Raw genomic sequence first — 107031 nt, forward strand, 5'->3', positions numbered from 1 at the left:
TAATAATGGTGCCTTCTTTCAATTTATAAATTTTAAATAAAATAAAATACAGCCAAGATTTAAACCATAAAATTTAAGAACTTTTAGTGCCATCTATTAGAATTTATTCGTAATTTGTTCATATTGCATTTAGTACTTATAATTAATGTGTTCTTTACACCAAGTGTAAAGATGTAACTTCATGGTGAACCCAAACGCTAACTTTGAGCGATATATTAAGTATCCATCTAGCTGAAAAAAATAGAACTATGTGCAGCGTCAAATTGTAAAAAGGAGCGACAAAAACAACCAAAAAAAAGTTTATTAATTCATTATCTCATTTTTAATAAGACAATTTTTTATAAAATATATTCAACAAATATATTTTATAAATTTCAATGATAAAAAGTCAAACAGTCAGTTTAGGCCATTCTGCCATTGGGTTGAAAAAAATGGAATTTCAGGAACATCAAACCAAATATTTGACGCTTAAACTCAACGTCAAGCGGCACCATGAAAATATACCATAAGAGAAAGTTGGTTTTCATAAGAACAATGTTTTTTGAAAATTGTCAGGTTCGGGAGGAAATGCGACTTAAAAATATTGAATATTGTTCCTATACATGTACTTATCACACAAACACACAAATGTCAAAGACAAAGATGGATGTGCAATGTATCTTGCGTGTACATCAGATATATTTGATGGTATTAAAATACATATTAAATCTTATTTACTTTTTAACTACCAAATATATCTGATGTATAGATTGTGTTGCAATCATAGAATATTATATCCATAGAGAACGAGACGGGAAGTGGATGCGATATGATGAATGAGAGAGTGAAACTGTCATTTAGTTCCTCCTGTGTCCTTGTCATAATTATATGTACATATATATTCTCTCAAATGTATTAGACAAGGACACAAGGAGAACTAACTATGTAGTCATCTCTTTCGCTTCGTATATCGCATCCACTTACATGCTAGCGTTCTCTATGAAGATAGAGATCTCTATGGTTGCAATTTTATTGTCCGCAAGAAACATAACCTAATATTTATAAAAAAATATGTTTTATTTTAAAGTAATAAATTGTATAAATTGTTAATAATAGTGACTTTTTTGATTTCTATTCCCTTAATATATCCCTAAACTCTAAATAAATAAGGTTTTCATTCAGGCCAATGCATGTTATATTATTGGGACCGAGCCGTAGAGGTAAGACTCCATTGATGTAAGTATTGAATAAAGAGAAAAAATTGTTAGATGATATCAATAATAGGTTTTTCTGTTTATGATCGGATATGGCGACAACCATTCAATTCTAAAAATAAATAAGCGGGGATTCCGTGACAGTAAAGCTGCACTTTCGAAATCCGTGTAAGTGCAGTTTTATCAGATGACATTCGTACGTGTATACCTATACGACCTTCTTTCCTCTATCTTATACTCTTTGACCTAACTGTTTTATTAGGTATGTTGTCAATAAATAAAAGGGCATTAACCAGCTATGTTGCTTAGCTGTAGATGTATAACTTAATATACCACTTAACTTTAGCTTAGCTTAGCTCTCAGCTGTAGTTTAATAAAAACATCGATGACGAAATATGAATTTATAAACTGGTTGCAAACATGAAATTATCGATCAGTGACATTCAAGTCACTGTAAGTACCTACACTTACTAGTCACTCATCTGCCTTGTGGTTACATCTTCCATGTCTATGGTTTCATCCTATCTTATTTGTTTTACCTTTTTTTTTAACTCCCCCAACCAAAAAAGGGGGTGTTGTTTGCCCGTTAAGTCTGTCTGTCTGTGACATTGTAGCGATTAAACAAATGAACCAATTTTTTTGTTTTGTTTGAATGGTAATTTAACGGGGAGTGTTCTTAGTTATGTTTCAAGTACGAGCTTAGCATTCCGTACCCAAAAAATTTCTCGGGGGTTTTTTTAATTTACTAAATTTCTCTTATTAGTTTTGATTTTGATGTAAACCCCATTCATTCTTTAGTGTATCTTTTTGAGAAATATGATTGGATCTGAATGATATACAGGATGTTTTTTTTTAAGTTGACATATGCTTAAAACTTGATAAATAAATTTAATTACTACGCATTATTAAATATGAATTAAGTAAATCATCTTGTATAGATAGGCAACACACATAACAGTATTAAACATACATTTGCATAAACAATTCTAAGAATTAGTTTTTTATTATTATAACAAGAAAAATAAAATCTGCGTATGTTATTAATAAAATTAATTGTTTTTATACACTGTATATACTGAATTGGAGTAAACCACAAGGCTGTAATTTAGTACTGTAACGGGTGTTATTTTATGGTTATAAATTGAATTATTATTTCAATAATTTGAAATTTGAATTTTCTTGAAGAAAATAGCTGAGATCTTTGACTCAGATGATGAAATATCTCAAGGGAAGTTTTCAAGTAAATTTCAATTAATTTGATCGGAGTATAACTGTAAAGGTATAATAATGTTAAGCTAACTAATAAGTATTACTTAAGTCAAAGATTTCCTCATAAATATATTTTTGAAAATGAAATACAAAAGTAGCTTAAATAAATAGCTAACTAAGTAGTTGTTATAAGTGAGTCAAGGTCAAACTAAACTAAACACTTTTATTATTGTTGGTACCGTTTTTTAATAATTTTCTGCAACAAAATCATTTTAATTATTAGCACACAAACAAATAAAGTAAAGTTTAATGCTAATTATTTTATCATTTAAAAGGCTTGGCATTTTTAACTTTCCAGTATTAGTCGGATAAAAGAATACATAAAATAGCCATTGCTAGGAAGTCCTTAATAAAAGCTCCGATATTTGATGATTTAAAAAAATAAAGATTCTTTTTGTATATTATTTAAAATCAGAAACATTTCAGGGGGGAGGGAATAACCTGGAATAAGCAATGTCGTAAATAATATATCGACGCCCAGCCTAAATCGTTAATGATAGAAGTATGTAATTTCGAGAGCATATTGATTTTAGACTGTAAAAACAGTTGGATACAGACTGTAAAAATAATTGTCTCTCTCTATCTTCGATAGAAACGCAATTTCGAAGTCGTTACAACTTCAAGAATCGTACCAGACTCTATCCACGGCTTGTTTTTTTTTTTTTTTTTTTTTTTTTTGAAGTGGAAGTAAATTTAAATCCATTCTGAAAATTTTCGGGAAAAAACTTTGATTTTTAAGAAATTACCCTTTTTTTACCCTGCTCGTATGAAAATTTTTATTGAAAAACAGCTAAAAAACTAATTGGCATTATTGCTCCCAAAAAGTTCAGTAAATAATATGAAATTTCATCTAATTTGATGAAAGATTGTATGAAGCGTAATAAATCATTCTGTACATTACAGCACAATCTGCTTGTATATGGAGGTTATAAAATACAAATGAATATTTGGCATTTGTTTAGAATGAGACCACAGAACCAACAATCATGCAGGAGCACCTCAAAATGTACTTGTCTTTATGAATATAGAGGTGTTGGTGTTGTATGTGTTGTTTGTTGTATTCAAATAATAATAAAAGAATGTCCTCAGGCTCAGGCCCAGTGGCCAGGCCTAGCCCCAGGCAGCCAATACTAGTAAGCACCTCCATCAAGCGCAGTAACCAACCAGCTGAAGCAAAGCAAAGCAATGTAATTCTAATGTAATGTAATGTCGTCATACTTACTACAACACAACACACAACGTGAACGTATGTGCTGTTGTAACTCTTATAGTACAGTATGTGTAGCGCTAAGATAGTTCACTATATCATGGGATACCTGGTTGGAACTATGTTAATATCGTATCTTCGTATATTATAAATGTAGCGCTTACTTTTTTACTCAGATTTTCTGTCATTTTTGTGCTGGTTAATAATTATATTAATTATAAATATTAGTTTTGTGGTACGCTACTTTGCAGCTTTAGTGTAATTAGTTTCTTGTAAATGTTCTTTTTTTCATTTTTTTCTTTCAAGATACTGTTTGTATATCTGTGAGTTGGCAATTTTGAAAATTTAAATCATTAATTTAAGAAATCAAATACTTGTTTTATTGGTTAAGGAATTCAATATAAAAGCTATTTTAATACTTGGTGAATTAATTGTAATATTAGTTTTAAAAAAATATACTTCTGATTTATTAGTCAACCCAATATGTTGCGTACATTACCCACAATTTGTTTGATCAAGATATTTATTATGATATAACATAAAATTTCTTTGTTCTTACTTTAAATAATCTCTATTATCTTTAACTTCTTCTGATAACTCACAACTCATTTTTTTGAATGAAAAACATAAACTTTGGATAAAAAATATAAATTGACAGATTGTAAATTATTTTTAAAATATTCTCAAAATTCATGGCAAGCTGATACAATTAAAAAAGTCTTAATTTCCTAGGACACAAATCGTCGGATTATCGGATCGTTTTAAATTGTTTTACATTTTCTAGTTTTACTTCCCAATCAGCAAACAAATTATAACGTGTAACAAAAATAGATAAAATTATAAAAAAATAGAAAAATACTCTTAACGCGAGGGCAGACAGGTTAAAAACTACTATTTGTTCCATAAACAATGCGTTGAGAAACAATAAGGGTTAATATTTATTTTTTAAATATACACGTATTTTGCATTACACACACTGTACACTTACTCTTATTAAATATGTGTGTGTTTTATAACAATTTGTTTTCGAGGCCGGGAAATTAGAATGTATGTTGGCTAATATTATCTGGAAATAGGTCATCATAGCAATGCTGATCCAATACACAACCACATCAACCAATCACAGCACACATTCACTAGTCACGTGGTTTTGTTGTTACTATCAGCTGTGTACATACAAATATTTAATATTAATAATACACATCATTATATTCTATTTATCTTTATCTAACATGTATGTGAGAGAAAGATGGTGATATATGTACGTATGTGTTGATTTATATAATTTTCATCAGCTGTTCGGTGATAATCGCCGGCCGGCCTCCGTTCAACACCGTCACATACATAAGTTGATATCACATCGTATTTAGTATGACTTCAGCTCTCATTGTGAGCAGATCTTAATTGTTGAAAGCTCTCAGTTCAGTTCATTGTTGTTTTTAATTGTTGTAAAGGATAACAAATATAAACTATTTTAAAATTGTTGTATTTTAATTATTTTTTTTGATTTTATTTTGTAATAATAATTGAATGTTATTGTAAGCTTGTAATTTGATAAATAATTATTGAATATGTGTTGTTTGTTAAATGTTTTAAGTGATTTAAATAAAAATAATTTAAATGATTTTAAACCAAGAGTGTTAACTTTAAAATTATTTACTCGGCAACTTTATTTAACGGATACTGTTATACAGTGAGATTTTTATTTTTATTAATTCGATCAAAACTCTTCAATCAATATTTATTTTTAAAGTGTATTTTTATTATTATTTTATTTTTAAATCGTAAATCATGTCGACTGGTAAACGTTTAGCGAAACGTTCCATAATTGGGACGCGTGTATGTGCACCAGGGGATAATGGTAAATATTATTCGGGTGTTATTCATGCTGTTAAAACACCCGCAACATATCCAGAAAATAATAATTGTATAAATTTAACAACAAATACACGATATTCGGTTCGTTTTGATACGAAATTAGCGGTTGGGAAACGAGGTTGTCGCGAGTATCGTGAATGTGAGTTAATTGGACCCGGGTTCGGTTCAATTACTGGACTGACGTTAATGCATGGTCAAAAAGTTTTTATTACGTTTAATGGACGTGAAACATCTGGGGAAGTGATTCGACATCAGCCAGAAATCGATGAAGTTTTGATTTTAATTTATTTCCAAGAGGTTTGTAAAACATTTTGTTTTGATTTTTATGTAAAGAAATCCTTTGTTTACAATCGTTTTGGCAGCCAGCTGAAAGTGTACATGAAGTCACTTAAATAGATGGACATGAAACAGTAATAAGTTAATGTTCATTATTTGATTTGGTTGCTTGTGTTCGACTTACGAACAAAAACATGATGAAAGCGCATGCACGGAAGGTTACTTGTCCCCTTCTATACCCCCCCTCCAACCCTCACCATCGTAATATAACATTACACTCTTCTTCTGTCATAGTAGTATGTTTTTTTTATTAATATGTCAATAAAGATATGTGGGACAAGTTTGCAAGTCAAGTGCATTCAACTTCATTCAAACTCCAATTATTTTAAGAAAAATTAAAAAAGCACTAAAAAACATGAAAACTTCTACATTGGTAATGATATAACTCAAAAATTGGACGTTTCTTGAAAAAAATAATTTGTACTCTTTTTAAAGTACTATAAAAACTTTCAAAATGATAAGTTGCAAGTTATTTGCACGAAAATTAATGGAGTTGTAGTGAAAAGAAAGTTTCTCGTACCATTTTTATATGTTTAATTTAGCACAGAAACTGATGAATTTACCACGGGAATTGAAATTAATGCTTACCAAGTTACTTTATTAAAGTACTGACAACATGCTCAAAAAAAAAAAAAAAAAAAAACTAGTAGTGTTACTCTAAAAATAATAGTTTGTGAGGTAAATTATTCTGCGGAAAAATAGCTAAATTATTTCATTCTGAACTTTTTTTTTTTGTAACTTTATTATTTTTCGAGTTATTTAATGATAAATACAATTTTTTTGTGTTTTTCTAAATTGTTTTTGCATTTAAATTGCAATACTTCGAATACACTGTAAAAAGGTACGAGAAATCATCTTTTCGTTCAGAATTGCATTAATTTTCGTGCAAATGACTTGGAATTTTTTTCATTTTCAAGGTCATTTTCAAATTTTTCAATTTTTTAACGTTAAATACTCAAATCAAAATACAATCATTTTGCAGTACTCGTACGTCAAAACTATTGATTTACAATAAAAATTGTAAAGACATAAATTGTAGGATATTTTCTGAGGTTTAATTTTATATGAATATATTTTCCTCGTAAAATGACTCGAAAAGGAGATATTGTTAAATAACTGCTTTTCGACGCCAATTTTCCCATATAGCGTCGTGCACGAGCAGCAAAGATTCAAGATAGCAAAATGGAAATTAGAAAAGAATACCTCAAAATCTATAAAACCACCCATTTTTAAAACTTTCCCAGATAAAACTACCAGATGACTATCCTACTAGTATAAGTAGAAGATCCGAATTAGGGTGAACCTTCACCTATCTGTATACCGAATGAAAGTTAATTTTTATGGAAGTTAAAATATTAAGAAAAATCCTTGTAATGGGTTGCCTTAAAAAAAAATATAGTCCAGACTACTTTTAATAAAAATATCAAAACTTGGAAATTTGTAAACTTTATTTTTTGACCCGTATTTCGTGTTAAATCATTTACCACCGTATTTGCAATAAAATTATTTTTATTTAGATATGCAAGTTAATGAATTACAAAGATGAACGTAATTACTTTAAAAATTTGTTTATTTGCGATAAGAGACAACTCAGCTACTGCGTATTCCCTATGGCTTTTATTTTCGAGCAGACCGAAATTCTTTAGATATGCAAAACAGAGAAAAATTTCACTCTTGGTATTTTCACTAAAAGCAGTCCTGACAACCCATTGTAGGGATATTTGTTAAGATTTTATAATTCATAAAAAATAACTTTCATTCAGTAAACAGATGGGTGAATATCGATCCTAATTCGGATCTTCAACTATATTTATTATTCAATCTTTATAGATTTCTTGAACGAGGTGGTGCGTATGACCTTGTTTGTGGCTGCTAACTTGTTGGACCAACACATACAGTTGTATAGTACAGTGTTATTGTGTTATGTTGAGTGCACACACACACACACACACACACACACTTGATTGTGATGCAGTTTAAATAAAATACGCGATACAAAATAAAAAAAACAAACACATTCAAACAGATGTTGTTATTGATATCTTTATTTAATACATATATAATAACAAACTATCTCACTCACTCACACACAGTTCGTTCGTTCGTATGTTAGTTCGTTGTTCATTCGCATATGTGACGTCATACATATAAACATGATGCGCAGTATGTTGTATGCGCATTTAATATTGCGACATAATAATATGTATTCTTTGTTGTTGTTGTTATCTCTTTCTAATAGTAACCATATTGTATGATGGCTACTGATTACTATCTCCTTCTAAACTATCTATTTTGTTTTTGTTTTTATACACTTGGCCTAAAAAATAAAAAAGAAAGAAAGAATATTTTGATATAACTATTATTTTTATAAATTTTATTTAAATAATGTTTGTTTGTTTGTTTGAAGGTATTCAATAATTTTCCGTAAAATAAATCTTTTGTTCTTGTTTAGCTTTAAAAGTGAAACAAAAACAGGACATTGAATTGAATTATATATTTATTTGATCAACTTTTTAACCGACTTCAAACAAAAAAAAAGGAGGAGGTTATCAATTCGACTGTATTTTTTTTTTTTTAATGTGTGTTACCTTAGAACTTTTGACTGGGTGAATCGATTTTAATGATTCTTTATCTATTTGAAATCGATTATTACATTTTTAATGTATCGAGAATTTTTATTTAGAAAATTAAGCTTGTTGGGAAAAAATTACAAGAGTACTTTTATGCTTAAAATTGATCAAAAAATACAAAAATTTTTTTTATTTTGAAAAAATTTCAAATTTTATATTTTGTGCATCCCCTTACCTTTTTTTATCTGTCGATTTTTCTCAATAACGGACTTGACCTTTCAAATATTGATACCAAATTTTTACCAATCGAATTATAATTGTGATCACTAGAGACATAAAGACACATAAGCGTATAGATACATTTATATATATATTTTAACGATGGTCATTTTTGACATCTAGTAGGGAGGATCAATGGAACAAAAGCAATAGCTCCATTTCCTTCGACAATTCGCTAAAACTCGCTTCATCATGTAACTAACTATATTAGCAGTTATTGATGTAGCTTTGTTGAGAGGTTTGTCCCTCTCATTGTAAATCTAATTTAGAATAATATTTAGAATTCTTTTCAAACACACACACACACACACACACACATTTATTTAAATACAATTAAATTGACCTAAATTTTAAGTAATAAAATAATAAATACGTTAGTTATGCATGCATTACTTGTGCTATGGCAGCCACACAGCCTGTGTACTTTGTGCGTTTGTAAACTATTAGTTAGTTAAATGTATATTTGTAAAAATTATTTTTAATTAATGTTCATAAAAATTATCAAATAAGTAATTTATAGTTGAACTCGATATATACAGGGTGTTCTATTATTGATACCAGAAAATTATACCATTAAATTAAGCTTATCAAGACAAATAAAAAAGCTATGAACCAAATTTCGATCTGAGATGTAATTCGGGAGATATGACTATGGGAAAAATAGTAAGATTTATGAATTGGTAGACCTATAAAATTTATTAAATTAGTAGATGACACTTTAGAATATAGAAGGGATTATCATAAAACAATAATTAATTGTAAATTGATTTGAATGGATAGCGAATACTTAAATAAAATATTTGGTTGTTTTCATTTATAAAGAAAACAAAAAAATAATACATATTTATGAAATTATTTTACCAATACAGAGACATAACGTCATAGTAAAACACAACAACTTTGATAGAGTAGCCTTGATTGTGTTATCCTATCACATTATGTGTTGTGTATGACACAATAATTCTCACATCTAAGTGTCTCTGTATTGGTGAAATAATTTCATAAATATGTATTATTTTTTTGTTTTCTTTATAAATAAAAACAACAAAACATTTTTCTTAAGTATTTTGTGTCAACTTCACCACTCAACCTGGTATGATAATATCATTTTCGTCTTAGCTACATAATCTCTAGGTGCTTATAATAAAAGGTACACTATAAAAGTTGTATAATTTAAACAAACTCGATATTGTTTGTTTGTTTTTTATAAATATATTGTTGATTTGAATTTGCATAGAATGTATTTTTAATTTGTGTTGCATATTTAATGAATAATAGCTGACTTGATAACCTTCACTAATTTTGTAATCGCACATTTAATATCCGTCATAAAAATTACGTTTTTAAAACACTACTTGATCAAGAAAAATGTATTTTTTAAAATGAAAAGTTCTTGACAAAAATTGGTTTAATAAAAAACTAACCTTCTCTAAACTTTTGAGAATTGATTTAGATTTAGTTCAAAATTGTCTTAACGCTTGTACATCCTTAAATATTTTAATGTTTAAAATTTGTGATAAAATCGTCATAAAAAAATATTATCAAAAAAAAAATTTTTATAATTTTATTGTTAGCTGTCTTTGACTTACACCGTTACGGATAAGTTGTTTGCTTGTAAGTATTTATTGTTATTGTTCCAAAATAAGACTCACACGTGTGACGTGTCACGTGTACTCAAAAATGTAGGAAACTTGCGGTCACGCCACGTGAAATTTGATTAGTCTACAAAAACAAATCATTTCAATCGTTTAATTTTGGAATTTTCATATCATAGGACTAGATTTTTGAACAATTTTTAGGAAATTATCCTACATTCATGAAATTAAAAATAAAATTCATGATCAAAGTTGAAAATAAGACAAAAATAATTTCAACCTTAAATAAACAAATTTTTGATAAGAGTTTTAAAAATGTTTTTAAAGATATATTTCAATAAAAATATAAGATTTTTATAAGAGTTTTGATATTATGTAAGATGTAAGATTTAAGAAGATGTAAGATTTATTACACATTGTGTCACGTGAGAATCGTGTTGCATGGATCGTGTTTTTATTATTTTGATCTTTACACAGTTTAAATCATCACTTTAAAAAACAGTTCTTAGTTTAGTTAGAATCGCACGATTAATAAAATATAATTTTAGTATTTATTTTTAATAAAAAGTCTAGAGCCAGGCGTAGTATTTGAGACTGATTTCAGAATGGTTTTGCTAATTGAGAATCTGTTTGTCAAAATTATGCAGTCTAAGAACTTTATGAAAATTTTTATCATTTGTCGATCCGAATAATTTTTAAATGCGGTGTAAGCTTAATGTAATTCGGCTGTCACGTGACTATTCAATTACTCAATTTGTATGACGTAAATGTAAGAAAATGCTCTGAAAATATTGATAAAGCATTTAAAACTAAAGTTATATTATGTTTTCTTTTTAGAAAGCGCAATAAGGAAATGTTTTTTTATGCATACAAACAGAATCTGTGATAAATTTTCTTTTTTGAAGCTCCATCACCGATTAATTTGTGTACAAAATTTAGCGGATGAATGAGGGTGTATTTTGACCCTCATGAATACTCATCATTTTGAGATCTTACTTGTAATTCAGTCTTTTAAATTTGCAAGCATTTTAAAAATGACAGTCAGCACAGCACAGCACAGCACATATTCGAACTGATGACCCTAGTACTATAATGTTGTATTGAATGTAATAATGTTGTATGAATTTTTACAGTATTTAGTTTGTTTAGTTAGTTAGTTAACTAACATAGTTAATTTCCATTCAGTGTGTCAAGGCCACAACACAACACCAAACACAATTCTACACTTTGTGTGTACTATAAAATAAAACTATTAGCTAATAAATAACAAACCAGATACAATCTGCAATCCATCCGTTTATCTGTTTTTATTGTGTTTGCTTGCTTTGCTATTTTATTATTTCACTTTTTAATAATCAAAAATAACAATCAGTAATCAGTATTTTATAAACCGACCATTTAGTTATCAATACAAGTACTTTGATGATTCTAATGTTCATAGTAGTTGTTAGGCTAGTGATTGAAGCATTGGTTTGGCACGTGGAAGGTTTATGGTTCGAATCTAGGCATAGGAGGTGTTGTCTTTATTGGGCCATGCTAGTTTAAAATAATTACGTTTGAAATGTTGCAAATGTGTTGAAGATATGTCATTGTAGTAATAAAAAAATATTATTTATATAATGATAAATTGTAATTTTTTTACAATTCAAATAAAAAATAAAAAAAATTCAAAGCGCAAGAGCTTCGTTAGCTAAGCGAATTCTCTCAGAGATAGAAAAAAACAATACATTTTTCTTAATATAGATTATTAATACTTTTAATTTTTAAAAAAATTTTTATTTTGATAACTAAGCGCCTAAAGAAAAAATCACACGAGTACTTTTTTGATATGATTGATGTGAATGGTACCAATATGATTGATCTGAATGGTGCTTGTTTGATAAGCTACTGAATCATTTTATATAATAAATAAGTGTATTTAGATAATAAAATCATTGATTATATAAACATTATGACGACACAATTATGTCATATACATATAAAGTAAAAGTACATACGTTCATTGAAACTCACCTACATTTTATTATTTAAATTTACATACATTCAATTGTAACGTACGCACCCACTCCTACACACACTTCAATCTAATGCGTAATAAGATGAATGATTATATTTAGTTAAGTTTGTGGGATTTAATTTTTATTTTTAATATTTTTATTTTTGTTTATAATTACAAGCCAAGGCCATCCATCATACATTCAATTCAATATGAAGCCTATTTTATTGTATGTAAAAAAAAAGTGAAAAAACCTGTTGAAAATGTAATGATATCAATTTATTTTTGAAATCAATATTAATTTTATTTAAAAATAAATTCTTTCATTTTAATTAAAGAATCTGAATGGTCGAACTTTACTCGGTATTTGAGAAATTTTCTCAAAAAAAACAAAGATAAACGTTCGTTATTGTATCTACCAAAAAGGACAGCATACATTAGTCATTAGACTTGCTTGATAATTATATATAATTATGATATTTAAATGAATGTCAATAAATAAAAAATAAAATAATTAATAAACAAAGTTAACTAAACGTAAGCATTCTTAATTGGATTAATAAAATATTATTTATGAATATTATACAAATATTAGATTTAGGTCAACAAATACAGTTTAAAAATTATTACAAAATCATTACAAACCAATCCAAGCAGACTCAACAAGTATTCTTTGATAATTTTACGAAAAAAAAACAACGAGAGGTGTCATGGTATACCTGGTTGGAACTATGTTCCTATCATATCTTCGTATATTATAAGTATAACACTTATTTTTTTTACTTCGATTTGTTTTCATTTTTTTGTGCTGCTTTGAATGATTGATTATATCACATGTGCAATTTTGTAAGATCAGTTTGTGCTTTTTTCTTCTATCTGTTTTTTTTAAATTTTCATCGGGACTTGCAATCGATTTGCTATAAAAATCACAATTTCAAAAAAATGAAAAATATACAACAAGATAAAAATCGTCGTTTTAAATTGTTGCATTTTTTTTGGTTTTAGCTTCCAACCAGCGAACAAATTATAATGTGCGATAAAGAACATGGTTCTAAAAATTATCTTTTTATAAAAAAATATAAAAAGAAAGAATGCATTGTAATTTGTAATTGTAATTTGGTTAGCCAGCTGTGGTTTAGTTATTATTAGCTACTTTTTGAAAGGTATAAATAAATAAATAAATAACATAGCCTACAATGAATGGATGAAGTAATTAGTGCAGTTATAGCTTTCAAACAATAAATAATTTGCAATAAGGAAATAAAATTGATTACATTTTATATAAAATGTTATTATATTTATACTTTTGAATTAAATTTGCAATTTTAAATAATACTTAATAAAAACTAAATTCATTGAGTTATTTAATTTATTTAAGTAATGATCACACAACACCATGCCAGTCACAAGTCAGTGAAAACTAAACACTCACAAAGTGAAATAAATGAGGTCACACCATTTTTAATTGTAACAAGATTTATAATTATTATTCTTAAAATTGCATGTTCATATAATTACTTAAATATTTTTAAATCTTTAATTTTTTTAAAAAATAATTTTTATTTACCAATATTCTCATCGCACTTGTATACGTAGTTAAAAGTTTTATTGCAGCGCTACATTTATAATGTACAAGAATACGAAAGGATCATGGGTCCTACTGAGTGTCCCACGATACCTCTTAACCCGATCTACAAGAACTAAGTTTATCATGATCACAACAATTTAGCGTAATTACTTAATTTGTTCAAAATGTTTTTACTTATATTTCAAAAAAAAAAAAAGAAAAAAATTTCAAACAAATAGATAATATTAACTCTATAATTTCTCTTTGGAGAGTTTTAAAGCATTTATTTATTTAAGGATGTACGTACCTGACTTATTACGGATGAATGAGCAGGGTAGTGGGCAACCAAATTTATGTGAATTATGTTTTAACTGGATAATATCAGGTTTGAAAATTAAGAATAAATTTTTTCGATATCTGGAGTAATTTTCAAAATATCGAAAATTTTGTTGGCCAAAACCATGGCAGATATTGAAAAATTTTATTATATTTTTTGTTTACATTCATGAAGTTATTACAAAATTCATCATCAAAGTTGAAAATAAGGTACAAATAATTTCAACCATATTTCTAAACATGCCTTGGCGCTACCTTAAAACACGAATTCTTCCATATGTTTAACTCACATGAAGGTAAACGGTGTAATATTTTAAGTAATTGGTGTAATTTTTTATTTGCAGTGAATGAATGCATGCTAAGAATGTGAGAGACATGTCGCAGGGAGGGGGCATGGAATTTGTTTTTGAAATTATTTAACTTTGTAGACAATTTTTTTTTTTTTTGAGTGAATAGCAAATTTTTGTGTAAGTAATTAATTTGACTTCGTATACGATTCAATTCGTCCTTGGTATTTGTGTGAGCAAACTGACTGACAATAAGTATGAAGTAAAAGTGTATAAAGTTGCTTTACTCATAGCTCATAGCTGCAATGCTCTAGTAGTGAGTGTTGTTCGTTGCTAGCGTCACGTCACGTCAGAGTCATATGCACCTGGTTTTGGTTATAAAATAAAATAGATTTTTTAAGTGGTGATTACCAAGAACAAATCTAGAACTTGTTGTTATGCAGCTGTTGTTTCTATTGCGCATGATCAAATATAAATGAAAACAACCACTTTCAATTATTTCCATTTTTGATATCAAGGTGTTATTTTCACCTCGTCAATCTAAATCACAAATTTTAAAAAAAATTTTTATATTTTAAAATGTCGATGCCATATGACCAACAACACCCAAAAAACCTCAATTTGGATAACCTTGGAGCTCGTTACAGTAAAAACCCAACTCGTTTTTAATAAGAAGTTTGTATAGCGAAATAAAAACAAAGTTCGAAATTTTTTCAGTTAGTATTCAAAAAGGAAATAAATATTTTACCTACAAGATTTTTATATTCCAAATCAAAATTGTTTGATTGTAGGCACCTCCCCCCCCTCTTTCCACGGATTTATTAAATGTCTCTATTGTATTTTGAGTAACCGTGGATAGGCGGAAAGAATATTTTGTGCCCAAATGAAGTCAAGTTGAAAATAAATAGTTGGATAATTAAAAAAAAAAATAGACTCGAAAAAAAATAAACGAAACGTTGGTTGAAATTTTTTTATCTTTAGCGTACAAAAATGGAACAGTTATTACTTTTTTCTGGTCTATTTTTTCCTAATTCCAGAAAGTTGGTATTGTCGAGTGAAGCAATCAGAAAGTTATAGATTTAACTTTTGAAAGTTATATCCATGCTTGTTAATTTTTTTTTAAGAGTTTGAAATAAAAATTTAATTTGAAAATAATGACCCCGTAATTTTGATTAAGTTGGTATAAGTGAAAGATTTATTTTTTTGCAAATTGTTGAAAGTAAAAATGTGTAGTAATTTAAAAAAATAAAAATTTTAAATTTGCTATTTTATGTATTTTTTTTTTGCTGATATTGATTAGAATTTATTGATTGTGTTAGAAAGTAGGTCACCAAACCATTTACTTATTTTATGTTTGTAAAAACCTTCAAATGTGTTATTTTAAGTAATATTTTGACTGTTACTTAACAAATAAAAAAAAAAAGAAATACACTTGTACCAGGATTTGATCCTGGGTCTTTTGGAATCAGGCCAAATTACTTAACCAACTGGGCTATATCTTCTATAATTTTCTCAATTCAACGATTTTTTAAAAATTTTTATTAAAATTTTTTTAGTCGAACTTTTTAATTATGAATTTCAGACATAAAATTTCTGATGCGAGTGGAGTCGGATACTTCTTTCTTATTCTTGCGATCAGACTGCCTCAGCCTGCTTTATTCCTGTACTAACTCGACTACTGAAGACTGACCGTTTTGATTATGTGATCAATTTGATCAATTTTTTGTTTTGCTTATTTGTACAAAACTTTTCCTAACTTATCATCTTTTGTAGCTTTAAATTTAAAATTGAATCAATGAAAATTTATTATAAATTCACCGTTTCTTAATTTGCGTTGACGTCAACAAATCAAAATACCGTTAAAGTTTACTTCATTAATAAAAAACGGACTTTATTTTATTTTTTATTTTGTGGTATAAAAATTAAAATCACAACGAACAGACCAGACCAGACAGACCACGCACGCATTCATTAAATTCTTTGATAGAATTGTGTGAATAAATAATGACCACATCACAATTTTAAAAACATTTTTATTAAACTCAACATATTTTTAAAAGAAGAGAAATTTTTGATAAAAAAAAACAACACAGTCCACTCCTCAAATTGACAAAAAAAAACCGGTTCAATTTGTTCATTTGCGATGATCTTTATCTAGGATATGTGTATAGCTACGTTTAGAGTTTTTAGGGTTCAGTACACAAAAATGAAACATTAAAAACTTTTGGTGTTTGACGCTTTTTCGATATTTTAAAAGCATTTTTTTACATTTACGTATGTCTTTTCACATTGAAAATAGAGATGAGCAAGCTTGAAGGAAGAAAACTTTTTGACATTTCATTAAATCTTAGTATATATCAAGTATTTATTCAAGCAACTATGTTAGTTGTAATAATTTTTGTTTAGTATTTGATATTAAACCAATTTTTTTTCTGTTCCAGGTACGCTTTTAAATTTTACAATATCACTACAATCTGGTAAGATATTTAACTTTGTAAAGAACTCTTTAAGTGTTCGCTTATTTGAGAAAAAAACTCTTTGGAGTTGTATTTCCTTCGAGTTAGAAGTTTTTTTTTTCTATAATTTCTTTTAAGTTGACATGTAGCAAGAATGATTTGACAAGAAGTCTTTTTTCGATAATTTCTCTTAATATTTAACAAGATTGATTTGAAAATTGATTTAGATTCTAAGATCATAATTTTTTGATAAATTTCATTCAACGATTTTCTCGAAAAAGAAAACTGGATTATACCGAAAATATATTAAAGTTGTGTAACAAGTGGATTTAAGAAAATTTTGTGCGTGTCCATTACTGAATTGATATTTGAATATGGCATACTACATCCTATACTAACATTCCCAATACATACTTAACAGAATTTTTATATTCATTTTAAAATACTGCGCTGCGTATCTAAACAAACGCACACGCACACACAACAGATAGCTGATAGACGCAGTGCGTGGTCAGTGGTCTTCTTCTCTCTTAAGTCAACTTAACTAGTTTGCAATAAATATTATACTTAGCTTACTTTATAGCTTATAGACGAAGAAATGAAGCATTCAAGTTCGAATTTGAGCAGCAAGTCGAAGTTGAATGCGGCTTTCGTCATTCGATTTGTTAGTGTGTCAGAAAATTTTGTGACTTAGTCTGATCCTCCTAGAGTTTTCGCGTCCAGCGTTTATTTTGATTTCCTAGTAACGAATTTGGACCGATTATATGATGAATTTCTTGGAAACTCTAGGAGGCGATGGTGATACCTCTGAGACCAATTCTGTCACGATATTCGTGTTCAGCGACCTACAAAAACTTCTGTATAACAAGTTTAAATTGATGTTCATCATTATTAATCGAAATATAATGGTCAAATGCAATTATAAAATGAATATTAATTATTCTAATTGCATATTTTTAATTGGTTATAAATCAAATTAGCTCACAAAATTTCGTGATGCTTAAATTGTTCGAACTTGATTCGTTTATTTCTTCGTCTAGAATGAAGATCTGTTATTCATTTAATTTTGCTTGGATTTGTCCAACATAACATAACATTTCACAATCAAGGCATGCATGCATGTATTTGTAAGCACATATTATGTAAATATAAATCTTTATATATTATAAATGCGAAAGTTAACATGTTTGTTTGTTTGTTTGTTACGCTTTCACGCTAAAACTAGCGAATGGTTTTTAATGAAACTGTACAGCAATATAGCTGATACTTCAGATTAACACATGCGATATTAATTATAAAGATATAATAATAAACAAATAATAAAAATAAAATTTAATCTGACATTTACTATTTTAAATTTTTACAGAAATTTGTAATTTATGGTTCAGATCTGCTCCATCTATAATCATCATTTTGAACCATAAATTAAAGTATTCTGTAAAAATTTAAAACAGTAAATTCAGTCAAACCATTCATGGCCAACTTTTCTGACATACTACAATGAATTATGACTATTTTACATTCAACAAAATTGAAAACTATGTATGTATATCAAGAGTGGATGGAGGCTATAAAACGATGTTTTTTTTACTTTTAAGCCCAGTGAAACGGGCGGGTATCAAGCTAGTTAAATAATAAAACGTACTTAACGGTTTATTAATTTTATAATTTGTGTGTTTATTTATTTTTTATTTTTTTTGGAACATTGTAATACTTTACTTACAACACAAACAAAATGTACATCTTTTTACTTACTTACTCCTCCTTAATCAGTGGCTGCTCCCACTCCATATTATATGTAATACCGTTACAAACAGTATACACGCGTACGCATACAATTTACATACTTTTAAAATTAAAACTGTTATATTTTAAAAGTTAAAATATTATTTCAACGGTTATTTTAGCATCAGTATTATTTTATAAACTAACAATTAATATAGTTAATTGTTTAGATACTCTATATTTATATATTTACCAAAAAGACTTAAAATGGGAATTTTTTTAAACCGAAAAACCGTGTTGAAATTTCACGAGTGCATTACAAAAATGTTCATTTTTATTACAACTTACATTTGATACTTTTTTTTTTAAGATCAATTGTTATTATTTATAAATTGTGGGTGGGATCAAGAAGTCCGTAGGGAAAGTTAAATTAAATAATAATTGATGACAAGAAGAATTATAATTATAATTATAAGAAGTGAATGAATTCATTTCACTTGACTTCGATTTCATATCAAGTCAATCAATTTAATTAAATACGTAACATTTTAATGATTTAATGATTTGTAAAAAATAATAATGATATAATTTATATTCAATCATTTAAAATTAAATCAAATCAATATTTTTATTTTAAAAATACTTGAAAGTTTTACTGCTTAAAAAATTCAAGTGAAGTTTTTTCAGCGGCATTATCTTTATTCGATTGAAAGAAATGAAAAGTCTATTGCAAAATCAAGGTGGCAAACAAATTTGTTTAATCCCCGAATTAAAAAAGAGTTATTATAAGTCTAACCGCTATATGTGTGTGTCTGTCTGTGACATCGTAGCGCTTAAGCGAATGCACCGATTTTGATTTTTTTTTTAAATCTTGTAAATATTACTTATTTCAAATATCTCGTAAATTATTAAGACTGCCATAAACTGGTATTTGAACCATTATTTCAGTCAATTATTATAAAATTTTCCCTTATAAAATTAATTATATGTTGTTTTTTTTTTTCAATAATTAAGTATACCTATTCTTATAGTTAAGTTATTAAAACACTTAAGTAGCCATTTAAATAACTTTCACTGCCAGAGGCCACACGTCACGTTACTTGCCACATAATAACAAATTAAGAATACATTTAGCATGCAAACCAATCAGCACACAGACAGACAGATTCCTGAATTGTTATCAAATAACTTAAATAACATTAGATGATTAGTAGTAATGACGCCACTGACTAGCACATAGACGGCTGCACTGTTCATTTTAAAATACATTCTTTGGTGACATACATCAAATTGTTTTCAAAATATCTTATATATTATTTTACTCTAGCAAGTTTTTTTCTGTCCCCCCATCTTTATCTTCCTTATTCCTTTATCAAATTCCATGAGTGACTCTTCATTGACAAGCTTATTATGTCTAGGTTTAAGGAAAAAAAGCGGAATTCTGCACGGGAGAGCTTGTAATAATTTATTAAATAATTATAAATTGTTGTTTGTTTGACAGCTAACAGAATAGTAATGAATTAGGTTAGTGTCAAGTATAACAACATATTGGATATAATATATCTCACATGGTTACGTGACGATTCAACTTCAATTCAAAAATAATTCATATTGATATCTCATACCGTTTTGTTTTTATTGGAATTAAAATTATCGTATGTGGTCACCTTTACATATGAACAACTAATTTATGACGTAGATGCAAATAAAAAACTTATTTAATATAAAAATAAAATAAATAAAAATTCAGTTAAATATTCTTTAAATATTAATATTATTAATATTTTATTTTGTAGTGTCAAGAAATAGTATTTTGTCATCGTCATTGGCACAGCTAGTCCGTCAGTCATGTTCTAAACGCATGATTCGTTTTAGTCTTAATTAATAATTCAATAAATAAAAAAATATTATTTTTAAAGCGGTGCTGGTGTTGCTGCTGCGTTGTTTGCGCGTTCTACGTTCTTTATTTTTATATTTTTATACACAAATAAATTATACCGTGTGTTTATTTTGAAAAAAAAAATACTGACATGAGGTTCTTTGGACCTCATCGTGAGATTAAATATAGCAAATATGGTTGACTTTATCGACTACGCTACTGATGGTTGTTATATATTCACACAAATATGTTATATATTATAAAAAAAAAGATCAATAAGTTTATTTCAAACTCACTGTAAGTTAGTAACAACAATCTTTATGTAGTTGACAGAATCACATATAGACTAGACATAACAGTTATTTGTTCATAATCTAAAGAAAACATAAAGATTTGTTCTTTATTTACACCATTATGTATTAAGTACAATTTTATGTTCCATCAATAAAATGCATGACTTTAAACTTAAAATCATTCTATTTCATAGAAGTAATGATTTTGTTTATTTAACTTCAATAATTTTGTATCAATGAATTCATATTTTAAATTCAATTTCATTCTATGGTAAATACAAATATTTAGCTGTACTTGTTCCAATCATTATTAAAGTTTTTGAAAGTATTTTTAGTTTGTTTCAATATAAAACAGCCAACTTTGGGATGGAGATTGTCATGATTTTGTGTCCCTACATTGTGTCCCATTTTTCTCGAAACACTCTTGTAATATTTATTTGAATAAAAACAAGGAACTATTTAAACAAAGACAAACATATATACATGTATAATGAATGTAAAAATAATTCTTTACAATGCTAATTAGTAATCTTTTACTAATTTTAACACTTTATTATGAATTCTAATGCTAATACGCATTATTTAGCAATGATTAAATGACCTTTATGTCATTACATTAGTATTATTATTATTATTATAAATAATGTAAATACAATCGTTATGACGTGATGTGACGTCAAGGTCAAATTAAAATTTTTATATTTGTGTGTGTGCGAGTTTTAAAATATTTACAAAATTTATTTATTTTTATTTTTTTTAGTAAAGTTAAGTCATGTTAGATTACTGTTAACTTTATCCTTTAATTAATTCAACAACAGTTTATAATAATAATATTTTGTACAACTAGTGTACAAAATAAGGTTTTTATGATGAGTTATAAAACACACTCGGTTCTCACTAGTGATACACATTAGTTTTTAGTTTTAAGGTAGTACCAGCATGAAATCACTTTTCGACAGATTTGGCCGAATTTTTTTTCTCGGGTTTATAATAGCTTTATTTATGAATTCCTAAAATTTCATAATTTTTGACCGTTTAGATCGCGAGATATTTAAAGACAAAGTTCGCGATTTTGAGGGTCATGTCCCATTTAAAGCATGTAAAATGTCCGGTCTCTCCAACTATTTTTTATGATATTTTTATATATTGAAGAAAAAGTAGAAAAAAATGTTTATACAATACAATTCTAAAAAAAAAATTTAGAAATTAATTTTCACTTTCGAGATATTAATTTTGACGTAAATTGATCGAAATTGGGACGTTGGCATAATTATTTCCCATTTTAAACGGTCAAAATTTCTGAAACTTTGGGAATTAATAGTAAGCATTATTAAATTCTTAAATTTAATTTTTCGTTAAATTCTGTCGAAAAAAAAATTGTACCATTGCTTTAACATAGAAACTGCAAATACCATGCTGGAACATCGTTAAGCAGTTAAATCGCTTGTTTTCAAACATATTTGACTCAACGTCCTCTTTAAGAGGACTTTACTCTCTTAAGTAGCTTAGATCTATAACAATTTTTTTTTTATAAGAAAAATTTTTTCATTTTGCCATGATCTTGTTCCCGAAGTGTATAGAAATAGTCTGGATAATCGAACAGACGCACTCGACTTTTATAAAAAGGTGTGGAGTACCATCAAGTGATTGAAGGTGTCAAGTTAAGAACTTTCTAGCCTGTCAAGTTTTCTTAGTGTGTACATTCTTGTTCCTTGAAATGTACAGAAGAGACCTATGTGATTGGACAAACGGACAGTTCCTAGCCTATGATGAATCGGCCAAATTATTCTTTTCTGTCTTCAAGTTAATGGGAATTTTTTGATTCTAGTTTTCTTGGTACATACTTGTTCCTCGAAGTGTACAAAAGAAACCCAAGAGATTGGACAGACATGCTCGGTTTTTATTTTCTTTTACTACTTTGACTGATCAGCCGCTAGTGGTTGAATAATTGCCTTAAATCGATTGAATACCAACCTAAGGCGTTATAAAAGTTTATTTTGATTGAATTTGATTTTGTTTTGAATCAATACATGATTATAAAATTGTTTTTTTTTATCTATTTGTAATAAAATAAAATAAAGATAATTTCTGATATTGATATTATCATGGTTACAGGAAATTGATACATTATTACATACATTTGGGAAGGTCATCAAGGTTAACCATACTTTTGATTTAAATGTCATGTTATTCATCTGTTTGAATTCAAGGTTTGTCAAGAATACAACTTAAATTCAACTCAAATACATTCCAATGATTCCCTTATATAGCCATTCTAAAAATTTATTTATGGGTCGACCTTTATTTGTAATTTAGAACCAAAAAAATATGACCTGATTATATAGAGTGAACCATTTTAATCTATTATGGCTAATAGCTTGTTTTGTAATTAACCAATCAAAAAATAACTTTAAAAATACTTGCAGAGTTTGATGAGGTACAAGACATTGGATCTAGTTCTGCTAAATTAAAAAATTGATCCTCATAAAAAAGTTTTAATGACATTCACAATACTAACCATGATGACTTCAGGTTTTTATTACGGTACAAAAAGTAAAATTAAATAACTAATAAAATTTCTTAATATTATTCATTGTATCAAATTAGACAGAGGAGGACCCAGCTAGACAACTGTCCCTTATATGTATATGGTAAGTACTTGTATTGATTTATGTGTATTTAGGTCTTTATTTGATCAAATATAGTCATCATGGTGTAATCAACAAAAGAACTATCAACGATCAAAGACCCGTTAGATATTGAGTTGTTATTATTAACATCAAATACAGATAATAAAAATAGTTATTATTATCAACAGTAGTATAAACATGGTATCTAATACATTTTATCTGTTTACTTGCAAATCTAATCATTTTGAAGGATACGTATTATATTTTGGAAGCAAATCTTATCTAATCAACGCTACTCAATCATTAGATAAAATTGTTTTTGGAAACGAAAACAAAAATAAATAATTCGATTAGGAAATAATTTTGTTTGAAACAAATATATACTAAAAATTCGTAGCGTAGGAGCTGCGTAATCTAAACGAATTCCCTCAAAGAGTGAAAAATAAAATCACCTTTTCTTTAAATCAAATTTTTATTTTGAAAACTAATCGTTTAGAGAAAAAATGCAAAAATTTTGTAACTCTAGAGAAATGTTTGAGACTTAAAAACAAGTTGAAGAATATTCTCGTATTTTGATTACACCAAGCACCAACATTGAGTATGAAGTGGTAATGATCGTTCTTTTTGAAACATTTGCCATATTAATTAAATTGTAAATTAATTTTTATTTATTTTTAATGTTTTAAAGAATTTAGGTCATTTTAAAATAGGAACCAGCATTTATTTTTATTTTAATGTTCATGCCATCCATGCATTACACTTACACAGTTCAGTTGAGAGTTGATGTGCTGGGGTGGGGGGTCTTGTTTTGTGTTTTGATAAACAAAAATCATTTTATTAAAATTATTAGTTAAATCTTAAATATTATTATTACTCTAGCAAGTTTTCTTCTGTCCTACCTTTATCTTTCGTTTTCTTTTATCAAATTCCATGATTCTTTCGGAACGACCAGAGTAGATAAGTCAGACCGATTCTAACGTCGATGATAGTGCGAGGACAGACTTCCGGGACTGTCCTCGTTCTTCTCTGCAGTTTTAGGAAACTGTCTTGTATATTTGCACGATACACTTGTATATATAAATAACATGATTTAAACATCCTGTATATAGTGTGTGTTGTTGCTGATCAAATGTTTAATAAATACTCACTCACACGCAGTGTACACGCAATATATTTATGTATTTTGTGTTTTATATCCGGTGACAAAGTGTTAAATTTAAATATCTTTTGTCACTGTTCACTGTTTATTGTCACTACTCTTACTAAAAAAAACTGAACGTGAGCCGCAAAACTCCTTCATTAAGGTCATATTTATCCTTCATTAAATATTTCTTTTTTCATATTAGATGTTTCTAAGCGGTCTCAGATTTTCGCCAATCGTTGTGTAATGACACTAAGATTTACTAAAAGATTGTTTGTGTTTGGATCTGATTTCCAAATTTGATGAATGATTTTGTTATAACTTCATGAGTTGTACAAGAAAAATACGAATAAAATTTTTCGATATCTGCCTTGGTTTTCGAAATATCGTTCTACTAACAGAATTAATATAGATTTAGCCCAACTTCATATTTAAAAATTCAAGCCTTTCAAAATCAAAATTTCCAACATTCCTGCTTAATTTAGAGGGATTGTAGAGATGTACAAAGTCATCGGTCGCCGTCAAATAAACAAACTCGACTATTTATCAAATATCAGGTCATGATTTAAACATCCTGTATATAGTGTGTGTTGTTGCTGATCAAATGTTTAATAAATACTCACTCACACGCAGTGTACACGCAATATATTTATGTATTTTGTGTTTTATATCCGGTGACAAAGTGTTAAATTTAAATATCTTTTGTCACTGTTCACTGTTTATTGTCACTACTCTTACTAAAAAAAACTGAACGTGAGCCGCAAAACTCCTTCATTAAGGTCATATTTATCCTTCATTAAATATTTCTTTTTTCATATTAGATGTTTCTAAGCGGTCTCAGATTTTCGCCAAACGTTGTGTAATGACACTAAGATTTACTAAAAGATTGTTTGTGTTTGGATCTGATTTCCAAATTTGATGAATGATTTTGTTATAACTTCATGAGTTGTACAAGAAAAATACGAATAAAATTTTTCGATATCTGCCTTGGTTTTCGAAATATCGTTCTACTAACAGAATTAATATAGATTTAGCCCAACTTCATATTTAAAAATTCAAGCCTTTCAAAATCAAAATTTCCAACATTCCTGCTTAATTTAGAGGGATTGTAGAGATGTACAAAGTCATCGGTCGCCGTCAAATAAACAAACTCGACTATTTATCAAATATCAGGTCATTTGAACTAAGAAGACACTTTCGATACAGTACATAAGTCTATTTATTTCGGAGATATTATATGACTTAAAATATTGTAAACATGTAGAAATTTAATACTAATTAAATTAATATGATAAAAACAAAAATTAAATAATTCATTAATCAATAATTAATTGATTTTATGGATTGATTGGTTGATTATGTTTTATTTAAAATAAAAAAAAGTGGTTCTTATTTTTTTGGTTGTTATTTAATATTCTTGTCAGTTGTGATTGTGTATGAATTCTTTAAATTCTCAACTGTTATCAATTTAAAAATAATAAATTTAACAACTAACATAGTTTATTGTTTATATACTGTATACAACCGAAGAAGTTTACTAAATAAACTTTTCAAGACGAAAGAAAAAGCTTCTGATTTCGATCTGGAGCCTAATTTTCAATATATTGTTAATTAAAAAATTCACCAGTGGGACATCCGGCTGAAACTATGTTCCTATCGTATCTTCGTATATTATAAATGTAGCGCTAACTTTCTTACTCAAATTTGCTTTGATTTTTTTGCTGGTTTGAATGATTGATTATATACATGTTACAATTTTATAAGATCATTTTGAGCCTTTTTTTCTGTCTATTGTAATTCTAGTTTAAAAAAGACACACACTACTTCATGATTTAGTAGTCAACCCAATATGTGCGTACATTATCTACATTTTTAAATGTTGGGTAATCGAAGCAGTTCACAGTTGTTGACTTGTGATGTGAAAATGAATGGCATCTCCAGGCTGGCTCCAGCTAGTACTTGACTGCACCAGCACCAGGTTCTAGTTGTTCTCAAGTTGATTGCTTTATAATAATAAATCTACGATCTACGATCAACGATGTAAGTGTAGTTAGTTTAGTTTAGTTTTAGTTATTGCGTTTCTGTTTAAATTACACAAAACAAAACAAAACAAAACAAACCATTACATTATAAAAGTGGAGGGCATCGCCCTCACAATCACTAGTACTACTACAGCAACCGCTTTCAGGCTGATGCTGCTTCTAAAAAGCTGTTTTATGCTGTTGTGCGTTGACTCATCTCAAACACAAACACAACACACATATTTAAATCATTCTTGTGATTTTTTTTTAGTGTTCAGTTTCATTTCATTGAGTGGCATATCAACTTCCAAACCTCAAAAGAATGCACTGAAAAAATATTAAAATAATGACAACCTCAACCTGAAGTTGGCCGTTTCATATAGAATAGAATGGAATTGAATTTAAAATATGAATTCATTGATACAAAATTATTGAAGTTAAATAAACAAAATCATTACTTTTATGAAAAGGCTTGATTTTAGTTTAAAGTTTTGTATTTTATTGATAGACTATAAAATTGTACTTAGTTGGAATATATAATCGTGTAAATAAAACGAATCGATCAATTAAAAGAAAATTTTTACGAACACATATTTATCATGTCTAGTCTATATGTGATTGTGTCAACTACATAAAAATTGTTACTAACTTGAAGTGAGTTTGATATAAACTTATTGATCATTTTTATAATATATATGATATTTGTGTAAATATATACAACCATCAGTTGCACAGTCGGTACAGCAGCGGACTTAAGGCACCTGCTGTATTATTAAGACTAAACATGATCAATAAAAGTTTGAACAGTTCAAGGGAAAAATTAAAAACGTCAATTAATTATAATTGCCTGACTGGTACCGCTGGGATTCGAACTCATAACCTCACAACTTTGAGAAAATACGTTTGATGCCTTAACTCACTGAACTGTCATTACGTTGTTTTATATCAATTGTTTTTTAACAACTGGTAATTTCCTAGAATTTCGTGCTGAATATATATATATTGAACATTGTTGTTAGAGTTAGAGTTAGAATTAAATTTCACCACTTAATCGAATTTGATATATTTTATTTGTTTTGTATTTTTCAAACTATTTTATCTGGTATGCGTTTCATTCTAAACAAAACAGACTTACAAAATACATGTAACATACAAACAAACTAACAAACAAACAGACAGACAAACAAAACAAAAAATTTTATAATATGCATGTGAAGATTCTATGAAGACGATTCAAACACAAATAAATAAACTTACTTACTTGTTTAGTTAGCTCTTAGTTATTTAAACGTTCCTTTATTAATGCCAGTATACTGTTCAGCATGGTTTGATGTTTAAAGACGTTATCATACTGGATAGTATGCTTGTTCACATTCATGAGCAAACGCAAGTAAACTTAATAAACAGCGCATTTAAAGTGCTGGATCGTTTTTGACACGTTGCCGGCTTAATTTTTGTATATATATCGCAGCTAATTAAAAGTAATTAGCTAAAGAGTTAGCCGTTCAGTTTACAAACTAACTTTTGTACTAAACGGTGCCGTTTAACTAGCGGCCTAAATGACATTCAGCCGTAGCATCAAATGCAACATTTAATGAAGTGGCTGGCTAATGCTTAGGCCATTCATACAATAATAAGACCAATTGACAAAAAATAGATTAAATACCTGACATTAGAAATTGTAATTTAAGTTGAGAGATTTAAGTTGTAAGAGTTGCAGCATTTTGGTGGGACATTATGTACTCTAAATAGTTTTATTAGTGTTGGACGTGGACAACAACGGACCTTTTTGTTGTAAGAACGGTAAATTTTATAGATATTGTGTTTTTGTATTGTTGGTTGTTCGTTGTTGGTTAGTTCGCTTTTGTATTTGATTTTTATGAAAGAAAAAATAAAATTTCTTAAAGAACATAAGATATTGCTTCTTTTTTATATTTTGGATGAATTTAATATAAAAAGAATGGTGGGTAGACCAAAGGTGGTGAAGGGAGGTGTGAAATACGTAATCTTTTATAAGGATTCAGTAAAAAAATGTTAGTTCTGCAACTGGGCATTCAAGGAGAGAAAATATTGATGTTAGAATCGTAAATTATTACGTTTTATTCAAATCAAACTTCATTTTCTTTATTATTTTGGGAAATTATTCACGTGGGCTTCAAAAATCGGATCAGCTTTACCCCACAGCTTGTTGGAATTATGTTCCTTATCGCACGTTATAATTAATTTGCTGGTTGGGAAGTAAAACAAAAAAATGTGCAACAATTTTAAAACAACCCCAAAGTTAAAATCCGGGCGTCATGTTAGCTAGGAACCTACAACTTTTTTAATCGTTTCAGCTTGCTATGAATCGAATTTTTTGATATAAAGTCATTTCATCAATTGATTTGAGAGTGTTAAAGAAATTGATTTCAAAATAAACAGATAAAAAGTGCGTAAAATTATAATTTGATGGTTGATTAAGATTCAAAAAAATAAAAATAAAAACGCCTTAAAATTATTGAACTTTTGATTCCAAATCGAACATAACGGTATAAACGAGTCACTAAACAAATTTTTTATTATTTTTATTAATATTTATTTATTGGTTTGGGGCCATGCCGTAGTAAATGACATCTTATTATTTATTTCATTGTGCTTGGAAATTTTAGAAACTTTAAATATCCATGCGTTAATACAATCAAACAACTGTTTTAAATATAAAAATGTTCCAAACAAAATCGAAATAAAACTGCGAAATAAAAAGTTTCACGTAAAGATCCGTCTATGAATAAGAATATATTCGGGCAATTGGAAAAAAAAACACGAATTCATATTTCAAACTGGCCAACTTCGTTCACTTATGCACCAACAGATGGTGTAAGTGCATGCGAAACTGTTAACAAATTGATCTTCTATTATAAACGAAAACATAGACGTAACAATATAAAAATAATATTTTGTTTTTTTCAAAAATACAATTTTATTACCATTCCTTATTTGTCCTTGTTATTTTATAATACATAATTTATAACAAGAGGAGCATAATTCCTACCGGATGTCCCACGGCACCACTCGTTTTTTTTCATTTAATTACCTTATTTTTTTATGATCATCTTTCTTTTTTCATTATCTCCAGCTATGATAAAAATTAAGGTGTTTTAAAGTAATTATAGATTACACAATCTTGAAAAACCTGTAAAACAATTATCACAAATGCTAAACGTGACCCTAGACTTATTAAATATAAAGGCGTTGTTTTGATTGGTTGGACTACTATAGTAGTAATTGTGCGCATATTATTTTAGCGGAAGCATTCATAAAATCTTTGGTTTTTTTTTTTAATGATTAAAAAATAATTTTTTTTTTTTTTTTGAATATTAAATCGATAAATACATATATAAAATTGATTTTTATAATTAAATTTTAAAAAAATGAAGAAATGTGATGCAATTTCTTAAAAGTATTTTGTGATCATTTTGTTTCTAATGTTTTTGACCCTGATTGGGGACTACCAAGGAGATAGGAGTGGATCTACTTCCGTAATTATATAATAATCTTATTTATTATTTTACTCTAAAGAGTTTTGTTCTGTCCTACCCTTATCTTTCGTATTTCTTTATCAAATTCCATGATTCATCTCTCAACGTCAAGCTTATTATGTCTAGGTTTGGCGAAAAATATACTCACAGTCTAAAATGTACCGCTTGGGAAAAAATATCATAAATTTAAATAATAAATTATTAGGCAAACATGTTAGTTTTTAATACTCTAGACATATAATTACTATTTTTAATACATGTTCTCCTAATATTAATTGAAGAACTTTAGATTTTTTTGACCACTTTTCTATGAAATTTGATGTTTGTTGGTTTTAGTCACGGGTTACGCTGGTTACGGGAGCATAGTTCTGGACGGGCCGAACTAGTAAATTGTTAATTAGGTAATTTTCTCTCAGCAATTCACAAGCAAAAAATGCGTTTGTAACTTTTCGTGAAGCAAAAAATTGAGGAAAATAAAATTATTAAAATCAAAGAGTTGATGTAAATGGATTTTAACAAGATACGTGCAATAATCTTCGAAAATTACGTGTAAAATATTCAGACATTTTGGTATTAACAAAAGTATTTCTTATTTGAACACAGAAAACTTAAATAGGGTAAAAATTGTACTAAAAAAATAAATAATAATAATTAGAATTGATTGAATGGTAAGTTACTGCTTGTTATGAAATTGGCTTGTAATCAAAACACGTGCAATCCATTGCATTGCATTGCAATATCAAATAAAATATGTAATTGTACTTATAGTCCAAGCAAACTAGCATATAGTTTCTTTAAATTCAGAAATGTTTAGTTTATCAACGTATTCTTGTACAAATAATTATGATTTAATAATTATTTAAAAGTTAAAATAGTATTAATATGTAGATACCTTTCAAACGAAACAAAAAAATCCAAATCAGTTCATCCGCTTAGTCGTTACAGACAGACACACAGACACACATTTCGGTCAAACTGATAACACCCCTTTTTTTAGTTCGGGGGTTAAAAACCTTGTATATATAAAGATATATAATTATACAAGTATTGTTCGTTTCAGAATGAAAAGAAAATATAAGAATGATATAATTAATTGCTAATTTGATTGGACTAATATGAACATGAAGTTAGTTTCATGTATGAAGTTAGTAGAATTTGGATGCATGTGCATGTGCTAGCATGTGTTATGTGTGATCTTATGTGAGCTGTTTTAGTGCCACGCTTACACATACATACATAAATGCATGCTATGACACTGATCAGCTGCAACTTTAGGCTGGTTCCACATTATAAAAATGTATCTGCGTCACAAAATCTGCACAGGTTTTACCATTCTAACTAATATTACTACGTGTATGATATGTTATAGCTGTATCACTTAGAATGGTAAAACAGATTTTGTGACGCAGAGTATACATGCTTGAGAAAGAAATAGATGGTGCTTCCCGTGTGGTCCCATTTCAATTTGGTCCAGTTCTAATAATTGCTGTGAAAAAATCTTAAATTTGCATCAAATATGTGCGCGAAAAATGGACGAATAACTCAATATCACGTCAACCGATTTCGATGATTCTTGAAAGAAAGAAAACCGACTTCAAAAAGAAAACTTTTCCAAAACAAATTAAAATGCACTAAAAAAAAATAACGATAGTATAATGTAGTTACAATTATTGTTATTTTTGGAATCGGTGTCAGCCAACTTAAAGGTAGCAAACTGTTCTGTCAGAGTTGTTTTCTTGGTTGACACCGACTATGGTCCAAGAGCTGGCTGCAAAAAACCTGGCCTATCGAGTTACCGGATGAAGCATTTCTTAAATGATACTACTGACTGTAACTATTGAAAACATCATTTAGTGCCAGGGCAAATATGGTGCATAACCTTGCTATATTTTTTCTAAGGTACATTTTTTGGACATAAACTGTACCAATCGAGTAACCGCTTGAAACTGATTTTAAAATGTAGTTTCGAGTGAGTAGAAAATAATTATGAACAACTGCCTCGGTCAATCTGGTGCTAACCCCATGGCACGACACATTTTTTAATTTTTTTGTTGTTGTGTTACCGTACCTATCGAGTAACCGCTTCAAACTGTAATTAAATTGAAGTTTAAACATTTCTTTTTAAGAAAATATATTAGTGCCACTTCTATTTTAGTGACAAATGCCCGGCACGATACTTTATATTCCTTCAAGTCCCATACTATTGCTCATATAATCTATAACAGATACATTGGGGAATAAATGAATAAATATCTGATGGATAACAATTACAGTAATTTTTAAGTGATTTTTTTATTTATACGAGTATTTTATAAAGTATCAACATAAAATACAATGAAAGTTCTCTCATATATTTTACTATAAAATTAATTAAAAAACTTAAATATCTAAAAATATACATTGAACTATATATATAGAATTATTATTAAATGTCATCATGATCATCATCATCACTATCGTCATGATCATTGTCACTACTGCCATGATCATCGTCATTTTTATCATAATTATCATCATGGTCACCTTTATTTTCATGATTATCATCGTTATTATCGTCATGGTCACTGTCATTTTTTTTGTTGTAATCATCATTATCATAATAATCATCGTCACAATTATCAATTTCATCAAGCTCTACTTCATCAAGTTCTACCATAACAATGTCTTCAACTAAGAGAGGTTGGATCACCTTCGAACCAAAGCGGTTCAATTTTATTGTCATTTACTGTCCATCCGCATTGTTCTGGTGAGAAATTGATGCAGTTAGCTTCAGTAGCATTCTGCCACATTGAAGTTACATAGATAGTTCGTAAAATTTTTTGTTTCAGTGACTTCCAACATGGTGGAAGTTGAGTTGAATCAAATCTATTCAACAGAACACGTGTGCACTGCACCAGTAGTAGTTCAATAACTGAGACGCTCAATGTTCGCATCGAGTTTGGACAGCTTTTGACAAGTTTTGATATTTAAGTTTTTTAATTAATTTTATAGTAAAATATATGAGAGAACTTTCATTGTATTTTATGTTGATACTTTATAAAATACTCGTATAAATAAAAAAAATCACTTAAAAATTACTGTAATTGTTATCCATCAGATGTTTATTCATTTATTCCCCAATGTATCTGTTATAGATTATATGAGCAATAGTATGGGACTTGGAAGGAATATAAAGTATCGTGCCGGGCATTTGTCACTAAAATAAGAGTGGCACTAATATATTTTCTTAAAAAGAAATGTTTAAACTTCAATTTAATTACAGTTTGAAGCGGTTACTCGATAGGTACGGTAACACAACAAAAAAAAAATTAAAAAATGTGTCGTGCCATGGGGTTAGCACCAGATTGACCGAGGCAGTTGTTCATAATTATTTTCTACTCACTCGAAACTACATTTTAAAATCAGTTTCAAGCGGTTACTCGATTGGTACAGTTTATGTCCAAAAAATGTACCTTAGAAAAAATATAGCAAGGTTATGCACCATATTTGCCCTGGCACTAAATGATTTTTTTAATAGTTACAGTGAGTAGTATCATTTAAAAAATACTTCATCCGGTAACTCGATAGGCCAGGTTTTTTGCAGCCAGCTCTTGCTCCACTACAAAAATAACTATAGTTGTAACTACATTATGTCATCATTATTTTTTTTTTACTTGTTAGTGCATCACTACATAGTATAAAACAAAGTCGCTTTCTCTGTCCCTATGTCCCTTTGTATGCTTAAATCTTTAAAACTACGTAACGGATTTTGATGCGGTTTTTTTTAATAGATAGAGTGATTCAAGAGGAAGGTTTATATGTATAATAACATCCATTAAATAGTGAAGAAGTACTGATATTTTTGAGGTTAATAATTAAAAATGTAAAAAATAAGTAAAAATGTAGTGTATGAATTTAGATATTCCAAAGATAGCAGGAAATCTTCATGGTATAGGGAAAGGGGGATTGTTTTACTCCAAATTTAACGCGTGCGGGCCACGGGCAGTAATGAATAAATCAAAACTACTGGATCGATTTTAATCACATAGGCTATATATTTTATACTCGTGCGAAGCCAGAGCGGGCCGCTATGTTTTTATATACAACGTTCACAGTTTTTCTGTAGTGTATTTAGTATCAGCATTGCACCCGTGCGAAGCGGGGGCGGGTCGCTAGTATAATATATTTGCTTTGGAAGTCGGTTATTTTATCGATTTTATCGATTAATATTCAATTTTATTTAGAAAATTACTAAACTTGTCTAAATGTTCAATCAACCTTAATGGACTCGTAGTTCCATTCTGATTCTGATGTTGTTGCAATGTGAGTTCAGCTTTATTGAACTCACACACTTAAAACTAAAATGTTCCATTTGATAAGAATCCAATAAAATAATAAAAGTATTTTCAATGTCACCATCCATGCACACTTATTTTATACTAATATGTTCTTTTTATATATAAATACACTATTTACACTTGATAAAAGTAAGGAGAACACTATTATAATAGACACTGTCTTTTTCTAATTACACTAAAATGTACTTAAACAAATATCGATACAAAAAGAACAAACTTATTGTATTATAAAACTATACACATACATACATAGTGACGTACAGTGTGATTCAATGCATTTAATAAGGAAGTAGGTACATAGTTTTATATTAATTTATTTAGAATAACCTTTTACAAGGTTATTAACTATAATTAACAATACTTAATTAGTTTTATTATAATTTATATATTTAATAAATCAAATGATTTTGTTATCAATTATTTAAATTTGATTTAAAAATAGGTGGTCCTATTAAAAAAGTACTTTCAAATTAAGAACCAATAATTGAACAAATAGTTCAAACGCTGGCCATAACACGTGAATGCAAGTCTCATGTAACTCGCGGAAAATCGTTGAATTTGTATAAGATTTTATCATTCTTGGGCCTTCGTTAGCTGTAAATTATTAAATAACGCGTAAAATAACGCTTAAAATATTTATCCTACCAACAAAATTTTGATGTTCATAAAATTACCTAAAAAGATCATTTTCGGTTGTCCATCCGGCTGATTGTTCGTCCGTCACAACGATAACTCAAAAATGAGAGGAGAAATCAAGTTGAAATGTGTATACCGTGCTCAGGATGTAAAAATTGAGATTGAGTTCGCTAAGGACCAACATAGGTCAAAATGTTGCGACCGTAGGAGTAGGACCCATCTTGTAAACCATTGAAATAGCTTGCGTTTAACAAAAGTTTAAATGCAAATAATGTTCCTTATAAAAAAATAAACCACTTTTGTTTGAAACATTTTTTTGTAACCATTACTGTTTACCAATGAGGACTCAAATTATAAAAATATGATGTCCATTTTTTTCCAAACTATAAGTTAACTATAAATAGATAATTGTGTTGATTTTTGAAACTCCTCTAATTAAAAAAAATAATGCAACTAATACTTAACACTTTCTACATAGAGTATTTAAACAATTAACTCAGCCAATTGTTTACTTTCACATGTTTTTCTTGATATCTATAAAATGTACCTAAACTTTAATAATTTAATGTATATTTTTTTAATAATTTTTGTATTTTTATTGTTCCAGGTATGTTCAAAACTTCAAACTCATTTAATTTGATTGGTAAGCGAAAATTTAAAAAAATATAACAAAAAATAACGCACGTAATAAATTGAGTCAAGTCAGGTCATTTTATTATTTTATTTAAAATATATAAAAAACAAAAACAATAAACAATTATTATTGTGCTCTAAAGTGTTTGAATTTTAATTAAAAGGTCATTTAATAAAAATATTTTATTTTGTAAACGTCATTTTAATATTATTTTTTTATAACACTGTAGTGTAAGTACAGCATGTTCAAGGTGAACTACATATACATGCATTGTTTAACTATTTGTTATTTATAAATCATTAACATTACACAACTGTAACACATGTTTATTAATTTATTGATTGATATACATTCTTAGCGATCCAAGATTCCATACATTCCATTTTAAAATTATTTAAATATTTATATTTATATAATTAATTATAATATGAATTGAAATCTTTATAACTAAATACCATACAGTTAATCCATTTAAAGTAGCTATCAGTTAGGTTTCATGCGCCATAACTATTGCTAATGTTACTATTCCTTCAAAGGTCAAACAATATGGCGTTCACACCAGTACTAACATAGTGATATCCACAAAAAATTTAGAACAACTTTCGGATATTCTATATATGCTAATATGAATAATATTGAATCACCCTGTAAAAATAAAATTAATATTGATTTATTAAAAACGTAATAAAATTTTTTGATTGATTACAAAATACTTTCTTTGTTTTGTATTTTTCATAACCTGCTGCTGTTAATCAATTAATTATTAATTTTTGTGCAGTTTTAAACATATTTTCTAAAATATTAAGATATTGATAAGAAAAAAAAACATAACCTGAACACGAGCAAGCACTTTTGTTTTCAATATTTAATAAAATTAAAAACGTAAAATAATTGTTTGCGTGCATAATATTTAAATTAATAAACAAGAATTATTAACATATTTATTTATTTATTTATTTATTTATTTATAATAATTAATGATGAAATAAATAGAGGTGAATAAAAATTGTTTTGAATTCAAAGTGTTTGTTTATTTTTAATTTTTAATAAAAAAACGTAATATTTTTTGTAAATATTCTGATAATGACGTTTTGAATGTTTATTTATTTTGATTTTTTAAAGTGCGTACAATTTTAAATAAAATTATTAAAAATATTTATATTAAAATTTTTGTTTTTAAAATTAATAATAATTATATACGTTTAAAAAGATTATTATTTAGTTTGTTATCAAAAACAGGTTCGTACACAAAATTTTATTCGATATCAATATATTATTGTTCGAGCAAATTGTTTATTTTAGAATAAGATTAGAGCAAAGTTATCAGTGAGAAAAACTATGAATATCGATGGAAATAACTAAAAATATTGATGGAAATGAGTCTAATTTTGTTACTCGGGTGATTTTGAGGCCGCTTAACTCGAATAACACAACCAAAATGGCTCCCGAGTATACGTTTCATCTCTTGGAGTTTTACGAGAATATTTCGGGAACGCTGATGGTGTCTCCAATAGTTCTTTCATAATGCTTTATGAGATACTAACAGTAGCCCGTCCTCTTCGCTAGGACGGGGTCTCATTTATCCTCCCATGCATAGCACACATTCTTAATAGCCATTCACATGAATACCAATTACAACGCATGCTAAAGCTGTATTTGTTATTCAAATAAACGTGCGTTAAAACCAATGCTCGTGTGATCTCAATCTTAGTTTTTCACAATAAAATAAAACTTTCTTAATAAATTTTCTTTTAAAATAAATTCAATATATTTTTAATAGAAAGTTGTTTGTTTGTTTGTTTGTTAATATTTGTAATAATTTGTTGGTAAAAATAAAAATTTAATTGGTCAAAGTAATAAAAATGTAGTTAAGTCAATGCAGGCAATAGCAATACATTACATTACATTACAGTGGCACTCAAACTGTTTTTAAAATATAAAAACTTTCTCTTGTAAAACTCATTATCACAATAATTACAATTACAATTAGTTATGTTAGAGTGTTATGTGTTTTGTAAACAAACTTATAGACCAGTAGCTAATACGAAAAACTAGGTTCAAGATCCAACATGGATGCTATTACATCAATTTTCGAGATCCATGAAAGTCAAAAGTGTTCTAGGACAATGCAAGAATAATATCTAAGGACACACACGCGTGACCATATGTGACTTTTGAGACAACTTTTTTACTTTCAAAATAAAGCCTTGTACAAAAATTCAGCTTAATCTGTTAGATTCCGAGATTGATCACCTTTTTGTTTGATAAAGATGATTGGGTTATAAAATTTTACAGAAAATTACCGAAGTAGTAATCCCTTTCTAATCGGATTGACAATCCATTTCTTAAACTAAATACCGGACTATTAATCGATTATTTAATTTATTTCTTCAACTAAAGATAAACAAATTTAATTCAATTAAAAAGTATAAAATTTAAAACCACCAATAATTTATAGCTATCAAAGAACTTTCATAATCTTTCACGAAGTTTCAAACTTGTAGCAATTTTTAAATAAATTTTCTTTACAAAAATACATTTTTGATTGAATATTCATGAAAGTGACAATAAATCAAAATTTTTGGAAAGTTATTCAAATGAAATTAGTTACCTTATGAATGTATTTAACCCAAATTTATGTAAATTTAATAAAAAATTTGATTGTGATTATGAAAAATCATTTAAAAAAGTATACTTAAATGTAGATCTGGCAGACTTTCTTTGTCTTCACTTTGAATACTAAAAAGAGATAAATGATAAATTGAAAGTTTTTATTTTATTTTATTTTTTTATAGAAAGGCAGCGCAACTTAAGTGAAAGTAACAAAATATTATTTTAATATAAACAAATGGAAGGTATTTAACCTTGATATAATTCTAACTATTTCCTTATGAGTTATTTAAATATCCTTTTGCAATCAAATTTAAATACTAACGTCCTTGAAGAACACTTATGCAACAAATTATATTTATTTCTACTTTTATTCAAATTCGACTTAAAATAAAATTAAAAAAAATTGTCAAGATGGAATAACTCAACCTAGCTTTGAACCCTTGCACCCCCGTATACAAATCAAACACTTATATACTTGACCTAATAACATTTTATTGTACCAATAGCTATAATGAATTTAATTGCATTATTTTATGTACTTCAAAATGTTAAAAACTAAATAAATGAAGTGACTTGTTTTCCTTTATAATTTTTCTAGTTATTCAGGAATCAAAATAAATAAATAAATAAATAAACAAACAAGGATATCAACAAATATTTTAATTTTTTTAATATTAAACAAGGTCGTCCGTCCGTCCGTCCGTTCGTGATATTATTATTTATGTAATAGAATTTTTAAATAAACTTAATATTTATAGGTATAGTGCCAGCTGTGTAGTATTTGTTATTTTCACAGCATACATATAATTACACTTTTTCTTTATATATTTTGTTTCCATGGAAATTATATTTTATTTTAATAGCTACCTTAGATGTTTTACTTAATTTCATGGCTTTTTAAAAATGATCGTTCAACGACTGTCCACGATACTATATTTTCAGCTGTTCTGAAATGATGATCAAATACTTACAGCTGGCTTTAGATTTATAGAAATTATTTTAAATGGTTTGTTTACATTGGGTTTTTTTTTTTTTAAATAATTATTTCCTATAAATTTTGATTACAAAAAAAAAATTTATCATTTAAACACAACACGAAGGAATTTTTATTCAAATCAATGTAATTAAAGGTTTTTTTTATTTCAATTAAATCTACGCAATTTTTAAGTATTGAGAGAGGGAAATACAACAATTTTCGTTGAATTGTTTGGGAAAGAACTATGATGGATTAAGGAAAAATTAATGATGATCTGTTTTTTGGAAAATACATTTTGTATTTCTGTTTATTGGTAAATAAGCGGGTAACCCGTGATGGATTTCAAAATTTCGCATATGAATCAATACTATTTAACGATAGGTACAACATGTACTAGGTGTGCCAGAGTTTATCCTTGTACAAATATTTTTTTTATTTTTAATAACTACACGGATTTTTCACTTTCATGGAAATTAATTTGTTAGAGACTATTTTATTGCAAAGTTTATCTATTTTCAGGAAATTTTTAGCGTAACAGCTCTTATTGTGGCAGAAAAGTCTGCCACACCGGTTTTTAATTTATAAAGGCAATTAAGTTTTATCCTTATCGCGGAATTGCTTTCTTTTTTTTTTAATTTGTTCTTCTTTTAAAATATCTCGGTGTAACAGTTCAAAACTTGATTAAAATATCTGTCAGACCAGTAAAAACACAGAAGTGACTAGCGTTTATTTAGTTTCGTGTGTAATTGAATAACTTTTGCTGATAAAATTAACATTTTTTAGATGATAAATAAAATGAATGATTAAACTTTTAATAAATAAGTTTTAATAAATTTTGATATATTATCAGTTTTATAATATTTATATAGTAAAGACAGAAAGCCTTGAATACTTATCTTTTTTTAACCCATCAGTACTCGCGTCAATCTTGACGGATTTACTCACGCGTTGTGCACCTGCGTTAAATATTTCCGCGTGTTTAATATTGTTTAACTTTGTAAATCATAACCTTTACATAAATTTATTTTTTAATACATTAGTGAATTAAAAATAAAAAAGCTGGTAACGCGAGTACTGACGGGTTTAAAAATGATAATTAATCAAATTTATAGTATGTATAAGTGTATGTGCTAGCAGTGTTGTAGTGTGCGTTTTAAGGACGTTTAAAGTATCATTTAGTTTAGATGATGATAATCATAAAATAATTAAAATTCTATTTTTAACAAAATGAATTAGCTAACTTTAACTATTTATATATGTTTGAACACGGAAGTAAGTCAATAATGTGATGTTTTAATTGTGTTTGTTTAAAAAAAATAAAAATAATAATATTTAGGACCTAGGTCACTAAAAATTTAATACGCACATTCTTTTTATTATTTATTTATTTATTTTTTTTTTAAATTTTTTCATTTATTTTATGACCACCAATTATTTATTTTAATTATTTTATTACATCGATTTAGTGCTGTCATTTTATTTAGAATTTATTTTATTACAAAAATGCTGTTTGAACTTCCACAAAGCATCTATTAAGACCATGGATCGTTCGTTGTGTTGGAAATTGGTTTGGAAATTTGAAAATTTCATTTCAAAGATAAAAGCTTACTAAACGAAGAAATAAATTAGCATTAAATCGAGTCAACTGTTAATTTTTTGAGCAGTTAGACGGATTGGGATGCGGTTTTTTTTTCACACAAACTTTGTGAATAAAAGTAATGATGGAGAAATGAAAAACTGGAAAGCATTGATAGAAATTAGTCTAATTTTGTTACTCAGGGGTTATTGGGGCCGCTAAACTCGATTATCACATGGAAAATGACCTACGAGGTTCTTGGTGCCCAGGGCGGACAGTATGCCACCCTCTTGGAGAATATGTAACATATTCCGTCGAAACTCTTTACACGGGAGGATTTTCGGAGCCGTTGAACACTAATATAATTACCAAAATGACTCCCGAAGTACTTGGTACCCAGGGCGGACGAAAAGGGGACGCCAAGGGACGATGTATGTTACATATTCTCGTAAAATTGCAAGAGGTATCTCGCTTCCTTTTTAAGCACGTAACGTACACGTGTTCTCATACAATTTGTATTAAATTACAAACATATGGAAAATAATAACCGGTAAAATGATTATTTAGCTGACCCCGCCACGCCTGTAAACCTACAGCTGTAGCTGTATTAAAGTGAATGTAAATACATATCATATCTATTTAGCTTATAATTTTAAAGCTAAATAGATATGTATATTATTAACTTGTTATGGTTCGGTTAATTGACAATTATTATAGTTGTAACCAGAACATGTGTTTATCTATCTTTAAAAAATATTAAACTAGCTGTCTGTCTATGACTAGTAGCAATCATATCAAGAACTTTATGATTAAATAAAAACTACAGAAACTACTCAATGGATTTCAATGAAATATCACAAAAATATTGCTCATACATCTCTGAATAACACAAGAACAACAATTTTTAAATGTTTTATTAGCATTATAAGCTCTTTTATTTTGATTTTCGGTATAAAAATTATGTAACTTTCTGTTAGGAAATGAATTAAAAAATGTAGGTAATTATTACTAATTCACAGAGTTTATAATTTAATATCAAAGCGAATGAGAAAATACAAAAACAAAAAAATTAATATTAAAATAGGAAGTCGAACGCGGTTGAACGGTCACTTCTCATTTTTATTTTTCAATTTATTCAAAACTTTTATCCTACGCACATGGAACTGAAGGAGGGTGGTGAAAACAATGTGGGTTGATACTGTTTGTAACTGTTCTGCGATCCATGTTTCCGTATTACGGTCGCAAAATGGAATCGGTTAACGACACCGGAAGCGACATTAGATTCTTAATATTTCGAAGAAAATTTAAATAATATGGTAAACTTAGCTTCTAGGAATCCAATCTGTACCTAATCTAGGAGTTTTTTTAGATTGCGAATAAAGTCGTTACGAGGTGATAAAAATCGTTTCAGCTTTTGTGTTAGCGAAAAGTAAGAAGTGAAGAAAATGAGCATCAGTAACAATTCATAATTACCGGTCGTGAAATTACCGAATTTAGATCTTGGAGAAAAAGATATTTCTACGAGTCTGTTGAATACGAAAAAAGAGGATTTCGAATCTAATAATTAAACACAATTAATAGAATAAAAATAAAAAACTATACAGTTATTGTAGTAATTCTTGAATGGATGTAAATTTGAATCAATAAACCACACAAATATTTAGGTCTTTGCGTGCGTAGTGTGTGGTGCGTGACTAACAGTAATTAGTAAATAATTTTGTACATAACATAATAAAACATAAAAATTAATTCTTATTCTTATTATGCAAAATTATTTATTCATAAGTAATAATTAATAAATATGTAAACACAAAAACAAATATGTATAAAAAACTTATGCTGATGTAAAAGTAACAATAAAAATTTTTATTTTTAAAATTAAAAACGCACTTTGGGACAGGGAGTTGAATAACTAACCAGTAAGTCTTGTTTATGAAAATAAATTGTACACAGCTAAGACACAGATATTTAGGTCAGACAATAGAGTGATGGATTGGTAAACCAAAGGTCGTTAGTTCGAATCCTACTCTGGTATATATTTTTTTAAATCTTACATTGATTTCAAAATATGTGAAAATTCTAATAATGATCAAAGCATAATAAATGATATTATATTAAATGTTAACCTCTACGCTAACACACTAAAAAACAAGAACAAACTTATGAATTTTGTCACCAATAAACATGTATGTCTGTTTGTCTGTCCGTCATGACATACTTAAAAAAAAAACATTTATTTGCGTACAAAACAATAATTACTTTTACCTTCAGGTTTTTTTTGGTAAATTTCTAGGTCATTTAAATAATTTACGTACCAATCAATCACTTCTTACTTTGTTATTATTATTTATAACTAAATAATTAATTTTTAAATAATATTTTATGTCAAAATATTATTTAATTTAGTATTATTTAATTTAGATCAACCTGTAATAAGTTTGTTATATAATATTATTATTAACTAGCTGTGAACTACCCGCTTTGCTGGGCAACATCCCTACTTGCACCCCTCCCTCCACATTTCCTTGCGTGGGATAACAGTTTTGTAATGTACACGTCATGCTCTTTTATTTGATACCCCACTTAGGTATATTTGTAAATATTCGATAATTCCTTCCCACTTTCTCACTACACCTTTTTACCCTCCGAAGGTTAAAAGTAGATAAAAACAATAGATCTTTGAAGCTGGTTGTATATCGTGTCAATATTTGAGCTTAATCGATGCACAACTTTTTTAGTTTTTGAAGCATATCCCTTTCAACCCCTATTTCAACCCCTTAGTCTACTATAATATGGATGTATTATACATAAAAACCTTCCTCTTGAATCGCTCTATCTATTAAAAAAAACCGCATCAAAATCCGTTGCGTAGTTTCAAAGATTTAAGCGTATAAAGGGACATAGGGACAGAAGAAGCTACTTTATTTTATACTATGTAGTGATTTAAAACAGTTTTTGAATTATGAGACGATTCATTCAATTTTAGAGATTTTCTTGAAACATATCTAAAAACACTCTCAAGTAAATTACCTCTCAAATAAAACAAAAAAATCAAAATCGGTTCATTCGTTTGGGCGCTACGATGCCACAGACAGACATCTTATCTCAATCAAACTTTGATGCTAGAAAGTTGAATAAGAAAGGAAAATGTCCAGAATTACATTAGCTATAGCTTTTGTATGAAAATTTTTAATTAATAAATCATTTAAGTATGTACTACTTTTTTAATAATGTCTTAACTTTATTGATTAAATTAGATAGTGCCCATAACTCCTTAACTATTGAGTTTAAATTCAACCCAACCCAAGCCAGTTACAGTATAATATTTATTTCACAAGTTTTTCATAATTATTTCAGTAGTACTTAGCGGTACAATACAATATGATGATACAGTTGGATACATAGAACTGTACAATGTAATGTAAGTAATGTGTGTGTGGTAGAAAATAAATACATGTGTACTTAAAAGTCAGTCTTCATTCATAAATATAATACTTATCTTACTACCTTAGTGTGTGATGTTATTACTTTCAATTAGGATCTATTTTAAATATTACTAAAATGGTTTGAAAATTATAATATTATTAATAAGAGCCATAATCAGCCTTTACTTTTCTCTGTCTGCAGCCTTGCACATCCATTGATCTTTTACAAATTCCACTATCTTGTTACTTCATCGTTTAACCTGGCGAACTAAAACTAAAAATGAGTATTTATACACTTGTAGATTCTATTTGCACGAACTGCTGATGGGAATCCTAAAAATACTTGTCAGCCTCGTGCAGGAAGTTGGACAAGAGATGAGAATGTGGAAGTAATACTCGTGGTATCTTCCTTGTCCTCGTCTCGCTTTGTCTTACTCAGGTGTAAACTTTTTTTTGTTCCACAACTTTGTAAAGTCTCTAAAGAGTTCGTCGGTTTTGAAATATTCTAAAATGTTTAGGCGTAAAAAATCTAACATGTACCAAGTTTACATTAACATTCTCCAATATTTTCCGATTATTAACAATATTGGTCCCAATAACAATCCTTGTGGAACTACTCTTAGCAATTCTGAATTAATTGATGTCGGATAGTTAATATCACTTAGCGTTACTTACAGCTGGTTGTAAATGTTAGTGTCTTTATTCAGCTTCAGTAGCATCTGATTGATCTGAAATCATTACAGAATTAGTTTTGAATATAACTGTACGTATAGTTATGTACAGTTTTTTGTGCAACTCAGCCAGCGTGTAAAACCAACAACAACATCTTCATGTACACATAATCATTGTTCATGAATAAGTAAGTAATGGTACAAAACATATCTGAAAGCAGAAAGCTATCTATGTTGATGTTAGCACTAGCACTAGCACTAGCAGCACTAGCTACTGTATGGTACTTGGATACACCATGTGCCTCTGATGATGATGAGTAAGTAGTTAACTTGGTGTTGGTGTTTGTTAAAAAACAAGTATCCAGTTCAGATGTTAAGATGAAAGTAAGCTTGTTTTGTTTACTAGTTATGTGATGTGATGCAGATCTTCTTCAGACCATGCATGCTGCATCTTATCATCATTGAAGTAATATGGTAGAGGAAGGACTAAGTTTAACCAAAATATTATGTTAGACTTTCTCTTTTAACTTGACATATGCTTGAAACTCGATGAAAATTTCACTCTGATTCATAACTGTTTGAAACATTTTTTTGAAGTATAAACATTACTATACATAGGTGTTGTATATATTTCAAATTTATACGCTACATATATTATGTATGTGTTTATTTGTTTATAGCTATATATACCGAGGAAATGATAATAAAGACACTGTTATTACTTTGTGTATAAGAGTGGATATTTTTCTTTACTTATGTGATTTAGAAAAAACAAACGATTGCGAAATCAACACTGTCTATACATGGTACATTCATCTAAAAAATTAAACGTTCCTCTCTTTATTACTTCCATGACTTTTGTTTGCTACATTTTGTTATCGTTAGAACCGCCAACTGGGGGGACATTCAACAACTAAATACCAGCAAGTGAGTGTATGAATATGTGAGTCATCTTAACTTTATCTCTAACATTCTATTAGCTAACTATGAAGCTAAAGCTATGAAGAGAAGTCACTGACACTTTAGTTATCCACATGGGAAACAAAACAAAAACGAGCGAATAGAAATCAGAGAAAGCTTCTGATTTGTTCATCGCTTTCAAATAACAATACGTTGGCTTTAAAGATTTTACGAATGTTATATTCCTGTGATACAGCTGGATGTAAGCTAAAAGGCATCGTATGACTGACTGACTGACTGTCTTTTCACGCGAGCATATCATTTACCTCCCATTTCCATAGAAACTTATCTTTTGAGTCGACAAGTTCAAATTGGTGAAATTAAGAAATGCTGCTCGTAAAAATATATATGGTATGCAACCGTTCGCTTCCCACTCAACATTTGATTTTTATTTTAAAAAAACGCTGATGATTATGTGTTTTTGAATTGAGAACAAGAAGCTACTGCGTAACATTAAATAATAATTGCGAAGGCAGCAACAACAACAACGATTGAACGTCACCAAACACAATCAAACAACGCCCCCGTTATTTTGTAATTTTACAAAAATAATCATAAATTATAAAGTACTAGGTGATCCGGCCCCGGCCATGCGTTGTTGTTCCAGAATACTATACTAAATTTTTCAACATAAATAATAACTATTTTGACACAAATTTTAGTTTAGTCGAACGCCATCTATTGAATACTTACGTAAAGTAAAAAAAAATTATTGTTTGAGGTAAATTGTATAACTTTCAACGCTATCTATTGAGAATTTATAGAACTTATAGAAGTGAATTCAAAACAAACTTCACGTTTTTCACAAACTTGACGTTTATTAACTGAAGTAAAAGCTATCGTATCTTTTAAGTTGGTCCAAAAAAGTTCACATCTATGGTATCAGATATTTAAAATTATTTGAGTAATATATTTCAAATACGGTTCAACATCCCAAAAAAAGTTCAGATAAAATTTGTAGCGATCGCAGGCAAAACAAACGAGATATTAAAAAAAAATATTGATTCTCGCGACCTTTGAGACAACAAATCGAAGAACGCACACACGTGACCATATGTTACTTTCGAGACAATCAAAATAAAGGATTGTTTTGTACAGAAATGCAGCTTATTCCGTTAGATTCCGAGGTGAAACCCTAAGATAATTAGAGTAAAAGCTATTAGACGAGAGACGCGTGCATATGATGCATTTTCATAGAATTGAAGGTCATATAAATACTTGTGTAATTTATATTGATACGTCCCTCCCCCACCAACAGCTCGCATGACAATAAAACAACTTTCATACACGAGTCTAAACATTTTTCTTAATAATTATAAATTGTTGTTTTAATAAACCTACAATAAAAATTTAATTTTTCCAAAATTCATTTGTAAAATATTACGTAAGCTTATAGTGATGACGTACAACTTGATAATAAATTTTTCCAGTATTTAATAAATTTCCATATAATTTTTATAAAATTTCTATGAAATTAACTTTGTGTAATAACACATATTATAGATATACCAAACGTTTTGTTATCAAATTCTAGGAAAAACTGTTCGACTAGTAGAAAAAAAATAAATAAAAAAGACAAAAAAATATTAATAAAAACAAAATTGAAAACCCGTTGAATTTTAATTTTTTATGAAATATATTAAGATATACTTGGTTGAGTCCCAAGTTTGTAACGCTTGAAAGTATTGATGTTACCAATAAAATTTTGGTATTCGTTGTGTGCGTAGTCATGGTAGGGACAATAAAATCGATGCCAGCGCTTCCAGTGAAAAATTTTAGAGTTAAAGGGGGCTGTTATGACTAATTTGCAGTTCTTTACATGTTAATGTTATAGAAATGTCAAATTAAAATGATTGAAAAACACGAATTAATTAAACTTAATGCATTAAAAATTGTGAAAATAAGAAGTCAAATTGAACAAATATTATTTTTCAAATGTAAATTATCATAATTATTTATTTAAATTTGTAGACAATAATATTAAATTTTAAATGTAAGTCTTAAATGAAATCCATACAATTATATATGCATCCATACAATTCTATAATTAAAGTAGTGTATCGTTACCATGGAAACGAAACTCACGCACGGAGCGAATAGGTGTTCATAAAATCCATTTCTCGTTGTCCGTCTGAATGTCTACTTGTGCGTCCATCCATCCGTCTATCTGTCCATATGATTAACTCAAAAACGATACTGTCAAACTCAACTCAAAAAAGATATCAAGCTGAAATTTTTAACGATACTGTTTGAGTTTCTGTGCATTGGTAATTCTGAAACTTTAAATTGTTAATTTAAGAAGTTAAATAATTGTTTTATTGTTTAAAGAATTAAATATTAAAGCTTCTTTAACTCTATACTTTATGAATTAATTGTAATATTAGATTTAAAAAAGACATACTTCTGATTTAGTAGTCAACCCAATATGTGCGTATTTATTATGACATTACATTAAATTTTCTTGTTCTTACTTTAAATTATCTCTATTATGTTTAATTTCTTCTGATATCACACAATTAATGTTTTTTAATGAAAAATATAAATTGATAGATTGTAAATTATTTTCGAAATATTCCCAAAATTTGTTTATAAATTCAATAAATATAATGATGATTGATTGATGATAAACATTTGTACATCAGATATTCAATATAATGATATAATATGTTATATGATCTTGATTAACGTCATCATCAGCATTGAAGTAAATAAATAAAAATGAATAATAATAATAATAATAATAAATTTATTAAATTCTTTATGATTCGTCATCATTAGTGTTGGTTGTATGACGTCATTATACTATGTATATTTATTTTATTATTATTTGTAATTTAATAACATTCATTGTAAATTGTGTTTGGATCATTACAAAAATATTTACAAAGGTTGTTTATTTATTTAGTTATTTATTATTAATAATTATTAGTTGTTTATTTGTGTTTAACATGAATCATGGTTCATTGCCAGATTTAGGACTGAACGTTAATTTTTATCTAATTATCTAAGGCAGTACGATCACCAAAGCAAGTTAAGACTTGTGGTTGAAATTATTTTTATCTTATTTTTAACTTTGATGATTAATATTTTGTTAAATATGATTTTCTTTTTGTTTCAGGTATGTTCCATTTCTTTAATAAATTATCCAGAATTTATACAGATAGGTAAGAAATGAACGCAAAGCCTTAAACCTTAGAATTCCATCTTAAATAATTCATGACTTGAATTTAATAAAAATAAAATGTCAAAGATTGTCCATAGATCGATTTTTGTTCAATTTTAACCTCTAAATATCGTTAACGTCATTTACTTTCTAAAGAATATTATGTATATTATTTTTAGATTGTAAACTATTTTATTTTTGTTGACGTACGTACAAATAAATACTTCTGCTGTTCTTACATAACATTATTTAATAATAATTTAATCATTTACGTAAAAACATTTTTAAGAATTAAACAGATTTGTTATTAAAAATGCTTCAATTATGGAATGTAAAGCACGATATTTTATTGTTTGTTCCAAGAAATAGAATTCATCGTGCAAAATTATCTATCAAGTATATACAAAGTGTTTGAAAAGTATCAAAGCAGTAGAATAACTGGAGAAATAATGGATGAATTTAAACAAAAGTTTAATACAAATGTTGTAAAGTTAGAACAGTATAAAGTGATGACTTTGGTTGGCTTTCGGAATAATTCAAGTGACAAGTGCTCCTTACAAAAAATTCTGAACAACTTGAGTTCATAAAACAATTAAGGTAATGCTTGTGACATTTAAAGCCTACCAAAATTAAAAAGGCTATAAAAGGGCATTTAATTAGAAAACTTAAAACTACAAAACTTAAAACTTTTAGAAATATTTGACTTCTTAAAGTCAAATAAAGTCGTCTTTTCTGTCCCTATGTCCCTTTGTACGCTTAAATCTTTGAAACTACGCAATGGATTTTGATTTTTTTATTAGATAGAGTGATTCAAGAGGAAGGTTTTTATGTATAATACATCCATATTATAGTAGAGTAAGGGGTTGAAATAGGGGTTGAAAGGGATATGCTTCAAAAACTAAAAAAGTTGTGCACCGATTAAGCTCAAATATTGACACGATATACAACCAGCTTCAAAGATCTATTGTTTTTATCTACTTTTAACCTTCGGAGGGTAGAAAGGTGTAGCGAGAAAGTGGGAAGGAATTATCGAATATTTACAAATATACCTAAGTGGGGTATCAAATAAAAGAGCATGACGTGTACATTACAAAACTGTTATCCCACGCAAGGAAATGTGGAGGGAGGGGTGCAAGTGAGGATGTTGCCCAGCAAAGCGGGTAGTTCACAGCTAGTTCCTAAATAAAAGTCAATTTTTTTATTGACTTTTAAAGAGAATGTTTATTTTAAAATAACTATTTAATACAATATTTTTGGGTTGGATACTTTTGTAATAGCTTGTAAATGTATTTATTATTATCTCATATAATTAGTTGACTGTAATAATAAATATGTAACTACTAAACAATACATTTACCATTACATTTACATTTACATTACATTACACATTACATATTACATTGCAAGGTCAAATTATTGGCAAATAAACGTAGGTGATAGTAAGATGAAATGAAACCTTTAAAATTCATTATGACTACAGTACAGTACAACTTGTATATAAGTTATCTTTATTTAGCTTGGCGACGATTCTATAAGTCTAATCTAGACGAGTCCTAGTTGGTGAAATATTGAAATAATGGTCTAGAAAAATGTATTAGAAGCGTTTTACAGCACAAAAAAACTACAAAAGTTATAAACAAATAAAGTAGTGTAGGCGCTGAGTGACTTTCGAATGCTCTTACTGGTTCTACCAAACAACGAGTGTATTTTGACGTATTTTTACCCGCGATATCCGAATTTTCAACTTTCTCGTAACTCAGAATAGGGGAAAATTTGTTATAAACGCTTTATAGCTTCCACCTCCCTTTTTTTCATTTATCCCACTTCCATAACACTCGAAGGCATTGTTTTACACAGTTAAAATATATGCTGTTTTCAATTTTTCAAAGTGTAAAATAGTCATATTTCATTGAGTATATCAGAAACGATAGCCATGATTTGTTTGACATTTTTATTTTAAAAATTAAATATATTTTTTTCAATTTATATTAATAAATTACAGCTCATGTGTTATTCTGATGTATGAGCTGTATTATTGTTCAGTTTCATTCAAATCCATTCATTCGTTTTTACGTGAAAGCGTATAAAAAACAAACAAACAAACATTCTTACTTTCACATTAATAATATATAAGAATGTAGTTTTAGTACTCCAGCAGGTGTCACAGATTCAGGTTTGACTGTATACTGTTTGGTATAGTGTTTTATTTAGTTGCAGCCAATAAATAAGTACACGTGTTATGTATGTATGTGTTATGTACGTATGTATGTATTTATGTATGTATGTATATTTATGCTTATGTTGCATTTTTATTATTTATTATTCAGCTAACAAATACTTTTCAAAAAAAAAAAATTAACTAATTATTAGCTGGCTCTGGTCAACCAAACAATATATACTGGCGTAAATAGTAAGTAGGAGCTACGGTAGCTAAGCGAATTCTCTATGAGAAATTTCAAGAATTTTTATTTCGAAAACTAAGCGTTTAGAGAAAAAAAATCACAAGAGTACTTTTTTGCTTAAAACTGATAAAAAAATACAAAAATATTTTTTATTTTGAAAAATTTTATATTTTTTGTATCTATTTCAAAAATATTAAAAGCCGTACTACACTCAACTTTACGAAAAACACGTACCCGTTGAAAAATTAAATATCAAAAACTTTTTTAATAAAATTTAATACATAAGTGACTGTATTTGGCACGCATCGGGAAAGTTTCTGACTTATTCGTGTAACAACTTAAAATATTATGTCTTAAAAAGAACTTATAAATGGCATTATAATGCGTGGTCGGATGCAGCTAGTATTATTATAAATATTCCAATTTGTCTTATATTCATCGATTCACTAAATTACAAACGATAATTAACGGAACCTTATATGGTTAAAACTTTGGCTCAAAAATTGTACAATAATTTTAGGCTTAAAATTTGATTCTTTATAATAGTACATTACTCTTGTAATACAGCAGCACCTTTGTATATCTATTAATATTCTGGTACGGATTGCTGTTAATAATAATTGTGTAGGTATTATAATAATTGTATATAAATGTTACGTAGGTTTATTTATAAACACATTCTCAATGTTTTCTAGGATAAATAAAGAAACTTAAGTCACCGCTCACAGCTCACAGCAGCTGTACCTGTACTGTACTGTCACTGTGCCATGCAATCCATGCCATGCCTATTCTAGATGCCGGCCGGCCGGCTCGCTCGCATGCTGCGCTAACTATATACAATCTTTATGACGTAACACATCTATTTTAATTTCATTAAATAGATATACTTTAAAAGTACACAGTGTATCAAACATGATATCGATTACGTAATATATTTTATTTGGTATTACTATTTAAGAAGAATTTTACTGTACAGACATTATTTTTCATAACATTATAAGATAATACGAGCTCCTTCGTACGAACTTCATAATTGTCGATGAAAAATAAGAATAAAATTTTTCGATATCAGCTTTGGTATTGTAGGGCAACTGTGGTAACAGCAACAACTTTCTTAAAAACAAATGTAATCTTGAAATACTATAGAATTATCTAGAATTCTAGACAATTCTAAAAAGAAAAAAACATATCGTTTTATATTACTCAAACAGAGATAGAAAACATATACAAGTAAAATATATGCAATAGATTACACGTGAATGTTCTAGAATTTGCTAGACTCTACGGTAATACTTGACTGTAACTGCACAGCGTGCGATACGGTCAAATAACAATACAGACTCTTTAAGTTAACTACAATACCTACAATATTAAATAAGTTCATTTTAATCAAGTTAACAATTAAAATTAGTGCAAGCTCTTGTAATGAAATATGTTAAACGTCAATAAAACAAATAGTTTTTTTTGTGATATAAATTGTTCACTACGCTATAGCGCAAGTGTGCAATTTTTCTTTTAATCCAAATCATAATATTTCTAATCATCTAAATTTAAAAAATTTTTCAAAATCATTAATCATTAAAAAAATATTTCTGGCAATACATAAAAAAAAAAAACTGATAAATTGTTTCAAAAATTTGCTAATTTATTTTTTTTCAATGCCAACCAAATTATAAATAAAAATATGAACTGATCCCCAAATAAAATAAGCAATGTGAATATGACTTTTAGTGGTTGGTCATTATAAGAGATATATTATTAAATATGTTCATAAAAAATTGCAGTGATGAAAGATCTACACGGAAAGTGTCAATAATTTAAAAAAAAAGTATCTTAATATCAACCAATATGAGATTGTCTCAACCTCATCACGAGATTAAATATGGCGAATGGGGCAACGAATATGATACATATACCGTACGGAATTACGTGGTGAAGTTGACACAAACGCAATGAATTCTTTATACTGTCTAACTTTCAGAGATTGTTGTTTTGAAATGCAACATAGTTTTTAAACAATCTGTTTTTAATTGATTCTACTACTTTTAAATATTATAACAAAAAACTGATGTGATTGTCACAACCACATGAGTAAATTTAATAAGTTTATTTAAAAGAAAAATAAAATTATCTTTGTGAGTTGGTTTTGAATCAGCGACATATGGATTGATATTGATTTTAATGTTTTAAATTTTTTTTAATTTCGATTTTCAAGATGAAAATTAAGAACTTGCTATCAACAAGTTGATAATGATACAATAAAATAGAATAGAAAATAGTTTTTTTTTTTTGTTAATTAATGAATTATTTTTAAATTTAATGATATTTATTTAAAGGTTGTTACATAATAACCTCCAACTTAAATATGTAAAATTCAAGAACAAATAATTAAGTATTATGTTACTTTTACCTTGACTATTTCTATCTCTCTTTCTCTATCTAATTCTAAATCAATTAATAGCGATTTTAAACATTTTTTAAAATATATTCACATACTTACGATTACTTAAATGAATGTGTAAATTTGAATAAAATAAAAAAAAAACTTTCACATTTTTATGTAAAAATTTAAATTTGGTAAATGTTTGTAAAATTTAGGTTGTGAAATTTTTTTAAGTAATTTTACTATTCACTAACAGGGCTGGATTTAATTGTAAATACATTTTTAGGATTAAATATTGATTTTCGATCAAAAATATATTCCCTAAAATGCTTTTTTTTCATAGAAATTTTTTTGTATGTTATCAGCGCAGTTCCGGATATGGTCTGAGTACAATCGCAGGCGTTCCGAAGTTCTCTTATCACTTCCAAGGGCCTCTATTCGCAAAGTTGTTGCGGCTATCACAGGACACTGGCTGGGCGGCAAGCATGCTGAACGCTTTGGCCTGGCAGTGTATCACGACTACTGCAGGAGCTGCCACAGTGGTGACGAGGAGGAGACAATGTCTCATCTTCTCTGTCACTGCCTAGCTCTTGTCATGATTAGATGGATTTACTTGAGCCAGCCTCTCTTTGACGACCTCTCCGACCTAAAGTCAATCGACGTCAAAGCCCTCCTGCTGTTCTTAAACAGCTTCAAATGGTTCATGGAGTAGTGGCCGGGGATGGGCCAACCCATTTACGGTATCACAACGGACCCCATGGTCTAAGTGTGTCCCACCCCAGGACAGCCACTCTAACCTTACCTAACCTATCACGCAGTTATGTATTAAAAATCCAGTTTTAAACGAATCGTTACTGAAAATAAATGGCTTTTCGTTAATTTGTAATCGAAGCGTAGAATCACTTTATATACTTCACGTAAAATCTTTCTCCTCTTTTGTGTACTTAAGGGAAATAAAGGGAGGTCTGGATTTACCGAACAGGCAATGTAGGAAGCTGTCTAGAACGGGAAGACTTTTGGGGGCGGTCATCATAGGAAAAATATTTTTATATTTTTTTGCCTGGAAAATTTTTTGTTCGGTAAAAAATCGTTTTTGAACAGTTTACAGTTGTTTTAACAATTTTTGAATGCTTACGGAATGCAAATTTTTAAATCCGGATCTGAATAAAGCGATAGTTTTTATTTTAGACCACAGCCACAGACAAACAATATGATTACTGACTGATTAGGCAACAAAAAATTCATTAAATTTTTTTATTGTTTAAAGAAATTGTGAAAAAATTTAATTCTTTGCATACAAACATGTTTAGAAATTTGAAAAAAAATAAAAAATCATCGATCAAGTCTATATTTATAAAATACATTTTAAAAAGGGTTCTGTAGTTTATTCAAAATTCGTACACTATTCCTACAGGATTTTGATTGTATTTGATAATTTATTTCATTTTGTTAATTGTAGCCAAGTGGAAAAAATTGATCGACTGCGTAGTGAACCTTTAGACCCAAACATTCTGTTTTGTGGTTACACTGATACGCCAGTGCGGGATTCGTTGTTCAAGTTGACGCGACGTGAACATTCATTGATTCAGACGTCACGTCATAAATAAAAAAACAAAATTGTTGACATAATCATAAATAATTATTATTAAATATATTTTTTTTAATTACGACATCTTTACGTTGTTGCATTGCATTTAATAACCTTTGATATATTTACATATTGCATACAGACAACCTGTTGAAAAATTAACTACATCCTTTCACGATTATTTATTCCTATTTTAATGTTCAAAATTCATTTATTAAATACAAATTTAATTAAATCCAGAAAATAATTTATACTTCAGTTAAGTTTGTTATGAAAGGGGAAGGTGGTGTCATTGTTCCTTTCATTTTATCCCATTTAAAATACATTGAACAACGTATTTGCTGCGAACTTTGAATAAAAAAACCTTTTTAATTTAAGATTGCCACTTAATAGCATTTTCTTTCATGGAGCTATTGCTTTTGTACTAATGATGAAATTTTGACAAAATTTCTTCAAATGTTCATCGATCCTACCTAATAGTGTCAAAAATGACTATCGTTAAAATTTATATATATATATACATATGTATCTTTTTTACATACGTATATGTGTCTGTAAACTTTCTAGCGATCGCAAGTTCGATTTGAATGAAATTTGGTATCAAGAAGGATCAAGTTCGTTCATGAGAAAAATCTACGGATAAACAAAGGATGGGGGGTGCGTGTAGTACAAAATTTGGAAAATTTTCCAAAGAAAAAATATTTTTTAAATTTTAATCAGTTTTAAAAAAAGTACCTACTCGAATTATTAAAATTAGACCACACCTAAAAATTAATCTTTTTTTTTACTCGTCTTAACCTTTTATAAAAATAAATAAATATTTATATTTATTTAAATTAATTATTTAATTAACATAAAATTAATAACAAATAATAAATTAATTTTTTATATAATTTTAACTTTCAGATTGACATAAAACTTATTTTTAAATCTAATTGATTTTCATTCAATGAATCCAAATTACGATATTAAAATAAACGAAAGTACATAAAAAGGCCTGAAAATTTCCGAAGTTGATATATTTTTCCTTACAGCTTTATTCTCGTGATGAGAGAAATTCTCATAATTTCTGAAGGACTAAAAAATATACATAAAAAACTGTAGATAGGTTCAAAAAATTTCATATTTAAATATAATATTTAAAATATGTATTATTTTTGTTTCAGGTATGTTTCATTTTTTAATCAGTTTCATGAGAATCAATCAGGTATCCATTCTAAAACTATTTTTATCAAAATTAATTTAATTATTTTTCAATAAAAACTAAAGATATCTTCCTAATCGAAGATTAAAAGTTTAAAAATTGTAAGAATTGTATAAGAATTGTTTTTGTAATTAAATCTGAATTAATATTTTTAAAATCATTTGATTGCATCTTTAATAATATTACATTTTTGATACTGAACCCTTTAAAATGTAATTTATTTTAAAATTACATTTTAATAAGTTTGTAGTTACAAATGCATTTATTTGCACAAAATATTTGATGGCGATCTTAGATTTAAGCAATTTTAAAATTGTTATTACAAAAAGTAACTAATTTATGAAGAAAAACATTATAATGTCATGAAATTGAAAGAAAACTTTTATTTGTACAAAAAAATAAAAGGTCAAATATATACAGGTGTACCATTTTTCATTCTCGAAAAATAACAGGGAAAACTAAAATTTCGTAAAAACATTTTTATGGTCTGACTTTAAAATATTTCAAAATATTTAGTAATCGTGTTAATTGATTTAAACGAATAAGTGGTAATGAAAACAAAGAACTGTTTTTATCTATACTATTTCTAATCTTTCCAAAGTTAGAATTAACTGATACCTTGTACAGTCTTAATAAAAAAAAAGACCTTATTTAGAGTACTTAAAAATCCTTGATTCTTATCTACAAGGAAAGGAAAATGTATGCGGAAATGTTTGTAACTATCAAAGAAAATTTATTAAAAAATTTCCTTTATTTTTTTTTATTTTAATTAATTTTCAATGACGATTTTCCTGTTTAATTTTGTTGTTGTTGTAATTTTATCTAATTTTCCTAGAAAGGTAAATTTTATTTTTTAAGGTGCAAGGAAAACAATACTTGTTCTTAGAAATTGACAAAAATGGGAAGACTTTTGTATCATAGAAATTGTATATTTAAGGTGAAGAAAATTGCAGGAAATAGTATTGATTCATATGCGAAATTTTGAAAGCCGTGTAAGTACAGTTTTATTGTCACGAACTCCAGGGCTCTAAGTCACAAAATTAAATGAAAATTTCGTTGATAGTTTTCCGCATCGGCCCCCGTCCTCATAAACAATGAAGAATAGTGTAATTAGGTCATAACCTAGTAATTACCATTCTATATGTAATATTATTTGTTAGTAAGGTTGTTGGAGGTGACCCTTTTGTGAGCTACAAGCTACAAACAAAGTAACATATTGAAATGATTCAATCATGTCTGTACAAAAAATTCTTGGAAACAAAAAATCAATAAATATGTATACATTAATATAACACTTAGTACACTTACATTCAAAAGTTTGGGGGCTTAATCACCTTTCTTGAGGTGATTAAGGGTGTATGGACATAGCAATAGTAATATTGATTTAAAAGCTCAAAAGGTTTTTATAGGTAGACTTTTGTTCAAAGAATATGTGGTTAAAATTTCAACTTAGGTATCCATGCTTTTTAATAAAGATATCATTGAAAATCGATAAAAAATACATTGGCTTTTATGGGGAAATCTGAAAAAAACTAGATATTTTCCGGCCTTGGTTTCCCAAATATCGAAAGCTGAACAATTAAACAAAATTTTCAATTTTCGAAGTTCTTATAAATTTTTTTTAAAACTTTTAAACTGTTTGTAACTTTTGTATCGCTACTGTACTACAACAAAATAGTTTGGAGGTGATTTAACAGGTCAACTCCCAACTCCTCATAACTCACCCCTTTGTGTGGTTGTAAATGATCAACTCGTATAAGCCACCTCCAAACTCAACTCAACTAATAATATTCGTTCTTTGTTGTATAAAAAAGTTTATAAAGATTACTTGATAAAGCTCTCTCAGTCCTAGTCAGAGTCACTACTCATTATTATGTAAAAAATAAAATAAAACTTAGTAATCGCATTTTAAAAACTAAATAACATCGATTAGGTTTCTAAATGTTATAACCATAAGGTATTATTATTATAAGGTAAAGGACAAATTTAGGACAAATCAAACTATACTTACTACTAAAGTTATTAGGCTCTTATATAAATGTCTACCTACAGTCTTACATCATATTTATACTTTAATATTATACTTGCTAGAATAGGGAATAATTAAAGGTTACATGAAAGTTAATAGACGAAGTAACGAAGAAATAAAGTTCGAAAAATATGAGTAGTAAGTCGAAAATGATTTCAAACTTGTTGCACGAGGGTTTTTGGATCATTGAACATGAATAACGAGTTTGGTGTGGTTATTTGACGAATTTCTCGAAAACTCTAGGAGGCGACGAGGTACCGTTGCACCTGGTACTTCTAAGACCAATTCTTTCACGATATTCGTGTTCAACGACCGTCAAAAACGCTCATTATGCAACAAATTTGAAGAAAACTCCATTTAACGACAAAGAACCGTTTACCCCGAGCCCAAGGTATTTCTGAAACCAATTTTGTCCCAATATTGGTGTTTAGCGATCCCAGAAACCCCCGTGTAATAAATATGAAATCATTTGTGAATTTAATATTAACGATCAATTTGAAATGCATATTAACTATGTTAATTGCATATGTTTAATGTCTTATAAATCAGACACAAAATTTCTTGAAGCTCTAACGCGCATTGAATGCCCAAAACCACATTCAAATTCGACTTACTGCTCAAGATAATTTTTTGTCCTTCGTTTCTTTATCTATAAATTTTACTGAAAATTTAACATTTACCAAGAAAAAATATTATTAAGGTACTTTAATTAAGGTCAGTGTTGGCATCACTCTAAAGTATTTTTAATATCGAAAATATTTGGAGAATTTATAAAAAGTTACTTAAAAAAATAACAGTTTTACATTTACCAAAAAAATTAATTTTAAAACCTAGATGTAATAATTTGACATTACAATAAATAAGTATTGACATGATATTAATTATTTCAAGGTCAAATATTTAATTTTTTTTTTTAATGGTATTGAAGAAGTTGTAAATTGTGTAACAAAACGTTTTGTATATGTATACAATAAAATTAAATTAAAAACAGGCGACATACTTTATTTTTATAAGTTTAATGCTAATGCAATCAAAAAATATTTTTTATTAATTAATAAAACAAATAATTTTAAACACTTTGTAATTTACAAATCTTTTTTTTGCAAACCTTTACAAAATTTATACGTAAAAAAATTGTTGCTAAAAAATATTACAAATAATTAGACAATAATTAGTTCATTAAAAATTGTTTTTTAGTCAAGGAGCCATTGTATCAATTTTGTGAGAAAATAGATGAGGCAATTATGGTTTACAAAACAATTCGGTGCTTAATTTGGTAAAACAATTACAGTTACAGTTTTAATAATAACGGAATATTTTTCAAACGTTTTCCTATTCAGAAAAACAAATTTTATCTGTCGTAAAGTATTATTTTTCGATATTTCGGAAGTTTTTTGAAATTTTGAGAAATTTACAAATGTAAATTTGCAATCCAATAATAATTTTAGGAGATAAAATCGGGGCTTTAAGTTTGTAATATTCAAAAATAATTTTTTTAAAAACATACAAATGAAATTTTTGAATAATAATTTTTGAATTTTTATACTTTGAATTGGGATATAATTTTTGATCAAAAATTGAAAGTTTTTTAGAAGGTACTTTCATTTATTTCCTCTCCTTAATTTTTGCTTTTCTGCTAAACTATTTTTATTACAATTAAATGAAATATTAAATTAAACAAATCTAAATCGTATGAAATAAAATTAATTTAATTTTTTTTTTTATAATTAATTTGTTGCATTTTTGTTCGTTAGTTTTTAGTTACATAACCTTGATTCAAATATTTGTGTTTTACCTTCAAATTGCATCATAATACTTACTTAATTTATTTTTGTTAATTATTTTTATTTATTTTTTTATTATTACTATGTTTTTTTTTTGTGTATGTTATTCTGCAATTATTTATTTATTTTTTATATTTTATTTCATGCTTTTTATTTAAACAAACTGCAATAACTATTATTATTATTAAATTCTTTTTGTTTTATTTAGACAATTTTTTTTTTAGTATTATTTTGTGGAATAATCACTAAACCATAAAATTATGTTGAAATTTGGCAAAAATTTGTCTGGCTATTACATTTTTATATGTTTTTATTTTTTTATTTTATAGTCAGTCATTGAATCATTAACATTTTTCTTATGAATTTTATGAAACATTAGCTACGTCCGCCATATTGACTAATCATTGCATTTCAATTTCAAGTTTATTAAGTTTTTTGTCTGTCATGAATGTAATTATTTGGTCAATACAAGTGAATTAATTACTTTTTAATTAGGTGGTAAATTTAATTAATCAGACATTACAAGAAATTTACTTCTATTTATTTTAAACCGTATGCACTTACGTCAACTGTACGATAATCTCAGGAGCGTAATGAGGGATTTTCTAACGCGTTCTGCTCATACGTCAAATATTTCACGTGTTAATTTTCTTTGACTTTGTTAATTTTATTAATTTTTTGTTTTATAGGCAATTAAGAATATTTTAATTACATGATTATTGAAAAATAAAAAATGCAATATTCGATTTAAAGAAAAAAAATCCATCTCTAAGGGAATTCACTCAACTAGCGCAGCTGCTGCGCTACGATTTATTTTTATTTTGTGTACGTATTCAATAGTTATCGCTTTGTTTGAATTTCAAAAATATTTTTGTTATTGCTTATAATTGAGTTACAGCAACGCGGTGTGTTCGGGGTGAGCTAGTTAGTTATTTAAATATTAAAAGTTAGGTAATCTTGACGAACGCTAGAACACTAGGACGTAGTGACTATGAGTGATTGTAAGTGACTGTTGAGGGTCATAAGTATACTATTTATTTAATATGCACATTATAAAACATACCGTACCGTTGCGTTGTTGTGTAGATACTTACAATTACATGAATGACCTACATTTTATTTAGAATTAGGTCAAATTAGGAAGGAAATCATTTTATGTACTACTTATTTAAATATTATTATCAAGTGTGTGTGTATGTGCATGCATGTGATTAGTACCTATATGGTTCAGTAGTGTATTATTCAAAAAATATACAAATTTATTGGAACACGGTTTTAATTTGTTTGCTGGTTGGGAGGTAAATCCAAAAAATGTGCAACAATTTAAAACGATCCCAAAATCCAACGATAAGTTACTTAGGAAACTATAACTTTTTTAATCAATTCAACTTGCCATGAATTCAACTTTTACCACGAATTTCCCAATCGTTTTTTTTTTATAGTATATGCATGGTTTTAGAATTAGGTAAAAGTAAAAATTTTAGATCAAACGTAAATTTTACGTAGTATATGAATTAAGCAAGTTTTAAATAGATTTGGTACAATATCCTAAATATAAAGTACAAGTTATTTGATTATTTAATTAATTTATTTATTTAAAAGTAAGTAAATAAATAAATAAATAAATTTCTCAATTAATTAATTTGCATTGCATTCACTTCTTAGTTAAAATTAAAATCGTTTTTAATTTGATTAAGTTCGCTTTTACTTTTTAATTTTGAAATATTTCAATAAAATATAAGAAATATGGTTTTATAAAGTTTGGAATGCATTTTTATTTTATTTATTTATTTATTTAATAAAATAATAATTAGTCATTAATAATTTCTTTATTTTGATTATAAAACCATCTGTTAGATATTATTATTTAATGCTGCAGTCAAATCATATAATTTTAGAAAGTAATTTTTTTTTAAATTTAATGTTTGCTTCATTAATTACCATTTTTAAAAGCGTGAATTTTAACGCAACTATTTTTATTGATTGTCAATCATATTGAATTTTAAATGATTCGCCTCGAAGAAGATTGCAAAATCATATTTTAATCAAGTTTTTTTAACAGAAATTTGGGATAGAATGGATTTGAATGAAACTGTACAACAATATAGCTCATACATCAGAATAACACATGAGCTTTAATTTATAAAGATGTATTTTTTTTTAAATATTTAATTTAATCTGACATTTGACTATCCCATCTATGATCCTCATTTTGAACCATACATTAATAATTCTGTAAAATTTTAAAATAATAAATAAATTCATGGCCATCTTTTCTAATATACTCAATGAATTATAACCATTTTACACTTAAAAAAATTGAAAACAGCGTATATTTAAGCTGTGTTAAGCACTGCCTTCGAGTGTTATGGAAGTGAGATAAGTGAAATCAAGAGAGGGGGAGGCTATAAAGTAGAGGTTGTCATTTTTAGGCCCAATGAAGCGGATGAGTATCAAGCTAGTTTATTATAAAAATAAAGAATTTAAATAATTTTTTATTAAAATAAAATATGTTGATTATGTAAACATTATTAGATATTTATATTTATATTGTTTTCTATTAATATTACATACTAAGTGGTACAAGTGTTGGTGAAAGTTTTAATACAATAAATTGCATTGCACATACAAAAGCATCTTCATGCATACCTACCTGCTGACATCAATGATATTATGTAAAATTATTTAAAAGAAAAAATTATTACCATATTTACAAAAATTGGGAGCCCAGGACCTGCGTTAGCTAAGCGAATTTCCTCAGAGTATAATTTATTATCTGCGAATTGGTTTTTTTATATAGAACCCTGCAATATTAGATAGGAAAATTGCTTTCTGTGAAACTTTTTACTAACCAATTCTACAATGTGCTTTCGATCATTCTCATCAAAAGCTCTCACGGCTACATTATAGTCATATAGTTGGCCGTGAGAGCTTTTGATCAGAAAACATTTTAGGATGAATAAGTAAAAAGTTTCACAGAAAGCCATTTACCTTTTTAATATTGAGGGGTCCTTTTAAAAACAGGAATATAATAAAAATATATTTAACGCTTTTCAAACAAGGATAAAAACGTAAAAAAAGAAAAGTGTGAAATATTAAAATAGTATCAACTTTACATGCTATAGATTTTATAGCATCAGCAACTTTCTAGTGTTAGTAAATAGATATTCGATAATGATGGGAATGGGAAGCCTTCGCTCGTGTACTAGTGAAGGCTAACCAATAAAATTTAACTTACCAAAGAGAGAGTAAATTCGATTTTCTACTACACCAATGGATGAATATAGTGAACCCGTGAACACATAAAACGATGGTTAAAGTCGTAAATAGGTTACTAGGTCATAAAATCTATAAAATGATATCAACTACACGTATACGTATATGTTTTAATGTGTGTTCTACCACCAAGCTTTACCAAGTGCAAGTTTTTTACGTCATGCGCACTGACGTCATAATGTTTGTTATATTGTTTTTAATGACGTAGTTGTTATAACTATCTTACTATCTACGTATTCAAGAATTATATGAAGGTGTTAGAGATAAGGATAAGAGGGAATGAAGGGGGGTGGGGGTGCTGTGAAGGTAATAATAAATCTAGGGGTTGAAAATCTGTGCAAATCTATATTTAAAAATATACGATCACGGCCTGTTGGGAAATTTATTAAACTATGCGAAAAGCGATTCTTTTAACTCTACCGGTTTTAATTGAGTTACAGTCGATGTTAAGTGAATTGATTGAATTGTATTAAAAAAACCATAGTAATTTATAATAAGACTGTTCAAATGTATGAATGAACTGAGTTTAGTCCCAAGTTTGTAACATCACATTATTAATCAATTTCCTTTTGTCTGTTTGTTTGTCTGTGGACAAGATACGTTAAAAACGAAAAGATATATCAAGCTGAATTTTTTATGGCTTGGTCTGGACGTAAATAGTGAAATTGAATTCATAGTACAACATACGTCTAGGTCTTAGTTCTGTTCTTCATTCCTAGATACGTCTAGGTCTTAGTTCTGTAGAATCTATGTTTCCATTAACGAAAACAAAAGAAAATTTTTCAGTTTTATAAATTTTCTATGATTTTAAAATATTAATTTCATATAAATCTTATTTGCCACTTCCTAGAACGGTCTTTTGTCGTCACTTCCTAAAACTTATTTTAAGTATCAATAAAATAATAAAAATATTTATAAATTTTTGTTAAGCAAGTGTTTAGCTGTAAAATATTTTCCGGTGAAAGTAAAAAGAACTTTCTCATTCATCACACATAAAATAAAATAATAATTATTAATTATTAAATATTAAATTATTATTTATGTAATATAAATAAATATTATTGATTTCCTTCGATTCATATGAAAATCATAAAATATGGAATTTCTAAAAACCTTCCAGCTATTCACTAAAAAATTGTTGCCACATGAGAACGGTATTTTCAAAAAAAGAAATTTTCTTATGGCAGTATTATTTATTTATTTAGTATACCCTGTGTATATGAAATATATATATCAAGGTATACTTGTTTTTGATTCCAAGTTTGGAACTAGATGTTAGAAATATTGATGCTACCAACAAAATTTTGGTTTAGGTGTTCATAAAATTCACCGAAGAAAAAGAAAAGAGCTATCAAGCTGAAATTGGACGCAAATGAGTACAAAACTTTGATGTTCATTATTTCCAAAACTAGAAAAGACAGTTAGTTTTGCAGATAACTTCAACTGAAGGTCTTGTGAAAGATTTTCGAAAAACAAAAATAAAATTCCAGAAAATACTTTCGAAAATTTGCAAAATCATCAAAAATGAAAACGAAGGGCATGCAAAAATAATATGATTTTTGATAAGTAACTAAATAAATAAGCAACACACATAAATAGAATTAGATATAAATAAATAAATAAATAAGAAGGTATTATAAGTATAATCACAATACCTTGACCTATTAACACAGTTATTGATTTGGTTGCAATTTTTATTTAATATTAGATCTACAAGTACAAGTACACAAGTATGCATTTTATTATAAAAAACTAAACTAAACTAAACTAAACTAGGTAAAATAAATTTTAAATTAAATCATTTTGATTTTAATTTAATTCATGAGCAGAACATTTAGAAATGAAATTGTATACAATCGAAAATTTTATTATAATTCTCTAAATCTAAAGGTGCAATTAAATTTAGTATCAGAAAGGTTTTTAATTTGTATTTTTTATCTGTTTTAAGCTAAAAAAAAAAAGTGTTATTTTTTCAATTACTGAGGGAATTTGCTTAGCTAACGCAGCTCCTGCCCTACGAGTTTTTCTTTTTTATTTAAAATTATGTACAAATTATGATTTACAAATATTTAATGAGCGAATTATTTGACAAATGTTTAGAACGCGCGAGAAAATCTCTCATGACGCGAGTAATGATTATCGAACGGTTGACGCGTTAAGTGTCGTATAAATTGTATTAATTTAAGTAAATTTAGTGCATTGAATAAACAATGAGACTAGTTTTCATTGTGAAACTTATAGCATAGCATATTGTACATTGGACATTGAATTATTTGTTTAAATATGACTACGTACTAGTTATGACTACGTAACTAAAGTGAAACTTGGACTTGGTTTAGTTTACATTTTCATTTCAAAAGAAAATTTTCTTTTAAAACATTTTATTGATCAAACAAAACACAATTTTAAAACCACTTTCTTTGTTCACAAAGCAACCATTTTTTAATTATTTTATGAGAAAACTGAAAGCTTCGAATTACTTGGAAGTCTTTTTTGTTGTTTTTAGCCAACGGATCGGAATTCCTCCTGGGTCGAGCTAGTAAATATATAGTTTTATTCAAAACTTACAATAAAATAGTAATTTAATTTGTATGACCTGACCTGATGAGTCTAACTGACCTAAATAATATTCAAGGTATAATATATTATTATATGTATAGTTCATGTTAGAAGGTGCTACATAGGTCAAACCAGGGATTTAGGTTACAACAGATTGTTTAGTAACTAACTATAAAATATTACCAACTATACAATACTTCATTGGTAGTACCAACCTAGTTTTATTGAAACTAACCTAATGACCTATTTTATAAAATTTATAAAAAAAACTATATCAAATAAAAATGCAATACGTTTATTTCAAATTATATAAAAGACTAGTCGCCTTCTGGAGTTTTCGAGTAATTAGTCCACTTAATCACGCTAAATTCATTTTCAAGTTTGTTTCTATGGAAATTTAAGTTATAATATATTAAAAGCAAGTTTAGAAACGAACCATTCATCAATCTGCAAGTGATTTGATCATTTCTCCGTACGATGGCGTTGCTTAAAACAATGTAATAACGTCACTTTTTTGAAAAATCATCTTCAATTGTAAAATTACATGAAAAAATAATTAAAATATATCTTTTTTAATTTTTCTTAGTAAAAAAATAAAATAACTTGCCAATTCTCTAAGTTATTTCTGAAATTTCTATTATTCGTTTATGTTAATTTTTTGTTTCGTTTGTTTCAGGTATGTAAATTTAGAAAAATTCTTCCAAGATCCCAAATTCGGTAAGATATTTGAAACTATTAACCGATTTCAAAAAAATACAGAGAACAAAGTGTCTAAAATATAATTAAAAGTATGATTGTAATTATATTGAATGCAAGAAGTATTTTAAAATTAGGTTAATCCAAATTAGGACAAAATATAACACTGGCACACTTTAAATTTAGGTCAGAATATTTAGGTCACCATCCTTGAATTACCACCCATCATCATTTCTGGATGCTGGATGACTAGTCAAGAAGTATTTTTAGGTCAAAGAAAAAAAGAAGTAACATTTCAGGGAACACATTATTGGCAAACGATAGTAAATCGAGAACATTAGTTCGAATTAGGTCGAACGGGAGGTAAAAAGGGAGATTTAAAAACAGGGTACGATAATCAAGGATGATGATAAATGCTTCAAATAAATAGAACAAGCACACAAGTTTTTATCAAAACTAGGTCACTCCACCCTAACCTAATAAAATGCCGGCCGGTGTGCCTGCTGCCTTGATGGCGGTGCTACACTCTGGCTACACGGTGCGATGATGGTGCGCTGGTGTGTTCCATGTACGAATGGTTAAATATATTTGTTGCACTGACACACTAGAGAGAAATGTATGTTAGCGAAAGGAGTACAGTGTGTTCTAAGAGAAACGATTCATTTTGAAAGAGACAAGATTATTGCAATGATCATTGCGGACAATTGGAGTTAAAAAATTAAATTTAAAATAATAAGGATATCGTCATCCCAACATTTGTAGTTGATTTTGGCGATGAATTAAAATTATCAAAAGTTTACATATTACACTCTTAGGATTGCTAATCCTTTATATTTTGGTAGGTCTTTGCTGCACTTTTTGCTCGAATTAATTTCAGATTTTCGATTTATACAGAATTATTACCAACATACTGCTTATGAGAAGAATATTTAGAATTCTTTTTTATAAATATTATATAAAACCATTCATTTCGTAAATGTTTTTCGATAAAAATAGGAAAATTAAATCTCAAATTGAATAATTATTTTTCTTGGAACACTCGTTATTAAAACGATGAACTAGATTCGATGTTCTGGTTTCGTTTTGTGCAGACTCTGAAAATAGGACAAACGGCAACCGGCAAACAGCGTGGCGTGGAGCGGTACATCGCATTGTAACAACAACTTACACTCACATTAGCGGTGTGCTAGTACTATGAACTATGTTAGGTTGGTGTGGGTGTAGGAGTGTGTGTGTGTGTAAAATCAATAATACACGTCCCTGACACACCGAACAAGTACACACTTTGGTTGGTGCTATTTAAAGGCATCCATTATTTGTTTTGTTTATTTGGGTGCATTTTAAATGGGTTCGCTTCAAATTTAATTATTTGAAATTCGATAACGATAATCGCAAATTTCTTTAAATAAAACGACACTAAATTTGGGAACTATAATTCCTAATATTTGAAAATTTTAATTTTTATTGTCAGTGGAAAACGAGTTATTCTTGTGCAAATTTTATGTTTTAAAATTTTGCCAACACATATTTGCACACAAATACGCCAGTCAAATTCTCGATTAAAATCGCAAAATGCGATGTAAAGCTGTTGTGTTAATTTATTATTTGGATTCCTTAAGGGAGTGTGAAATTACGTTTTGCTAGCAAAAAAGAGTTATAAATTTTCGAACTTTTTTTTAGTTTTTTGGACTTTTTCACACCCTTCTAAGTAGTCCAAATAACGTATCAAAAAATCAGCTTAACATTGTCTTTCAGCCATCATTTGTACTAGTTTTCAACAATTTTTAAAGGGATGTTTTCTAGAAACCTTTTTTCATAATGCTCATTAGTTGAAGCTACCTACAAGTTTCCATCTCTCTATTTTTTATATTTTTGGACAAAAAGGACAACCAAGTTTTGCCCTAGTTTTCTGCCTTACAAATATTGATGTTACGGACAAAATTTTGGTATAGGTGTCCATAAAATTATCTAATTAGTCCATTTTTGGTTGTCATCTGTCAAGCTGAAATTTTTATAGCGTGTTTACGCCATAAAAAGTTAATTTGAGCTCGTAAATGAGCAACATAGTTCAATTGGATCTTGTAAACTATTAAAGATAGGACAAAAATTTAAATACAGAAAATGTTCTTTCTAAAAAACGAAACAACTTTTGTATGAAACATTATTTCGTAAACATCACTTTTTATTCGTGAGAGCGCAAATTGGGACAAAACGGTTTCTATTTTCTCCAAAACTATCAAAGAAAGGCAGTTGAAAATTTGCCTATTCTAGATTTAGATTCTAACTATTAATTTTCTGATAAGCATATGTTTTCGACCTTATTCGAATGGGCATGAATATTAAATAAATTTTTGATCTGGGTTTAAATAAAACTAGGGAAATGTAAAAGTTTGAAAGTAGGTCAATTGTACCCGTAAGCTGTTGGATTTATGTACATATGTTTGGTATTGATGCATTTGATTCCAAATTAGGTCACATTGACATAATTTAAAATTAGGTCACATTGAAATATTTAGGTCATCATTTTTTAGCTCCTTGAAATGGTAATTATTTCTCTAAAAACATTTCACGATTCATTTTAATGGTGAATGAATTTCCAGGAGCTGAAGATTGTGTTGACCTAAATATTTTAAAGAGATGTGACCTAATTTTAAATTGTGTCAGTGTTAGCTCCAGCACTGTGACCTAATTTCGAATCAAATGCATACAGCAGCTGCATCATAGATACATCCAACGCTCACGGCTGTAGATAATCTACTTTCAAACTTTCACATTTTCCTAAAATTATATTTTATTTTGCAATTTTCAAAACATATTTGTTAAAAATTTTGTATAAACAAGTGAAAAGTAACAATTAACTGAGTTAATAGTTGAAATACCATGTATAGACAGTGTTTATTAAATAATTGTTTATTTTTTTTACGTCATGTGACTGTGAGTAAAGAAAGATAGCATTATTCTAGTTTAAAGTAATTCGGTTGTCACGGGACTAGTCAAAAAAAAGCTCTAAAAATATCGAAAAAGCGTCAAAATGCAAAGTTTTTGATATTTTCATATAATTTTGTTGAATTACAAGGACAACTAGCTCTAAGCTGTAAGCTGTAAGCTGTAAGTGTGTAAAATGAATAATAATATTGATTTATGATTACAAATAAATAATTTATAATTTTTACATTATAATAATAAAATTATTTAAATAATTAGAGCAGAACTGACTTAGTTTTGTTTTTGATTGCGCATACACAACATATTTATTTATTATACTTAAAAACATACTTAAGTTAAGTTAAGTTAAGTTAAGTACACCTTCAACTTATTTTTTAATTTATTCTAAAATATTTAATTAGTTTACAATAAATATTGTATAAATCATATGTGTAATTATCATGAATATCCTAGTTGTCATGTCTTCTGGTCAAAAACTATACAGAATCGAGAAAGTTACCCAAAAATTTTATCTTGGACAATTTTGGATAAAAGGCTTGATTTTTTTTGATATGAAGTTGGACATAGTTTTAATAATATCTAAAATTTTAGGAAAGGGGCGGTTTGTTTAATTATTTATCTTTGATTTTTCGAAAACCAAGACAAGTATCGAAAAATTGTATTCTTATTTTACATTCCTGAAGTTAAAACTAAACTCACCTTGATGCTCGTACTACCTTAAACAGAATTTGATGACTATTAAAAAAATGTAATTTTAGACCTAAATAACAAAAAGATGAACAAAGACCATTGTTTTCTCAACGGGCTGTTCGTCATAATAAACCTATAATTATTTCGATACCTTTATTAAAGATAATTTCAATTTACCCATGAATTTTTTTTATAATACAATTGTTATTTGTTATTGCTAATAACAAATCATTGTGTTTGTATTTATTTATTTTTTTTTAATTTTACCTCCACGCATTTATTATGGTTGTTACGTCACAGGCATTGCACTGCTTTATTTGTTATTGTGAGGTGCATGGGTTCAAATCTACACACAGTTAAATACATTTTTTTTTTTCATTTTTTTTTTAACATTGTCAAATTTTTCTTGAGAGAAGATTATTTCGTAATTTGTTGCTTACACAACTTTGTCATAAATAAATTTCCTGATCAAACCAAACATAATGTACACACATATTGGGTTGACTACTAATTCAGAAGTATGTCTTTTTTTTAAACAAATTTTACAATTAATTCATAAAGTAAAAAGTCAAAGTAGCTATAAATTTTTAGAAAAATATCTTGTAAATAAAAAAGTAAGCGCTACATTTATAATTTAGCAAGGTACGAAAGGAATATAATTCCTACCGGGTGTACCACAACACTTTTGTATATGGAAGTTAATTTTGAAATAAAAAATAATATTACAATGCAATGTTTTTTTTATTCTTAGATTATTAAATGATTTTTTAAATTATTTATATAATTTTTAATTGAAATTAATTTAATTATAACACATTTTTTAAATGCATTATTAAAAAAATTAAATAAAAAATAACAAAAAAAAAAAAACTTGAATACTTTTGAATTTATTAATAATTTTAGAAAGTAATAAAAAATATATATTTATTTAATTTTTTTTTTTTAATAATTTGCACATATGGTACAATTTTTTTGTGTGCTATAAATCAAAATTGCGTACACGCAAAATAAATTTTATATATTTGTTTACGACTTTTTAATATCGAGGTCACACACGTTAGTTTTGATTCGGGTTGGGCTTAAAATAATTAATAAAATTTTTATTTTTAAAAAGTTTTTCTGTGTAGAGAAACAATTAATCATTAATTTATCAATTAATTAATCAATTTTGTAAATGTTATAAAAAAATTGGTTATTATGTCACGATAATTTTGCTTATATTTACGTAACAACAATTTTTTTCTGTTATTTTTTAAATACTTACATCAATAGGCTTCCAGTTACCAAAATTTTTTCGATGGAATTGGTTATTGTGTTACCGAATGTTTAAAATCGGCCAAGCCCTTTTCGGAGAAGTTTAAACACCGTGACACAAAATTTTTATATATTTGATAAAATTAAAATTTTTTTTTACCCTTTACCATTTAAAATTATTTATGCAACTATTTTTTTTTAAAACAAACATGACTATACAAATTAAAACCGGAAAATTTTGTTAATCTTTGTACGATTAATTGCATTATTAATCAATGTAATCAATCAATGTATATGCAACAAAAAAATCCATTCAATTCTGTTTTTTGTGCATTATTCTCAATGCCAAATTCATAAAAAAATAAAAACAATTTGACAATAAAAATTTAATTGATAGGTGTGTCATTTTTTTATGAATATAACAGTATAAGAATGATTTATATGACAATATTTTTAGTATAATTAATTATGTTCTAATTTTGAAAGTATCTCCATTACCAATATCAGGAAATAATTATCTATTTAGCGGTATTAAACTAAGACCTCCACAATTATCGCTGGTAAGGAAGTTACTCCATAATGCAAATAGTCAGATATTTCTTTTGCACATTATTTGAGAAAGAAGAAACACACCTAAAGTTCTATTACAGTGATTGTTTGCACTTTTGATTGATTTTAATTTAATATTTTTAAAAGTTTGTGATGCGTTGCTAATTTTAAAGATATTATTATGATCTAATTTTATATTAGCTTCAGTTGAAGGGGAATATATCATTTCAAAAAAAGGAAATAAATTGTGAAACAAGAAATGCATTGCAAACTTCACTTATACCAAGATAAAAAGAATTAGTTTCTTTACAAAAATATTTAAAAAGATTAACTCATCAGCACTTACGCCAATCATTTGGTAATCTTTAGTCAAGTTTTAATGGAAATATTTGAAAAAATAAAAAAGAATCTTAAACTAAAACAAATTTGCAATTTTCTCAATATGTCGGATCAAAATATGTCGAAACCCACTCCTTGTTCGTTGAGACCTGTTAATGTATACGAAACCCACTCCGCGACTACATTAATATGAATAAGAATAAAAAATATAAATATTAAATAGCAAATAAAATATTAATATTAAAAATTTAAAAAAATAAACTTTTGAAACGTGTGGTTTATTAATTAAGTGATAAGTATTAAATGATAAGTATGTGATGATAAATAAATTAATTATAGTAGACATTTGTAGACAATAAGTAGTCTTTATTATCTAAAACAAAAGAATTTAAATAAAAAAATATATATATATTTAATTATTATATTAAATAAAAATTAAGTATTATCATTTATTTATCAATGATAAATAAATGATAATATTATCATTTTAGTATGATTTTAGTTGATCATGATTAATTTTAACTTTATCTAAAATATACTTAAGTACTCTTCAAATCAAACAAAGACTTTTCAAAAGTTCTATCAAACAAAAGAATTTATTAATTCTGGATTATTTCTACCAAAAAAATTAACAAATTGAAATTTTCATTTCATAAACATAGACGGCATTCTCCAAATGTTTTCCAAAAAAAAAAGGTGGTAGTTAGTGTACTTTATTTAGATTCACTAAGAATAAAAAAATAAAAAAAACCGATTTTAAAAGAGGAACTATTCCAAAACTAAAATGCACTAAAAAGTGAAAAAATAACGAAAAAATATAATAATTGTTATTTTTGGAGTCCGTGTCAACCAAACTAATACAGCAAACTGTTCTGTCACAGTTGTTTCTTTGGCTGCCACTGACTCCAAAAATAACAATAATTGTAATAACATTATTATTAATGTACATAATCAATTATTTAAACTAGCAAAAAAATCAAAGTACATCTGAGTAAAAATATGCAAAGATACGATAGGAACATAGTTCCAACTGGGTGTCCCACGATACCTCTAGTTGTTTTTTCCAAGAAAAGTTATTGAAACATGATTGGCAATTTTTCTTTACTTGCATTCTCTCTTTTATAGATGAATATTGTATAATTTAAAACTGTAATAATTTGATTAAATACTTTTTGTATAAAATTCATTCACAATATTGAAACCTTTTTTTTAATTGAATCAAAGATCACTAAATCAATCGATTTCTAAAACTTAACAATCTTGTGAAAGAAATTGATTTATTTAACAAAAAATAAATAAAATTTATAACAAAAGATTTGCTAACAATGTGATGCAATTTTTATATTACATTCATTACAATTAGATCACAACAAATCACACAACTTTTGTTATCAACTATTTTTCAATTTAATTTATAAAAAAAAATATGTTTTTTTTGTAGGTTATTTTTTGTGATAAATAATTTTGCTTGGAGTTTTTTTTATTTATTGGAAGGAGGAGCTAGAACACGTAGAAAGGTTAATTATAGTTCTTGTAAGTTAATTTATAATATAGGTCGGTTTTACACTTCTTGTTTTAAAACAATTGTAAGGTTCCTCCTTTATGGACTGTAAATGAGCAGTCGTGACTTAAATTGCAAGCAGGAAACAGTTTTGTGACGTTCAAGCAGTGACATCATACAGTTTTACACCCGATTACAGTCGAATTCCAACTGCACCCAAAAGAAGCAAGTTTAGACTTGTAGTTTAAATTATTTGTCCCTTATTTTCAACTTTGATGATGAATTTTGTTATAACTTCATAAATGTAGAAAAAAATAAGAATACAATTGTTCGATATCTGGTTTCTTAGGGCAAAAAATTATTAATCTACACAGTATCCAGTTGCTTCAACAAAACCTCGTTCGTCACTGACAAAATGGCGGCGTGAGTGACTGCGGACCAATACCGTAGCGAAGAAGAAAAAATGTGATTGTTCTACTGTGAAATTTCAAATGGAGGGTCTTATTTACCCAAGACAATGAATGTCCCAATAATTATATTTATTTGAAAACATTTTATTTGACCTCTAATGGTCGTATTTACACGGCATGCTTAGTTATAAGGTTTGGATGTCAAACTTTAAAGTTGATTTTGATGTGTAAGTGTTAAGTTGAAAAGAAAGTAAGATCCGTTATGTAAAGTGTAGGTACGTCTTACAACAATATTAAAAGCAAAAACCAACTTACATAGCTTACATAGCTTACTTACTTAGTTTAGCTTCAATTTAGCATCATCACATCACATAAATACAAGATTTACAGTTATATATATACAAAGAATGAGTGTTGTAGCAGCTTGCTTTGCTTGTAATGTCCAGTTATTTTATTATTTTGTTGATATTAAAAAGAATAGTAGGAGAACTAATTGTTGTAACAAGAACTGCGAACTAATAAGAACATGTTGAGTTGCAGAGGACCCATCAGAGAGTTGTAGCACGTACGTCAATGCATGCACGTACGCCAATCTTCTGTTTGTAACAAATTAATTTTATAATTTCTCTATTAATTTCACAAACTAATGTCAATAATAATTTCTTTATTAAAAAGAACACACTCTCCAAGAAAATTGTTTATTAGTACGCTGAAAAGGAAACCGACGTCGAATTAAGCCAGATCCATGCGCAAAAATTTTCTTAGAGGGAGTTTGATTCATCATATTAGGTCATAAAGCTAATAAATAGAAGAAATTCTTTTATTCAATCAGTTCATTCTTCGAGGTACAGAAAAAACTGTTCCAAAACTCTGTGCGTATTGTTCTTTACACCGCGTCTGTATTGAGAGAGGCTAAACGGTTTAGCAGATCTTCAGAACTTTGAAAAGAAGTGCTCTGTTGTCACAGGTAAAACTGACTGACCGCAAATCATTTGATAGACATTTGGAAATACGCTTTCTTTACAAATATCGAGTGCTTCAATTGTATTTTTAACATCATGTCCGGCGAATTTTAACTTCCTAGATTCAAAAATCACCGAAAAATATGGTCTAAAAGGTTCAACACAAGAATCTTCATCACAATTTTTCATTTTGGTCAGAAAAAGACAAGCAAAATTCGATAAAATATTTTGATGATCCAAAAATCGATCCTTTGAGACCAAAACCAAGATTATATTTAACTCTCTTTGTTTGACAAATTTAGTGTAATGGGTTTGACATCTTTGTCTTACTCATTGGTCTGTGTCTTGCAAATCATTTTTGATGGAACTTGATGAAATGTTTCAGCTAAATCAATAGTACAGCAACCAATCACCGCCATCTTAGCATACAATTTATCTTTACAATATTGTGTAAGTTATGTAATCCGCATTGCTGTATAAAATTCAAAGAATTTGAACGCATCATTTGCGTGTTGTTTATTTTAAAAGTATTCACCTTTTATGGTTTGTGATAAGGTCAGTGTTTAACGTCACAGTATGTACAGGTCACTACACATCACAAGCAAGTGGAGGAATGTCCTCTATCGTATATAAATTTTTATGTGAACAGGAACTTAAATATATAAATAAATATAAACGTTATAATTAAATAATATTTAGTTATTTATTTTTTTTATATATATTTAGTGACTTTCTTTCTGTTTAACATCATTATTTAATTTTTATATGTTGTTATTATGACGTAGATACGTGTATACGTGAGTACGTGTACACACAAGTAAATATCATTGGTGTCATATCAAAATATTTCCATGCTCTCATGCTATAAAAATATCGAAAAAGTGACAAAAACCAAGGTTTTTTTATGAAATCTGTGATAAATTTTCTTCGTGATGAAAACTTATTTGTTCAAGCTCATTCACCGATTAATTTTTGTACAATAACCATTATTGTGAAATCTTCCAAAAGGTATTATGGTAAAAATCACTATTTTAAAAAAATTTACAGGGCAAATTATTGAAAATAATTCAATAATTTACCCTGTAAGAGGCCCTAAAACTATGTTTATTGTATTGAAAGGACTTTGGACAATTATATTCCGTAAAAACAATGAACATTCACCTTACTTGCTAAAACAGTCGAACCACTTTAATAAGCGGCGCACTTAATGATTCCAATGTACCATTTACATCAGTAATAGATCTTATTAAACATCATAGTCGGTGATTCTTCTCAATAAATACAATCTTATGACGCCAATGTTTGTTTATAACAATGTTTTTAATATTTAATATTATGAGGTGAAAGTAATTAAATTGTTGCGTTATAAACCTTTAAAAGTATACATTCTTTAATGTTTTTATCTACATACGTACTTACATACATACCATACGTACCTTGCGATGCCAAATCTTAATAAAAACTAACTGTTATTATTTATTATTATCATTTAAAGTAGTCCATATACATACAGTAGTTATTTAACAAATTATGCATGTGTTATTGAGTTAGTCTTCATATCTTAATTTCTATGACTAAGACACCACATCCCTTTTTTACCTATTCTGTAATCGCGAAAAAATTTAACATGAGATATCAAGTTTTACAGTTTCCTCAAAAGCCAATTTTCGCCAATATTAAAATATCCGAAAGAACCTACTCTTTATACATGGTATTTCAACAATTTTCTCAGTTAATTGCAGTTTTCACTTGTTTTTAATTTAATTAAATTTAATTTGACTGAGACAAAAAACTACAAAGTTATTTTGCATATAGAATTACACATGAACGATTTGTTAAATATAATGCGTGTGTATGGTCTCTTACCATTTATAACTTTCTTATAATACAATATTTTTTGATTTATTAGTTTTAATAATATCTTATTTTTTAGCTAAGTTTAGTTATTTTTTAAACTTTTATTGTGTGTTATATAAATTAAACTTAAATAAACTTATCATTTATTTTATTAGATGTGTAGAAAGAACACTTCTATTATTATTATTGTTGTAATCATTAATTTAAAATATCAGAATCATTATTAAATATCATTAATCAGTAATAACAGCAGCCATCTTTATAATTAAAGCTGTTGATTTATTCTATAGTTAACTAACTAACTCAATATTATATTATAAATAGGCCAACTAATATTATATTTATTAGATATTATATGAATATGATTGAAATTAATGGAAACAAGTGAAAACAAACAATTGACTGAGTTAATTGTTGAAATACCATGCATAGACAGTGTTGATTTCTTTATCACATAACACATACAAACATGTGACACATACATAACTGATAATCAAGTATAGTACATATTATAAAATTTCCGCCTAATTGGCGCCCTCACGGGTAAACAGTGATGTTTGCGAAAAAATGTTTCAAACAAAAGTTGTTTACTTTTTGATAAGGAACATTTTTTACTTTTAAATTTTTGTTCTATCTCTAACGGTTTACAAGATGGATCCTACGGACCCAAGACCCAATTCACCTATGATGATCATTTACGAACTTGACCTCACTTTTTACGTCCTGAGTACGCTGTAAAAATTTCAGCTCGATATCTTTTTCGTTTTTGAGTTATCGTGTCCACAGACGGACGGAAATGGACTAATTAGGTGATTTTATGAACACCTATGACAAAATTTTTTTCCTAGCATCATTATTTTTAAGCGTTACAAACTTGGGACTAAACTTAATATACTATGTATTTTTCATATATACATGGTATAATAATGCAAAGTTTGTACAATAAGTGTGCAAAGTGTGCGTGCATTGGTAATTCTAAAAATTTAAAGTAATAATTTAAGAAGTCAAATACTTGTTTTATTGTTTAAAGCATCAAATATTAAAACTTGCTCTATACTTTATGAATTAATTATAATATTAGTTTAAAAAAGACATACTACTAAGACATATAGTAGTCAACCCAATATGTGCGTACATTAATTAGCCTTCATTTGGCTTGATCAAGATCATTTAAATTTGATTTATTGAATTAACTTATTGTAATATTAATTACAATAATTATATAATTAAATAATTAATTAAGGTCAATTGTTATATTTTAATCAGTACCAACCTAACCTTAATTTTAAATTATTAAAATTATTAGAATGTTTAGCGTCTTTTAGAGTTAATGTTGTTGTTTTTTAATTTTAAATTCTGTTCATATCTTAAGGATATCAGTTCAGTAAATTAAATTATTTTTATTAAAACGGATATGGATATTTCTTTTTTATAAAAACCTTTATTTATTTATTTAATTATTTATTTATTTATAAAGGTTGGTCATTTTAAACGACCTTAATAATAATTTTATAATAGAAAGGTACGAAAAATTGAAAGTTTATTTTTATATATTTTAAATTTTAAATCAATGAATTATTCTTAAAATTAATTATTTAACAATATGTGAATGTTCTAATTTTTGCAGTCCGTCACCATATTAGCAACGAGTGACATACACAATAAGAGTAATTCTGATTAGACAATTCATACTGATGATGACTACTTGGTCGTCGAAATACGTTGATCTGGGAAATGGGGGCAAAAATCGAAATTTATCTCACCGTTTTCGATATAGAACCGAATTATTGGAAAAATATTTCTTTAACGCTTACTTATGTATGAAAAACAGCGAGGTTTGGTGACAATTGCCACGAATCAAAAAATACTTGGAATCGTTAAAATTTATAACATGGCTTTTTAAGTAAATTTTGATCGAAACCACAAATTTTAACTAAATGGCTCTCGACTAAACTTGACTGAAGATATTTCCCATTATTTTTTTTGTAACACCGTCTTTCAATAACAAATCAATAAAAATAATATAATTATTCATTGATTTGATAATGATTGATGATCAGATCAATACAATTCATCAGCTTCTAATAATTTATTTATTTAAAATTAACATTGAAAATATAAATAAATAAATAAAAACATTAAAACAGCTGTTTTATTAATAAATAATTATTATTATAAAACAGGGCTTCTTAAACTTTTGTAATTCACGACCCCATTTATGATTGCGAGTTTCTTGACGACCCCATACAAATATAAAAGAAAAATAAACTAATATTTTTTGATGATTTATTTATTAGGTAACAATATACATATAAATATGAAAATATATAAGTTTAGAATTCTTTTTGAAACATACAAAAATCTAAAATTAAAAATTGCACAAAAAATAATAAAATTGTATTCATTATAGTTTCAAAAATAAAAGTGAATTCTGACCGTCTTAATTCTCTCGAATATATTCAAGTAGTTGCGTGGTAAATATTAAATTAAAGTATAAGTTAAAAATTTAATGAGATAGATGTGCCTGTTTTTTATTGCATAACAAATCAAATTTTGGTGGAATGTTTAAAACTGCTGGACGTAAGACCCCTTCAACATTTTTTATCGCTGAACGATATTGGGATTTAATATGTGTTAAAGCTGTTTCTTCAGCATTAATACCTAGAAATTTTGTTGATAATTATTTCTCGGGATTATTTCGGCTTTTAGAGATTGACAAAAATAAATTTATATTTTTTATTAATTCCAATAACATTTCATAATTCATAGTAAATGTTATTCAAGTTATTATAATACTCTTAATAGAGAAATGCAGGTACAAACAATCTTTCCGAACTAGAAGATTTTATGATATATTTATCTACGATAATAACAATAATTTATAACAATAATTTTACAAGTTAAAAAACATTTTCTGTTAAATTGTATTTTTACCTCTCGCGACCCCAGAATTTTGCTACGCGACCCCAAATGGGGTCGCGACCCATAGTTTAAGAAGCCCTGTTATAAAAGAATTATTAATTATTTAATATTCATAAAACATTTCAGATGCTGTGAGTTGTGCTATGTGAATCAATGGGTTTGTTTGTCAAGGTTTTATTAAGGTAGTACAAGCGCCAAGTCAAGTTTAAACTTGTGGTTGAGGTTATTTTTACCTTATTTTTAACTTTGTTGATGAATTTTGTTATAACTTGATGAATGTTATGATTAATAATAAATAAAAAAATTTCGATATCTGCCGTGATTTTCGAAATATCGAAAGTTAAATAGTTAAACAAAATTTTTCAATACGGGATATTTTGAAAATTACTCCAAATATCGAAAAATTTTATTCTTACTTTTCGACTTATTTCGTGAAGTTATAACATAATAATTCACCATCAAAATTGATAATGTCCCCACTACCGTGCTCATACATTCCTAATTAGTTCGGCACAACGAGTTTTTTTTTCAATTTCAATTAAGGCTTTAATTAAATAGTTTTTTTTTTAATATTCCATCGTTAGACTAGTTTTGACCAATCTCGTTACAATATTGTAGGTATCAAATATAATGTATTTCAGTATACTTTTGATCTTGGTTAAATAAATAATTCTTATAAAAAGTTAACATCTTGAAGGTTAACTAACATTAATAATATTATTATTATTGACTTCCTCATTAATATAATATTAGTTAGTTAGATGGATGACCTTCTAACTATCAACTAACATTGTAATCAATGCATTTTCAAGTTTTTTTTTTATAATTACATAAATTTAAAAATTTTTTTACTATTATTTAGAACTTTGTCTACTTTGTACGAGCAATCAAAGTATTAAAAGTATTCGCTACCCAATTAAATCAATTTACAATCAATTATTGTTTTATGATAGTCCCTTCTATAGTTTAAAGTGACACTTACTAAGGTTAATGAATTTGATTGGTCTGTGAATGCGGAATTCTTTCTATTTTTCCCATAGTCATATCTCCCGAATTAGGTTTCAAATCGAAATTTGGTAGAGAGCTTTTCCATTTATCTTGAGAAGCTTAATTTACTGGTATAATTTTCTGCTATCAATAACAGAACACCCTGTATATAAAGACAAGCAGGCTTACATTGTTCCAAGTGGGTCCCACTTACCTTGTGGGTGTTATTTACCATGGGTTCCCTATACGACTTATTTATTAAATCAAAAGTAGTTGTTTAAACAATAACAATAATATTGTTATAATATACTTTATTTTATAAAATATTAAATATTAAAAATAATAAACTTAAATATTATATTTTGTTTAATATTTATTTTTAAAATTTATTTTGTTTATTTTGTTTATTTATTATTTATATTTTTGATATGAAATATTTTTATTCAAAATAAAATGACCTATTTTTTAATTGGAATGAAAAATATACAAAAAAAAAATCATTTATATAAAAATAAACTTATTATTGCAAACTTATACATTCACGGAGCTAAAGACTGGTCACTAATTACCATTGAGTATCCAAAAACCGTTGAGTAGAACGAAGACGAGAGATCATGAAAAATATAGAGGCAAACAGAATATAAACACCTTTAACAGAGTTTCGTTCGTAAACTTAGTATACCTTGATAAATATTGCGAAAACCACGGCAAATATCGAAAATTTTTACTCCTATTTTTCGTCTGCATTCATGAAGTTCATAACAAAATTCATCATCAAAGTTGAAAATAAGGTAAAAATAATTTTAAACACAAGTATTAACTTGCCTTGGCCAAGCTATCTTAATTTCATTTTAAAAGTTTATAATCAAAACTATTCTCACGGTTTTTGTTTACTTATTTCCGATTAGTGACCATTTTTAAATCTTTTTCTTTTAACTATATAAAATTATTTAGGACAAATTCCATTACAATTAGACACTGACCGACCAATGTGACCAAAGCGCAACGTAATTTGAAACGTATTAAAAACGTAGTAATGTGACGTAATTTATTTATTTGTAATTCTTCGCTACTTACAATTCTTTCCAAGAATTGTTTACTTCAAAATGGCCTCAATCAAAGACAAGCTTAAATATATTATTAATTTTATTCAAAGGAAATTCTTGATTGATAATTTCTAGTCTTAAATTCGTTAAAAATATTAATGATTCTATACCTAATATATAGTATTAAAACAATTAACTACGTTGTTATAATTTATTTTAAACATGTTGTTAATCTGAATCAGTATTGCATGTTTTAACTTGACTTGTTAATGTCTGTCATTGCCGTCCATTCAGTCTGTCATTAATAATTGATCAATATATATTATATTTTAATATCGGTCATTGACTGTCTTGATGTACTGATGTCTACAATTCATTAAAATATTTAATTACCTGCTCATAAAATTAATATTTATTAATAATTTTATTATTTTATAATATAGATAGATAGGTATTACTTAAAATCAAATAAAAATTTATAAGTATGGACTCACTTAATTCAATTGAAATGAACCTCCATTGTCTATCTATTGTTTTGTACTTCATTTTTATTTCGAAATAATTTAAAAATTAAATCAAGAGCCCTTTAGTTACTTTGTGGGATAATTTACGTAGATTTAAAGTTCAAATTTCATTTTTCAAATAAATAAGACTAGCAAAAAAACACCAATTTTTATAACGTGCGATAAGGAACATAGTTCTAATAATTTGTTACACTCTGTACATATTTATTTACATTATTATCTAATAATAATAATAATAACACATTTTGTATAAAATTCTTAACATTTATTTTCTATTGAATTGAATTGAATTGAATTGAATTTTATTTAAAATAATAAATAATTGACCTTTTTTTATAAACAATGCATATTTATGCCTTGACATTTTATTATTTTATTTATAAATTACAACAATTATATTTAATTCTAAACTAAATTTAACTAAACGCATTTTATTTAAATTAAATACGTAAATTTATTTTCAAATAATACTTCCTATAAAAAATATTTACCATCAACTATGACTATGCATTCGAATATCAGTTTTTTGATCAAGTTACGCGAACGAATTGAAACTATTTTTTTTAAATAACTAGCTGTGAACTACCCGCTTTGCTGGGCAACATCCCCACTTGCACCCCTCCCTCCACATTTCCTTGCGTTGGATAACAGTTTTGTAATGTAAACGTCATGCTCTATTATTTGATACCCCACTTAGGTATATTTGTAAATATTCGATAATTCCTTCCCTATTTCTCGCTACACCTTTCTACCCTCCGAATGTTAAAAGTAGATAAAAACAATAGATCTTTGAAACTGGTTGTATATCGTGTCAATATTTTATCTTAATCGGTGCACAACTTTTTTAGTTTTTTAAGCATATCCCTTTCAACCCCTATTTCAACCCCTTACTCTACTATAATATGGATGTATTATACATAAAAACCTTCCTCTTGAATCACTCTATCTATTAAAAAAAACCGCATCAAAATCCGTTTCGTAGTTTCAAAGATTTAAGCGTACATAGGGACATAGGGACAGAAAAAGCGACTTTGTTTTATAATATGTAGTGATTAGCCACGGGTTTGCAGGGTAGCCACGGGTTACGGTAACTAAGGGAGCGGAATTCCTTACGGGCCCAGCTAGTAATATTTTAAAAACAATAAATATAATTAGATAATTAGATAAATAAAAATGTAAATATTAATAAAATATTCTTTGTTTTAAAGACCATGTAAATGTTTTATTGTATTTATGTGTTTTGTGGTGTCATTATTACTTATTAATTAATTATTAGTCATTTAAAAATAATAATTATAAATAAATCATTAACTAAACACGTGCAATATTAACAAAGCACATTAACAAACAAAAACTCTTAAATACTTTTATTATTATTATTGTTTATAACAAATAAATCTATTTTTTTTAAATATTTATAAGGTGAACAATCTTAAAATGATTCATTTACATAAAGTTTTATTATCAAAAAAAAAATTGTTTAAAACTATGTTAAATTTCAAAACAAAAGTATTTGTTAGACAATCTATTACTTTCATACAAACAACTCATGCGTTTGTGTCAACTTCACCATTTAATCCAGTACGATAGTTGTATCACATTCGTGGCACCATTCGTCATATTTGATCTCACGATGAAGTTGACACAACCTCATATCGATTGATATTTATAATTTTTGTTTTTTCATTGTATACAATTAAAATTTAATTATATAAACTTGTTTGTTTATTTAATTTGTTTATAACAAACTAAATTCAAAGTAAAAATACTTTCAATTTTTATGTCAAATTAATTATTTTTATTTCTTTTATTTATTATATTTTTAAATAAATATTTTCTCATACAACACAATTTTATAAAAAGGTTTTTAAATTATTAAATTTTTATTATTCTAATTAATTCACTTTTACACCTTTTAAATGTTATATTAGTTGATTTTTTTTACATATTTTGAAATCATGTTTTTTTTGTTTATTTCTTATTAGAAAGTTTTTTATTTCTTTTAAAATTAAAGCTAATTCGTCTAAATCTTAATCAAAAACTTAATCTGAATAAGCTGAATTTTTGTATATATTTTTATTTTGATAGTGCGCGTCAAGGTCAAAGGTAACCAAAATGATTTTTTTCTGAATATCTTGTTTCTTTTACCTTCAATGGTATTAACATTTAATATAAAAGTTGTAGAGGGTAAAATCTTCTATTTGCCTGAAATTTTTTTGTATACGTTGAACCGTTTTTGAAATAGATGGCGCAGATGAAGCGCTTAGCTTAACGGACTTCAATGATGGGTCAATTTTTATAAATATAATGTTTATAAGGAAAAAATCTGTTTAATAGATAGGGTTAATCGTGACTCCTCAATTTTAATACAATATTTGCGTACACAGTAGATAGGTATAGCTGCTCTCTGTTACACACTGTACATACGTAGACTAGACATACGTATGTGATAACGTCACAAAGTACTTTTTTTATACCCTTCAATGTCCTTGAATTGGTACATTTACACGATATAGCTAGCTATCTGTACTATGTCATCGTCATCATGTAGTAACTAAGTCCTCCACCGCAGTAGTCAGCAACTCCAGCCACCAAGTCTACAGTACATCTATCTACATGTAATTGTAATACATTTGTTCCAACCTAATTATTAAAGTATGTAAGGCCATAAATGTGATGTAAATGAACGTTTTAGGTGACTGACCCAATAAAATAACTGACTATGGAACGGTTCTTATTTTATTTTATTAATACTCACCTAATCACTGTTTAAATTTCTTTATTAATTTTTTTTTTTAACTCAAGTTACTCATATGAAATGTAATTTCATATGAGTTACTCAAGTTTTTGAGATAGTAAAGCCTCTTTTGATGCAAAAAACCGCTCGTATTTTGCTTAAACCTCATGTTTCTGAAGCGTAAAATATCATCAGTAAGGCTTGAGTTAGTGATGAAAATGCTTCTATTTGTTTATAAACAATAAATTGTTACTTCAATGAAACGATTTATGTTATAGTTGACCTACAAAATTAATAAATAGGCAACTTGAATTACGTATACATTATACCATATATAATAGTTATCGATCGAGTTGCCTATTTACTTATTTTTTAAGTGAACTTTAACATTGAATTAAAAAGGGAAACTATATTTACTCTGTCAAACGTAAAGGATACCTTACAATTACCTTTCTACAATAATTACTAATTTATCAAGGACATAAACCACAAAATATTACAAAAACATTCTAATAGATGTCCTTCATAAAGAAATACTAACCTAACAAATCTAGTATATTTGTAAATTCGTAAACATAGATTGCAAAAAAGTTGACCTTAAAATAAGTGGGTCAACATTCTAGATGAAGATTTATGTAACAATCTTTGACCTTTCAACAACCTTCAATATATTAAAATGAAAGAAAATTTAAAAAAAAAAAAGGTTTTAATAAACAAATAATAAAAAAAGCTTTCTCTAGAAAAATTTTTTTTTGTATGTACTCAGTCTGAGTGCGAGATATTGTCTGGTTGACGTAGGATGCGAATATACGCATATAAGCTTGTAGTCTCTCCTATGTTAACCAACCTGCTACGAACTAATTCAATGTTAAATAAATCTAGTGCTAAGCGTAGCATTTTCATAAATAAACAGATATGACAAAATAAAATATGAAAATTTTAATAACTTGTTGAGTTATTGGAATAAATATCACGATACTCGAAATAAAATTGTATATTAAGAAATTCTATTTAAAAAATATAATTAAATAAACCTACAACAGACTTACATTTTGACAAATATTGATATTTCGATTGCAAGGCAATTATCGTCAGTAGCTAAATTTATATAATTAGCACCATCTATTGAATACTTACACAAAATGAAAATAAGATTATTTAAGGAAATCGTATAACCCTTACCGCCATCTATTGAGAATTTATCGAACTAAGTAGTGAATTCAAACCTTTCGTAAAATTCGGAATTATACAAAATTGACGTTCAGTAATCGCGCAAAAAGTATTCTATCTTATAAATTGGATCAAGAAATATACACCTATAAAATTTCATTGAAATCGATTGAGTGGTTTTGGAGTATATCGTAAAAAATTTTTATATATCATGATTTTTATTTGTCTTGAGCTACCAATTAATTCTCATCTCATCTAAAATAATTGTCAAATATTACAGCTGACCGTAGGACTAAGTGTTTTGTTGAAAAAAATATTGTTAAAATTTATTTTTTTTGATATTGTTTAGTATCATTAAACTCTGTGTAATGTATATATATATATTTGATTTGTTCCAGACGCCTGTGGAGGTGACTAAACGTATCGATGAGGTACGTCTACTTGAATCCAGAAAGTCAGCGAGGTTGATGGACCAAGATACAGATTTTGCGAGACTTGCCGACATGGCTGGCGGTGAACGTAAGCGACAAGCATCGCACACCATTGATGTACCACAAGTTCAACAGGGGTGAGTTCTTTTTTATTTTAACTTTTTAACTTTAATTTTTATTAATTTATTTTAATTAATTTACTTTTTATATTTATATTAATTTACAATAATTTATATTAACTGAATTTTATACAGGCTGTTCTAAAAATGGTCCAACTAATCGGATTCTCATTAGCGATTAGCTATTAACTTAGATTTCTTTCATTCTATCCGCTTTTGATATTTGTGTTCAATCCAGTTTTGAATATTTTGTTTTAATTTGTTTCTAGGTCACGTAAACGACGGCCAAGCAGTAGTCATGATGACATGTACGATTCAGAGGACGATCTGATGGATGAGTGCAGTGCAGCCTTGGTCTTAATGAGTTTATCATGTTCACCCAAATCATCACACATGCCATGTAAGTACCAAAACATGATCTACGGGTCCAAACATGTTCTACCATAAAAACAGACCATAATATTCCAGAACTATTTTATTTCTCAACAGGGAAGGATCGTTGATATTTCGAGTAGAGCTCGAATTTTAAAAATCCTAAACTTTCAGCTGTCAGACTATTTTCGTTTCTTGATTTTCAATCAAACAGAAAGCGTAAAAATTAAAGCTTGAGTTAATTTTGGGACAGCATAAACAATTGAGTCCAAATTTTGAAGGAGAATTTAAGGTTTTTTCCCTGCCTTGATTACAATAGTTTGCTTCGAAACCATAGTTATTTGAAAATAACGCAACACATGTAAAAATACAAATCTTCATAAATCACGTGCAATGAATATATTAAAATAATAATTATTAATTTAAAAAAAATATAAAATAAATATGTGATAACATTACAATTATAGTTCTAGGGCCATCGATAGTCCACAAATAGTATTTGATAATCATTTTAGCAAAGAAACTTACATAATTGAAAACTTTTCTTTCAATGAATCTGGCAAATTACATTACTAAGATCATGAGCTTAACTAGCTTTTAAAAAGTACACTGCTTAGCAAAATGTCGTGGGTGAAAGCTGTTCTGAAATGATTATTACAACACTGATCCTGGCCCATAACCTATTCTAGTTATAATTAATTGCTACGCACACGCTAAAATGTTTGCATGTGCTGTTAAAAGTTGCTATAATTACAAATTATTTCTGATAATGTCTATGACGACATAAGTTTGTTATCTAAAATCTAAAATGAAAAAAAAAACTACACTAGCTTGACCCGTGCGGAATTCTGCTCCCGTAACCTGTGGCTACCTTGCACACGTGGTGGCTATAAACAATAAAAAATACCAAATTTCGTTGAAAAATAGGGGAAAAAATCAAAAATTCTTAAATTAATATTAGGAGAACATGTATTAAAAATAGTAATTATACGTGTAGAGTATTAGGAGAGCATCTGTAAAAATGCATGTTTGTCTAATAAACTTCTCTACCGTGTTTTTTCTTAAGCGGTACATTTTTAGACCTCCAATATAATTTTCGTCAAACCTAGACATAATAAAAGTGAATATGGAGGGGCGAATCATGGAATTTGATAAAGAAATGAGGAAGATAAGAGTAGGACAGAAAAAAACTTGCTACAGTAATAATATATAAGATTCTTATAGTTATATTTATAATGGTGTGGGTGAATGTGAATGTGTGTGTGTGTGTGTGTGTGTGTGTGAACTGATGACTGTGTAAGCATGAACACAAGTTATTTTTAAAATTCAATGTCATTGATTTTATTGATTATTGATTATATTATTATATGTATATTGGTTATTGTTATTTTTATTTTAAAATATCTTTATTACAAAAATAAATAAAATAAATATTACTACACCTTTAAGTTTATAAAAAACTTTTAACAAATAATAAGTTTATTAGGCAAACATGTTAGTTTTTAAAGATGCTCTCTTAAGACTCTAGATATATAATTACTATGTTTAATACATGTTCACCTAATATTAATTTAAGAATTTTTGATTTTTTCACTATAAAATTGTCGTTTTTAGCAATGGGTACAGGGTAGCCACCGGTTACGGTAACTACGGTAGCGGAATTCCGTACGGGTCTAGTTAGTAATTAATGAATATAATAGCTTTGCTGCATACAAGGTAAACAGGTGCAAGGTGTAACTTATAAGCCAGCGATAGTTGAACTTATTAAATTTTTATTAGATCCGCGTGTAACTATCTATCTACCTACCTACGTTATTATCTATGCATTTCAAGGTCATTCATTATTTTATTATAAGTAAATATTACTTAATGCACTTCAAGGTCACATTCAAGTAAAAATTATTTACTTTTAACTATTCACTCACTATTGATTGATTCTATCTGAACTTAAACCTGTTAAATTTCAAAAACCTATCGCTTAATATCACTGTAAACAAATGAAAACAAACAATTAACTGAGTTAATTGTTGAAATACCATGTTAAGACAATGTAGATTACGTAATCGTTTGTTTTTTTTACAGTCATGTAAGTAAAGAAAGATATCCACTCTTAGATAGCCACACACTTGTAACTGATATTCATATTAAACAACATACTAAAAAATTTGAACCTAATTTGCACCCTCGTGGATAAACAAACAGTGATGTTTACGACCAAATGTTTCAAACAAAAGTTGTTTATTTTTTTATAAGGAATTATTTTAACATTTAAATTTTTGGCCTCTCTCTAACGATTTACAAGATAGATACCACACACTACATGTAAGAAAACGGTCTAAAAATATCGTAAACTAGGCAATTTGTGTGACGTAAATGTAAAAAAATGCTTTAAAAATATCGAAAAAGCCTCAAGAACCAAATTTTTTTTATGTTTTCTTTTTGGAAAAAGCTATAAAGTAATTTTTTTTTGCAAAAACAGAATCTGTTATAAATTTGCTTCATGATGAATATATAATTACTTAAGTATATTTGTGTTTGAATGAGTTTTCCTTAAGGTCATTGTCAACAACTAAACTGACTCCCTGCATGGATGGACTGATGGACATGACATACTAACTCATATTTTCCACACACGTGTGATATTTCCTTTATCATTACAAGCAAATAAATTACATTGCATTGCATTGCATTACATTATAGTCTGAGCGTTGAGGCTCATTTTATATTTTATACACTAACTGTCTACTGCATCGGCGTACTCAGATTTTGATCATAGGATTGTCATGACATTTCACTCTTTACGCACGCATGTCCTTTGTCGGTATAAACGTTATGGTATTGGTCCGCACTCGCATGTGCCGCCATATTGTCAGTGACTAACGAGGCTTCTACAAGTTACTTTATAGTATTACAATTTTTCATCCGAAGATACAGTAAGTTTTATTGTTTTCTCAAGTCAATTATCAATTAGCAAACGGTTTAAAATTTGCGGTATAAAATGGCGCTCAGCTGCTGAACTAATTCACTGCTTTACAATCAAAAATAACGTACATAAAAACGTGACGGAAAATTTAATTGTTTATGTGTGAATAACTAATTGTTGTTGACAGTGGAGCGCAGTGCAGCGCAGCGTAGCCATGCAGCTTGTCTTGTGTAGCGCGTGCAAATCAAGCTTAGTTTAAAACCAACACTTGATGCAACAATCCAGCTATTATTGTATTATTTAATCACAACTATAGAGGATGTTCTGTTCATAGATGATAATTAATCTGTCACTATCTATCTGCCCTTGTTTAGAGTGAGTGACATTTTGTTTATTGACCAACTTCATGTTGTGACAAAATTGTAACTAACTTCAACATGTAGTTTTAATGTCACCCTATGTGCGTGCGCATCATAAAAATTAACTCTCTTAGTAGCCATATTTATCTTTCCTTCAAGAATATGTCATCACTTTTACAAAAGGTTTTCAATTTTATATTTGTAATAAAATTAATATTGATTGTATTATTATTTGAAATCAATATAAAATATTTGTGAATCAATATGGTATTTAATTCATAAATATTATTATCAAATCTAGACATCGATCTGTTTATTTTTATAAATATCTACTAGCTTACATATAAAGACAGTGTTGATTACGCAATTCTTTGTTTTTTTACTTCATGAAAGTAAAGAAAGATAGTCACTCTGGCACACTAAATAATAAGAGTATCTTTCTGCTTACTTCCTACAAAATGGATTCTACGGACTCAAGACCCAATTGACCTATAATTAACGAAATCTTAACCGTTAACGATGCATCTGGTTGAAAAATTCCAAAGAACTTTTCGTCTTAGAATGAATGCACTGTTTCTGTTAGGTCCGGTAATTTTGGAACATCTTGTATTATTAATTATAATAAAAATAGTATTTTTTTTAAATAGGCAACTTGTTATCTTTAATGAAATAAAAATGTATGAACTTAGTAAATTCTTGATGATTGTAGTTTTTGAAAACATTCATTGGGTATGATGAATATGGATGGCTTTTAGAGGGCAAATTATTTTATCATCAGGAATTATATAATTCCTACTTAGTTATTTTACAATATTGATTGAATCACTTAAAAATAATTCAATTGATTGAAAAAAGGAAATAAAATAAAACTCGATAATTAAGCATACATTTTTAATGAAATAAGTTTCACTTTTATTTTCAATGTCAACTCATAGATAAATACATTTAATATAGATAGATATAAATTAATTAAATAAATATATAGGTTGGACCATTTTAATCTATAATGGCTAATAACTCGTTTTGTAGTTAACCAATTAAAAAATTACCTAAACAAAAGTTGTAGAATTTGATGGAAGACACCATGTTCTGACATTAGAGGAGGGATATCATGCACCCATCAAACTCTATTATTTATGTTCAAGTTATTTTTTGATTGTTTAACTAGTTATTTAAATGGTCCACCCAATATATTTTATGTTATTTTCTAACTCACGCATAAACTCGACCTATTATAAATATTTTAAATGTTTTCAGGTCAACAGATAACCATGAACTTAATACTTATTATTATATACAGGATGTTTAAGGAAGGGGGTAGGGGTGGCAATAACATAGATGTTTATTTGATGTTAAATATACAATGGGGTGGTTTTTATTTTCTTTGATCAATGATTCAATTTAATCAAAGTGTTTTCTTTTTTTTGTAAAAGTTTAAAATCTAAAATTTATAAAAATTATTACAAAAATAATAAAAGTTGAATCCAAAAATAAATCAGGCGAAAGCAATAAGTGGCCATTCATTAAACAGAGACAAGATTAGCTAATTTTTAGATGGATTATTATAATTTTTTTTATTATTTAATCCAACATGGCTAGACTTTTAATCAAATATTTTTTTATTTGAATAAGCATACATTCATGACCGTATCCAACTTTTAGTCCAAGGGGGGAGGCGTAATTTTTGGTTTAGAGGAGCACAAACCGATTTTTACCCTAAAAATTAATCGTATTTTGGCAAAAACACATACTTAAGGTAGCTGACAGTATTTAGTTGACAAAGCTAATCGACTTTTTTGATTTAATTGTTTTAAAAATAGACTTTTGCAAAATATTTTTTTAACTGTTTTATTTAAAAAATAATTAATTTTTCAATGATAAGAAATGATAAGTGCTAAATGATAAGGTGTTGCGTTGTGAGTTGATGGCACAGTGACCCCATTTCATAAATCATATTTATTGTTATCGAGTTGTAAAATTAATTACCAATTATTTAAATTTTATTATTTACTAGCTTGATATCCGTCTGCTTCACAAAAGTTTAAAAGTGAAAACCATCGCGTTATGGTATTCACCTCTCTTGCTCTCACTTATTCCTTTTCTATAACACTTGAAATAGGGATAGGGATTGTTTTACACAAGTTCCTCCATTAGAAACTAATTATTTCTTACATTGAATTGATCTAGTAACTTATATTTCGTTTCTATTTGTTACAGCTTTCGGTGATTTTAGTCCAACAGATGGCAGTAGCAGTTCAGCGTCATGGCGTTCAGGAACACCATCGCCACCACTTAGTGAGGAGGGCTCATCGGCTGCATCTTATTGGAAATATCAATCGAACACGTCCGATGAAGGTATCGTCGTTGATTATATGGATGAATTGCCACGGAAGAAAAAGGTAAGATATCAGATTCCATCCATTCCATTTTGGAAATACCTTTTTTGGCCAAACTAGGAGTAACACAAAGCTTCTCGAGTCTCGAAAATTAAAATAAAATTTGTATTTTTGTAGGCTAGTAATCGAATGATATTCCAATGTACATGGCCTGGCTGCCTCTACATGACCAAATCTTGCACCACAATCGAAGCTCACGTACGAAATGTACATTTAGGGTAAGTCCAATTCAAAATTTAAAGTTGAGAAATGAGATTTCTTTTATTAAATTTGTATAGTTATTGATTTCAGAATTAATAAAGCATATTATTTGCTTTTTTTTACAGACCCAGACAGAATGAAGATGATTTATCCGATCACGAAGAAGAATTTTATTACACAGAAGTTGAATTGGGCTTACATCATTCGTCGCCACCCACAATGTCACACCAAGACATGGCACGGCCGCCTCACGAAGACCCAGAATATCAACGACAATTTGTTGGTAATTTACGTACGAATTTATTAGCGGCCGCTGCAGCTGCGGCTAACAATAATTCAATTGTGACGCAATCGTCCTCAGTAACGGCCACTGCCTCAATACCATCGATATCTACCGTTGTCCAATCACCGACTCCAATACAATCGCCGACGTCGCACACTATCACTCAACATCAAATCAACGTAATACAAGCGACGCCATCCACATTTACATATAACACACCGACAACCTCATCTTCAACGGTCTCATCCTCTTCGTCGCCCATGAAACACCACAAGTTGAGTCCAAGGCCGGTCAGTGCATTCCCATATCCATCACCGTCCAGTCCTCCAGCGTTGTTATCGTTAAGTGCTCCCGCACCCACACGTACAATACCACCCAGTCCATCGCGTCGATTACGTGGCGAAAACAAAAAATGCCGTAAAGTCTATGGCATGGAACATCGTGAACTGTGGTGTACACAATGTAAATGGAAGAAGGCGTGCAGCCGTTTTGGGGATTAAGAAAATTATTGCAAAACCATTTTTATTTTATGACGCAATTTTTTTTTTCTTTTAATCGTAAAATCCCGACTTATCGTCCCAAACCCCGAAATTATGAATTATCAATTTTACCAATATTTTTATAAAAGTTTAAAAAAATCCAAAAAAAAAAATATATTTGCTCCTTGCACACAAAAAACCACAAAAATGCTCATTAATGGAGCAGATTTGGTGCTGTCTTAATTAATGGATATTTTTGTAATTTAATCGGCACTCGCTACGGTTGTGCAAGGCGCGAATAAATGAGACGATTTTTTAAATAGATGCTTGACACGGTTGGATTATAAATAAATAGTTTTGTGAAGACATCTAGTGCTTAAAATTGAAAGTAAAATAAGATTGCTGTATATATTTCTCAGAAGTTAATTATTACAAATCAATACTTGCCGTAGATTCATATCAATTTTTCTTACTTGAGTTAAAAATCGAAGCACTAGAAGAACACTAATGGAGAGTAGAAACTTTGGAATACTGAGAATAGAAAAAGAAAATCTTTTCGTACTTAAAAACCGTCCTCATAAACAAATACACAAACTAATTGATATCGAAAATTTTAAAAAATCGTCTCTGATTTATACAGCGTGTATTGGTATGCGATGTAGACCAAAGCAGATTTTTAAATAACAACACCACGACCTACATCATATAGCTGTACACACTGTATATACAGGGTGTCTTTAATTAACCCTGGAAAATTTTATTACGAGCAAAGAAAACATCTTTAACAAATTTCCATCGGATAATTTTTGAGGTATTTCGAGATATCTTTCATCCAATCAGAAAGCAGTTAGATTCAGAATACAAGTAATCAAGTAAATTGATAATTATTGACTCCTGACTCTAACTGCTTTGTGATTGGATGAAAGATATCTCAAAATATCTCGGAAATTACGAATCAGATAAAAATTTTTTAAAGACATTTTTCGTTTGTCTCGATGACCTTAATCTCGTAGTTGAGTTTTCCAAGGTCAATTTAAAAACACCCTGTATATTTATGATTATTTGATGAATCTTTATTATAGATATATAAATATATAATAATTATATTAAAAACAAAACTGCCAGATTATTGGTGAAATTAACAAATTAAAAATATATCTACGTATTACAAAAAAATAAAATTAAAAAAAAAAAACCCAAAAAAAAAAATTAATCAAGAAGTCATTGTGTGATATTGATAAATATTAATATAATTATTAATTAAAAAAAAGTCGCTGTGTACCTATTCAAAAAAAAAAAATTATAGTATATATACACGAGACCCAAAAATGCTGCCATTCTTTGAAGGGTTGGTAAGTCAGCGTACAGAGCCATGACATGATCTCTCACAAGAGGTATGTTCTAGCTTTTATATTAAATGCAAGAAAAATGTTTAATATAAACCGAGAAAATTTTCGTATTCGGGAGGAAGTTAACTTATCGATCCTTCAAGTGGATGGACCTTAAAGTTTGGGTTGGTCTGTATATAGAAATTTTCGAAAATGTAGTTCATTTTCTCTGTACAATAAATATTATTTTTATTATAAATTCTTAAATCATATTGTTTAGAAAAAAAATGAAACCAAAGCAAAATAAAACGAGTCTTAAAAGTAAGCACTTCAAAAACGAAAAATGTGATTACATTCGGTTTAACCAGAAAAGAAAATTAATTCAGAGAATTAATTTTGTTGGTCGTGTAAAGTGAAGTGTTGTAAATACGGTTTTTAAAGCAACGCAATAAACTTTTGTCTGAAAGTCATTTTTTCATTTGAATAGTTTAACTTGAAGTATAAGAAAATAAACTACATTTAAAACAAATAAACAAATTCCATACAACTATCACAAAAAGAAAATTGGAAAATGTTACGTCCTAAAGCTACTCTCACACTTCTCAGCATATTGAGTCAAGTGTGGTGTGAATGTGGCTTTACTTTTGTATTGTATGGAACTGTTTAATTAAATCGAATTTAGATATCCTTCTAAAAATTTAGTAAAACTTTCCATTTGCATGCTACGAACTGAATTATCATTAATGCAAATGTGGAAAGTAGGAAAAAACAAATAAAACAAATTATCAATGAAAAACCACGATTTTTAAATGGCTAAAGACTCTAAAAAGACTGACTTAGTAAGTCGAAGAAAATACAAATATTTATCAAAACAAATAAGCTTAAAAATAACTTAAATGGTTTTAAATTAATATCCATTCTGTGTACGCTACTGTTCATAAAAAAACCAACCATCAATTGATTTTAAATTAGTCCAAGAACTTATACTTTAACTGGGAGGTTTAACTTTTCACATCTTGGATTAAAAAGGAAAAAAATAATTGAAAATTGTGATCCAAAAATGTTTGGTTTTGAATGAACAATCGTGTAACAAATTTAAGTACCATTTTCACAAATTAAGCCTGAATTAGCTCAACATAAACTAAACTTATTTTACATTTAATAATTGTTTAACCTGTCTGTGTATACGAGTTCAAATTATTAATTACCTTTTATTTGATCTCAAAGTTTTATTTTTTTTTTTTAGTCAAATTTATTTACAACAAAATATGTGGGAAAATATTTAAGAAAAGAAACCAAAAAAAACAAAACAAAATGAAAATGTGTTGAGATGTAATTCAGAAAAAGATTTTTGGTGAGAAAAAAAAAATAAAAAAAGTTGTGCAATGTTTAAAGAAGCTTTAAAAAAAGATTACAATATTAGTTAGTTGTTTTAAATCCAGAGGGCATCATGTCACATAGAGGACACTGTTTTTTTATTTTGAAGTGCCAGTAAATGAAAGTTTTTGAGTTTGACTTGTCGTCATCACTACCTCATTTTTTTTAGATAATTTTAAATCGAGAAGAAGCACAACTTTTAAATGGATTTTAAATATTACTTGAACGATTATAAAAAAAAAGTTTTACTTTTTATAAAGCTTGTGATATGTTATGGTTAAAAACTCTAAATTTAGGACATAATCACTTAATTTAAGAAGTATTTAATGTTTAGAAGCTTTATCACCCTGTAGGGCCGTAGAATGTAAAGGAAATGTGTCGTGTAAAAATGTTTGTTCTTTAAACCATAACACATCACATTTATATACAGAATGTAACAACAACATTCTAAAAATCCATGTATATCATCCGCATTCAAATGAGATAACGATTAAGATGATGGTCCATTGTTTTGTTACACCCTGTATATAATAAAATTTAAGATGATGGATATTTTATATTTGAAAAGAAAGTAAAGTAAACCCTTTGTTGGCTTTGTAAAAAACGATATGTAAACGATATGAGTGAGGTAAGTATTCAGATAATGATTCTGATTCTGATTCTGATTCTGATTGTGTTTAAGATGTGCAATGTGCATGATATTAAAGTTTAATAAAATGTATTTTATCTCCACATATTTAAATGTTAATTAAAATTTAAAAAACAGTATAATGATGTAAAATTAATTAAAACAAAAAATTATTATTATTATATATTAATTAATTAATTAATTAATTTAAAAAACAAAAGACATATTACATGTATTTTAGATTTTATTCATATTATTATTTTATTCAAATTAGTGATAATTTTTTAATATCAGTCATCAAGATCACTTTATAACATTCCTTTTATTAAATACAAGTTTTTGTTGGGAAATGGTGTAGAAATTTGATATTAAAATGATTCGGTTGTTTAAGGAAATTCGGTGAATGTCCATATTTTTTTATGTAAATGATAGTTCAAAGTCCCTTGATCATAATAAACATAGTTTTGGGGCCTTTTGCGGGACAAAATTTTGAATTATTTCATTTTAAAATTGTGATTTTTAATACAGTACCTTATGGAATGAGCTTCAAAAAGTTTTCGTCATGTAGAAAATTTATCACAGATACTGTTTATGCGAAAAAAAACTCAGCAATCATAAAAAACCTTGGTTTTTTATGATTATACGACATTTTTAGAGCATTTTTTTACATTTACGTCACGTGACAGCCGAATCACTTTAAGTTATAGTGCATTTTTTTGATATGACAACTTGTTTCTAATAAAAAAAAATGATATAAAGTGATCGAACTTATTTAAAATTATAATAAAAAATATATAAATCAGTCATCAAATCAATACAAGATTAAAAAAGAAACACAAAACAAAAAGATAAAATTAAATAAAATACTCAAATAAATATAAAAACAAACAATATGTATTAAGAAATAAAAAAATATTTTAAAAAATTATTAAAATTTATATTTTTATTAATAAAAAAACAAAATGTAGCATAAATTTATATATTTAATTAAAAAGAAAACAAGTGAATCATTTTAATTATTAATAAAAACAAAAACAAGATGGCGTTCATCATCACATATTTATTAAAATGATTGACTTATTTTAAAATGGGAGAAAATTAAAAAGAATTTTTTTTTATATATTTATGTGTTAATTTGTAAAAATTGTTTATTTATTTTAAATGTTTATTAGTTCAATTTTTATTTGTATGTACCTTTTATTAGTTTTTGTTCTTTTAGTGTAAATTGCAGCAAATTTTTGTATATTTTTCCACTATTTTATTTTATTTTTTTTTTAAATAAGTTTTTAACTCATAAATCGTTGTACACAAACAAAAAGTTATCATTTTTGGATATTAAAACAAAAACAAAAAATTTTTAACAAAAAGAAAAACTTTATTAATATGCACTAAAAAGTAAAAAAATAACGATAAGATAATGTAGTTAAAATTATTGTTATTTTTGGAGTCGGTGTCAGCCCAGGAAACAACTGTAACAGAACAGTTTGCTACATAAGCATGGCTGACATTGACTCCAAAAATCATAATAATTGTAACTACAATATATTATCGTTATTTTTTTACTTTTTAGTGCATTTAAAAAAAAAAGTTTTTCTTTTGGAGTCGGTTTTCTTTATGTTAAAAGTTTTTTTATTTTGTGATTTTTATTGAATCTGAAGTACACTAACTAATTTGTCACTAAAAAAAGAATCATTGAAATCGGTTGACGTGATATTGTGTTATTCGTCCTCTTGTCATGCATACTTAATGCAAATTTAAGTCTTTTATGGTTTGCTCATGGATGCCGTTGTGTGCAGAAGTGTACCAAAATAAAATTGGACCACCGGAAGCACCAGCTTTCAAATAGATAAAGAATCATCAAAAATGGTTCAACCTGTTGAAAGTTAACAAACTGAGGTATCAAACATAAAAAATAAAAACAGTCGAATTGATAACCTTCTCCCTTTTTTGTTTGAAGTCGGTTAACAAACAAATCGCACTTTGATTCAAATTTTACATTCGAACGGTTGCGAATATTTTTTTCTGATGCCATCCATCTTGGGATATTTAGCATTATTAAATGAGAGTAATGATTTATGAAAACACTGCCATTTTGAAAAATTAAAATCTTTGAAATTCGTAAAGTTATCGTACGAGGGTTTTTTAAATTATACAGAATGTGTACTTCTGTAATTTAATTTTAAAAACCTATCTTGTCTTGGAAGAAATCAGACGTGAAGTATTAAAGTATAAAATTAACTTGCTGCCATTACATCTCCCTTTTTAACACCGTACAATCCAAAAATAAAATATCGGATTGTTTTACGATTTATGAGAGCCTTCTTTTTAGTTTAGATTTTTTTTTTTTCTTAAACATAAAAATTAAATTTGTACATAATAGTTTTTATAAATTGCCTCTAATTAAAAGATCTCACCAAATAATACTTTATTTTTACAATTTAAAAATAAATAATTAAAATAAAATAAAAATCAGTGCTGGACACCGAAATACAACCCTCTTTAAAAATATATTATTTATTTTGATCAATTTTGACAATCTTGAATGGATCCCATGTTCTTTGTTTGTTTTTTTAGCTAATAATTTTCGATTAAAAATTAAAAAAATTTTATTTTGAATCGAAAATTAATATCTAAAAAAAAAAATATGTGAAATCTGTGCAATATCAATAAATAATAAATAAAATTATTAATAACAAATTAAAATGGACGTTATATAAAAAAACAACTCAATGTTCTGTCTAAAATCTTAATGTCGTCCTTTTTTATTTAATTTTTGTTTTCCAAATAATTATTTTTTACTATTCAGGGCTTAAGAAACAAATTGATAGCAATAGAATGTGTAATGAAAATTATTATCATACCGGGTGTACAAACATATCATGTATGGTTGGATCGAATCGCTACCAACATCATATGATTGAAACACCCTGTATATATCGTATATATATTATATATCGCTGTGTTATTGGTTCAATAAAATTTAAGTAAATGTCTCTATTAATAAATTTAAAAGAAAATATATCTAAACATAACCTAGATGTGTAAGGAAAATCAAAAAGAAAATGTCGAAAAAAATGTATTGGAATCTTGAATTTTTACAACATTTTTAATTGGAGAATATTTTATGCTTGTTTAAAGTAAAAAAACGAATTAGCAAAAAAAAAACATAAAAAATTAAACCACGAAAATTTTTGTACTTTTATATTTATAAAAAAAATTATAAAAAATGATTGAATTGGCTTGGAATTTTGAAAACGAATGAATTTTTCTTCAATTATTGATTGCGTTCAAAAAAAAAAAAAAAAAAAAAAACAAAAATTTAAACTCAATATCGCTTGTTTTGAACGCTTTCAATAGCTAATTTTATCAGAAACAAATCGATAAATTTCCGATAAATTTAGATTTTCTTTAATAAAAAATAATTATTCATAAAAATTTAAAATCGAGCGCGTACACATTTTGTATTGATAACTGGGAGTTGCAACTCGCCAACTGGCGATAATAATTCGTAATACACCGAATTTGTAACACCTGCTTACTTACCATTTATCAAACGCGTTAAAACTTTCATTGTACACAAAGTTTATTTCTACTTTACAATGTATGGCTGCTAAAATGGCCACTGTTGGACAAGACAGTCATCTAATCAATAAAATTCAAGTCCTAAGAAGTTTTTCTGTTCGTTCTCAAAAGAAAACTCGTTTAGAATAATATATTATCCCGTCAGCACTCGCGCTATGAGCATGTAACAGTAAACATGTAAAGTAAATTTAAACTTTTTCATTAAAACATTTTTAATTTTTCACAATTAAGGAAATTCCTTATTAAAAAATATCTCTAAATTTGAAAAAAAAAATTCAATTCCAATATGTTCTTTTTAAAAATAAATTTATAAAAAATTACGTCTTTTTACGGTCAAGATTATTTTCAAGCCCTAATTTTAATAAATCGAAGTATTTTTTAAATAAAACAAAATTATATATTTTTTTTCCCCGATTTTATGCAGTGTTGTTGCGCTCGCTCGCATGATGTTGGTAATGCTGATAAATATGAACATTTATCCCCTCCACCAACGTCACATGTATAAACACCCTGTATAAATAAATATTATTATTCTTTTGTTATTAAAATATTATAAATAATTAATTATTTGTGTATAAATGTTGATTAAAGAATGTGTATGTGATAAACTTATTATTATTATTATTAAAAAAAAATATATATATATTATTATTTGTTAATTTTTAAGATAAAATAAATTTTACGGAACAAATTTTATATTATTCTACAACAACAACAACAAAAATTATAAATACATATGAATTATTATAAAATATATATTATATTATATTATTAATTATATTAATAATTATTTAATTATTAATAATTATTAATTAATTTTTATCTCAATTATTATTTGTATTATTATTATTCAAAACAAAACAAAACAATTTTATTCTAATTATGTTTTATTTTTAATTATGTCCTCCAACAACAAATCAAACAATTATTAATTAATTAATTAATTAATTAATTAATCATAGATAATTATTTTTAACAACAGTTATTAGTATCGATCTAATAGAAACTCTAAAACTCTTCGTTGCTGCAATTATTTTATCATTTATGTAATGATATTGCCTATATCTTTAAGTAATATCACTATTTAGAAATATAGGCAATAAAATTCATAAATGATGTATACAGGGTGTTTTATAATTAACCATAGAAGTCTGAATTTCGTGAATAAGCTAATCAAGACGAACAAAAAAGCTTCTTACCAAATTTCGATCTGAGGCTTAATTTCCAAAAAATTGCTAAATTAAAAATTCATTCATTCACAGTGCACTGGAAATTTATTACCAAAAAAATAATTTAATTGGACAGTTTATATGAAATATAATCTATGATTAATTAATTTAATTGATTATTATTGATAAATTAATTATTATTATTAAAATAAATAAACAAATTTATATTTTTATGAATTGCAGCAGCGTTGATGGATGAAGTGTTTTCTTGTCTTGTGATTGTGAATAAATCTGTTCTTCAATAATGAACTCATTATTAGTTATTTGTGTTGTTCTGTCTCTCTCTCTCTCTTGTTTCTTAATCTCGTTATAAATCAACATCGTCGATTGATTGATTTGATAATTAATTACATATAATTAAATGTATTTTTACTACTCCCCCCCCCTGTTCTTTATTTTAATTAAATTTATATTAATATTCTATATAAGTGATATGGATTTATTTCTTTTACCACACACAATCAATTAATTAATTTTACAAAAATCAAAAACAATATATATCTTATATTTAGAAAATAAATAAATAAAAATAATAATAATAAATAATAAATAATATACATATATTTAAAAAAAAAATCATAAACCTATTTATTTTGTTTTTTATTCAAACCCAAAACACTTTATTCAAAAAACCACAAAAATGAAGGTAAGTACGAAGTTTTTTTTTTTAAATAATTGATAACTGAGAGTTGCAACCCCACCAACTGGCAATAATAATTCGTACTAATTAAAACAGGAAAAGGACCCTTTTTCAATAGTTTTAATTTAGACTACCAGATTACTTACCATTTATTAAAACTCTCATCAAATTAGATGAAATTTCATGATTTACTCAAAGTTTTAGCTTTTTAACTGTATAATATAAATTTTCATATGTGCAAGAAAAAAAGGCATTTTCGATAAAATCAACGATTTTCCTCGTTATTCCATAATTTTGTGGCTTCCAAGAGAACTTTTTGTAGTCTATACGATTCATATGTAAGTCTATGTGTCATGTCAAATCTAAATGTTAAAAATATGTATCTATATGCAAATTTTTGGAGTAAAGTTATGATTTAATATCATATTTAAAATGTAAAAAAAAGCCAATTGAAATAAATCAATCATCTGTGAATTAATTTTATGACTTCCAGGAGTATTGCTTGCAGTCTATACGATTGATATATAAGTCTGTGTGTCATGTCAAATGCAAATGTCAAAATCAAAAATATAAATATAGAAGTTTGAAGAATAAAATTATAAGTTAATTTCATTTTTAAAATGGAAAAAAAACCAATTGAAATAAATCAATCATCTGTGAGTTAAATATTTATATTCTAAAGTTAATTAATTATTGAACTAACCTATAAAATGTAATTGTACTTATGTGTTATCTTTTTATTTTAAGCTTCTAAGTTTAAAAGCTGAAATACTAAAAAAACAACAAGAAGTTCAAGAAGCTAAACTTAAAGCACGTTCATTACCAACATCAACAGTTAAACGGAAGACAGCATCGACATCGACATTGATTAGAAATCCAGGAATAGAGGAACGTAATGCTAGGGATGAATTTAATAATGAAATCGATTCTGATGTTTTAAAACAATCAAGGTATCTCATTCCCACTTCTTTAATAAATAATATTCACTTCATGTCCATCCAGGCCCGTTCACAGGGGAAGGGTTTCCGGAGGTATAACATTTTCATCAAACAATCTTTAATAACAAAATTGTTTTCTATTTTTGTTTAAAGGATCGCTCTAGAAGCAAAAAGTAAATTGTATGAGAAACTTTCACAAACAGTAATTAGTGAAGAACATGAAGGTCTTTATTTAGTTCAATTTAATAAAAAACCACAACAACAAGATAGCGATCAAGGTCAACCATCATGGAATGAATCAAATCAATTGAAATCGATTGAAGATGATCAAAACTACGAAGATCCTACAAATATTGAAGCTGGTGATGAATGGTAAGTCGAATAATATTCAAAAGAAGAAGATAATTGACCAAAGAAAATAAAATATGAGAGATATCGTGGGCATCCGGTTGGAACTATGTTCCTACCGTTTCTTCGTATATTATAAATTTAGCGCTTACTATTATTCTCTGATTTGTTTTGATTTTTTTGTTGATTTGAATGATTGATTATGCACATGTTCAATTTTATAAGATCATTTTGTTGCTTTTTTAAATCGTTCTAGTTCGGTTTTATTCCTGTAATGTCATTTATTTTCTAGGGTGGAGTATACAGATTGTTTAGGTCGTTCCCGCATGTGTCTTCGTAAAGATTTACCATTTGTCAAATCAAAGGATAAAAAGTTGAGTACATTCTTGCCACCAGAAAAGCAACAACCGATTCCTGTCACCGAAATGGATGAATTTAATGAACGACGTGAACAGATGCGTCAACAGTGGGAGGCACAAGAACGTGATTTAATGAACAAGGATAATATTCATTATCAGGATGTCTTGTTTGATGGTAAGATTTTATAGCGCCCTTTGTACAAACTTATCTAAAAGTTATTCTTCTCACAAGCAGTATGTTAATAATGTTTATTTATAAATCGAAATGCTGAAATTAAATTTTATCAATTCCAGAGGCACGTTCACACGGTGTAGGCTACTTTAATTTCTCACACAACGAGGACGAACGAATCAAACAACAGGAGGAATTAAAAAATTTACGACAAGAGACCAAAAACAAACAACAACAAATACAAGAATTGAAACAGAAACGTGACGCTGAGAAAGCTGCACGAGTACGAGCTGCAAAGAATCGTCAACGGGCACGTGCAGGATTACCCCCTCTAGAAGATGGTAAGAAAATCAAATGTTTTTGGAACTGCATATCGCACGTTCTGAATTGTTTCCGGGCTGAAATTTTAGCACTCTAGCTGCAATTTTGCTGTCGATTCCTCATGGGCTATTTAATTTATTGGACTATTAATGTTGTGTTGTAGAACCAGAACCGAAATTGGAACCGATAATAATCGATCAACCACCCGAAGAGAAAACAGACGAAGACAAAGCAAAAGAAAAAGAATTGGAAATAATACGAAATCAACATATACGACCGTGGGATATTGGGAAAAAAGATCGACAACGTGAACCGAAAAGTCAAGAAGAATGGGTTCAGGAAAAACGGAAAGAACGTCCAAAAGAATTTGCTCCACCTTCTGCATATGATCATAATTCACGACGACGTAAGACGTCGAGTTCATCGTCTGACGACGAAAATCGAACTGACCAACGTGAAACATCTAAAAATTACTACCAAAGATTTTATGAACACCCATTATCTCCAAGTGTACCTGAAGATGAGAAGAATCCGTTACGTTTCACTACAAAAAAGACTTCCAAAACCAAATGGAAAGATTTTTATCCAGATGAAGTCGAAGAACAACCTGTCAATCCTTATAAAAGGGTTTATAATCCTTTTACTTCGGATTTTGTTCCCATACCGATTGTAAATGAAGTTGAGGAGTCAAACAGTGTTCTATATGATCCTTTTGAAGAAGAACATGCAGAAGATGATGTTGAACGTAACCAACAACTTAATAATTATGCAGAAATCCCCCCACCACCAACAATGGAATATTATGGAACGGATTCTAAAGCATCTTCATCACGTGCTCACCAAAACAAAAAACCGCTTGGTGAGATTCAAGCATCGATTGAAGCTGGTTTAAAATTTTTACGTAAACAATCTGAACGTAAACATGCGAAAACTGAAAATGTTGGATTCTTTGATTGATCACAAATCAAAAATATGGAAATTTTCAAATACAAACAAAATCTGTTAGAACATCATTGAAGGAACTCACAAGTACGGTCGCTATAAACTTGAATCGATTCACTAAAACGTGTTCTATTTTGGATGTTATTTTTAAATGAGCCGCCATTTTGTTGTTTTAAACTAGACGAAGGCGAAGTGACAAGTGATGACATTCTGATGAACAAAATTCACGAAATATTCCATTGTAGAACCATTTAGATTGTTATTTTTAATAAAAAATATTTGAATTATTAAAATTTTAAATAAATTATTAACACATTTTCACAATTGGATTATTAAATTTAACAAGTGAAAACAAACAATTGACTGAGTTAATTGTTAAAATACCATGCATAGTCAGTGTTGATTTCTTTATCACATAACACATACAAACATGTGACACATACATAACTGATAATCAAGTATAGTACATATTATAAAATTTCCGCCTAATTGGCCCCCTCACGGGTAAACAGTGATGTTTACGAAAAAATGTTTCAAGCAAAAGTTGTTTAATTTTTTATAAGGAACATTTTTTACATTTAAACTTTTGTTCTATCTCTAACGGTTTACAAGATGGGTCCTA

General features: G+C 27.6%; 2 protein-coding genes across 2 annotated transcripts; both read left to right on the forward strand.

Moving 5' to 3' along the window:
* The first annotated feature begins 5408 nt into the window (after positions 1-5408).
* Positions 5409-95583, forward strand: LOC123290482 (zinc finger protein 395). The gene is made up of 6 exons (XM_044870695.1): positions 5409-5844; positions 87381-87550; positions 87802-87932; positions 93404-93585; positions 93700-93800; positions 93909-95583. Exons 1-6 carry the CDS (start codon positions 5461-5463, stop codon positions 94564-94566), a joined length of 1626 nt encoding a protein of 541 aa, XP_044726630.1. The 5' UTR covers positions 5409-5460; the 3' UTR covers positions 94567-95583.
* Positions 95584-103846: 8263 nt separating this feature from the next.
* LOC123290478 (coiled-coil domain-containing protein 174) lies at positions 103847-106652 on the forward strand. The gene is made up of 6 exons (XM_044870690.1): positions 103847-103985; positions 104077-104279; positions 104421-104639; positions 104908-105149; positions 105269-105487; positions 105631-106652. The coding sequence occupies exons 1-6, from the start codon at positions 103950-103952 to the stop codon at positions 106422-106424; spliced, it is 1713 nt and encodes a 570-aa protein (XP_044726625.1). The 5' UTR covers positions 103847-103949; the 3' UTR covers positions 106425-106652.
* The last annotated feature ends 379 nt before the right edge of the window (positions 106653-107031 follow it).

The sequence above is a fragment of the Chrysoperla carnea genome, chromosome 1 (assembly GCF_905475395.1).
Source record: "Chrysoperla carnea chromosome 1, inChrCarn1.1, whole genome shotgun sequence".
Taxonomy (NCBI): Eukaryota; Metazoa; Arthropoda; class Insecta; order Neuroptera; family Chrysopidae; genus Chrysoperla; species Chrysoperla carnea.

What these genes read in the sequence shown, in the direction of transcription:
- LOC123290482 (XM_044870695.1), top strand. Translation starts at nt 5,461, where the DNA reads ATGTCGACTGGTAAACGTTTAGCGAAACGTTCCATAATTGGGACGCGT. An exon ending in GTACCACAAGTTCAACAGGG is followed by an intron (nt 87,551 to 87,801) that starts GTGAGTTCTTTT and finishes ATTTGTTTCTAG; the next exon opens with GTCACGTAAACGACGGCCAA. An exon ending in GTACGAAATGTACATTTAGG is followed by an intron (nt 93,801 to 93,908) that starts GTAAGTCCAATT and finishes TTTTTTTTACAG; the next exon opens with ACCCAGACAGAATGAAGATG.
- LOC123290478 (XM_044870690.1), top strand. Translation starts at nt 103,950, where the DNA reads ATGGAAAAAAAACCAATTGAAATAAATCAATCATCT. An exon ending in TTGAAATAAATCAATCATCT is followed by an intron (nt 103,986 to 104,076) that starts GTGAGTTAAATA and finishes TTTTATTTTAAG; the next exon opens with CTTCTAAGTTTAAAAGCTGA. An exon ending in GATGTTTTAAAACAATCAAG is followed by an intron (nt 104,280 to 104,420) that starts GTATCTCATTCC and finishes TTTTGTTTAAAG; the next exon opens with GATCGCTCTAGAAGCAAAAA.